Below are 144,179 nucleotides of genomic sequence, written 5' to 3'. Positions count from 1 at the left end.
TGTAGTTCTCTGTTTACAATTCCAATTCCTTTAATTTTTTCCCTAGATATTTGATTTTTTTACTTGCTATTGTAAGTGGATTTTTTTCATGATTTCCTCTTCAGATTGCTCATTACTAGTGTATAGGAATACTTCTGATTTTTGGATGTTGACATTGTATCTTGCTACTTTTCTGAATATGTTTGTTAGCTCTAGTAGCTTTGTGTAGATTTTTTGGGACTTTCCTTATTTCTTTATTTTTTATTTATAGAAGCTGTATTTATAATTGTCAAAAAGTGCAAGCAACCAAGATGTCCTCAGTGAGTGAATAGATAAACCGACTGTGGCACATCCATATAGTGGAATATCATTCAGCAAAAACAGAAATGACCTCTCGAGCCATGAAAAGACATGGAGGAAACTTAGACAAATATTGCTAAGTGAAGGAAACCAGTCTGGGAAGCCTACATGCTATAAAATTCCAACTGTATGACATTCTGGAAAAGACAAAACTATAGAAACAGGAAAAACATCAGTGGTTACCAGGGGTTCCAAGTATGGGAGAAAGGATCAATAGGCGGAGCCCAGGTCATATTTAGGGCAATGAAACTATTCTGTATGATACTGTAAGGGATATATGACATTTGCATTTGTCAAAACCCATACAACTGTACAACAAAAAGAGTGAACCCTAATGTAAACCGTGGACTTTAGGTAATAATAATGTATTAATACAGATTCATCAATTGTAACAATGTACCACACTAATACAAGATGTTAATAATAGAGGAAACCGTGTGCAGGGGATGGCGGGGGGAGAGGTTATATGAGAATTCTGTTCTCTTTCTACACGATTTTTCTGTAAACCTAAAACTGCTCTAAAAAATAGTCTATTAAAAAAAGTGAATGACCCTTAAATGTCCCAGTCCTTATATCGCTTTTTAAAACAGTACAAGATAGTTTTGGGAAGAGGGCATTTTGGAGTCTCATTGGCCACTTGAGGGACCAAGAAGACCTTTCTCCAGGGAGAGTTGTGGGGGCTGATGGTGTGGTGCTGAGCTATACTTGGAAAATCTCTAGTTTTTACAAGATTTCCATGGAAATCAAAGTGACACTGACCCAGATATCTGAGTTAAAAAGTAGACAAAGGAGAGAAGAGATGCAAGTGCAAGGGGTGGGAAGACCCTACTTCTATAAAGCCTATACAATTTGCTATTATTAATTTACAGTAACTACTATTTACTATTTACTATACTAGTTACTAGTACTCTGCTATAGAAATCCATAGTCCACCATGCTGCAGGGGTTCTGGAATTGCAGGCTGTATGTTATACGGTAGGATTCAAAGCCTTGGCTTGTCCCACTGGACCAGGTTCGCTCTGCAGATATATCCACAGCTGGACCAACAAAGTTGCTGAACGTGTTACCCTGTCCGTCTGGCTGAGGTCGTGTGGGTTAGAGATACTAATATAGACAGCTGAAGGAAGAGCTGGATATCTCATTCTCATCAGGAAAACTGTACAGTTCCATGATTTGGGATATGTCATATGCACCAGAGTACAAAGCAGGAACTGAGACCATGAGCATTTCCAAATGTGGATCCTGCATTTGGGTGTCAATTGTGGGATTCCCAGTGAAGTCAGAGTCCCACGCCCAGTTGGAAGGGCCTAATGGCTGAGGTGGAAGGAAGCTGTAGGAATGTGAAACCACAGGAAACAAGAATATGGATTGGTGCTTGCTCTGGGTGAGATGGGCACATTCTCCTTGGCTGGAAGGATCTGGCTTGGTTTCTCTAGTGATCGCTGTTGTTGCTGCTGCTTCCTCAATTTGAATCACCGGTTCCTGAACCAATCTTCACTCTTGACTCCTCTATGTTGAGTTTCAAAGCAAGTTCCTTCTGGATATTTTTATCTAGAAACATGGTCTAACTTAACAGAGACTCCAGTTCTTCATGCTGTTTGTGGGAGAATGAGGTACAGTCATGATGCTTCCTCCAAATTGATCCTGAGGTACCAAGGACATGCTTGAACCATGCATATTGATAAAATGGACAGGCTGGGGAGTCTCAAGAAGCATTCTGTTCATCAGGGGTATGGATCAGCTAGATTCCGTGATATTGAATTCATGCTGGAATCACTCTTGTTGACAAAGGGTCAGTCTGGGGATTCTGTGGGCCATTCTGTTTATCAGAGGTCCCAAAATTTGAGATGGAAAGCTGTGATCCACTTGTTTGTGTGGTATCATGTTCATGCTGGAATCACCCGTGTGGATAAACGAGTGGGGCTGGGGGCCCTTCGCCCATCTAGGAACCAGTGGGCTCATTGGTAGGTCTATCATGAATCCCTTTGAAGTGTCCATTTTCAATCCTGTTTGATGTGTCTCTCTTCGGAAACACAGTTTCTTCAGTGTGTCCTCATCAGGACTTTCTGTATGTAGATCACATCACCTGCAAATAGGATCATGTAAACTGCAAATAGTGAAAGTTTTATTTCTTAAATTTGGATGCCTTTTATTTCTTTTTCTTGCCTAACTGCTCTGGCAAGAACTTCCAGCACAGTGTTGAATAACAGGGGTGACAGTGGGCATCCTTGTCCTATTTCAGATCTTAGAGGGAAAGCTTTCAGTCTTTTGCCACTGAGTACAATGATAACTGTGGGTTTTTCAGATATGTTCTTTAACATGTTGAGGAAGTTTCCTTTTGTTTTATCAGGAAAGATGCTGAATTTTGTCAAATGCCTTTTATGCATCAGTCGAGATGATCATGTGTTTTTTCCCCTTTGTTTTGATAATGTGGTGTATTACATTAATTGATTTATACCAGGTGTGAAATTAAGTCTTTGACTTTAGCTCTTTCTTTTTTAATGTAAGAATTTAGAGCCGTAAACTTCATTCTTGCCACTGCCTTTGCTGCATCCTGTGTTTTGATATGTTGTGTTCTCATTTTCACTTGTCTTGAGATATTTACTGATTTTTGCAATTTCTTCTTTGGCCCACTGATTATTAAAGAGTGTGTTAACTTCCATATATTTGTGAAGTTTCTCTGCCGTTATTGATTTCCAGCTTCATTCCATTATGGTCAGAGAAAATACTTTATATAATTTTAACCTATTAAAATTTATTGAGACTTGTTTTGTGATCCGATATGTGGTCTATCCTGGAGAATGATCCATTCGCACTTATGAAGAATATATATCCTGCTATTTTGGGGTACAATGTTCTGTATACATCTCTTATGTTCAGTTCATTTATCATATTATTCAAGTTCTCTGTTTCCTTATTGATACTCTGCCTAGATATTCTTTCTATTGATGATAGTGGTGTATTGAAGTCTCCATCTGTTATTGTAGAGCTCTCTGTTTCTCCCTTCAGTTTTGCCAGAGTTTGCCTCATGTATTTTGGGTTGCCCTGGTTAGGTGCATAAATATTTATGATTATTATTTCTTCTTGGCAGATTTCTGCTTTTATTAATATGTAGTGTCCTTCTCTGTATCTTGTAACAGCTTTGCTTTAATGTCTGTTTTGTCCAATATTAGTATAGCTACCCCAGTTTTTTTAATTGCTATTTTCATGGAATGTCTTTTTCCAACTTTTCATTTTCAGCCTATTTGTGTCTTTCGGTCTAAGGTGAGTCTCTTGTAAACAACATATAGGTAGATCATACTTTAAAAAAATTCATTCTGCCAATCTGTGTCTTTTAATTGGGACATTAATCCATTAACATTCAGTATTGTTACTGTAAAGGTTTTACTTCAGTCATTTTATCCTTTGGTTTTTATATGTCATATCTTTTTTGTCTCTTTTTTTACCCTTTTAGATCCCCTTACTGATAATCTTCATTTCTTCACACTATCAAAGCCATTCACTCCTGTCTTATCCTTTCAATCTGCAGAACTCCCTTTAGTATTTCTTGTAGGGCAGATCTCTTGTTGATGAACTTTCTCAGTTTCTGTTTATCTATGAATATTTTAAACTCTTATTCAATTTTGAAGGGCAGTTTTGTCAGATAAAGAATTTTGGCTGTCAGTTTTTCTCTTTCAGCACCTTAAATATATTATACCCCTGTCGTCTCACCTCCATGGTTTCTGATGAGAAATCGACACTGAGTCTTACTGTGGATCCCTTGTATGTGATCAATTGCTTTTCTCTTGTTACTTTCAGAATTTTCTCTTTATCTTAGCATTCAACATTCTGATTAATATGTGTCCTGGGGTAAGTTTATTATGATTTATTCTTTTTGGAGTATGCTGCACTTCTTGGACATGTATATTTATGACTTTCATAAGAGTTGGGGAATTTTCGGTCATTATTTCTTCAAATATTCTTTCTGCCTCCTTTCCCTTCTCTTCTTCTTCTTCTTTTTTTTTTTTTTTTTCAGATTTTACTGTTTGGTGATCCTATCATGTGTGTGTGTGTGTGTGTGTGTGTGTGTGAGTATTTATTGAGATTGTTCACATATCATACAACTATCCAAAGATCCAAAGTGTACAATCAATTGCCCATGGTACCATCATACAGCTGTGCATCCATCAACACAGTTAATTTTTTTTCAATTTTTAGAACATTTTCATTACTCCAGAAAAGAAATAAAGACAGGAAAAAAAAAGAGGAAACTCAGATCTTCCCATACCCCTAACCAACACCCCTCCATTATTGATTCATAGTTTTGGTATAGTACATTTGTTACTGTTGATGAAAGAATGTTAAAATACTACTAACTGTGGTATATAGTTTGCAATAGGTATATATTTTTCCCTGTGTGCCTCTCTATTATTAACTTCTAGTTATAGTGTCATACATTTGTTCTAGTTTGTGAGAAAGATTTCTAATATTTGTATAGTTAATCACAGGCATTGTCCACCACAAGATTCACTGTTTTATACATTCCCATCTTTTGACCTCCGACTTTCCTTCTGGTGACCTACATGACTCTGAACTTACCCTTTCCACCACCTTCACACACCTTTCAGCACTGTTAGTTATTCTCACAATATGCTACCATCACCTCTGTCCAGTTCCAAACATTTAAGTTCACCCTAGTTGAACATTCTGCTCATAATAAGCAACTGCTCCCCATTCTTTAGCCTCATTCTATATCCTAGTAACTTACATTTCATGTCTATTACATTACATATTATAATTAGTTCATATCCGTGAGACTCTGCAATATTTGCCTTTATGTGTCTGTCTTATTTCACTCAGTATAGTGCCCTCAAGGTTTCTTCATCAACCCATTTCTTTTAAGATGGTTTTGTTTACACACCATACATTCCATCCTAAGTAAACAATTCTTGGTTCCCTGTATAGTCACATATTTATGTATTGAGCACTATTGCCACTATCTTTATAGGGACATCTCCATTTCTTCCACAAAGACAGAGGAAGAGTCAAAGAAGGCAGAGAGGCAAAAGAAAAAGAAAAGAGAAAGAGAGAAAACAAGCAAACAAACAAACAAACCAAAAACCAAATCTTGATACCTAGAAAGCAACAAAAGGAAAGATAGCATTAACCTAAAGTAGAATAGTCAGACAGCATCACCAATGCCTGGAGTCCCATACCCTTCCCCTATTCCCCACCCCCCATATGCATTTAGCTTTGGTATATTGCCTTTGTTATATTAAAGGAAGCATAATACAATATTTCTGTTAATTATAGTCTCTAGTTTGCATTGATTATATTTTCCCCCCAATCCCACCCTATTTTTAACACCTTGCAATTTTGACATTCATTTGTTCTACCTCATGTAAAAACATATTTGTACCTTTTATTACAATTGTTGAGCACCCTTGATTTCCCTGAGTTACACAGTCCCAGTCTTTATTGTTTGTCTTTTGTTCTGGTGTCCCACATGGTCCAAGCCTTCCTCTTTCAACCATACTCACAGCCATCTTTGTTAGTGTACTTACGTTGCTGTGCTACTGTCTCCGAAATTGTTTTCCAAACCTCTCACTCCTGTCTTTTTCTTTCTGTCTGCAGTGCTTCCTTTAGTGTTTCCTGTAGAGCAGGTATCTTGTTCAAAAACTCTGTTATTATCTGTTTGTCAGAGAATATTTTAATCTCTCCCTCATATTTGAGGGATAGTTTTGCTGGATATAGGATTCTTGGTTGGTGGTTTTTCTCTTTCAGTATCTTAAATATATCACCCCACTTCCTTCTTGCCTCCATGGTTTCTATTGAGAAATCTGCATATAGTCTTATCAAGCTTCCTTTGTATGTGATAGATCACTTTTCTCTTGTGGCTTTCAGGATTCTCTATCTTTGACGTTTGATAATCAGATTATTAAGTATCTTGGTGTAGGCCTATTCGGATCTATTCTGTTTGGGGTACACTGCACTTCTTGGATCTGTAATTTTATGTCTTTCATAAGAGATGGGAAATTTTCATTGATTATTTCCTTTATTATTACTTCTGCCCCTTTTCCCTTCTCTTCTTCTGGGACACCAATGACATGTACATTGTTGCTTTTTGTTTTGTCCTTAAGTTCCCAGAGACATTGCTCATATTTTTCCATTCTTTTCTGTATCTGTTCCTTTGTGTGTAGGCTTTTAGGTGCCTTGTTCACCAGTTCCTGAGTGTTTTCTTCTGCCTCTTGATATCTACTATTGTATGTTTCCATTGTGTCTTTCATCTCTTGTGTTGTGCCTTTCATTTCCATAGATTCTGCCATTTGGTTTTTTAACTTTCAATTTCTACCTCATGTACGCCCAGTGTTTTCATTATGCGGTTCAGCTCTTTCACCATATCTTCCCTAAATGTTTTGAGTTGACTTATTATTAGTTGTTTAAATTCCTGTATCTCAGTTGAAGTGTAAGTTTGTTCCTTTGACTGGGCCATAACTTCATTTTTCTTAGTGTAGGTTGTAGTTTTCTGTTGTCTAGGCATGGTTTCCTTGGTTACCCCAATCAGGTTTTCCCAGACCAGGATGGGCTCAGGTCCCGGAAGGAAGAAATATTCAGTATCCGGTTTCCCTGAGGGTGTGTCTTAGAAAATTGGTACACCCTGTGATGTCTCAGGTCCCTGTGCTTTTCTGCCCAGAAGGTGGCACCTGTCAGCCTGTAATTCCAGACTGGTGTAAGGAGGTGTGGCCCATGGCTGTTTTCCCCCAGGCTCTGGGATGTGTTTCTGAATGGAAGGCAGGTAGTAGAGCTGGGCCCCACCTCTTTCCTCTTAGAGAAGATAGACCCCCTAGGGGGAGGTCATTAGCATTTCAATGGTTTCTCTTTGCCTGTGCTATCTCCACCCTTGTCTGGGTCAGAGCACTGGCTGAAAATGGGTGAGGCTTTCTCCACTGAGCTGAAACAGGGACAGAAAGTCCCCTTCAGGGCTAGTCCCTGGTGACCCTCTGGCTCTCCAAGGTCAGTCATCACCGAAAGCCTTTGTCTGCTTGTTGGGGATTCATAGCTCATAGTGAGCAGTTCACACTTGCTAATTAAAACCCCAGTTGGAGCTCAGCTGAGCTATTCGCTTGCTAGGAGAGAGCTTCTCTCTAGCACCACGAGGCTTTGCAACTCGGGCTGTGGGGGTAGGGGTTTCCCAGCTTGGATCTGCAGTTTTTACTTACAGATTTTATGCTGTGATGTCGGGCATTCCTCCCAATTCAGGCTGGTGTATGATGAGTGGACAGTCACATTTGTCCCCCTGCAGTTATTCCAGATTATTCACTAGTTGTTCCTGGTTTTTTGTTAGTTGTTCCAGGGGGACTAACTAGCTTTCACTCCTCTCTATGCTGCCGTCTTAGATCCCTTTGCTTCTCCTTTTGGGATACCCATCATGTGTATGTTTGTGCACTTCATTCTGTCACTCAAATTCCTGAGACACTGCTTAATTTTTTCTATTCTTTCCTCTATCTGTTCTTCTGTTTGTAAGATTTTGCTTGTCATATCTTCTAGCTCAATGATGCTTTCTTGTACGTGTTCAAATCTGCTGTTGTATGTCTCTATTGTATTTTAAATCTCCATTATTGTGCCTTTCATCCTCATAGTTTCTGTTATTTTTCTATTAATGCTTTCAAATTCTTCTTTACATTCACACAATATCTTTCTAATATCCTTTATATCTTTAGCCATATTTTCCTTCATCTCCTTGAATTGATTTAGGAGATTTGTTTGAACTTCTTTCATAAGTTGTTCCATAGTCTGTTTCTCCTCTGAAGTTTTAATTTGTCCTCTTGACTGGACCATGTCTTCCTGTTTCTTAGTATGGCTTGTAATTTTTTGCTGATGTTTAAGCAACTAATTATCTTCATGAGTTTACTCTGAAGGTCAGTTTTCTCTCTTGCCTAGGGTTTTATTGTTGATTGGCTTTGTGTTAAGGCTCTTCTTTGATGTTTAATCCACCTTATTTTAGACCTTTAGGATAGCCTGTGTTCAACTGATCTGATTTTTTCAGCTCTTCTTCATCTGTTTCTTGTCCTGGGTGTGCAGTACCATTTTTGAGATTGTCATTTTTCTCCAATTGTTTCACCTCCAGGAAAATCTTCCTTGTCTCTGTTCCTTCTCTGGGAATCTTGTTCTGTTCTGTTTCTTTTTGTGCAAATTTTCTAACTCCTGTGATTTGTTTAAATTCTCTCCCTTGCTCAGTGCTCTGTTTTCAGTTCTGGGAACCTCCTGTCTTACAGGAGTTCAGTTACCACCCACCTTTTTTTTTTCTCCTTCAGGCTTTTCAGTATCTGATTTCTTCCCTATTAGGGTATCCCATCTTGGGGAGCCATATGAAGTCAATCTAGAAAGGTGGGTCACTCCAGATAAGTCTATTTTGTGTTTAGGTGGTCCAGTCAACAGAAACTGGATTGAGTGCACCACTTTCCAGCCATGGCTTCTCCCATTCCACCCCTTTCTGGGTGCTCTTATGCATGTGGCACTCCCAAGCAGCTTGTGTTCCATCCTCATCTCTGCAGACTTGATCTCCAGTGCCTGGATATGTGTGGGTTTCTAGCATGCTCATGTGAATGACTCTAAAGTCTGTGACTGTGGCAGGAGGGAGCGATTCCAGCCTCTGTCTCTAAGGGACCCTGAGCTGTGTGGGACTGAGTGAGGACAGGGAGTGGGGCCAGCATTCCAGGACAGCAATTTCCTACCTGGTATTTTTCTTTTTTTCATGTCATGTTTGTGGAATCCTTCTCCAGTCCCTACCATCCTCCTGAGCTTTAAACAAGTGGGATTTGTCCTTTTTTTGTCTGAAAGGTTTTTTCAGGGGATGTCTTATGTCACCATGTTGATGACATCATTTCATATAGATCACCCTTGAGCCTCCATTTACTTTCTGGCTTCATGGGCTGGTCAAATGCTGATCCTGAATTAACAGCCATTCCTTGACCAGCTTTTGGGTTGCAGAATCATCCATAGATTTTTTTCACTGCTCCCTGGTAATCCTGTTTCTCCTCCATTCTACCTCACCTCAGCAAACAGAAACTCCATTCCAAACACCTGGGCATATCCTTGATGTCCCAACCCACATCTCATCAATCAGTCCATCCTGTTGACTCTGCCTTCCACAGATGTCTACAGTATCTGCCACCTGAGTCCAAGTTGTCCTCTTTCCTGGCCTAAATCTATTTCCTCCTAGCTGGTTTCCTGTTTCCTGGAGTCTCAATCTAGTCTCCAGCAGTTTCAGGTGACTGCTGCCATTCCTTGGCTTGTGGCTGCATCTTTCCAGTCTCTCCCTCTGTCTTCACATGGCCTTGTCCTCTGTAATCGTGTTTTAAACATCACTCTGTGTCCTCTTTTATGGAACAATGGTGGCTGTTAGGATAAGCACTGCCTCTCAAGATCCTCAACTTCATCACATATTTTGCCAAGTTAGATAAGGTAACTAAGGTAAAATTCACAGGTTTAAGGGATTAGGAAGTGGGTGTACCTTTTAGGAGGTCATCTTGCCTGCCCACTACAACTTCCCTAAATAAAAATGGCACCCCATCACTCTCTAGCCCAGTTGCTCTGCTTAATTTTCTTTCATAACATCAGGAAATAAAGAAAATATGGGACATTCAGAAAGCTCCAGGATTTCCAAGCAGATAGATATAGACTTGGACTTTGTGAATTTTGTAAATTTAAATGTCCACTGGACCAAGAATTGGATCAAGATGGCCACTCTATCAGTCAGGGAAAAGAAGCTCTCTATGAATCCCAGGTGTGAGGGATTTAGTAGGGGAATTAGGGGCTCACACATTTTCTGGGAGAGCTAGGAAAGCAAAGGGCAGTGAAGGTGCTACTGAAGGTATCAGCCCAAAGCTCTGAAATGGCTTGTTCTCAAGAGCTTACAGGGAAGCTGCTGTGACTCTCAGCGGTCTCTGGGACACTCACATCAACTCTCCCCAACTGCACTAGTGAAGCAGGCCATTTTCTAGAGCTCATTCGGAGGCCAGCGCGAGTCTCATTTCTGTCCACACATCTGGCTTTGGGGCAAGAGAGGTTTCTCTTCGTCTACTTTACTAACTTCACATATGTACCTCTCAATGGACCAACTTGAATCCAGAATAGCACAGAGAGGGAAGTCAGGCAATTCCTGGTAATGGCTGGCTTCCCTGTGAAGCAAAGGAGAGTACAGAGGGCAGTGGCAGTGATCCCAAGATGAGCTCATGCAATCCAACAGAGCCAGGTAGTGGGCGTCCATTCACATGTTCTCAAAAGCACACATGTTACTGCAGCGCTCTGTGATTTTATTTCTCAATACTTTTGCTCATCTTTCAGAATTACTTCATTCAGTCATTCATTCAACACATAAATTGAATGCTTACTCTGGGCAAGGCACGACTTCCACTGAAATGCGTGTGGGGCTCCTATATATACTCTAGAGAATTCTTCCTTTTAGCTCCTTTCTCTTACTTTCTTTGTCTTCCCTCACATTCCTTCCTCTTCTTTCCCTTCCCTTTTCTCCAGATTCAGTGGAGAACATTTAAGGCTTGTTCCCTTTCTCATTCACCCAACTCATAAAAATGCCTTCCCTTATTTCTGTACCAGCCAAGGATTTTGGATGTGAACAAGGAGACTCTAGTCCTGGTTAAATTTAAGAAGAAAACTTCACACTTCGAATTCATGTACTCATTGTTGGTACCCTGGTGGAAGTCTTCTTCCCTTGTACTGGGATCTCTAAACAAGCAGAGCCTAGAGTTTCCAGGATAGGAAGCAAACGTTTTGCACATGGGTTGTTAGGTGTAATCCTGAGATGCTCCACCCCTGCTTCTTCTCTTTCTTCCCATTATTTATCTTCTGGCTATGGGAGATATAGCCGCATATTATTTGTGTCACTGGCCCAGCATGTACATTGCATCCTGTAAGATAGCACCTCACTCTTGCAAGATGTTGCCTCTCAGCTGGTGGTGTAACTGGGTATTCAATAGATTTCTTCATGGATCCAGCTACTTCTAAGTAATGGGTACGTGGTGAGGATGGCGAATCCCACAGGCATCCACTCATTGCCTTACTTCTCTTGCTAGAGTGATAGATATTCTTGGTCATAAGCAATGTTATGTCTGATACAGTGACAGTGAGGAAGGTAACCAGTAAGTCCATGCATGGTGGTGCTGGCATGAGTGAGGGTGACAGAAAAAGTAAGTCCAAATCAGAGCAAGTGTTTTTTCCAGTGAGGATGTTTCACTGGAATCATGGGAGGATCCAAAGCAGACAACTGACCCTGAGGTACTTGACGTATACCCCTGGGTTATGGTCTAGATTTGGGCTCTCACAAGTGGCTACTGCATTGGAAAATTGGGCACTCAGGAGGGCAGTGGCTGGGTCAGCTTTGGAGAAGAGGATACCCCTGTTGAGCTCATGAACAGGATCCATCCTGTCACCGGCTGGGTCAGCTTTGGAGAAGAGGATACCCCTGTTGAGCTCATGAACAGGATCCATCCTGTCACCATCATCCTTTTGTTTCAGAGCCCCTTGAGTGAGCACTGTGCTGGCTGGGGAGAGAGCTGATGAGCAGTCATGGAGCAGGACCATCTTGCTTGCCAGATGAGTAAGAGTCTCCTCTGTAGCAAAGACCTATTCATAAGCATTCATGGAGCATAAGTATCTCCCACTCAGTGGTTATGGAAAAGGATATTCTTTCCCAATTTCTTGATACCAGGCACCCAACTGTGCTTCTTCCAAGCCATGGCTCATGACTTGCTCTAGCTATTTCTCCCTTCAGGCAATAATGTGGACATTCAGGAGAACTGTTGAAGTTTTAACTACTAAAATATTTAGCTTTTCCACTGTCTTTCAGACCATCTCTGGTTTCTGCAGATGAATGATGGTAACATGTTTAACAATTTTCTCTTGGGGAATAAAAAGCCCTAATTTGCTGTATATGCCAATTTCTGTGGTATAAATACTACCACTGTGACCTATTTTAAGCTACCAACTTGATGTTACTGAATGTGGAATTAAGAAGAGTTGTATCGTAGCCCTCCAATATATAGTATTTCCACCATACAGACACAATAGGCAAAAATAACATAGAATATAGATAATATAGTAAAATATAGTAAAACAATTAGGAAAGGATGAGTTTTCAGTATTTTTTTTATCTTTGTGTTAAATAAAATTTATTTAATTGTAAGTTTGTATAATTTTCTTTTTAATAATGACTATGTTTAACAACCTGCTTGAAAACTTCCTGGAGATCTAGTGATTGGCTCTCATAAACTGGTCCAGGCTGGCTCCATCTCACTGCTGGCTGTAATGTCACAGCTTTTCATGGCTGGCCAAGGTTGGCAGATAGTGCAGCACTGCCTGTAAATCAGGCTCAAGTTTTTTTCTCCCCAGGTAATGGAGAACTCCTCATGAGGCCTTCAGAGTGGATTAAGGAAGGGGAAGCAGTGGAGTAAGGGTTTGGACCCCTGCTTATGTAGCTTACTTGTGTCTTCAGACCTGCTTATGCCCTAACATGCACATACTCTCTCCATCTGCGGAAGGAGTGCTGTTGGGTTGCCCTACTTAATGCCCAACTTGGAGAGAAATCTGGCTGGATCTTGCGTTACTGGAATGCTGAAAGTGACATTCAGAAATGCATTTAACACAGGAGGTGCTTGTTCTTCAGACTCCCTGTGGTAGTTAGAAGTTGTCTGTGAACACACAGAAGAGATCATGTTCAGAAAAGATCAGCTAATCCATTCCGGTTAGTGTAGACCTACTCTGTGTGGGACTTTTTGATTAGGTTATTTCAGTTAAGGAGTGCCCCAGGGTGGGTCTTAATCCTCTTACTGGAGTCTTTTATAAGAGGATAAAAGCCACAGAGAAACTGAGAGACAGAAGTTAAGAAAGAGAAACACAAGAAGCTGAGATGCTGAAGGCAATGAAACCTGGGAGAGAAGGACCAGCAGACCTCACCGTGTGCCTTCCCATGTGACCGAAGTGCCCCAAAGATACTTTCTTTGGAGAGAAGTTATTGTCCTGGTGATGCCTTGAGTTGGACGTTTTCACAGCCTAAGAAGGCTAAATTGTAAGTTAATAAATCCCCATTTCTGATATATTGCATTTCGTCAGCTTTAGCAAACCAAAATACTGCCTGCCTACCGTGCCCTTGTGAGTCCTGTAGGAGGTGATGTCCTTCCCAAGTGATGAGCTACAATGAACTGATGATTGTGGAGGCTTTTCTGTAGGGTATGTACTGACCTTAGGTAGCTGAACTGCAGCCTGTTATTTGTAAATACCTGTGTCACAGTAACTACTGATGATTAGACAAGAGGATTTCTTTAAAAATTGTAAACTAATGAATTTCACAGGAATCACACATGAGAGTATGCCATGGTATGTGTAGAGCAGAGTGTTTTGACAAAATGTCAGATGACATAATTTGGTAGAATTAACAATTCTACCACAGATGGAAAGCAGCACCAGATCATTCCCAACTGGCAAACAGTGAGATTTTTCAAAATATATCTTAAGGGGAAAAAATCCAGTTACGCAGCCTAAATGCAACTGTGAAAGCAAGAATGGGAGTTTCTGTGGCTGTAGTAACTGGAATGGCAAACTCTGAATGTGTCCTACTCATTCTATTACATCCATCCATCCACCCACCCATCCATCCATCCATCCATCCACAAACCCAACATCCATGCATTCTTCTATCCATCTATTCATTCATTTATTCAACAAATATGTATTAAGCACAACATAAGTATTAAGCATTATTATGGAAGTTGCTGGGGACAAAGGTGAGTAAGACACTCTGGCTGTTAAGGAGCTCGCTGTCTACTGGGGAAGACAGACAAGAAGAGTTCACATACAGCATAGTGCTAGCGTACAGAGCTCTGAAGACCTAGATTTCGAAGTGATACTGATGCCAAGGGGAGTTGGGGAAATATGTCTGAGCTCACTGGGTGGTTATGGATTCACATTCCAGGAAGAAAGAACAATGGTGTCCCAGAGTAGTGGGCATGGAGGTGTTTCCAGTCCAGGAAGCTGTAGAACTTTGAAAAAGAGGGGTAATGAGATGGACTATTGGTCTGGAGAGGGAACTGGCAACCAGAGATGCAGGTGTTTGTAGGCTCAGTTGAGAAGTTTGTACTTTAGGCTGCACAATAGTGATTGCCAGTTTGTACTCCAAGAACACAGGCCTCATGGGCAGGGCTTTGAGCCTTCACCCCTGCTGCAACAGAGCATCTATTCACACAAAATGGAAAACCAAGAAGAACATGAAAACTGTCTTACAGATATTTCTTCAGTTAAAGATTGGACTTTATCACTTATTAATTAACTCATCTTATTAAGACCTTTAGAGTTGCAGCAAATAGCAGGATGATCTCTGCATGGCCCCAAGTCCCTTTCATTCTTTATAGTTCTATGAGGTGCACACTGCAAACAGACATCAAATGGGTTCCACCTGGTAGGCAAGTATGTGAAGGAACAGAACTGAACTATTGTTGGGAGGTAGCTACAGGCAGAGCATGGAGGGTGGTGTGGAAGAGAGAAGAGAGAGGAAAGAGAGAGAGGAGAGAAGAGAGAAGAGAGAGAGGAGAGAGAAGACAGAGAAGAGATAATTCCAAACCAATGATCCAATGAAACCAGTGGAAAATGGCTGGAAAGTCAGACATCCTGACTTGCCCAGTGCCATGTGTGGTGCTTTCCCACCTATAGAAAAAGGCAACTTCTTTGGACACACAAAAAAGAAGAAATCAAGGCCTTATCAAATTTTTTTTTATTGTTCCAGTCAAAAAAGAGGAACACCTCAATATGTAAACAATTTCCCTAACACAGCGAGTTCTTAAAGATATATCTTTTTTTTTAATTCTAAAAAATTTTGGCATTGTAGTCATTTTTCTCAATACATATTTTTGTGCTTTCGCATTTAGCATGCTTTCGTCTCATTGTCCGTGCACAGACATACTTGGAATTGAGTATAGGGGATTACAAAAGGACCAAAAGGTGGGACAGGAGCCAAACCAATAATACTTTAGCCCTACCTGGCTTTCTTTTCTTTTCTTTTCTTTTTTTTTTTTTTTTTAAAGATTGGTGGAAAGGTTGGCAATATTGACTTTTGAAGCAAACCTTAGTTACTTTATCATGCTGAAAAGTTCTAAGCCTTGGTTGAATTTTTGAAAGATGCATTTCCTTATTTTCTTTGTTCATCTCTAAAAGATCATTGCTTTTGTTCAGAGAAAAGTTTAATTATTTTGTGTATTGTATTGTTTAGTATCTATAAATCTCTCCTCTGATAACCCTTGTTATGGTTTTTCTGGACTTGTAGTTTACTACTATGTGCTATTGAAGTTCTACCAATGATTCATTCTGTTTTTCACAGATTCACTGAATCGTTTCAAAGTGCTTGATGTTTTGTTAACATTTTGTTTTTGTTCAGTGAAAATTATTCTTTTTGTATTCAGTCCTAAAGCTTTAAGAGCATTTTAAAAACTATGATTTGTTTATTAACAAATATTTCCATGCTGCTACTTCCTCAGTCCTGGGATTCAAAGTCTTGTACAGTTTAGCACCAGTTGGCTTTTCCCAATGGGTATTTTATCACATCTTCCTATGAGCCTATTCTCCCCATTGAGGATGACTGTCATCATCCCTGGATCATGCCTTGTGTACATCCATCTTTGGGCCCTTTCCCGTGCTGGTCCTTTAAACTGAAATGCCCTCCCCCCTGGAGTGCTAGCTTCCACATCCCACCTGGTCCTCAAGGAACGTCAAGACAAATGTCCCTTCCTTCCTCCATGAAACCATTCCTAATTGCTTAGACACAGGCTGATCTGCTTTCTTTAAATTCCATAGCAGTTCTTGTACCTGCTCCTCTCTCTGTTTGATTATCTCATTCTTAAAACTAGACTGAGAAAGTTGATTAACCTCTTTGTGCCTCAGTTTCTCATTTGTAAAGTGGGAATCAAATGTCCTAACTGGGGTTTGTGTGGTTCAGTGCCTTCAGCACGATGCTCGTTTGGGGTAAGAGCTTCGTGACTGGTAACTGTGAGATGATGATAGGCTTGATCAGGACAGGGGGTGATGCCGATACTTCTTAGAGTCTTCCTAGGAACTTGCCTAGGATATCGCCCGCTGTGCAATAAGTGGTGCCACGTGTTCGTGGATGAACACCCAGTCAGTGAACGCGTATTTGGAATGATACAGTATGGGGTATCAGCCTGCCTTCAGAACATTTTGAGTGGAGTTTTGTCGTTGTCTAGTTTTAGTTGGTTGCTTGTCTGCCTGAGAATGAAAATACAAGTGAATTCCTGGTCCCAGTATTCGTGAACTTCATACACCTTTAAAATGAAATATTTTATGTCTCTGTAGAATGTGAGCATTGTAGCAAAGACTCAAGTTCTCAAAAAGTTTCTGGGGACAAAACTGAAGATCAAGTATGTGTGCACCTTGTCACTTTTTAGAAGATTCGTTTCTGTAGGAACAGATACTAGAAGACTGGTGGGTGTTCAGGTGACACAGTAGCTGGATGACCCCATTCTGAGGGCTTTGCTTGGTTTAAATTGGTCCTGACAGTTCTGTCTGGTAAGAATGAGAACTTCCAGATCAAGAGAAACAAGAATGCCTACAAACATTTGACCCCCAAACCAAATTCAGACTTACTGTCAATTTCATAAATTCAGGATTAAAAAGACTATTAAAACTTTGGCACTGCCGTGGACTTGTGAGCTAGAGAACTTTCCAGAGTAATCTTTCTATGTTAGGGGATGGCTCACAGAACAACCTGTGATTTTATTGGGCCATAGGAAAAAAATATTCAGGGCTTAGTATTGTGCTGTTTTATTGGGAAAGGCAAATACAATTAATAACCTTTCAATTATTAGCATCAGAGGGGAAAGAGAGCAATATAGCTAAAATAGAGCAGTTGAATTAAAATGTTATAATGGGTTCAGCTTCTTGCCTTCATAATTATGTTATGCTTGGTTTGGTATTAAAATATTCTGCCTGGGGCCTCCAGACACGAGCTTCTGGTTGGGTAGAGCTGGATTTGGTTTAAAAGCAAGATGCCTACAACCTGCTGGAGCCGATTGGGAGGGCCAGGAATGAGCTGGCAAGGTGCAGGCAAGCACTGTTTTCTATCAGCGATGTCAACCTTCACCTGGGCATTTCTCTACTGCAGAGGAGGCCACAGTGCTTGTGCACTAACACCTTGTTTATCTAGAATCTTCCTAACTCCCATCCCCTCTATCTGCTACTACTAGGGGTGGAAGAGGAGAGGGGGTAGGATGTGGTGGGTGAGGGGCTGCTGGAGACAAGAATATTGATTGTGGTGAAATTTCACAGCTGTCAGCAAGGGAATCATTGAAACTATTAAAACAGTCGAGGACTTGAAGCCAAACCACTGGGAACCATTTAGTGTAGGGATGATGTAGACTGCAAAAGATCTTAAAATGATAGAAGCAGAGACCATGTAAAATGCCTGTGAGAAGATGAAGACGCTGTTTCAGAGTAGTTAAGTGATTTTTCCAAGAGCACACAGCCCATCTGAGGGCAGAACCAGGATCAGAAAACTAGCCTCCAAAGTCTGAGTCCAGCACGCCTACAAGACACAGAAGAAAGGCCAGTTTCTGACCCACGGCCTGTAGAGTCAGGGACACGTATGGTACATTCTAGAAAGAATACCATACCAATGGGGGTGCGGGTGGTGGTGGAGTGACTGATTCTTCAAATTTTGGTGTTTTGGAAATTTACTCATGTGGACCGTTTTGTACTTGATTGGGAAGGATAAGTGTGTGTGTGTGTGTGTGTGTGTGTGTGTGTAAGAAGGTGCATGTAAAAGAGCACTTTCGAAAAGGAAAAAGAAATGGTTTGAAGACGGAAATGAAGGAAACATGCGATAACAAGACACGTCTCAGTCGCCTTTTGTAAGAGAATTAGAAAATAAATTGAAAGTAAAATCATCCAATGCAAATCTTTAGGTTGTGGAAAGTTTTCATTTATGCCCAAATGCCCCCATACGGAAAAGGCAAATGGACCGGATGCAATGCAGACTTTGGGGTCTGATTTGGTCTGATCCACGCAGTGTGGGAGTGACTCAGAGATTTGAATAGTTGTGTCCTTTCTTCACTTGTATTCTCATTCCCTTGAGCACCACCGTTTTCAAAATTCCTCTGCAGTGTGGTATCCAGCAGGATTGCCACGTGGTGGTCCCTGGTTAGCAGAGTTACTCCACCTGGGTCCATTGGGCCAGCCTAAATTTAATGCTGAATCCCACTTTACATTTCATGCCGATGTACGTGAGTATTCTCAGGCACAAAGGCAGACGGAGAAAGGCAAGTTCAAGGAGGAACAGTATCCTGGGGCCTTTGCATTCTGGGGCAAAAAGAACATCCTTGATGGAAAGTTGGGTTTTCTAAAAAAAACTGTAACTAAAATTTTTTTATTGCTTTTGTTTGTACTTGGGCTTATGATCGAACCACCATTTAACTATTTGTTTTGGACCAATCTTAATTTTTTTTAGGCACAATTTGTGTAAGGGTGAAAGAAATGGCAGCTCCTTGGACATCCACCTGGATAATGTGAATCTTATTTTGGAATTGTTGAAAAAGAAGGTGAACGTGATCTGGATATAGGCGCGGGTGGGTGGGATGAATAGTTTTGTTAGGGGGAATTTGGCTGCCTAAGTGCATCCCATTCTAGGAAGAAGAGAAGTGGGACGTCCTACACCTGGAGAGCTGAGTGAGTACCTGTTTGCTTGGGCAATGCTCTGCCACCTGGGTTGTCCCCAAGGTGGGCTGTAGGTGGAGCAGCCCCCAGCAGCCTCAGCCCCTGGGGTCTCTGCCAGGCCTCCGAGCAGCCTGCAGAAGAGTGGCCTGCACTGACCAGGCTGGCGGTTGGCAGCAGCCCTGCCGGCTTCATGTATTAGTTAGTGAAGCACCAGGAACACAAGCAGGCTGGGAAATTGCCTGCAATGTGTAATGTTCAGAGGACACCAGGCCCCAGGCCCCACCTGGGCACTAGGTTTCTTCCCCAGAGCACAGTGGGTGCAGACAGAGGGGGAGGAGAGACCGCTTTGCCAACACAGGCAGATATTTGGGTCATCATCTCAAATTCCAGTGCATGTGTGAGCAAGCACCATTGTCCCCGGGTGGCTCTAGTTTCAGACAAGGAACCACCAGGCTGAACAAAGAGTTTCGGGACGTTCTTTGGCAGGCTGCTTAGCCTCATCCCTGTTGCATGAGACAGGAATATCTCACTGGAAGAGTTGGCGTCCTCATCCAAGTGTCCTTTTGACAGACACCTTTGTATATGCTTATCTCTGATCACCGGGCTGATGTCATAGAAGGCCAACAATCACCCATAGGCTCTCGAGGTGGGAGCAGGAGCAAAATATTCTACTTTTTTGGTCTCAGGCTGCCCGACTCTGAACATATTACAGGCTCAACCAAAATTGGTGATGGATTAAGGATTGGTAGAACCAAGCCCCCAATAATAGGTTGCTAGATTGTGACTGCCACTCAAGAATGGAATTAACCTACAAAGGTGGGTGCCAGGGAAGGATAATTTTGTTGGTGAGCTGAGGGAGGAGATTCAGAAAGAGCAGCTGGGTAAAGTGCTTGGATGATAATCTGCCCTCACATGAAACCATGTAGGCAGCTGGGGAACCTGCTGGTGTTGAAATCCAGAGTAGTTGCTTGCAGAGACTAGACTCTTGGCATTGTTGTTCTCCTTTGGTGGCCCCATCAGAGGGAAGGGAGGAGATTTGGAGTGTCGTGACCAAGCGGCAGTTTTACTGGATATGGGTGGGTATGACCAGACCAAGCCCTCGGACTTAACTGGAAAAGTGGGAATAGGGTCAGACTATCCAGGGAGGCTCCTGGTTTTACCTGATGAGCCAACTGAGTCTGTGTCCACTGCATCACAAAACCAAAAAGTGAGAATTTCTAGGGAATAAAGAATTAGATATGGTTTTTTTTTTAAAGCACTGAGGTAGTCACCATAGGAAAATCAGAACATTTTTGGACTTGCTTACACTTACTCTAAAAATTTATGCTTCAGTGTTTTATTTTGACTTACATATGGGAGGAACACCCTGGTGCTTAATTCAAAAGGTCTAATTCTGTCCTTCCAGGGAGAGTCATCATCCCTGACCAGGTGGCCCTCTGTGAGGCCAGAGTTGCTGGCTAAAGTGGGCTCTAAGGGCATAGGGTCCCCAGTGGACACTTCTGGAGACTCGTTGTCTAGAAGGGCAGGAACTAACCTCGGAGGGAGAGGCTCTCCCAGACAGCCCACAGCCAGTGAGTGTGGCCAAGGCTTCGGGGCTGCCCAGGGCTGGGAGGGTGATGCTCATACCTGCTCCCAGGGACAGCAAGATAGAGAGATGATGCCCGAATGGCACCTGTTATGGCTGGATCTGGGGGGATCATTTTTTCCCCTTCTCTAAGAATATCAGGTGAAGATCCAGAGGCTCTGTTGATGTACAGCTGACCACAACCCAGCTCTCTGCACTTGAGATGATCCAGTTCTGCTAGCTGTGTTTAGCAGTGATAGACCCAACAACGAAATATTCCATAGGGCTACTGAACTGGGGTTTTAGTAGCCAAAGAGGTCTGATCTTAGGCTCTGGGGATATGTTGCTCCTCTGGATGGATGTTTTCTGCTTTCTATCAGAATTTTAAATAGATGATGAATTACATGTTTATTTCACTAGTGCCTGTAGGTAGTAGATATTTACATTGCCTGAGAAAAACAGCCCTTCATGTTTTTATAAAGATTGGCTAGTTGATATCACAGTATTTAGGTTCAGGGTTAATTCAGTGGGCTCTGAACTTTAATCTTGAGATGGTCAATTACACTTTGTCAATAGGAACATTTCGTTCCCTGAAATCAAGATTTGTTGACTCTGGTCACAATTCTCTGACCAACTACAAAGCACATTAAGATGCGTGTCTAGGGGTATGTCTAAAAATAACTTTATAAATGTCATTTTCAGAGGTGATAGATCTCCATCACTTAACCATGTTGACCACTCCAATTAACTATTCTCATGTGTCTTAAAGTATTTTGCCTTCCTTTCCCCAGAATTCTCCTATTCAAATTAGGTGGAGGCATGAAGCTCTCTTTTACCAAGGCAACAAGGCCAAGTTAAAGTTTGACTCCTTTAACATTTATGTAAGTTTTATGGTGCTGAGCTTTGAGCTTTTTCTCCCACATGGTTATGGTCTTCCATGCAGTTGAAAGGCTGCAAGCTTTTTTCATCATCTGCATTATAGACACCATTCCCTACTGAGTGTTAGACACAGGACAAACTCTATCTCAATTTCCATCATTTATCTGCTGGCAATACAACATCACAATGATTTGTTACAAAACATTTTCCTCCCACCTAATTTTCAGGAAAGCATTCATAAGAGATCCTGATAGGTCTTTCAGTAGAACTAAAAAGTTAAATAATCTAGCTTGGCTTTTCTACATTGGACATTAGAAATACTTTCTTAGAACACAAGTGAGTTCAGCTGAGTGATACTAGAGAATGTCATTTAATAATGACTTATCTAAAAACTCATTGTCTGGACTTCTAAAGTCCCATATTTCTATACTTCCCAAACTTTATCTTGTGCTTCAGGTTCAGAAAGCAGCTAATGATCCAACAATCCCCTTTATGACACCTTTGTTCCTCCTGGAGCTCTTTTCAAAGAACCTGTTGGGTTTCCAAATTAGTCCTTTTCTCCTGTGTTAAACTTTTAGCAGAATGGCTAGAAAAAGCCAGAACTAGTACAATTAAACATGAGCAGAAGTAATTCAAGGTTCATTTTCATCACATTGATCAAGTGTGGGCTTGAGAAAGCTAGCAAGAAAGCCTAACATAGACTTCTCTGCTATTTAGTCTCCTCCAAGACTGTCCATAGAGATTGGCCATGTGGGTGATGGGAGGTTGGCTGGATGGGTGGGAACTGCTGCAAACCCATCTCCACTCCACTAAGCAGAGATCCAGGGACCCAACTATTTACATATTCAAATGCTTATGGGTGCCAGTGAAACCATATCACAGTGGCTGGGCTGGGAATTCCCATTTCTTTATGTTCATGAATGAATAGTTTTACCTTATCACTTTCTGAGTTGGCCACTGAATCCTGTCTGGCTGATTTTCCTGTTTACCAATCTGGGGGGAATGGCTGTGAAAGGAGGGAGTCTTTCTTTGACAGCCATAATATATGATGATGCCCTCAAAGTCTCATGTAGCAGCTGTCTCTCTTACCAAGAAAAGTGCTATTTTCTTGTTGGATGGACCTATGAATAACTACAATAGATACTGGAAAAGAATGTCATTCTTCTCAGATGACCAAGAATCTAGTACAGGGGTCAGCAAACTTCTGTAAAGGGTCAGCTAATAAATATTGCCGACTTTACCAGCCATATGGTTCCTTGCAGTTACTCAGCTCTTCCAGTGTGGTTGTAAAACAGCCAAAGGCAATGCATGGATGGATGGGTGTGGCTGTGGTCCAGGAAAACTTTATTTATGGACATGGGAATTTGAATTTTATATAATTTTCACCTGTCACAAAATAGTCCTCTTTTGATTTTTCCAACCATTTTAAAATGTAAAAATCATTCTTAGTTCACAAGTAGGTGCAAAGCAGACAATGGGCCAGATATGGTTAACACATTTGGTTCACCAACCCTCTGTGTAGTTGAAAGAGCCCATGGCTTAGAGCTTGGTGATCTGGACCTGAGACCAGGATCTATGATTTACTGGCCTTGTAACCTTGCGGAAGTTACTCAATCTGTCCGACACCAGTTTTTTCCATCTACAAAATGTAAAATATAATACTCAAACTCCCATGACTTAGAATTAAATGAGATAATTTGTGCAAGTGCATCGACTGCCCAGAGCACCACACAATTGTGGGGTATCACATTGTTTGGTTATTATTGTACAAACTGTGCTTAGTCAAAATCTCTTAGCAGTCTCCTTATAGAGTTTTGACTTCTGGATGACACCCTTCATCAAAAGCACTCCAAGACACTGTGGGCATAAATATTAAGAAGGAGTATGTTATACTCAATATCAAATTAAAGGATAACATTTTCTTAAATATATGTTGGCCATAAAGTCTAGAAACAAGATACTATCATTTTATTGTATTGTAATGTGATATCAATGAATCATCTATTGCATGTATTTTGCCAAATGGTTTTTGACTTTATAGCCAACCATTGAAAAGAAAACATCATAGAAGATGTTTATGATATATATAAAACATTTAATTTTCAACTACCTTCCTGACTCTTCTGAATCATACAATGTATCACTCAAGTCAAGGAAACAAAGACTGAAAATTAGTCAGACTATTGGCAAGCTGCCTTGGAAATGACTATATTTTAATTGTACTCTCTTGAATCACTGAGCTAATCAAATTATATTTATATTTTTCTGGTGAGTTCAGGAAACTTTCTAACTGTTTTTCTCTCTTTCTCAGTTCATCAGCTTCCACCTTTCTGAACAGTTTCTGAACATCCTAAAGATGCTGGCTTAAATCTAAATAAAAAAGCAAGATAAGGGGGGCTAAAAGAAACCTGAAATATAAGAAAATGTTGGGAGGAAAGTTATGAGAATGTTGCTCTGGGGACTTAAGAATTTAGGCTTTTAAATGAAGTCACAGTAATTTGTAAATTACAGTATAATGAAACGTACATATTTCAGAGCCCTATTTGGTTAAACCTTCGAGAGAAATTGGTTGGCATTTTTAGACGGTAGCTGGATTTTTGTTAGTGAACATAAGAAAGTGAGTTAAATCAATAGATTTGGAACTGGGAAACTTGGGAAATAGCAAAAGGGAAGGACAGATGGAGGGAAGGGGCTGGAGAAAGGGAGGGCTCTGCCTTGTGGTTGTAGAGTGGCTCTATATTGGACAACCAGTCTGCAATGTCATGTTTAGAAGGAATAGAAATGCAATGACCTGACATTACAGTGACTGAAAATGTGTTAGTGCAAAAGAGTATAGTTTGGCCAGGGGAAAGAGGAAACCACAAATAAGTTATTAGTTACATAAAGTTGATTTGTAAATGCATAGGTGCTCTTGCATTTGGGAGGTGTGTTGGCGTAGGTGGAAGTGGGAATCCGGACTCAGCATGCTTCCAGCTGCAACTGCCCTTTCCTCCAGGACCATTTTGCTCTGTTAGATTGGGGTCAACTGTGGCAAACTGCAACCCTTTAGTTCAAAGTTTTTGTCTGCCTCAGGAACCCCTCCATGCTTTTATGGAAAAGTGACTCGAATGCACCAAACAAATGGACCAAAGTATCAAGTTGAGAGCAATTCTCGTTAGTTATGGGTATTGTAGCATTAAAATAGGCTTATGTATTTTCATAGTATTTGGTTTGCTAAGAGAAAAAGCAGTGAATGAGGACTGGATATTATGCAATAAATGGGAAGAAATTGTGGGGTCACCTTTGATAAACTGTCTTAATGAAAAACATCCATTTGATACTTGCTGCTTAGAAAATTCAGTCTTAATTTCTTTCAGTTCTAAATTTTCAATTTTGACACAAAATACACTGTTAAACTGTGTTATCAATAGTTGTAGAAAAATAGACATGTTTGATAGGGACAGTCTAGTAAAAGTTTCTTCCAGAGCAGAATTCCTCATTTAAAGATTGAGAGGCTCACATTACAAAAATGAGATTTGGTTCATGTTCTGTCTCTAACTACATTGACACCAAAGACAGTGAGAATTAGGGAGGAACCTCGAATTGGATGCCCTGTCACGTAGAACTGACCCCTGCTAGTAACCAAAATTTTGTCAAGGTTCTCCATTCAGTTGTGCTAAAAGAGAGGCAAGAGATGGTCAGACTCGAAGCTGCTCATCCAACAAGACAACAGGGTGTGTGTTGTCTTTTAAACTTTAGTAACAAATTTAAAAAAGACCCAATTAGTCTTCAAGAGCTAAACCACCAGACTTTTCATAGCCCCCACGTGATCTTGCTTTCTGCTACTCACATCCTGCCCTACAACGGGCTGGTGCCTCCAAGCCAAGAGTGCCCTTCATAAGGCTATGGTGGAGGTAAGGCCATTGTACCTCCCCACAGCCTTGCAGGAAGTGTGTTGGGCTCCCCTCCCCTCCTTTTTTATAGTGTGTGGAATGGAAACATGACTCAACAGCTATTCAGTGCAGAAAATGAAATGCTGGCAAAAGGAAAGGGCTATGGACAATGGTCTTGTTTTCCATGAAGTCAATGCCAGGAAGCAGTTGTAGGGATGCAAGGTCTCCAAGGCGGAAGAGAGACCCTGATGTCAAATTTAGGAGCCACTTTCCTTTTCTGTGGGACATCGTTTTTGGTAGACCAGGTCCCCAGACAACAGCAAGGCCTGTGCAACCCAGTCAGGGAAGGCGAGGGAAGCAGAGAGGGACAGCTCGTTTGAACTCTTTGACCTACATGGTGCAAAGCCTCAAACTGAGCACAGCTGTAGGAGCTGAAAATAAACTTGGATCCATTCACTGAATATTTATGATGGGCAACTGTGTTAAGGAACAAACAGTTTATAAATGTGAAATTGATGTAGAAGATCTGTCACAGTGAAAAATCTCTACCTGCCCCTGAAGTTTTGCCTAAGATTCTTTTTCTTTTCTTATATGTTTTTTCATCTTGAAACTTAGATTTTCAGTACAAAACACCCTTTCTCCCTTCCTCCCTCACTTCCTTGCTCTCTCCCCACTCCCTTCCCTTCCCTTCCCTCCGTCTCCTTTCTGACTGTTTTCTTCCTTCCCACATCTGTCTTTTCAGATTAAAATGATTTAAGGCTGAAGTTTTTTGTTTGTTTTCTTTTGATTGAGAGACACTTTGGATTTGATTTCTAACCTGTGGGACATGCTAGAGAGATTTCTTAAACAGTCACCAAATTTGTTGCTCTAATCTTTCAATATTGAACTATAATCATTAATCATAATAAAATAATAAAAAACCCCACTGCAAGAAGTGTTGATGGATAAGCCTCCAGGGACACGCAAGCTATCTTTCCCAGAGTGCCAGATGGAGTCAAATTGTTTAAGTTCAATAATTATAATATGCTGTCCACTAAATGCCTTCACTAATTTCAGGATGCTAGACCCAAACCATCTTCTGCTAACATACTAGTCTCATTTTAATACTCTGCGAGTACAGAGTGGGACAGCTGGAGGATCAATGATTTTGCTGAATAAGAATTTCCCAAACTAATATACTACAAAGGTGAGAGCTCGCATGAAAAGCAGAAACATCACTGATGATCAGCTGGAGAATTTCCTCTTCCTGATGTTCTCCCTGGGCTAGTTAGCGAGGCCCTTGTTAAAAAAAGACATCAGTTTTATAAACATTTCACAGTATATTAGTTTGTGGGTGGTGGGTTTTGCCAGCTACTGGACTTCCAACTTCCCCTAGACCTATGGCTTATTAGATTGAATAAGAGGATTATCGAGGGAACAGTGAGGTACCCTAAAGGGCTGCCAATTTGCAATATGGAATGCTAGTCTATGCACTGAAGGGTCATCAGTCAAGAGGATGAAAATAATCTGGAAAACACGGACATCGGAACAGAAATGCCTACTGTATGGTTGGGAATCTCTCTCTCTTTTTTAAAAATCTTATTTCTAAAGTTATATATCTAAACCTACATTAATTATACATCTATGTACATTATTTAGAAGTTCTGCTCTACAGTACTTTTGTACATGCTGAGTTTTATTACTAACTGTGAAAAGAAAATAATTACATAAGGCATATATATGTACAGTGTTTTGTCTTCAGCTTGCCTAGACCCTGAAACTGTATTGCCTGCCCTGTGGAAGAAATTTATAGGCATCTATAAAACTGAGGGTTATACTCTTCTGTCTCACTGCTTGAATAATTAGGCACCAGAGACCTTGCTTGTCTTATCCCAGGCAATATCTTTAACACACTCCTTTGAGTGATCTGGTATTGTGTTACACATGCAGGAAACAAGCTTAAATCTGTAGGAGTTGGAAGCATGGCATTCTGGGAGGAGACAAACAGGGCACATTGCGCCTTAATCAGATCCATGTCTACCTTGTTAATCTGAAAAATCGAGAGAGGGCAGGTAGATATTTTACACCTTGAAGATTTGTTTCCTGATAATGCCAAAATGAAATATAAATAAATAACATCATGAGAGAGACAGAAAAGAAAGACAATGAGAGACAAGGAGAGATTGTGTGAAGGGAGAGGAGAAGGGATTGCCCAATGAAGGGACTAAACTTTGGATTCATTCTCTAGGTTGGCCACGTCACCATTCCGTTCTGTTTGCTCTTCCAGATTCTTGTCCTCCTCTTCAGTCTCCAGTTCTGCATGTTGGTTGAGTTTGCTGGACACAGACCAACTCAGGGGCAGCTCTGCCCTGCTGGCCAGCTCGGCCAGCTCTTTGGCACTGAGGGATGGGGTACTGGTCTCGTAGGTCTCGTGGAAGCTGTTGTAGTCGACTTCGTAGAACCCGTCCTCCAGTGTCAGGACGGGTGTGAACCGGTAACCCCAGAGGATCTCACTGGTGATGTAGGAGCTTCGAGCTTGGCACGTCATCCCTGCGGAGAGGAGAATGGGGTTTAATATGTGAGAGCGTGGGCTCTAGCACGTGCTGTTGCCACGTGCTGTGACTCACATAAAGTGCAAACATAGGTGCAGGTGCCCAAGAGCATGGTGGACGGTGGGCATGGAGCTTCCAGGCCTCCCAGGGAAGACCCAGGGAGCAGCGGAGAGAGTCCTGGCTCATGTCAACCCACACTTTCACACAAGTCCATGTACACTCACAGGAAAGCACATTTGTACACACACGGGTGCACACATGTGTGTGTGGCTGTGCCTTGCCTACGTTTTGCTCCGGGAGAATCGTGACTCTCACCTCCCACCACTTTTAGAGGCCCTTATGGGACTTCAGTTCTCCAGCTATAGACTTAGAAGTTTGGCTTACAGAATGGCAGGTAGGATCCTTTTAAACCGGAATCCACACACCTGTGTTTCCCTCCATCCACCACGATATTGCAGGCTGTGTCTGCAGTGCCCAAAGGTTGTATGGGATACCTACTGAGTCCCCACTTTTATGAGGTCCAGTGGCAACTGTTGTTCAGGCTATGCAACATATACTACTGCCCCCCTTCTTCAAGATGAGAAGCCTTTTAAAAATTTGCACAAAAGTGTTGTATTTGCTACTGGCAGGCGTGGAGTCAGGAGAAGCTTTCTTTTAAAGAGACATGGCAAAATGAGGGCAACTCCATCATCCTCTTAGAAAAGAAAACAGGCAACAGGCTTGGTGTAAAATATGGGATATGCCATTTGTGCATTTTCTCTAATGTCAAAGGGTTATTTTATGAAACGTCTCAGGAAATGGAAGCACTCATTCATTCATTCATTCTTCCAGGGTTGACTTCTCCATCTGGCAAATAGACACAGTCTCTATGGTCCATGGTACTTTTAGGGACCCATACAAATGTCTTAATTCTTTTTAAAATCAGAAAAAAATGAACTTACAGGTGAAAGAAAATACTAATATATTCATCTTCATACCGACATAATTATAAAATATAATTAAAAACTTTCTTTTCATAAAGGAAAGCAAAAGTGTGTAGGGCCCACAGAAGTCATGGTGTGGCCCAGTGCTCATTCATTCAGGAGAGCAGCCCATCATCCCATCATTTGGCACATCATCCATCAAGGCAACCAATGAGATATTTTACTCAACTGCTTAGGGCTGAATGCAGTGGGGTGGGGGGAAGAGAATACATATAGGTGTTTACACAGAAGGGTTCAGACATACAGAATGTTCCCACAGGACTGCACTTGTGGCCAGAAGAAGCTACTGGGGTGCTGGGGATTTAAGTGATTGTCCCACCTGCAGTTGTCAGAGCCTGAGCCAAATCAGACCCCTCTCCAGCCCCAACCTCTTCCTCTTAATCTCAAAATGTGAATGCCACCTTCATCTCTGTTTCCCTGCCTGCCCCACAGAATCCCCACCGTATGTCTCCATAATAATCACCGCAGGACTTCTAGGTATTGAAAAGAAAAGATCAACGCTACTTTGCTTTCTCCCTCTGAAGTTTCTCTTAAGAGTTACTGACTTTTTAGTCTGTTTGGGAGTGGTAGGGGGTAGTCAAGTGATGAGAGGGATATATGGACTCAGAATGAGGCACAAACAGGAAGCTGAGGAGAAAAGGTAATAAAATAACTTTGGTTTTTCTAATAAAGGAAGTACATGTTTATTGTAAGTTGACTAGAAAATAGAGACAGGCCAAAAAATAAAATCCACCTAGACTTTCATTTCTGGCTATATAAATAATTAAATAAAACCAGAAATAAAGACATATAATAACTAAAATTAATATCTATATGGAGAGAAATGAAAACATATGTCCACACAAAAACTTGTACATGAATGTTTATAGAAGCATTCCACCAAAAGGTGGAAACAACCCAAATGTCCTTCAACTGAAGAACGGATAAACAATGGAATTTATATGGAATATGTACAATATATACAATGGAATTTATTTGGCCATTAAAAGGACTGAAGTACTGATACATGCTGCAACGTGAATGATCCTTGAAAACATGCTGAGTGAAAGAAGCTAGTCACAAAAGGCCATATGTTTTAAGATTCCATTCATATGCAATGTCCAGAATAGGGAAATTTAAGGAGATAGAAAGTAGATTAGTGGTTGTTTAGGGCAGTGATTGGGTTAGGGAATATAAGGGGAGTATGTGTGTGATAGCTAAATGGCACAATATTTCTTTTTGAGATGATAAAAGAGTTCTAAAATTGACTGGGGTAATAGTTACACAACATTGTGAATATACTAATAAACATTGAATTGCACACTTTGCATGGATGAATTGTGCAATCTAAATAAAGCAGTTTTGAAGAAAACTAGAGATTTAACAGCAGATTGCAATCAGCTGAAGAGAGAATTAGACATCTGGGAGATCTGGGGAACTTACACAGGACAGAAGAGGACATCATCAGGGATGGTGGAATAACAACCTTTAAAAATCCTTTTTTCCATAAAAGCAATGAGTACAGTGACAAAAGTTGACAAAATCAACATTTTACGAGCCCCAGAAATTAACTAAAGGTGCATTTACTAAAGAAAACGGCTTAACCTCAGTAAGAGTGGTGAACTTTGTGATGTTTTAACCCTCCACCCCCCAAGCCCAGCTTCAAGGTATCCTTGCAAATCAACAGCCTGTAATCCTGCTGAAAACCAGCAGCCTAGCAGCCCCTAAAGGTCAGAGCTCTTCAAAGCCCCATTCTCAGAAATGTCATTTTTTGACCTGTCTGGGGATCCCCTGAAGACCTCATTTACAAGGCTAGTCTTTATTTGACCTGGCTCAGAGCTTGTGTAACACAAATAGCCTTTTCCCTGGAAGTGTTTGTTGAAAATAATTAATGAAAATTGTTTAACATCACAGCTGCCTGGGTGGTGATAACAGTTGCGGAAAACAACAAGCAACAACAGCAAAAACTAGAAGAAAAACTAGGCAATGAAATGTCCACATGTGGCTTTGCAAAGCTCTGACATATTCCTGAGGTTCTAGAAGGCCTAGATGTGTAGGCTATGTGCATGTCTGGGCTCAAGTGCAAGTTCAGGAAAAACCTGAGAAGGCCCTAATCTTTCACCGCTGGCTGACCCTGAGTTTCTGCACAAGTAGGAAGTGAAAACTAAGGCAAAGTTGTAAACTGTCTGGCTGAGTGTTGAAAGCATACCTCAACATGCACACAGAGCTCCTCAGCAAGGATGGGAGACTTATTCATTCCAAACATTTAAGAAAATCTTTGTCCGGTCATTCACTGATCACTCAGATAACCAAGCAGACTTCAGTGGCCACATATAACAGAAAATTCAGCCCTTACAGAATTATCTCAGGAGAGTTACTAAGTAAACAACAACTACTACAAAGACTACAACAAACAAAACCCTTGGAAGGGGGGAGAATTTGATTTTCAGGGTTTCCACATTATCTTATTTAAAATTCCAGTTTTCAATAATAAAAAAAAAAAACAAAAAATAAAACTACAAGACATGCAAAGAAACAAGAAAGTATAGCCCATATGCAGGGTAAAAAAACAGTCAGTAGAAACTGTCCTTGAGGAAGCCTAGATATTGGACTTACTAGACAAAGACTTTAAATCAGCTATTTAAATATGTTCAAAGAACTAAAGTAAATCATGTCTAAAGAACTAGCAGAAATTATGAGGATAATGTTTCACACAATATAAAATACCAATAAAGAGATAGGAATTATATATAAAAATATATAAATTCTGAAGTTGAAAAATATAATAAATTTAACAAAAATTTGCTAGAAAGACTAAACAGTCAATTGAGTTAGCAGAAGAAGGAATCAGCAAACTTGGAGATAGGTCAATTGAGATTTTCCAGTCTGAGCAACAGAAAGAAAAAAAGAATGAAGAAAACTGAACAGAGCCCCAGAGACCTGTGAGATACTGTGACGGTTAGATTCATGTGTCAACTTGGCCATGTGATGATACCCAGCTGTCTGGTCAAGCAAGCACTGGCCTAACTGTTGCTATGAGGACATTTGTGGCTGGTTAATAAATGAACAGGCTGGTTTATTAAATCATCAGTCAATCGGCTGCAGCTGTGACTGATGACATCAAGGAAGGGTGTGTCTTCCACAATGAGAGAATGCATTCAGCTGGATTTAATCCAATCAGTTGACTTTTTAAGCGAGACAAATAGAGGACCTTCACTTTTTCCTCGGCAGACCAGCGAAGTGTTTCCTGAGGAGTTCCTCGAAGTTGCCAGTTCATTTCCTGAGGAGTTCATTGGAGTTGCCAGTTTGCTGCCTGCCTTGTGGAATCTGGACTCATGCATACCCACAGTTGTGTGAGACACTTTTATAAATCTTGTATTTATAGATATCTCTAATTGATTCTGTTTCCCTAGAGAACCCTAACTAATACAGATACCTCAAGCATACCAACATATGCATAGTGGGAGTTCCAGAAGGATAGTAGAGAAAGGGGCAGATAGAATCTTTGAAGAAATAATGTCCAAAAACTTCCTAAATTTAACAAAAAACATTAATTTACACATCTAAGAAACTTAAAGAACTCCAATTAAGATTAACTTAAAGAAATTCACACATAGACATAATCAAACTGTCAGAAGACAAAGATAGAATCTTGAAAGCAGCAAAAGATAAGCAATTCATGATGTATAAAGGATCCTCCACAATATTAACAGCTACTTTCTCATCAGAAACGATGGAAGCCAGAAGGCAGTGGGGTGGAGTATTCAAAGTACTGAAAGAGGAATGACTGTCAATCAGAAGTTCTATTATATCTAGCAAAACTGTTCTTCACAAGTGAAGGATAAATTAAGATATTCAGGATAAACAAAAACTGAGAGAATTCATCATTAGCATGTCTTCTCTTCAAGAAATACTAAAGGGGGTCCTTCAGGCTGAAATGGAAGGACCCTAGACAGTAACTTAAATACACAGGAAGAAATAAAGAGCATTGTTAAAGGTAACTACATAACTAAATAGAAAAGGCAGTATAAATGTATTTTTTGTTTGTAACTTTTTTCTCCCATCTTATTTAAAAGACAGCTGAATAAAGTAATAATTATAATATGTGTTGATAGGCATACAATGTATAAAGACATAATTTGTATGACAATAACAGCACAAAGGAGGGGAAGGTAATGGTGCTATATAGGAACAAAGTTTTTGCACCCTATTGGAATGAAATTGGTATTAATCGGAATTAGACTGTTATAGATTGAAATGTTAATTGTAATCCCCAGGGCAACCACTAAAGAAATAACTTAAAAATATAGTAAAAGACAAGACAGGGGATTTAAAATGGTACACTAGAAAGTATCTATTTAGCACATTAGAAGGCAGCAATGGAGAAACAGAGGAACAAAAATGATATAAGGCATATAGAAAACAAAAATCAAAATGACAGATCTAAATTAGTGATTATACTAAATATAAATGGATTAAACACTCCAATCAAAAGGCCGAGATTGGCAGAATAGATAAAAATATCTGCTCCAACTATTTGCTGTCTATAAGAGACATGATTTAAATTCAAAGTCACAAAGATCTTGGAAGTCAGAGTATGGGAAAAGATACACCATACATGTGGTAACAGATATAGAGTGAGAGCGAGTGAGTGAGAAAGAGCATGTTGGAGTGGCTATACTAATATCAGACAAAGTAGATTTTAAGACAAAATTGTTACTAGAGACAAATAAGTTCATTTTATAATAATAAGAGGGTCAATACATCAAGAAAATACAGGAATTAGAAAAATACATGCACACAATGACAGAACCCTGAAAAGCATGAAGCAAAAACTGACAGAATTGAAGGGAGAAATATAAAATTCAGCAATAATAATGGAGATTTCAGTAGTTCACTTTAAAAAATGGATAGAAGAGCTATACAAAGATAAACAAAGAGATATAAAACTTTAACAACATTATGAACTAAAAAGACCTAACAGACATCCGTTGAACATGCCATCCAACCTTAGCAGAATACATATACTCCTCAGGTGGCATAGAACATTCTCCAGGATCTGCCATTTGTTAGGCTATAAAACAAGACCCAATAAATGTCAAAAGATTAAAATCATACAAAGTATGTTTTCTAACCACACTGAAATGAAAGGATAAATCAGTTACAGAAGGAAATTTGGGAAATTCACAAATATGGGGAAATTAAGTACATAAATAAAAAGGTCAAAGAAGAAGTTACAAGGGAAATTAGAAAATTCTTTGAGATGAGTGATAATGAAAATACAACATAATAAAAGTTATGGGATGCAGCTATAGCAGTGCTTAGAGGGAAATTTATAGCTATAAGTGCTTGTATTAAAAATGAAGAATGATCTCAATAACCTAATCTTCCTTCTTAAGACATTAGAGAGAGGAGTAAACTTAACCCAAAGAAAGCAAAGGAAGGAAATAGTAGAGATTAAAGTGGAAATAAATTAGAGAATAGAAAATAATAAATCCAATGAAGCTGAAAGTTGGTTCTTGAAAAAGATCAACAAATTTAACAAACCCTTCACTAGAATGACCGAAATAAAAGAGAGAAGATTCAAATTACTAAGCTCAGGAATAAAAGAGGGGCCATTACTAATGACCTTACAGAGATAAAAAAGATTATAGAGGAATACGATGAACAATTGTAAGTCTAAAAATATTAGATTACCTAGATGAAATGGACACATTCCTATAAACACAAAAACTACTGAAACTGCCTCCAGAAAAATAGAATATCTGAATAAACCTATAACAAATAAGATGATTGAATTAATAATGAAAAACTACCCACAAAGAAAAACCCAAGTTGAAATGACTTCACTGGTGAATTCTATCAAACCTTTGAAGAATAATTAACATGAGCCCTTTAAAAACTCTTCCAAAAAAATAGAAGAGGTGGAAATACTTCCCAACTCATTCTGATACCAAACCAGACAAAGACATAACAAGAAAGCTACAGACCAACATCTCTTATGAATACAGATGTAAAATTCCTTAACCAAACAATAGAAAATGGAATCCAGCAACATATTAAAAGCATTATACACCGTGACCAAGTGGGATCTATCCCAGGAATGCAAATTTGGTCCATCATATGAAACTCAGGCAAAAGAAAACCCTATGTTGCTCTTTTTTTCTGGTGCCTCAGAGGTGGTGGGCTGCATCAGCATGAAGCTGAACAGCTCCTTCCCAGCCACAGGCTGCCAGAAGCTCACTGAAGTGGATGATGAACGCAAACTTTGTACATTTTTTGAGAAGCATATAGCCACAGAAGTTGCTGCTGACACTCTGGGTGAAGAGTGGAAGGGTTATGTTGTCTGAATCAGTGGTGGAAACAACAAGCAAGGTTTCCCCATGAAACAGGGTGTCTTATGTCAGCCTCTTACTGAATAAGGGGCATTCCTGTTATAGACCAAGGAGAACTGGAGAAAGAAAGTGCAACTCTGTTTGGGGTTGCATTGTGGATGCCAATCTGAGTGTTCTCAACCTGGTTATTGTAAAAAAAGGAGAGAAGGATATTCTGGACTGACTGATATTACTGTGTCTCGTTGCCTGGGGCCCAAAAGAGCTAGCAGAATCCACAAACTTTTAAGTCTCTCTAAAGAAGATGATATTTGCCAGTATGTTGTGAGAAAGCCCCTGAACAAAGAAGGTAAGAAACCGAGGACCAAAGTGCCCAAGATTCAGTGTTTTGTTATTCCATGTGTTCTGCAGCTTAAACGTCAGCGTATTGCACTGAAGAAACAGCATACTAAGAAAAATAAGGAAGAAGCCATAGAATATGCTAAACTTTTGGCCAAGAGAATGAAGGAGGCCAAAGAAAATCGCCAAGAACAGATTACCAAGAGACGGAGGCTGTCCTCATCGAGAGCTTCTACCTCTAAGTCTGAGTCCAGTCAAAAATAAGATTTTCTAAGGATAACAAATAAATAAGATCAGACATTTAAAAAAAAACCCTATATTGATAGAAGAAAAGATGAAACCCACATGATGAGCTCAGTAGATACAGGAAAAACATTCTACAAAATCCAACACCCTTTCAGGATAAAACACTCAAAAAACAAAGAATATAAGGGTACTTCCTGAACCTGCTAAAAGACATTTATAAAAATACCACAACTAATATCATATTTGTTAAAGAATGAAAACATTCCGTTCAAAATCAGGCGCAAGACTAGGACATCCCCTTGCATCACTTGTATCCGACATTGTAATGCAATTAGGCAAGAAAAAGAAATAAATGGTATCCAGACTAGAAAGGAAGTAGTAAACCTATCTCTGTTTGCAGACACATGGTCTTGTGTACAGAAAGTCCTCAGGAATCCACAAAAAAATCTTACCAGAGCTAATAAACAAGTTCAGCAAGCATGCAGGATACAAGATCAATATACAAAAATCAATTTTATTTCTGTACACTCCCAGTGACCAATCTGAAAATGAAATTAAGAAAACAATTCCATTTATAATAGCATCAAAATGAATAAAAAGCTTAGGAATGCATTTAACAAAAGAAATGCAAGGTTAATACATGTAAAACTACAACACATCACTGAAAGAAATTAAAGAAGATCTAAATAAATGGGAAAACTTCTCATGTTCATTGATGGGAAGGTTTAACATTGTTCAGATAGCAATATAACTCAAAGTGATCTATAGATTCAACACAATCCCTATCAAAATCCCAGCTGCCTTTTGTTTTCAGGAATGGAAAAGCTGATCCCAGAATTTATATGAAAATAACAAGGACCCAGAATAGCTACAACAATCTGAAAAAAGAACAGCGTAGGAGGACTCACACTTCCTGAATTAGAAATTTACTGTAAAGCAAGAGTAATCAAGACAGTGTGGTACTGTCATATAGATCAATTGAATAGACTTGAGAATCTGGAAATAAAGTCATGTGTCAGTGGTATACTGATTTTCAACAAGAGTGCCAAGAAAATTCAATGGGGGTGGGGAACGATAGTCTTTTCCGCAAATGGTGCTGGGATGACTGCATATCCACATGTGAAATAATCAAAGACTATCATGTAAGACCTAAATGTAAGATCTAAAGCTATAAAATTCTTTGAACAAAACTTAAGTCTGGGTTACATTGGATTAGGCGGTATTTTCTTAGATATGACACCAGAAGCACAAGCTGCTAAAGAAAAAGTTGGATAGATTGCATTTTATCAAAATTAAAAACTTTTGTCCTTCAAAGAACACATCAAGAAAGTTAAAGACACCCTACTGAATAGCAGAAAATATGTGTAATTTATCTGATAAGGAACTTGTTTCCAATACATAAATAATTCTTGCAACAAAAGACAAATAACCCAGTTAAAAATGTGCAAGGTATTTGAATAGACATTTCTCTAAAGAAGATATATTGATGATTAATAAGCATAAGAAAAAATGTTTAGCAATATTAGCCATTAAGGTAATGCAAATCAAAACCACAATGAGACACCATTTCACACCCACTGATATGGCTATAATAAAAACGAGGAATAATAAAGTATTGGTGAGGATGTGGAAAAATTGAATAAATATTGGTGAGGATGTGGAAAAATTGGAAATTTTACATATTGTTGATGGGGAAATAAAATGATGCAGCCACATTGGAAAACAGTTTGGTAATTCCTCAAAGAGTTAAATATAGAGTTCTCAAATGACCCAGCAATTCCACTCCTAGGTATCAACCCAAGAAAAATTAAAACATGTCCATGGAATCACTTGTACATGAATGTTCATATCAGTATTATTCAAAATAACCAAAAGGTAGAAACAACTCATAAATTGATGAATGGGTAAACAAAATGTGGTATATCCATACACCAGAACATTATTCAGCCATAAAAAGGAAGGAAGTATTATAAACATTGCAACACAGATAACCTTGAAAGCATTATCCTAAGTGAAAGAAACATGACACAGAAGACCACATATTGTATGATTTAATTTACATGAAATATCCAGAATAGGTAAATGTATAGAGACAGAAAATAGATTAGTGGTTGCTGGGGCATGGGGAAGAGGCGAATGGGAAATTATTGCTAATGGGTACAGAGTTTCTTTGTAGTGTGAAAAAAAATGTTCTGGAATTAGCAGTGATGGTTGCACAACTTTGTGAATATACTAAAAAACATTTAATTGTACACATTAAAAGGGAGAATTTTATGGTATGTAAATTATATCTCAAAATAAAATCTAAAAAAGAGAGAGAGGCAAAGAGTTGGAAAATACAAAAGAGTAGTTAAAAAGCATGGGAGAGAAAGAGAAGTTCTAACAATCAGGGTCCCCAAAAGGAAGGACATGAGTGAAATTTTATTTGGCTTCCAATATCCTACACTCTCCTCATTTTTCTCCTATCTCCTTGACCATTCCTCATCAACCTCCTTGAAAATATTTGAAGAATTGATGATAGAATACAGACCAATGGAATAAAATTGAGAGTTCAAAAATAAGTCTTCATGTTTATGGCCAACTGATTTTTGACAAGGGTGCCAAGTCCACTCAATTGGGAAAGAACAGTCTCTTCAACAAATGGTGCTGGGAAAACTGGATGTCCATATGCAAAAGAATGAAGGTGGACCCCTACCTCAAAACATATACAAAAGCAGCTCAAAATGGATCAAAGACTTAAATATAAGAACCAGAACTATAAAACTCCTAAAGAAAACACAGGGAAGTATCTTCGGGACCTTGTGTTAGGCAATGGTTTCTTAGACTTTATACACAAAGCACAAGCAACCACAACAAAAATAGATAAATGGGACCTCATCAAAATTAAAAACTTTTTGCATCAAAGGGCTTTATCAGGAAAATAAAAAGATAACCTACAGAAAGGGAAAAAATATTTGGAAACCATGTATCTGATAAAGTTTTAAAATCCAAATATTCAGAATATATCAAGAAATCCTACAACTCAACAACAAAAAGACAACCCAATTTAAAAAATGGGCAAAACACTTGAATAAACATTTCTCCAAAGAAGATATACAGTATATATATATACTATATAAAATACAGAAAATTTCAAGTGTTGGAGAGGATGTGGAAAAACAGGAACACTCATTCATTGTTGGTGGGAATATAAAATGGTGCAGCTGCTGTGGAAGACAGTTTGGCAGTTCCTCAGAAAATTAAGTATTGAACTACCATATGACCTGGCAATCCCACTTCTAGGTATATATCCCAAAGAATTTAAATTAAGGATTCGAACAGATATGTGCACACTGATGTTCATAGCAGCGTTATTCACAATTGCCAAAAGATAGAAGCAACCCAAATATCCATGAACTAATGAATGGATAAATAGAAATGTGGGAGATACACATGGAATATTATTCATCCATCAAAAGAAATCAATTTCTGATATGTGAGACAACATATGTGAACCTTGAAGACATAATATTGAGTGAAAGAAGCCAGACACAAAAGGACAAATATTTTATCTCACTGATATGAAATAATTAGAATAAGCAAATTCATAAAGTTGGAAACTAGAATGGAGGTCACCAAGGCCCGGGATGGGATAGGGAACAGGAGTTAATTCTTCAGTTGTGCAGAGTTTCTATTTGGGTTGATGGAAAAGTTTTGGTAACGGGTGGTTGTGATGATAGCACAACATTGCAAATGTAATTAACAGCACTGAAATATGTATTTCAATGTGGTTAAAAAGGAAATTTTAGGTTGTATCTACATTATTAGAATAAAAACAAAACAAAACAAAAACTCACATAGGACTGGACAACACAAACAGTGAACCCTAGTGTAAACCACAGACTATAATTAGTACAAGTATAAAAAACAGTTCTTTCATCTCTTGTAACAAATATACCACACTAAGGCAAGGTGTTAATAATAGGGTGGTATATGGGAACTCTGTAGTTTATGTATGATTTTTCTATAAAATTATAACTTCTCTAATTAAAAAAAAAGAACTAATAAATGGCATCGTTCCTCACATTTTGAGAGGCCTGATGAATTCCAAGCTGCAAAGTAAAAAGAAGTCCATACCTAAATATACCTGAACACAGCATAATGAAATTGAAGAAAACAAAAGTCAGACTTAAAATCAGACTGACACAAAAGTCAGCCATATAAAGTAATGCCAGTAAGACTCATGTTTCCTCAGTCAGAAGAGAATAGAATACTAGCTTCAAAGTAATGTTAGAAAATAACCGTCTATCTAGAATGGAATATATAGTAAAAATATTCAAGAATGAATGTGAAATAAAAACATTTTCAGAGAAAGAAGCACAAAGAATTTGCCACTAACAGATTGCTACTTGAGAAAATTATGTAGGATGTGCTTTGAGCAGAAGGGAAATGATTGTTGATGGCAGATCTGAGCTGTAAGAAGGAATGATGGGCAAAGAAAATGGTAAATTTGGAGGAAAATCTATGTCAATATTTCCTGAATAAAACAATGATCATAATGTCCTGTTATATTAAAAAATAAGAATTACAATATATGACAAAATGAGTATGTACATGAGCAGTGGGGTGACCAGGGTTGAATTCTTCTGAGGTTCTTGGACAGTTTGAGAGGAGGGGAAAACATTACTTGTAGATTTTGATATTTTAAATAGGCATCTTAATATTTCTAAGAAGAGGAATAAACATTTAATTTCCATAGTAGTGGAGCAGAAAAATGGAAAAAAAAAAAAAAAAACTACTCGACCAATCTAAAAGAAAAGAAAGGAAAAGAAAATGAAACTTAGAAAACTTGTAACAAATTAAAAAAAAATTAAGTAACCCATTCCTTGCATTCTATCCTCTCTGTTGTAAATGCTTTCTGTTTAAACCTTAATTAGTAAAACCTTCTGGCATCATCTGACAGAACTAGTCGCTCTAAGCCCTTTGAACCTTTCTTGGCTTCCAGCATACCACTTTTCTACTTTTCCTTCTACCTCTCTGATCACTCCTTACCTGATGGAATGGTCCAGGGGCCCAGTTCTCATCTCTCTTTGACCTACATGCACTGCTTTGGTGATCTGCTCCAGTTTCATGGCTTGCAAGGCTTCAAACACCATCTTGATGTGGTGCCTCCAGTCTGACATCTCCCCTGAATTCTGAATTCATATACTTAGTTGCCTACCCACGGTTTCTCCTTGGAAGTCTAATCAGCATCTTAAACTTAACTCCTGATAGTCTCCTCATCAAATGTGTTCCTTATGAATTCATTTCCTTGCCAGGTCAACTCCATTCTTCTAGTTGCCCAGGCTCCAAAGCCCAGAGTCATCCTGTTCCAGTTTGCTAATGCTGCTGGAATGCAAAACACCAGAAATGTATTGGCTTTTATAATAGGAGGTTTATTTGGTTACACAGTTACAGTGTTAAGGCCATAAAGTATCCAAGGTAAGGCATCAACAATTGGGTACCTTCACTGGAGGATGGCCAATGGTGTCTGGAAAACCTCTGTTAGCTGGGAAGGCATGTGGCTGGTGTCTGTTCCAGAGCTCTGGTTTCAAAATGGCTTTCTCCCAGGATGTTCCTCTCTCAGCTCCTGTGCATTCTTCAAAGTGTCCCTCTTGGCTGTAGCAAGCTTGCTCCTTCTGTCTGAGCTAATATAGGCTCCAGTGAACTAATCAAGGCCATGCTGAATGGGCAGGGCCACACCTTCACGGAGATTATCTAATCAGAATTGTCACCTACAGTTGGGTGGATCACATCTCCATGGAAACACTCAAAGAATTACAATCTAATCAACCAATAAGTCTGCCCACACAAGATCGCATCAAAGATAATGGCGTTTTGGGGGACATAATACATTTAAACCAGCACACAACCCTGACTTTGTTTTTCCTCTGTATCCATCCATGCACCTTGGCAGTCTACTTTGAAATATAACTGGAATCCTGCCATTCCTCACCACCTGCACTGCTGTTGTCCTGGCCTTAGTCTTCACCATCTGCTGCCTGAATTCTTGCAAGAGTCTCCTGATAGTGCCCAAAGGGGTCTTGCTTGGCTCATGGCAGCAGCTCCTGCCTTAGTGCTTACCCAATATTCCACATTGCAGAACATAGTAGGATTGCACGTCTTGCCCCTGTGGTCTGGTGGGGCCCTTGACCATTTCCGGATGGTGAGTTGTGCACAGACATGATGCACGTCCTTCTGGATCTGAGTGTTGTCTTGTCACCGTGAGGCCTATCAGAGTACACTTTCCCCTCTGCTCTGTCACTGTTCAAATAGTCACTGTCCTGTTGGCTGAGTCACTGAGAGAGGACGATGGCACAGCAACAGGGGTCCCAGCCCACCCTTGACGGAAACCGTGCTGTGTGAAGCAGTGGGATGTTGCTACCACAGCACAATCTAGCCTCTGCTGCCTGATACATCTCCCTTCTGTCTGTTCTTACTACAGTCAGAGTATTCTGTTAAAGCTAGCGTCCTGTTAAATATAAGCTGAACTCTGTCAATTTTTGCTTCAGTGGCTTCCCATCTCACTCAGAGTAGAAGGCAGAGTTTTTACATTGACTCATAATGTCCTACATGACCTGACCCCCAGTGACCTCTGCCCGCCTCCCCTCACTCATTCTCTACCAATCATACCAGGCTCCTGGCTCCTTCCAGTACACAGGCCTGCTCCCTCCCCAGGGCCTTTGCCCTGGTTGTCTTCTCTGGAATGCTTTCCCCCTAATATCCACATGGCTCCCAGTCATTCATTATTGACTTCTTCTCAAATGTCATCTCCTTAGTGGCGTATTTATTGGCTGCTGAACCCCCACACTTCTGTTTGCCTTCTCTTCAACACCCAGAATACTGTATATTACTTATTTATCAAATACAGTTTTTGTCTCCTCCATTAACAGTAAGCTCCTTGCCAGCAGGGATTTTTGTCTTTTTTCTTCTCCATCGTGTCCTGGCACTTAGAGCAGTGCTTGGTACGTGATAGGAACTAAAAAAAAAAATTTCTTGGATGAATGAAAATTCAAAAGCATGCAAATCTAAATAATATTTTGTCAAACAACTCAAGCAGGTATGGCAAAAGTATATAGAAAAACAAGGAAATCATAAAAACAAAATACAGGATTACAATTTCTTCCAGGGAGAAGGGGTGTTGTAAGAATTGGGGTGGGCACACATGGAACTTTGAAAGTAGTTTATATTCTATTTCTTATCCTGGATGGTGGGAACATGGTTGCTTGTTGTATCATTATATTTTATATCTCAAACCTTTTATACTTTTCATGTCTATTCAGTCTTAATAAAATCAATTTAAAAGTAATTATAATTCCACTACCTGGAGATGTCTACTGCTACTTTGTCATGTAGATCTTTCTCTATACGAGTCAAAAATATTTGAGTAATTCAGTGATTCTGTTCTGCAACCTGATTTTCTATAATACCTTGAACCACCTTCTTTGTCAACAAATGCTTTTCTCCAATATAATTTTATGATTTTTCCATTTTAATGGCAATTGTACTATGCCATTATATGGGTGTACCATAGTTTACTCAATAAGACAAAGTGATTCAAAAGTTCATGGTGGGGCTTTTTGTTGAGGGAAGTGCCATTGACTTGGCATCTTAGTTTGCTGGAGCTGCTATGACAAATACCACAAAACTGGTTGGCCAAAACAACAGGAATTTATTGTGTCATGATTTTGGAGGCTAGAAGTCCAACTCAAGGTCTTGGTGGGCCATGCTTTCCCCCAGAGTCTGCAGCCTTCTGGTGGTTCCTTGCTGGCAATCCTTGAGTTCCTTGGCTTGCATCCCAGTCGCCAGCACCTGGAGCTCTGCCTCATTTTCTGGTTACTGTTGGTTTCTGGTTCTACGACTTCTTGGCTTCCAATTTCCTTTGCTTATCAGGACTCCAGTCCTGTGGATGAAGGTCCACCCTGATTCAATTGGCCTCATCTAAATATGATCTTTGAAGATCCTATTCGCAAACACATTCACACCCTAACTAATAATATCATCTTCAGAGGTGCCACCTACTAATGGGCTCACACCCACAGGAATACGGATTAAGACGTGAACATGTCTTTTGTGGGGACATGATTCAATTCCCTCATTTTGTGGAGTTTGTTCTAAGCATACTGAGTTCCATCGGTACAGTAAAATACTTTGTCTGTAAACACCATTTGAACAGGAGTATTTAATTTATGCAATAAGATGAGTAAGCAAAATTTAAATAAATGTTCATGGCTGCTTATCCAATGTTTACTCTTTTTTTGTATTCTGGTTCATTTTTAAAGAGATGAAAGAATATTAATATGCTTTTCCTCCTATCAGTAAATTATTATGAAAGTGTGTAGGATAAGTTGATATTTCATTTTCTTCAGAAAGATTCGTGTCTTATATATTGACCTTGGTCCAAGTCCATTTCTTAAAAATGTATTTTTTACTGTAGCAATAAAATAAAACCACCAACTGGGTTAGTATTTGTAAGAAAGGCAGTGTTGTTGAGATTGTATCGGTGTGTTTGTATGTGGTGTGTATTTTTCCTATCAGAAAGATCATTATAAAGTCATTCTGAAGGTTTTTTTTTAATGAATAAAGTACTCTCTAGAAAAAGGGATGCTTCCTTTTGATGAGGAGCAAAAGGTGACACATCTGATCTCTAAATTCTGTAACAACTTATTCTCTGGGCATGCTGGCTGTCTTGCCATTTGCATTTATATTTTTTGTGGCTGTGTGCATGTTATTCCTTCTGTCTTGAATGCCCTTCTTTCCCCGAGTAAAATCCTGCTTATCTTTCAAGAGCTAATTTATGATCTCCTTTCTAAAGCACTATGAGACTGACCAGTCTCTTCTCTAAAACTTTAGTTTCACCATAGCGCTGAGTGACCACAAGGGTTTTGCAGTTGGTTGTATGTGTCGATTTCTCTTGTTGAATTGTGAGTGCCCTGAGGGTTCATTCGTCTTATTCACTTCCATCTCCCTAGCATTTAACACAGTGCTTCCACATCGGAGGTTCCCAACAAAACTTCTTGTTACGTGAAAAGAGCAGACTTAAGAAGCTATAAATAAGCAATTTAATATTGTTCACTGGAAACATGTAATTGTATTATTAAATACAAAGATGGCTACGAGTCCTTAGAAAAGAAAGGAGGAGATTTCTGCTTCCAGCATTATGTCAAACTACATAGGAAGGTTCCTCTGCTAAAATATGACTAGATCCTGCAAAAGTACAAAATCCTTAATTTTTATGCAAAATGTAAGGTACAGGACTTTTGGTTCTGTGGAAGATGGAGCAAGTCCAATCCAGTGTTTCTTTCCCACTGGCTATGACCAAAAACTCTAGACAAAATGAAAAAAGGAACCATCTGAAGACTCTGAAAAATTAGTAATAGCAGGAAGATTGGGGGGAAGCCAGAACTTGAAGAGTGACTTGGACTTGTTTGGGGGTAAATTTCCCATTTTCCCCTTCTTCCTTTATCTTCTGGGTTTAACCTGAGGGCGACCCCCGTGCAGAGCTGTGGAGCAAGTGCTGACGACAAAATCTGTGAGAGAAACCCTGCCTTTCTGTCCGGAAGACCAACAACAGGTGTCTCTCTGAGCCAGAGAATGGCAGTGGGGAATCACCGCTAATTTTTTTTCCACCACGCCCTGCCCTGTTGTGAGCTGCTGTCAGAGGCCGTGTGGGAACAGGCACCTGGAGAGAAAATCCACCTTTCTGGCCAGAGGACTGGGAAAAGGGGACCAAAAAGCGTGATTATTTTTTCTCTTTCTTCACTCATTGCTTCATTCTGGAAGCATGAAACAATTGCATGAAACCATGCAGCAGTCTGGGTGGCTAAAATGCTGAGAGGAGCCCTGTCTTTATAGACAAAAGACGAAAAAGGACTTTGGAAAGTAGAAAGGTTAGGGGAAATCCCACATAGGAGAGAGTTGGAGTAGCAGGTTCCCTAATTCTATACATGAATTGTTACACATCTTCACTCCTGAGCTCTGCATGCTGGGATGGACATAAAAAAAAATAGCAAAGGCTTTCCGAACTTAACTGACCCTAGAATCGCCATCCACAGATGCTGGTTCACAACTTGCAGTTTGAACCCAACTGGGTTCATTGGCTGCTAAAAGAAACAAACAAACTGACAAAATCAACATTCTTCAGATGATTTTGACGAGACCCAGAGTCTCACAATATAATATTCAAAATGTCTGGGATACAATCCAAAATTACCAGGAAAATGTGATCACTTCTCAAGAGGAAAGATAATCAACAGATGCCAATACCTAGATGACCCAGTTATTGAGATTGTCAAAGATTTTAAAGCAGCTGTTATAACCATGCACCATGAAGTAAAGATCAACATTCTTGAATGAAAAGATAGATGTTCTCAGTAGAGAAATAAAACTATTTAAAAAGTATGGGAAATCTCTAGGTCAAAATTATTACCAAAAAAAAAAAAATCTGCTCAACTGAAACTGGAGCAAAGAGCAGAGAATAGTGAATAGTAGAAGAAGAACGTGAATACTGATGTTTCCTTGGGGGCAAATGCCAGTTGCAAAGGTTTGACCTGGAGACCAAACTTCAGGCCTCCTTCCAGCTGGGATAACTGAACCTAAGACATCCGCACTAAGTTGGGGCCCTGGGGTTGGTTGAAACCTCAGCCCTCAGCAAAAACAAACACTAATGTCTCTGGAAAAAAAAATCCCCAACTTAGGCACCCAGGAATTTCAGAGTTTAAGTTCAGCAAAATAAGAACTCACAATAAAAAAGTTATGAAAGAAATAAATCACTTTGAGTGAGTGTCAGAAGAAACAACAAACAATAGATTCAGACCATCTTTAGACATTAGAATTACTCACATACAGAATGTAAAATTAGTAAAAATGTATAAAGAAATAAAAGATGAGCCAAAAATATAAGCAAGGAATAAGACATTATCAAACATGGTGAGGCAGATTTGAAAATAAACCAAATAGAACTTTTTAGAAAAGAAAAATATAATTATTAGAATTAAAATTTCAGCAGATCCCAGTGTAACCAAGAGAAAAACACCAGATAAATTCCAATAGAGGGGCATTCTGCAAAATACTTGACAGTCCTTCTCAAAATTGTCAAGGTCATCAAAAACAAGAAATGTCTGAGCAGGTGTCACAGCTAAGAGGAGCCTAAGAAGATACAACAACTAGATGGAATGTGGTGTCCCAGATGGGGGACAGAAAAAGACATGAGGTAAAAAAAAACTAAGGAAATCTTAATAAAGTGTGGACTTTAGTTAATGATCATGTATCAGTATTGGTTAATTAATTGTAACAAATGGTACCACACTAATATAGGACACTATATTATAGGGGAGACTGGGTGAGGGGTGTATGAAAACTCTCTGTACTATTTTCTCAATTTTCTGAACTATTTAAAAGAGGTCTAAAAATAAATTCTATTTTAGAAATGTATCAGATGAGTTTAATAATAAAATAGCATTGGTAAAATGGAGGACTTATCTGAAATAATATCCAGAATACATCATAGAGAAGCTTAGAGATGGAAAATATGGCATATTAATTTACTTGAAAAATAGAATTAAATAGAATTTTAAAAGCCTAATATATGCCTAATCACAAAGAGAGAGAAAGTAGGTTGTGGGGAGAAAGAAGTGTGGATGTGGGAAGTTAGAAAGAGAGATCAGAGAAGAGAAAGAATATAGAGAGAATGGAGGAGAGGCAATATTTGAAGAAATTATAAGTATTTTTGGGAAATGACAAAAACATGAATTCACAGATACAAGAGGTATAATATATACCAAGCAGGATAAATAAAAACAAATCCACACCTAATGATGAAACCTAGAACATCAAAGACAAAGAGAAGAACGTAAAAGCATCGATAAAGTAAAGATCTAGTCTTTCAAGGAAATAATAGTTAGATTGCCAGCTACAGTGGAAGTTACAAACAGTAAAATAATACTTCAAAGTCCAGAGAGAAAATAACTCTAGAATTGTGTACCCAGGCAAAACTATCTTTCAAGAAGAATACTGAAGACATTTACAGATAAATTAAAAAAGAATTTTCTACCAACAGATCTTCACTAAAGGAAAATGTGTTTCAGGAAGAAGGAAAATTATTCCAGAATGAAGTTGGACATGCAAGAGGAAACAATGAGCAAAATAATTGGAAACGTAGGAAAATCTAAATAAACATTAATAGTAATAATAATAATTATGTCTCTTTGGGGGATAAAAATTACAGAAATAAAATTCTGGGCAAAAAGAACATGTATGTTTGGAAGGGACTGATTTGAATTAGTTAAAATATACTAAGTCCTTGAATTGTTCAGAAGGGAGTTAGGGTATTATTTAAATTTCGCCTTTACAATGAGAATATATGGTTAAGTTTTAAGGGTAACCACCAAAAGAGTAGAAATAGAATATATTTCGTCCTCAAGAGAAAAGAGAGTTAGAACAAACAAACCATAAAGTCCTCAGAACTAAAAACAAGACAGGAAAGGAGAATAAAGAAGTCTTAAAATCGGGACAAACAGAAATTGCAGAGAGAAAGAGACTGCAGGAGGTGATAGAAATATATCAGTTATCACTTGAATATAAGGGGACTACATCTTCTGTTAACAGGTAGACATTTTCAGTTGGGAAAAAAATTTCAGTTTTATGTTGCTTACCAGGGAAATACCTAGAGCATTAGGATATACACAGGTTGAAAGTAACATGGAGAAAGAAAAAAAAAAGATAAACTAGGAAAATACCAACCAAAAGGCAGTTGGAGTAATTATATTAATACTGTATAAAATAGATGTTAATATCAATATTATTAGGGATGAAAAGGTTACCACATAATGATAACATATAAATTCCCCAGGAAGATAAAATAATTTTTATTAAAAAGGTATACAGCAAAAATTCATAGAACATTGGAAGAAACGAAATTCACCATTATAATAGGAGATACAACACACTTCTCATAATCATTCAAGTAGACAGAAAATTATCAAAGAGGAAAATTTGAACAATATTATTTAAAAGCTTGATTTATCTAATGAATATATTTAGAACACTGCAGCCAACAATGCCAAAAATGCACTTTTCTTAAAAACACATGGACCGTTGTCATAATTGACCACGTACCAGGCATAAAGCAGAGCACAACAAAATTTAAAGAACTGGTATCATACAGACCAGGTTTTCTGAGCACAAAAGAATTAAGAAAACAGTAACAGAAGATTCATCTTAAAATGCCCACGTGTTCTGAAATGCAAAATATGTGTCTAAACAGAGTTAAAGAAGAAACCATTATGAAAATTCAATACTTAGAACTGAATGATATTGAAATTCTAAATGTATAAAATTTTGGGATATACTGTTAGTAAGAAATATTTATGGGCCTAAGTGCTTATATTAGAAAAGAAGAAAGTCTAAAAATTAATGTGGAGAATATCCACAATATTTTAGGAAAAGAATAACAGGTTTAAATCATGGAAAAGGAGCAATATCAGGATATAAATTAATAAAATAGAAAACAAATAATAATGAGAGGATCAATAAGGCCAAAAATTGGTTCTTTGAAAAGACTAATAAAATAAACTTCTGATGAGACTAGGCAAGAAAAAAACACAGAAGGCAAAAACAAAAACAAATATGTCTGCAAAGGGAGACATAACTGTAGAAACAGCAGAAATTAAAATGTAAAAGGATATTATTAATAGCTTTGAAAACTTAGATGAAATGGACAGTTTCCTAAAAATCATAAAACTTACAGATACTTATTTGAGAAGAAATGAAAAACCTGAGAAATCCTACAACCAATTATGAAATTGAACCAGTGGTTAAAATCTTCCCATAAAGAAAATACAAAGCTCAGACCGTTTTAAAGATGAGTTCAATCAAATATTCTAGGAAGAGAGCATGATAAGTGTATACAAACTCTCCCAAGAAATAGAAGGATCACTTCCCATTTCATTCTAGAAGGCAGTTAATCTCGATAATAAATGATGCATACAGTACAAAAAAGTAAAAGAAAAAAAAAACCGAAAATGTAAGATGACTGGCCAATCTCATTCACATACATAGGTGCAAAAATCCCAGGGAAAATATTATCAAACCAAACCCAACAGTTTATTAAAAAAAAGATAATATCATGGCCAAATTGGGTTTATTTTAGGAATGCAAGTGTGGTCTAATATTAGAAAGCCTAATATCTAATTTATATATTAACAGATTGAAAGAGGAAAACCATATAATAATTTCAATAAATGCAGAGAATCTGATAAAATATATCAGCCATTCATGATAAACTTTTAAAATTAACTTAGAGAAGACCAATGGTATATATGAAAAACCTAAGCAAATATCATTCTTAATGATGATGATGAAAACTTAGAATCATTTCATTTAAAATCAGGAGCAATATATAAATGCTTGCCATCACCGTTTGGATCCAGCATTATACTAAAGGTCCTCAGCAGTTCAAATAAGATAAAAAAAGAAATAAAGTTACTTGAATCAGGAGGAGACAAAACCTTCATTAATTGCAGATGATGATTGTATACATAGAAAATCTATAAGAAGAGTCAAACAATTAGAATTACTAAGAGTATTTAGCAAGTGATCTGGGTTATAAAATCTATCTCTATCCCTATCTATCTATCTATCTATCTATCTATCTATCTATCTATCTATCTCTATCATCTATCTAATCTCTCTATATAAAACTTAATTACATTTCTATATACCAGCAACTAAAAGAAAACATAATAACAACAACAAATAATACCCCAACATTTCCTCCATCAACAAAAGTATCTGGGAATAAATCTAATAATAGAAGTATAAAACCTGTATGAAGAAATTATAAAATTTATTGAGAGACATTAAAGATGCTTTAAATAAATGGAGAGCTCTACCATGATCATGGATAGTGTGATTAAACATCTTAGAGATGTCAGTTTTTCCCAGATTGCTCTGTAGATTCAATGCAATTGCAATAAAATAATTCCATTTTTTAAAATGGAATTTGACAAACTAATTCAATAAATTCTAAGGAAGTTCAAAAGCATAATAAGAAGAATAAATCCTAAGGACTTACCCTATTAGATGTCAGAACATATTTAGCTCTGTAAATATGTCAGAGACAAATAATTCTTATCAAAGAAAGCTGCCTAGTTCCCAAAGAAGGTGTAATCTTAATGGCCACCAAAAGATGTGACCAAAGAAGTCAGTGGGAAAGGAAGAACTTCTTAGAGGGTGGAGCCAGGGAGGGCAGGTACCCTAAAGAACACAGAATGAGGGTCTGCCCAGGGACATCCCTCGTCCCCAGGTAGGGGACTCTGATGTCTCTCTAGAGTAGCTGTAGCTAGCCTGCCTAGTGCATTAAGACAGTGTGATACTTGTTCAGGGCTAGACAAATTTTCCAATGTATAGACTAGAGATGAGAAACAGATTGCCTTACATAAATGGAGACTTGATTTATATAGAGGTATACCACAGTTCACTGGGGGAAAGAAGGAATTAACCAAATGGTTATATATGGGAAAAATTAAATTGGACTCTCTATTCACTGCAAATAGAGAAATCAATTGCAGGTTGATTAAAGTCTTGACTTCGTATGAAGGATAAATCTTTAAAAGCAAACACAGAAGTATGTCTATATGAATCCAGGTTAAAAAAGGATATCTATTGTTTTATTATTTTTTTAATTTAATAAATTTTATTTTGAAATAAATTCAATCTTACAGGAACAGTTGCAAAAACAGTACAAACCCCATACATAGAACTCCATCATATCCCGACCCCCCTCCCCGATACCCCGATCCATCACCTTTAAGATCCTGTCGCACCACCATCTCTTTCTTTCCCTCCCTCCCTCCCTCCCTCCCTATCTATCATCCATCACCTATTGCTCTGTCCTCTGAACATATGAGAGCAAGCTGCACATAAAAAGGATATCTTAAAGGAGACAGAAAACCATGAAGCACAAAAGAAATGATACATCTGACCAGAAGTTATGAAGTGGAGATGACATTTGTGATCCACGTAACTGACAAAGGATTAGCATCCAGAATATCAGGAACACCTACCACTAATAAGAAAAAGACCATCTCATATAATGACAAAAGTTGTAAACAAGCATTTTACTGAAGAGGAAACAAGAATGATGAGTAAACATGTGAAAGGGTAATCAATTTCATTAGTCATTGGAGAAATACAAATTAAGACCACAAGAGAGATCGTTCAGTTCAAACTTACTAGATAGGCAAAAATGAAAAAGAAAGAAATTTGCAACTTCCAAATTTGTCAAGGAAGTGAAGCAAGAGAAAATTTTATGCACTGCTAGTGCATGTATAAATTGTTTCAACCACTTTGGAAAACAATTTAGCATTGTTTTATAAAGTTGAGCAATGGTTTATGTTAACAACATAGCAATTCTACTCCTAAATAACCCCTTGTGGTGGTTTGGAGCTATGTACCCCAGTAAAACATGTTCTTAAACTTAATCCATTCCCATGGGGGTGAACCCCTGTAAATAGAACCTTTGGTTGAGGTTAATTAAGTTAAGGATTGGCCCAGCTGAATGAGGATGGGTCTTAATCCTATTACTGGAGTCCTTTTTAAGAATAATGAAATTCAGACACACACACACACACACACACACACACAGAGAGAGAGAGAGAGAGAGAGAGAGAGAGAGAGAAAGCCACAGACGGAGCAGCCAGAAACTGAACATCAACAGAGCCCAGAAGAGAAAGGAGAAGCTGGGAGAAGCCACCATGTGCATTATCACGTGATAGAAAAACCAAGGACCCAGAATCTCCGGCAGCCAACTCCAGAACTGCACAGTCTTCTGGGAGAAAGCATCGCCTTGATGACGCCTTGATTTTGGACTTCTCCAAGCCTCAAAACTGTGAGCCTATGAATTCCCGTTGTTTAAGCCGACCCACTGCATGGTATTTGCTTCAGCAACAAGGAAACGAAAACAAACCCCTAAATAAACTCCTGCACATGTGCAATAGAAAGCATGTACAATTATGGTCATAGCAGTATTACTTGTAATAACAAACTGAAAACAATCCGATTGTCCTTTGAAAGAGAATACGGTATATTCACACAAAGGAATTTTAAGTAGTTGTGAAAAAAAAGTGAGCCACAACAGGGATGAATCTTAGAAACATAAAACTGAGTGAAAAAGCAAGTTGCACAGAATATATAAAGTATGATGTCGTTTTATAAAGCTAAAAATAAGCATAAATAAACAATGTATTATTTCAGGAGACATACAAAATTATTTTTTTAAGAAAGCAAGGGAATGATAAAAACAAGTAGCTATGTTGGGGTGGGAAAAGAATGCGAAGTAGATGTAACGGGGTTCTAGTTCTTAAGTTCGGTGGTCCAATCATAGGTGTTATGTTATGCTTTATAAGACAATAAGTGACAAATTATTTTGCAATTTTCAAGGATTATATTTTAAAAAAAATCAAAAAGTTACATTTTTGCTAGAATAATTTGTGTAAAGGCCCTTCTTGTTCTGAGTTTTCAGAACCGCTAACCATTCATTTATTCAGGTAATAGTTATTAAATGTTGGCAGTATGCCAGGTACTGGGCTCCTGCCGTCATCAGTCCCTCTTGTCGCTCTTACAGCAGCTCTGAATCCAGGTATTCTGACTGGCCCTTCCAGAAGTGAGGCTGCTGACCTAGCTCCTTTAATGGCCCAGGGCTCATGGCTACCCTGGGGTCCTCTGAGTGTATGGTGAGGCAGAGATGAAAAGGGGGCTTATTGATACTTATGGGGCCTCCCCTACATCTGTGGTCTCCTTGGCCCATGCTCCATCTGATGGAACTAAACAGGAACACACGATTGATTGCATTTCCCACTTTTCAACTCATTGTTTATGTATTTTAGTTCCTCCATAGTAAGTTAGAAGTTGGGCCCAAGTAGAGTAGGAAACTGCTTCCAGCAGTCTTGCCTGCTCTCTCTGCAAATAACCATGGAAAATTCCACAACTGTGAGTCAGCTGAGAGGTGGGCAAAACTAAATTGGGATGGGGCAATGTGCTATGAATGATAGCCCCCGTTTGTCTTCTTCTTCTTCATTATCATCATCGTCTTTGTTGTCATCATCATCTTCTTCATGTAAAATTCCTGATTACTTACTCTGAGTTATGGGATTTTCTAAGCCCTTTATATTCTTTATTTCATTTAACCCGTGTAAGCAGCCCACGAGTAAATGCTATTGTTATAGTCCTGTTTTATAGATGAGTGTACTCAAGTTGCACCACTGGGACATCTGGCCTCACAATCTCAAAAGAAATGACAGACATTAAGTGGTGAAGATGTTGCAAGATAACTCTGAGGCCACTGTGTTGGCAGGTCCAGGCACATCTTTGATTTTATGCTTGAGGAAGGTGCTTGATTTACATAGAGTTGTCTGGCTTAAGGTTTTTCTCCAAAGGTAGGTGGGTGTGCGAGTGTGTGTGTGTTTATCTTTCAAAAATTCTTTCATTTCAAAATTTCTCCAATAAGAGCTTCTCTGTTTGGATGCCTGTTGTGGTGGTTTGAAGGTGTATATGACCCAGGAAAACATGTTCTTAAATCTAAAGAGGAGCTTTCGATGAGGTAATGTCGGTTAAGGGGTGGCTCGCTTCCATCAGGATGGGTCTTTATCCTATTACTGGAGTCCTTTACAAGCAGAATGAAATGCAGACAGAGAGGAAGTCACCAGAAGCAAGAGGCTGAAGGTCATTGGAACCCAGAAGAGAAGGAGAGACCAGAAGAGGCGCCCATGTGTATTGCCATGTGACAAGCTAGGGACCAAGGATTGCTGGCAGCCAGCCCCAGAGTGCCAGTCTTCTGGGAGAAAGCATCGCCTTGATGATGCCTTGATTTGTACTTTCTCTTAGCCTCAAAACCATGAGCAAATAAATTTCTGTTGTTTAAGCCAACCCACTGCATGGTATTTGCTTAAGCAGTCGAGGAAACGAAAACACCGGGTTAGTTTTCTAAGAGTTTAACTTGTAGGGAAATGAATAGAAACAGCCCATCATCTGGGAGACTGTTTCATTCCTTGAGTAAGTCTATTTAAAGAAGTGAGGAGGGGAAGAAAGAACATGTTATGGAGACAGTCCAGGCTTCACTCCACAGGATCAGAAATCAGGGGACACAGTGGGCATCACTTGCCCAGTGGGGAGGTGACTGCACAAGGCCCACCGCAGTTAGGAGCCAGGAAACAAACCTACCCACAGTTAAGGATCTGTAATTGGCTCTGAGCAAACAAAGGGTCAGGCTTTCCAAGCTGGGGATTTAGTAGGTAAAGCTATTTTTAGATTCACAGTGACAAACTATGATGGGAGTCGTTTGCAAGCAGAATACCAACACAATGGAAAGCATCCTCAAGAGACAGCCCTCCTGGATAAGGCCAGAGGTGTTCACCCAGTAGCCAGACAATACATCGCAAGTGCCCAGAGAACATGGTTCCAATAAAATAAATGGACACAAACCACCCTCACCACTTTTGAATACTATAAAATTAATCTATATTGTCAATCTTCAGTAATGAAGAGAAACTGATTATATACACTCTGCCATTTTATTTCAATTACCAGGTTACATGCTGTGATGTTTTCCTTTTCCTTTACTCCTTGTGCCCATTCCCAATAAGAACTTCACTGAATTAGCATGGTAATAAAGAATTCTGCACTCTTATTTCTAAGTCTTAGCAAAAGGTTGCTCTTTGTGTGGGAGAAAAGTGTTGGTGATTTAATAACTCCAGTGTCAAAAAGATGTTGGATAGTGTAATTTCTACCATAATGTAATAATGATTTTAATTCAGTAGGTTCAGCCAGCTGCTGATCATTTAAGTAATGAGTCTTGCCTTATGCTCAGGTTAAAAAAGCCCTTCAGTAAGCAGTTGTGTTTCTTCTGTTTCCCAAATACTGGAGGTTAGTGGGATTCACCTCCAAATATGCAAAACCAAACTGAATTGTGAATTTTTGAATATCAAAAAAAAAAGATATTTTACATGTGTGCTCCTAATTCTCCTGTCATCAAAGGAATTGATAAATTCATGAATTGGGTATTGAATTAAGTAATAAAAGTTAACATTTGTTGAGTGCTTACTATGAGCCAGGCACTGAATGCTTTATGTGCAGCAACTGTCTAATCCTTACATCAAACCTCTTAGGTGGGTGCTGTTAAATCTCTGTTTTACTGTTGACCAAACTAAGACACAGAGAGGTTAAGTAACCTCCCTGGTCATGCATTAAGAGTGGAATCAGGATTCTAACTTAGGGAGTCGGGCCCAGAGCCCATGCTCTCAATCCCCATGTGTTAATTATGATCTTTATCATCCCTATAGTGCCTGGCACCTAAGGGACAATGGCATATTGACAAAATTAAATAGAGTTCAGATGTGTCATAATGGGCAAAGGGATGCTTCCACTGGATTTTGTGATTTTGCTGCCAACCAACACCTGCCCAATACTGGTATACCACTTGTCTTACCTAAGTTGTCTGTCCCTCCCACCTACCATTTTTATCTATCAACTCCCCTTCCAATCTTCTCCACTTACTTTGTTTTCCACACAAATGCTGCTTATTCTCTACCAAAGCTGGGCACTGTCTACCACACTTCGAGACCCCAAACAACCTGCATTTCTAAGAAATCATGAGATATTCTCTACTCAAATCCCCAAATCCCCCCAATTCTCCCAATCTATGTTTGTATTTCCCTTGTCTGGTGGCGAGAATCCCAGTTTCCAACAATCAATATATTTATCATTGGCTTCATCCTATAAAACACCCAAAACAGTTTTGGAATCACCAGATCAATGTTACTGAGGAATTGTTTATGTGAGACTCAGACGCCAAAGTCAAGGATCACATACTTTTTCAGTTGAAACAGGAGATCCCATGTGATCCCACCCAAACTGGAAAGCCCTCAGTTATGTATCGGTAGTTAATGGACCAATCAAAGACTACCAAATGTACTTGAAAGCCAATCAGAAGGTTCCTCAGCTTCCCCAAATTCTACCCTAATAGAATACTCACCAATCAAAGACTCTTAAGACTTCCTTGTTGTACTCATAAAAGCTACTCTCCCTTTGAGCTCCCTTGAGCGTCTATGGGAAGGAAAGTGATGGTAGTGGATCCTTGTATGACCTGCATAAACAGCCTTTCATTAATTGTACAGGTGGTCTTTGTCCTTTTGACACCATGAACCACAAACTACGATGTAAAATTCAAAATTTCTTTGCAGTTCTTTCTAACCTTAGAATACTCCCACAAAGGTTGTACAGTCGAACTACTGAATTTGAAGGTTACTTGAATTCACTGTTTTTTCTACTTGGATATGTTAGCTATTTTATATCTAGGCAGGTAGGTCCATTTGGTTTGAATTGATTTGACTTTAGATTTGTTTTTTCATCCTTTTTAACTTGTATGTCTTTTAAAACATTTTAATGGTTCAAAAATTAAATCAGCATAAGAAGATACGTTCAGAAAAGTTTTATATTCCCTATTCCTTCTGCCTCATTTGCATCCACTTCCTATAGGTAGCTGTCTTTGTTTGCCAGAGCTACTGGAATAAAGGACCATAGACAAGGTGATTTAAAACAACAGGCATTTATTGTCTCACTGTTTTGGAGGCTGGGAGTACAAAATCAAGGTGCCGTCAGAGCTAGGCTTCCTCTTTCTTTTTTTTAAATACAATTTTATTGAGATATATTCACATAGTCTACAATCATCCACAATGTACAGTCCATTATTCACAGTTTCATCATATGGTTTTGCATTCATCACCAGAATCAATTTTTGAACATTTTCCTTATTCCAAAAGAAATAAAGTTAAAAGTAAAAAAGAACAACTAAAACATTCCATCCCCCCCATCCCACCCTATTTTTCATTTAGTTTTTGTCCCGATTTTTCTACTCATCTGTGCATACACTGGATAAAGGGAGCGTGAGCTGCAAGGTTTTCACAATCACTGTCACACCACATAAGCTGTGTAGTTATGCAATCGTCTTCAAGAATCAGGCTACTGGGCTGCAGTTTGACAGCTTCAGGTATTCCTTCTCACTATTCCAGTACACTAAAAACTAAAGAGAGATATCTATATGGCATAAGAATGCCCTCCAGAGTGACCTCTCAACTCCATTTGAAATCTCTCAGCCACTGAAACTTTATTTTGTTTCATTTCTCTTCCCCCTCTTGGTCAAGAAGACTTTCTCAATCCCATGATGCCAGGTCCAGGCTCATCCCTGGGAGTCATGTCCTGCGTTTCCAGGGAGATTTCCACCCCTGGGAGTCAGGTCCCATGTAGAGGGGAGGGCAGTGAGTTCACCTGCTGTGTGGGCTTAGAGAGCAGCCTTCCTCCTGAAGGTGAGAATGCTTCTGCCTTTCCCCTGCCTCTGGTGGGTGCTGGCCATCATTGGTACTCCTGGTTCACGGTGGCATAACTCAACCTCGGCCTCCGTCACGTGACCATCTCTCTCTGTCTCTGTCTCTTTCTGAGTCCAGATTCCCTCTCCTTTTAAGGACACCAGTCATGCTGGATGAGGGCTCACCCGACTCCAGTTTGTCCTCAACTAACACCTTTGAAGATCCTATTTACAGGACTTGGGGTAAGGACTTGAAGAAGTCTTCATGGGGGTGAAGGGGCAGGTACAATTCAATCCATAACAATACCCATTTCCATTAGTCTCTGCTTTATTCTTCCTGTGCTTCCTTTTGCAAAAATAAGCAAACATACATACACACACGTTCTAATTTCTCATTCTTTTCCCACAGAGGGAAAACGCTTTAGAACAAGAAACTGAATAATGGTTTCCTTCTGCTGAAGTACTTGAAATCACTTAGTTTGAGTCTTTTCTTTTACAGGAACAGACTCCATGGTCGATGAAGTAGGGCCGAATAGTGGGAGTTGGAGGCAGACAGGGTTTGCATCCCAGCTCAGGGAGTGGCAGAGTGATCTGGGGAAAATTACTTGACTTCTCTGACTTCCTCATCTGTCCTAACGGAGGAAATAATGACCAGACTAGAGATGCTGTGGCAGTTACATTAAATTTCACACTGGAAGGACTTACGACAGTTTTTTGTGAGGACACCACCAGCGAATATTGGTTTGTTTCCTTCTTTTCCTAGTCAAGTGTAAAAGGAACAGTTGACCTTTCTTGTAGAATTAGCAGCATTGATCAATAGCAATGGTCCCTTACATCAAATGTTCTGTTATTTGTTGATTCTTTTAAATGGAATAAAAACCCTACAGGGAAAGATCTGGAGACACCACATCTCAACTTCCTATTGATGCAAGGGTATACTCGGGACTGACTTATTCCTTGAACAATTCACAATACTGTTGGATGCTTGATATCTGAAAAGAGTCATTCTCCCCTTCAGTGCCCCTCATTATTCTTCATTTTTCAGGCAGTGTTTCTTAACATTTTTAGTCAAGGACCCCCTTCCTTGGGAATTTGATGAAAATCAAGGATCTTCTCTTAAAATACCCATACATACAAAAGTTTGCCAACAGTCAGGTGTTCCTGGATTCACTAAATCCCATGAGATTCCAGGATCAAACCAAAATAAAGAAGCAAAAACAAAAGAATGAAACAATTCTGGTTTAGGGAAGAGTGTGTGCATGCATTTGAGGGAGAGAAGGTGTACTGGTTTGAATCTGTTATGTACCCCATAAAAGACTATGTTCTTTTAATCCACTCTTGTGGGGGCAGACCTATTGTGGGTGGGATCTTTTTTTTTAAATACAATTTTATTGAGATATATTCACACACCCTCTAGTCATTCACAGCATACAATCAGTTATTCACAGCAGCATCATACAGTTGTGCACTCATCATCAGGATCAATTTTTGAACCTTTTCCTTACACCAAAATAAAAATAAAAGCAAAAAAGAACACCTAAAACTCCCCATCCCCTCCATCCCACCCTATTCTTCATCTAATTTTTCTCCCCATTTTCCTACCCTTCTGTCCACATACTGGATAAAGTGAGTGCGAGCCACAAGGTATTCACAATCACACAGTCTGGGTGGGATCTTTTGATTAGGTTGTTTCCATGGAAATGTGACCCACCCAATTGTTGGTAAGACCTTTTGATTAGATTATTTCCATGGAGATGTGACCCTGCCCATTCAAGGCGGGCCTTAATCAGTTTACTGGAGTCCTTAAGAGAGCTCAGAAAGAGAGAGAGGGAGCTCAGAGCCAACACAGACCCAGATGCTTGGAGATACAGACAGAAACATGTTTGGAGATGCTAAGCTAAGAGACGAAGGCCAGAGGTTGCCTGGAGAAGCTAAGTGAGAACCCACAGATGCTTAAAAAGAAAGCCACTGAAATCAGAAGCTGAAAGCAACGCAACCTTGGAGCAAAGGATCAGCAGACACTGGCCACATGCTTTCCCAGCTGACAGAGGTGTTATGAATGCCACCGGCCTTTCCTCAGAGAAGGAATCTTACTCCTGATGCCTTAATTGGGACATTTTCATGGACTTAGAACTCTAAATTTGTGAGCTAATAAACCCCCATTGTAAAAGCCAGTCCATTTCTGGTATATTACATTTTGGCAGCTTTAGCAAACTGGAACAGAAGGGTTAAGGAAAAATAGGGATGAATAGGAGGGAGAATTTATTTAGACTCTGACTGGAATATAGGCCATTCATGTGATTTTGCGGAGTCTGGGGCTCACCACATCAGAATCATTCTCACTGAACTGCAGTTGTCAATGTTTGCATCCTTCTCAAGTCTGGGGATGGGGCTTCTTGGGCAGGAGCTCTGTCTTGGTCACCAGTTTCTCTCCATCACCTAGGACAGTGTTTGGCAGCTAATATATGCCAAATAACTGTTTGTTAATGGCTAAACAAGTAAAAGGAACCAGGTGATAAGAATCCATTCATTCATCATGCATTTATTATGGCCTTATTATTTGTAGACTCTACGATGGGCTCTGGGGGTAGAATGATGATGTGGTCCCTGGCTTCATGGGAGTTACAATCTACTGAGGATGAAATAAGTATCCAAATAAATGTAAAATTCAACTGTGGTAAAAGCAATGAAGAAAAGGTGGATTCTTCTATAAGGCCATTGAAAATGGATTACATACAGTCTGGTGGGGGAATTGGGGAAAACATTCCTGAGGATGGACATTTGAGCTAAGACTTGATAGATGATCAAGAGGGTGGGTGGAGTAAGGGTAAATGCACTGAAAACAGAGGGAATGCAGAGGGAAGACATGTAAGAAGGTTCCTGGGGCATTTGGGAAACTGAAATAGACTAGTGTGTGTGGGGTATGAGTAGGGAGAGCTTGGTACCAAATTAAAATATTGCTCTGACTTGCGGAGGGAAAAATGAATTGGAGGAGGGCAAAAGGAGATGTGTGCAGATAGTTTGAGGACTAAAAGAAGCAGTGGGGGTGGGGGGACTGAAATATACTCAAGAGGTATTTAGAAGGCAAAATGGATGGAACTCAATTCATGGGGGTAAGTTAGAGGGACAAGACAAGAATGATGACTAGGTGTCTCTCTTGGGCGACAGGATAGGTGGTAGTGCTATTGGGAAGAGTATGAGTTTGGTTTAGGACACGTTAAGTTTATGATGCCTATTTCCGTTTGCTAATGCTGTCATTTTGCAAAACACCAGAAATGGATGGGCTTTTATAAAGGGGGTTTATTTAGTTACAGAGTTACAGTCTTAAGGCCATAAAATGTCCGAGCTAAGGCATCAACAATAGGGTACCTTCAATGGAGAAAGCCATTGGCATCTGGAAAAACCTCTGTTACCTGGGAAGGCATGTGGCTGGTGTCTGCTTGCTCCAGGGTTGCATTTCAAAATGGCGTTCTCCAAATGTCAGCGTCAGCTTTCAATGGCCATCTTCAAAATGTGTTTCTCAGCTGCAGCTTCTCTAAGGCCCTTCTGCTTCTGAGACTTTATAGGGCTCCAGTAATTAAGTCAAGACCCAAGCGGAATGCATGGGGCCACACTTCTATGGAAACAATCCCATCAACAGTTCACACCCCAATCAAAGGTGTCATTAGTCACGTCTCCATGGAAACACTCGATCAAAAGTTTCCAACATAATCAACACTAATATGTCTGCCCTCACAAGATTACTTCAAAGAATATGGCTTTTTCTGGGGGACATAATATATACAAACTGGTACAGTGCCTTTGAGACATGAAATAATATTTCATAGGCCACTGGATAACCAAGTCTCAAGCCCACAGGTGGGATATACACTGAGCTGTCAGTGACATACAGATGGTAATGAAGTGATGGTAATTAAGCCCCCGGGGTTGATGAGATAGCCTACAGGAGGATATACAATGAGAAGAGAAGGCTGTGGGTGAGAAGACTAAACTTGAGAAAATTCACCATTTGATGGGTAGGTAGAGGAGGATGAGCCTACATAACCTGGTGAGAATGTGGCTAGAAGGAAAGATGGAAAGCCAGGAGGGTGAACAATGGCAGATGCCAATGGAGGAGAATGTTTCAAGGATGAGGGTCAAGAATTGAAAGAGATAAAATTGCCAAATACTGAAAGATATCCATTGGATTTCAGACACGGCAGTCATAATTGACATAGTGAGAGCTGAGGAGGTCAGGGGGGTGGTGAGCCATAGATAAGTGGTTGAGAACAAGGTCAAGGTGAGGAAATAGGAAATGGCTATGAAGGAGATGGGTGAACCTGGGAGAGCAAGGTAGAGGCACCCATCTTCTATCCTCATAGAGGGAAGGAAAAGCCTATGGATACTGATGTACATAGATTTGTGAGATGGTTTGTTGGCAAGGCCACGCTTTCTCCAAAGTCTGTAGTGTTCTGGTGATGGCTTTCTTGCAATTCTCTAGCACATGGTTATCTGTTTCCTTGTGTCTCCTTCTCTGGTTTCTACTTCCATGCCCAATTTTCTTTGCTTACAAGGACTTCAGTTATATCAGTTAAGACCCACCCTCATTCAGCTTGTCTTTACCTTAAATAATAACATATTCAAAGATCCTATTTACAAATGAGTTTACATCTACAGGACTGAGGCTTAGGATTTGAATATGTTGTTTGTAGGGGATGTGATTCAATCCCCAACATGGGGCAAAGAATTGGTTGAATTCCCTTCTGGAAGTTCCCATTTTCTTTGTGCAGTAAGAGGTAAGATCACCACTGATAGTGAGGGAGTGGGGGGGAAGATTTGAAAGTTTCTGTGCAGAGTAGGAGAGTGAGTCAACCAGAAAAACAAAGTAGAATTTAGACAGGTTGATAATCATGAATTTACAGTGACTGTCTGTTGATTTTATACCCCCATCCATTTCCTTTTCCCCGATCCTAACAGTACCTGAGCTTCATTGGGTGGTCCTATCCGCCCCCCCTCCCTCCGCAAGAGCCCATAAACTTGGAGTCTCAGTTGGCTTAAGCCTTTTGACACGTTCCATTTCCTTGGCCACAGTCATTGTTTATAGAGAGCACATGAGACGTAAGTGGTCCACCCAGAGCAAATTTAAATCACTGAGTAAAGTGACTGTCAGAAGTGAGCTGTCCTCTGCAATTGTGAGCCAGAGCACACAACTGGTGGCTACCTTGGGACTGTGAGAGCAGAGAGCCAGAGAAGGCTGACCAGGAAGGAGGAGGGCACTGCTGATGCCCCATCTGTCCACGGACTTTTCATTTATGAGATAACAAACTCCATGAATGTTCGAGCTTGGTTGTCCCAGCATTCTAAATCAATCTCTTTGGTCCAGGTGTTCATTTGCCCTGATGTGTCGTTTCTCCAGCAGCATGTGACTGCTGGGATTAAGGCAAGGGTCCATTGACTACTGGACCAAAGCCAAATGGAGATTAATATATTCATTTATTTAATAAGAATTTATTGAGTTCCTTCAAGTGCCTGGCTCTGTCCTCAGAGATGGGGATTTAGTGCTGAGTCCTGTTCCTCAGGAAGCTGCCCCAGTGGAGGGATTTAACAGTCCAACAACTCAGTGCCCATCAATACTAAATTCTCATTAAATCTGAATGAACGTATGAATGGATGAACTTCCCACTGTTCCTAAGAAAATTCAGGGGTGACTGGTCCATATTCTCCTGAATGGCATACTTTAAAAAAAAAAATCTTCAATTCCCTTTCGAAGGTATTCTTGGTGTTCATTTCAATACTTTTTTGTATATAAAAATATTGATTTTGAGGGGGATCGGAAGGAGATAGTGAGAATCTCCCCCAGGGTGTAGATCAATGTAGAGATGATATCAAACACCCCAAGGATAAGCCTGTCCATTCATCATTGTCCAAAGTATGAAGAAAATCTTCAGGTTTTCACTGCCCTCCCTTTGGTCAAGGAAACATTGCCTTAGAGATTATTCCTGGAGTCTGGATTTTCCTGGAGGGACAACTGACCATGCGGAGAAAATAGTTTGTGATGTTAACAGATGTCCTGGTGACCCAGGGTTATTCTGGCTGAATAAGGCTCTCATTACTTCACTGGATGGGTGGAGAGAGCCCGGAGCAAAGGGCCATTATAAACTGACACACTATAAATTACATCCATAGTTACAGCAGCAGTCTGGAAAGCAAGGCCTTCATTGACAAGAGCCAAGCTTGGTTGAGAGAAAATAAAAAGGATTTGGGAATTCCAGAAGCCACAGCTAGGAGAACCAGAGTGTTCCTACACCACTGAGAAAGTGGTTATATGAGTCCAGGGAGACGGGAGGGAGTGTTGCAGGGGGTGGGAGCAGGGTTTGGATACTGCCCAGGTTTCCGAGAAGGGGCCTGGGACCCCCTGCCCTGGGCCTCGCTCAGGTGTGGGCAGGGGGCCGAGATGGAAGAACCCGAGAGTCTGGGGGTGGGGTGGGAGATTGGAGGACGCAGGTACCTGAGGCCCATTTCCAGGGGAGCTCCGGAAGAGAGCAAGCATCTTAGGGAACCCCCACTTACCCGCCAGACACCGGAGCAGCCTGGCCCCGAGTTCCTACAGGGGGAGACGTTGAGGCGGTCGCCTGAGGCTGTCCTCACAGCTGGGCGCTGCAGAGTGGGTGCGCGCGTGTGTGCCTGTGTGTGTGCAAGAGCGAGCGTGTCTGTGTGCGCAGATGTGCGAGTGTGCCCACGCGTGAGTGTGTCTGTGCAAGGGCGCGTGCACCCTGCGCGTGCAGACGCCGGGGGTCCCGTATCCCTCCACCGGCAGCCAGCGATGGGGGTGGACGCGCTGGCCGGGCTGGAGGCGGGGAGCGCGGGGCGTCTTCCACCCCAGCCGCCTCAGTGGGCTCGGTGGGCTCTCGGGGCAGTGCGGGGGTGCCTGACCGCGCCCCACACACCTTGGGAAGAGCAGCAGGGAGACAGCAAGTACTTGGACCAGGAACCTCGCTCTTTGATCCCAAAATGATGTGCAGCCCACACAATTCAGATCACCCTAGGGCGGGAAGGGAATAACTTGAACTGACTGAGTTTAGATCCTGAATTCACCACATTTAAAACGTCTGGTGACCAACACACCTTTCATCGGCAAATTTAAGTTTTGTGTTTTTTTTTTCCTTCTAGGACCCAGAAAGGAAGTTTAAGAGTGGAGTTTTCCAGCTGGCCAGAAATAAAGGCAGTTCCATCCCTACTGATGGGAAAGCTGTCTCTCTAAATTATTAACGCTCCTCAAACACGTTTGAAAAATCTGTCTTACAACTTTTAAAACTCCTCCTTCCCAAATACAACAAAAGACTACATTTATAACTAAAATGCCTTCATCTTGAAGGAAAAAAGCAGTGCCCTCTAGTGACGTAGGAAGCTTGGGAAAGCTGGTGTGATTCTATTTCTCTTTGCATAGTTAAGCATAAACATTTTATTTCAACTGTCTTTAAGATTCTAGTAAAAAAATATAAACCAACCTCCAAGTTTTGAGTTTGATAATTTGAAGTGTAAAGAGATATCTGGGGCAGTTTTAGCAAAAGGCTTAGGATCTTTTTGGTACGGTCAAGGACATAAAAATGCGTGCTCTGTCCTAGCATGTAATTTCAGTGGTGTTAAAAGTAGTAATATGCTTTAAATGCACGGATGACATTGTTTCTGTAGCAATCAAGAGTTAAAAATAATGGAGGCAAATTCTAGACAGTGATCTCATCCTAATTTATCTGGTGTTTCATAAAACCAGGGACTCAGGTGGGGACAGTAGGGTGGACAAACAACAGATTGGCAAAGGCATCTTGTGCAAAATCAGTTCAGTAGTTTTGGAGCTCCTAACTTGGGGCAAGCTTGTTGCAGTGACTCTGCATCTGACCCTACTCAACCCTTCCTAGGAAATTTCTTTTTCTTGGCTTTCACGATCCACCCTTTGGGATTGTGAGGTTCCAGTTCTCTCTTACACTTTATCCTTGGATGGTCTCATTTACTCCCGTGATTCCATGTGCTGCTGACTTTCAAATCTCCATTTCCAGCCCAAACCTCACTCCTGATCTCAAGACTGGCCCACTGGGCGTCTTCCCTCGGGCATCTGGTTGAATGCCTCTACCCAAACACACATCACTTTTATCTCCAAACTTGTTCCTGGCCCCCAGTTCTCTGTTTCAGTCAATGGTCCCATTGCCTGGACAGAATTCTCTCTCTCACCTCAACCTCCAATCCCGTAACACACGTGGCTAATTCTCCTTGTGAATAGTGCTTGCAACCCTCCGCTTTTCTCTACCTTCATTGCCATCATGCTCATTTCCAGCCTGGGCTGGAGGCTTTCCTCTCTCCTCTCCTCTCTCTTCCCTGTCACTAGAGAGACCTTTGGACGTAGCACATCAGGTTATATCTGCCTGGCAGATAGCCACTCAGGGACTTCCTGTTGCCCCTAGAGTAAAATCCAGAATTCTCACAGCAGTCCCTCGGGGCCTCTGTTTACACTGTCTGGGATGCTCAACGCCCCTCTCCCACTCCCTTTCTCCTTTCACCTGGCTGACTTTTAGATCTTCCTCAGGGGCTATGTCACCTCTTCCAGAGGCCCTTTCCTGATCCCTGCAATGAGTTAGGGTCTCCCTGTCATATACATCTATCACGTCCTGCCTTCCCCCTTCCTGAATCATACCCGTAATTCTTTGTGCAATGCCTGCATTCCTTGAGAGGCTGTACACCCCGAACCAGGAGACACTGTGTCTGTCTTGTTCACTGCTGTGTTTCTAGAACAATCCCCTGGGTGGAATAAGTAACTGCTCAGTGAAGATCGGGGGAAGTAAAGCAATGAATGGAGATTACAGTATAACCGACATTGATAAACTTCATAACCATGCAAATCCAGTTGGAGAGATATTGCCTTAACCCACAGAAAAATAATGGGTAATAGGAGGCTGATAAAGGCTAAAACGAGCAGCCCAGTGAGAATTTCTGAGTGTAAAGACTGTGGAGTTCACTCTGGGTTGGGGTCAGCTGGAAAGGCTTCTGGGAGAAGGGGGGCTTTAGCTGGGCAGGTGAGGGATAGGTGGGGGGGCCTGGAAGTCCTTTCAGGTTAGCAGAATCAACCGTGTGTCTTGGAGTCTCCATCTATCGTTTGTACCCAAGCTCTGAACCAAGGTGATATCATTTAGAATCGGACGTTTAAAGAAAACCTAAATTCAGCTTCTTGTGGAAGCTGTGGCTTTTACCACAAATTTGCATCCTGGCTATTTCATTTGATTTGTCAAAGCATACAAAGCCACTGATGCCTATCAAAACAACTCTTAGTTCCCAAAACTTAGACTTGTCTTTGCCTTAAAAGATGGATGTGCTTGATCATTTTTAGTAACTGGATGATTTTTGGAAGGGAGCAGAACGCGTTAACTTCTCTCCCCGACTTGCCTTCAGGTCTGTGTGTCTGTCTGATATTTCAGAAATGTAGAGAAACTGGGGAGTCTTAACTGAAAATTAAGTATAGCTTAGGCCAGAGCCATCATAGTTCACTTTTATTGGCTTTTCAAAATTGTTTATGTTTTCAGTAATTTTACACCTCAGGAGCCACATTTGATCAATTTGCAGTCATAAAATTTCTGCATTCTCTGTGGATCAGTTTGCACTCAGCCTTGTTAATATCCTGTCAAAAGGAAATGCTTTCAGCATGGTTTGGGTTTGAATTCTTCTTTAAGTTAATGGCATACTTGCAAAACAATAGCCAAACTCCCTGTCCTCTCTCCTCTCCTCAAAATAATTCTCAGAAAGAGTCTGAGAAAAGTGCCCTTTCCACATGGAGAGGAGAACGGATGGGCAAGGGAAGAAGGAGCAAGTGGCAAAACCATGGGTTGCAAGAAAACCGGTGTTCTCGTTTTTGAGAAACAGACTTCAAAGGATTTTTAACCAAAAGCAACCAATTTTTAAAAGCAAATAAGACCTTTGTAGACTGACTCCCAGTTTATCTATTACACAGCTATCGAGGAAGACCTATTTATAAAAGCAACAAAATTTTGTGAGCTTCTAATAAATGTGATCTTATATTGAAATATTGGGCAAATTTTGGAGAAACACTGTTTGTATCCTGCATACTTTGGTGACTGTGAATTTGTTGAACCATGTTCAATATGCAAGCTTTTATCCTGAGAGATCTGAAGGCATCCCAGCTAGACTGCCCTAGGGTCAGGGGAAACCAGCCATACCCCAAGGCACCTCTGTCCCTCTGGTGCAGTCCCAAGACTAGAGAACATTATGTGTAGAAGGTGCATAGGAGACTTGTAGAGCTTACTTGCAAGTCTGATCCTTTTATACTGTCAGAAATGTCTCAAGATGTCTAGGAGACTAGCAATAGTGTACAACCTTTCTTCTGATAAGTTTGAAGTTTCTTTTTCTTCAACTAACAATAGAATTTAACAAAAATGGGGTAAAATCTATTGACAACTCTATTGAGAAATCAGCATCCTTTCATCAAAGGCTTGATTTGGAACCGTTTCTGATTTGTTGAAAGTTTGGTTTAGTTTGCAGAGTGTGAATTAGTGTATCTTAGTAAAACCATGCATAATGCTGTTAGAAATGAGAGTCTCCTTTCTTAAAAATTCAGTTTTGAGATACAGGTTTAAAGCTCACAAATCAACTAGTCTCTACCTTCCTTAATCCAAACCATGTATGGTGAAAAATGTAAACCAGGAGAGTTGATGTTTCAAATATGGGTTTTTAATGTTTACTTAATGAGAATTGAACATTTCCAAGGAACAAATAAAAACTTGGTGTGGCAAAAGAAGTCACCATGATTTATCCTTTGGCTTGTGAATTACCACTGAGCTACCACGTGTCCAAGTTCTATTCTGACTGTTAGAGTCTAGTGATAATAGGAATATCCCATCAGTTTATATTCACACCTCTAGCTTGTTGTTATCCTGGAGTGATATGATATTCCTGTAGCTCGATCATTTATCTGTCTCTGCCTTTTAAAGACAAGAAGGAACTGAATAACAACACCATGTTCCTCCTTGGGCTAATCTCTATCATCTCTTCTCACTGTTCGTCCTGGGACTTGGGGCCGGAATGTTCCAGCTCTGGCACCCCCTGTGCCAGGAGATGCTCAGCAGAGTTCCTGAAAGAGCAAGAACAGCAGGTGCCTGGTTTCTGGGTCACGGCATATTTTCAACAGGAGCTCTCTGCAGTAGCAGAAGAGATTGTGTGCCTGGATCCAACTGAATGGGATCCAGTGTGAGGAAGACAGGTCAACTATTAGAGGAAATAATATGTGAATATTTAGCATAGTGCATTGCACTTGATATGCTCCTAGTCAATGAGACCATTTATTAAGCGCAGAATATAATTGTTATCATTATCAAATGCCAAAGGTGTTGGTCAGAATCTGACTTTTAAGCACATTCCTTGGGAATCTTGTGCATTTTTTTGATTTTTCTAAGAGTTTCCTATTAGTTCTAGACCAGGCACAGGGAAAATGTGTGTGCAGGGTGGAAGGTGGTACTTTGCAGCTGTTTCAGAAACATTTTAGTTCTGGGTTAACATCCTGGCAGAGCTTGTTGGAAATCGAGGGCAGGCCCAGTGGCTTGGTTTATGTGGACATAGCATGAGGAAATAGCGAGATGCTGCTAGCTCTGATTGTATCTTGAACCTCAAATTGGGGCCCTCTGAGCCAGCACGATATGCAGGGTGTCAGGTGTACTCCCTGAGACTGCACTGGGACTGCCAGGAGGCCCTTCCGGCCGGGGACAGGCAGGAGTGAGCTGGGCTGTTGCTAGGACAGACAGCCCTGGGACATCAGGTCCAAGAGGGTCTTGTAGGGGCAGCATCCCTGAGCATGTCCTCTGCCTTTCTCACTTCCTCTTGTAAAAGTTAAAACCCCCCAAAAGGACTTAGGTACCAGGGCTCAGGGCCAGGCAGGGCCCACAGGAGAAGGGGCTGTGGCCAGTGAGGGTGGCAGCTGGAGCCACACTCTCCTGGGAAGGGGGTTGTTTTCTGCAGAGCTTTGGCCAGGAGGTGGGCAGCATGTGATGTCAGCAGCAGGACTTCATCTCTCAACCCTCTGGCTGCTGCCCTCTGCTTGCCGAGCTCCTCAGGGAGAGTGGGAGAGGCTGCTGGGCACCGAGGCTCCACCTTTCCTTTGGGAGATGCGAGGGGAACCCATTGTGGACATCGATACTTGAGTTGCTGACTCTCGTTGGTGACTTGGTCCGGGGTCTCGGTGAGATGTCATCTTTCTAATGTTTAGTTGGAAGGATGAAAAGCAGAAGCGTTTACTTCCCTTTCTGGATAACTTAACATCATTCGTTCAGCATTTTCTCCTAACCAGACTCAATAGGTGCATATTTAAAATGACTTCTCTTGGAATAGTGCCTCTGGATTCTTATTGTGCTGCTTCCCAGCCCAAAGATGTCACACGACCTTTCTCAGCCTGAAAAAATGAGGAAAATCCATCTCCTTTCCTATTTCCTGTTACTTCTCAGTCACATCACAGTGAATTAATTGCTTTGGGTCCTTAAAGTTTTTTTTGTTTGTTTTTGAAGAACAGGAAATATTTAAGTCTGTCACCTGCAGAAGGAAGCTTATAAATCACTATGTATCTCCTTTCCTTCTCCCTCATTTATATTTCATTTTGCAGGCTAACCTTGACCTCTCCTGGATAAGAACTCAAAAGTTTTGATCTCAAGAATTTTAGTATTTAGATTCCTGGGAGGGGGATATGATGCCTTTTTTCCTTCGTTATCTACCTCCAATTTCCAGTAATTTTTCAATATTGTTCTATAGGCCAAGTAGTCATTATAATTATATACTTCTCAAGGGAATTTATTAATGAACATAAGGTGAGAGATTAATGGAGAAATAAAGGGGAATATTTTGTACATTGGAAAAGCCATCCACAACAATCCCATGACTAAATCAATTAGAAATGGATTTCTGGCATAGGAAAATCATGCTTGGGTGGGGACGGGAATAGATCTTTGCCAGAAGCCATGGCATCCACAGATGTGGACCACTAAAGCCCTTATTACCTTTGGAAGGCTGTGTATTGCTAATGTTTCTGAAGGTGCTTGTTTTAGTTTCCCAGGTGCTAAAGCAAATATCTTGCAAGGAGTTGGCTTAAGCAATGGGAATTTATTGTTTCATGTTTTTTTTTTTTGTTTTTTTTTTGTCTAGGAGAAGTACAAAATCAAAGGGTCAGCAAGATGATGCTATCTCCCGTAAAGTGGTGGCGTTCTGGGGCTGGCTGCCGGTGATCTTTGGTTCTTGACTTTTCTATCACATGCAGTGCCCATGGTTGCATCTTCTTTCTCTTCCAGTTCCATTAACTTCCAGCTTCTGGCTGCTCCCCATGGCTTCTCTCTCTGTCTGACTTTCACTCTGCTTATAAAGCAGAATTAGGACCCATCCTGATTGAGTTTGGTCACAGCTTAACTGAAGTAACATCTTGAAGAGATGTTATTTGCAATTGGTCTACATCCACCAGAATATGGAACAGGAATGTGTCCAGAACTGGGGCACACAGTTCAGTACACCACATGTGTCCACATGATCCAGCCTGGTTTCTGATTTAGCCATCTTTACAATACATGCTCACTTTGAGACTGAAGCACAAAACTGGAAAAAGTCGAATTTCTTTACTTGTTTCTATGTTCCTAAATAAGTAGTGGCAATCTGGCTTGAACTTCATTCAATGAGCATTTTCTGTTAGTGTTAGAGATACATCCCCTACCAAGAGCTCAAGAAAGAAGAATTCATTAGCAGTGCAGCTTTGCTTTCCTTTGCCTCCCACCCCTCTGTGTGGCTTTGTTTGTGTCTCTCTGGTTGTACTTATGGTGGAGAGGGGTTTAGGGAATACTGCTTAGCTCATTGGAGACCCTATATTCCACTTTACAACTCATGATGATTCATAACTATTCCTCTACTGACTCAGAAGGGCTGGGAAAATACCAACAATGAGTGTAGATGTATGTGTGGAAAATCATAAATTATATAATATGATTCATTAATCAGAAAATGTATAGCGGAAAGCCAGCTTTGAAAAATGCTATAAATAGTTGCAAAAAAAGATGTTAGCTGGAAATGTACAGTACAGGGTAGTGGGTGGAGAGAATGCAAGGAGGATGATTATCTCTAGTGATTAATCATCAGTCAAAATGGGGATCCAGAGTGCGGAAGGCTGAGCTGGGGCCCCAGGGATCCTGGATGGGGGCTGTGGGGCCCCGTCTGGGGAAGAGGCTCTGATAACTCCGCTTTTCCTTCATGTTCACAGTTGCATCCTTTGAGTAGAGAAACGCTTGAAGCAAACCAACTCAAAAGTGAGCTGTCTGCCGGACCACTTCCATGTGGGAATTCTGTGTCAAGCACCCTTCTCTCTGCTTCCCCCCCCCGGGAACCCAGGATGCTATTCAGACCTGTCTCATCAATTGAGGGAGCTGCATTCTAGCCTAAATCGGACAGTGGGATGGGGGAGGGAGAGACCACAGATTCAAGCCTGAAGCCCTGAACCTCCACCTTTGCTCAGGTTTGCCCCCCAAAATGAAGAACTATTTGCCAAGAAAGAAAGTTAAACGAAACTTAGAGTTTAAAAATTCAGACCCATCATACCTTTTTCTCATTTCCTGTTTGTGCCACAGTTATTTGCATATCTATCTTATTTCCTTCTTCCCTATTCAAGTAATATTCCCTATTCCCCCTTTATACCCAGTGTCTTGCAAATAGCAAATGCTCAATAAATTAATGGATGGACGAAAGGACAGAAGAATGAAAGAATAAGATGAGAGAAAAGAGAGAAACTGGCTGTCTAGGTCTAGAGTGGAGGTGAGATTGTTGCTTGGTGGGATTCGGGCAGATGGTGTGGGATGGGGGTCAATAGGAGATGCAAATGGGGGCCTCAAAGAATATCTGTCCCAAGCCTGGGTCCCCAAAGCAGTGCACAGGTGGGCTCCTTCCCTCCAGGCTGTGTGGAGCGCCCCCTACCTGCAGGGAGGACCAGTTCCTCCCCTGCATCTCGCTGGGCTCCCCTCTCTTTTGCAAAAGGCTTTCTCAACTATTTGTGGGACAGTTTAGTCTATGGACATTCTCCATGGTTTGAGATGTTTAAGTTGGACACTTCCCCCTCACTTGCTCTTTTCCAGCTCTGATTTTTAATGAAGAGGGAGTTTAGCCTTTGGGTTGCATTGCTTTTCACTTGACCATTAAAATTATTTTTCATCAGCTGGATATTTAGAGGAAAGTCTTCACTTTTTTTTAAAGTTAAAGATAAAATTTACTCTGAACTGTGGCAGGCATTCCTCCCTCATAGGGTTGGGATTCGTGTTTTAGCTGGCGGTCCTTCAAATGTAATTTTAAGAATTTATGAACAATCTGACTTGGGAGCCCCTATACCTCACTGATTTAGTGATCTTATAAGAAGTTGGGATTTTACAAAAGTAACAGTGTTCCTCTAATAAGCAGAAGTGGAAGGAACACTTGCTTGGTCAAGGAGAAAGCCCTATGGCATGCTTGGTTTCCACTGACCCTCTCTCTATGTCCTTGGGGGCTGGTTTAGCTCCTGGATCCTTGTAAGGATAGAATAAGCCACAAACACTGTATAAAGTACAAAACTGTTGGCAAGGTATGTGACACTGTGTGAAAGGCAGACATGCCCTTTCTACTTGATTGCCATTTGGACTTGGCAAACAAAGGATGTCTTCTCCTGTGGAAATAATCAAGGGGCTCCCATTCCAGCTTTATTAAAAACCTGTCAGGTGTGTCTGCAATCTAGAGAAGTAGGGCACAGGGAACGATGTGTCTCTGCTCCTGCCTGGGCCTTATTTCAGCCTGGTCCCTCTTGGAATGTCTGGCCCCAGTTCCCTCCACCCCTTCTCTGAGCTCTGTCCAACAAGGTGATCCTGGGGTAAGTTGAAGGTGGTATAGTCATGTTGAAGAATGGATTTTGGCAGTAAGTGACCCCTGGGCTGTGTTCTAGTTCTGCCTCTCATTCACAGTGTGACTTGGGGCCAGTTACTTCATCTCTCTAAACCTCAGCTTCTGCATCTGTAAAAGAGGAATAATAATGCCTCTTTTGACATACTATAAAATGTGCAGTGCCTTTTACTTGATCTGTGACAGACTAAGTAAACAGCAGCAGCTGGAGGGCTGCACCCTCCACACTTTGGGAAAGCCCTTTCTCCTCCTTTGCCTTCAGAAATTTTGCCCATTGCCTTTATGAGGCCTCTCCAAGCTTTGTAGGCAACTTTCTTCTCAGGAGTCCTGATTCATTTATTGTCTGTACGCTCATTAGGCATTTTTCACATTCTGCCTTTTGCCTTTCACTTGACCATTATTTTGGGCTTGCTTCGTTGTTATAAAAAAAAATTGTGTAAGTCTTACCCCACCCTCATCCGCTAACCAGATCTCCTCGATAGGATTTTGAATCTTTTGCATGTTATAAGCCCAATATATACTTTATATAATAACTAAATAACATCTCAAAGGTGGGATACTTAATCAATTCCACTGGCACTACATGAATCCTTGTGTTATTTTGAAGTGTGTCTTAAATTAGGAGTTATAAAGAGAATGCCACAATCCATTCAATAATTCATCAGGATTGGGGCCGACTGTATGAGTCAGGAACTGTGTTATTACACAGCATAAAAATGAATAAAAACTTGAAACTTATGAGTGAGTTGGGAGTGGCAAATATTGGTTACTATATATAAATTGTAATGCGTTTTATGAAAGATAGGTGTCAGGGGTATGGGAACACATAAGGGTGGGGGACTTGGTATAACTTGGTGAGTGGGAAAGGCTTTCTTGATGTTAGAGTGATGTTTGAACTGAGTGTTACCCATGGGAAGGGATGTGGGGAGGGAAGGGTGTTATTGGGCAGAGGAACAAATGCTCTGTGGTGGGAGGGTGTTGGGGCAGTAATGATGTGATGAGATGAGTCTAGAGAGGTGAGCAGAGGCACACATGTAGCCTTGTAGGTTGTGTCAGTAATTCAGCCTTCCCTCCCAAAGCAATAGGAAGTCATTGGAGAGTTTTGAGGAGGAGACAGGATCTGATCTATGTTTTGAAAAGAACTCTTGAGCTGCAGCATGGACAGTGGACTGGAGTAGAGCAAAAGTGGGTGTAGGGAGAGCAGTTAGAGGCCTTTCTAATGGTCTGGGCAAGAGATGACAGCGGACAGATTGGAGAGCATGGAGAGGGAGCAAGTAGATGGTTCAAGAGGTAATTAGGAGGCGAAAAGAACTGAAGTTGATGCGGGATTGGAAATGGGGGTGAGGGAAGATGCAGGTAGTCTGGATATTGCTTAAGTTTCTGGATTGAGCAACTGGATGGAAAGTGGCACCAGTGACAAAGGGACTCCCAGGAGAGGACTAGGTTTGGGGGATGCTTGTGAGTTAGTTTGGACACGTTGAGTTGCAATATCTTTCAGACCCAAGTTCTAAGAGGAGCTGTCACATAGGCTGTTAGAAAAAACATTCTGGACCTTCAAGGATGGATCTGGGTTAGATGTAAATTTGGTGGTCATTGGTTTTGGTAACTGAAACTGCAGGCAGAAATGGGATATGGCGATGAATAGATAGATAGAATGGAAAAAGAGGGCCTGCACTGACCCTTGAGAAACTCCAACCTTTCATGGCTGGGTCAGAGAGGATGAGCCTGAGCAAGGGCCTCAGGAGTGGCCAGAGGCAGAAGGAAACCAGGAAGGTCAGATGTCACAGGAGCCCAGGGAAGAGAGTAGTTCTAGAAGGGAAGTCAATGTGAAAACTGTTGCAAGGACAAATGAAATCAAGACTGGAACCAGTTTATTGGATTTAAAGGCTAGAGGCCATTGATGAGATGGGTGAGAGATGTTTCAGGATCAGAAATCAAATGGAAGAGTTGAGGCATGAATGGGCAAAGAGAAGAGGGAGGAAGTAAATATTGATAACTCTTTTGAAGAATTTGCTTGTAGAGGGAAGAGGAGAGAAAGAGAGCAATGATCGGAGGGGAAATGTGGCAGCCAGGGAAGGGTTTTGTTTTGCTCTGCTTTGTTTTAATAAGAGAGCTTTGAGCACAATTGCACACTGATAATAAGGATTAATTGGCAAGGGAGAGATGGAATGTTCTGGAGAGGGGATTATTTCTACTGTTTTAGGGTGACTGGTTGTTCTGGTTTTCCCAAGTCTGAGGGGTTTCCTAGGACCCAGGACTTTCAGTGCTAGAACTGGTTCAATCTCAGGAAAACTAGGACAGTTGGTCACTTTAGTTTACAGGGAAGGTGAGAGTGGATGGGATTCAAAGCCCAGGGACTGACTCCTGCAGGAGGAGAGACAGCTTCTCTGTTGCAATGGGAGGGAAGAAAGGAAAGGATGGATGCAGATGTGGAAGGTTTGTAGGCTTGTTTGGGGGAGTTGAGGGAGTTCCTGCCTGGTGTTTTCAATTTCCTTTGTGAAGAAGGAGATGAAGACATCTGTTGAGAGAGGATGAGTGGAGAAAATTTGAAATTCTCCTTGCAGAGAGTGGGAGAGCAATTTGATCAGAGAAATACAGTGGAATTGCTAGGCAGTGCTGAAGGTCCATGGGAGATTGTGTTCCATGAATTGGTGTGTGTGTGGGTTGATCCAGCAGAGATCAGCTACTCAACTGCAGATCCGAGAAGGTCAATGGTTGGCTTCTTACAGGGCTGACATTTTCCCATGTGGTGCAACAAAAAACCCAAACAAGAGCAAAGGGAGTTTAAAGTACTAGCAAGAATTTATTGAATTGCTGGAACTTAATCTGGATAAGGAAAGAAATGAAGAAAGGAAAATGATGATGGATTTGGATTTGGAGTAAAATCAATGGATTGGGGCTTCTAATAAGGTAAGCCAACAAGATAGAGGCTGTGGTTGAAGCTGGATGTGTGAACTAGTCTCACCAGGGCCAGGGGGAGGGGGTGTGAGAGTGGGGAAGGGGGTTGGCCAGGATGGACCAGCAGACTGGGACCTGTAGACATGTAACATCTTAAATGGGATATTATGACAAAGGCTAGGAGGCACTAAAATATTTGAGAGGGAAGTTGGTGAATGGTTCATGGTGGAGGCAAACTTTCTAAATGTGCATAAAAAATAAAGCAAATGCATTTAAATGCTTCAGGTAAATTACCATTGTCAACTGGCTTTTGATTCCAGGATGGATCATATCATAAGACTTCAGAATATATCAAACATATTCTCCCCCTTCTCAGTCTCTCTCACGTCCTATCTCTAATCCTAGTTTGGTATTTTAAGCAAAAGTATTCATTTAATTACCTTGTCTTTCTTATTCTCCTATGCAATATTTTTTGTTTTTATCAGGCTGCACTATGTAAGAATATATGACCCGTCTTAGCCACCAAACCGCTTTTCACAGAAAGTTAGACACATATTCTTGGTTTGTCTAGCTTCTAGAAAAAATGGGATAAATTGACTCCACATCAAAGAAGACCACATCCAAGATATGAGGTTACTCCATCAGCAGACGCCACGGCTATGGAGCAGCCTGGAAGCAGTGTCGAGACCCCAAAAGGATCTGGAGCCAGGCTGGAAAGACTGACAGGTAGAAATTCTGGCAACGGTGACCTTGGGTCACCTTTTTAATCTCTTGCAACCTAATCTCCCACCTCGTGGGATTTGTGTAAGCATTAGACATCAGGATGTGAAGATTGAGCACGGTGCCTGGCTCATTAGCTCATCCATCCTTTTGTTTTTCATTTATTCCTTCCTGGGATCAGAGAGCACACACATTTTCAGCACTCCAATGTTCTAGGCAAGGGGCTGTGCAAGGTGCTGGGAAGATGAAATATTAACGAGTCAGGCACCCCCTCTCGCTGCATTCAACAGCCATTAACTCTTTGTTAATTCTCTCACTGGTTTTGTACTTCCCAATTTAATTTCCTCTGTCATATCAACAGATGGAAAAAGTGTTTTTGCGTCTCCTAGTCTCCTCCCAACGTGCTTTCCTTTGATGACAATCTCAGAACCTCTGTCCATAGCCCTGGAAGCAGCAGACATAGGAGGAGAGGGCTGTCCTGGGTCTGAGCCCTGTCTGTGTGGCCTTGGACAGGTCACACAGCCCCTCTGGCCTTTGCTCAGGGCCTGCCCATTCCACTCCCTCTCATTTAATTTGTCTCCTTTGATCTTCTCAACTGGTCTGGGAGGCAGCAGGCTGGGTAGTTCTTGCCACTCCTGTTTCACTGATGGGCAAACTATGCAATTAAGTGACTTGCCTGAGGGACAGAGCAAATTAATGGAGGAACCAGGATGTAGTGGGCATTAGTGGTTTGCTTCCCAGGTGTCTATGTCCTGATCTTCTCCACACATTCCCTGGCTTTGTTTGGAGATGCAGTGCTCTCTCCCTCTGGCTCAGGGTGAGGAGCACATGACCAGGTCTAAGCCAATCAGCACTGGGCATCCCAAGGCCTGATGGGTAGGCTTGTGACCTGTCAATCACTGTGATTCTCAGAACTTATGGGAGATACGGGAAAGGTCTTTAGCCCTTCCCCATTAGACTTGAGCCTGAGAGGACACGTGGGAGAGCTTGGATGAGACAGAGGCAACACAGAAGACATGGAGCTGAGAGATCAAAGAAGAGAAGGTCCTGGTGACATCATTTGAGCTCTTGGGTAGCCAGATCTAAGCTAGCCCTCCCTTGGTCCTTTAACAAACTACCTTTGGTTTTAAACTAGATATTGTGTATGCATGTGAGCTAGGACATGACTCTCCGAGCTCTTAGACCAATGCCTACCACCCAGATACCGGGTTACTTTCACACGCAGACCAAAGGTGCTATTATTTATAAAGAAGATGAATGAAATCACTGGCTTTTCTTTACAAGAATTTCAACAGATTTTGTTGCAAGGATCATATGTGAGTCTCTATACAGGTTGCGTTTGTGTGTGTGTGTGTGTGTGAAGGTGGGACATACGTGGGAATAGATTGGACAAGAGGGATGATGTGAAAATTCTTTCCAGTGTCAAAAGTCTTATTCAACAATATAATAATAATCATCATCAAAGTGGTCTCTGATTATTGTTTGTCTGAGATTTGGCCTCTGAAAATTTTAATGATTCATTCTGGGGCCTTCTCTTGATTCTTAGTAGTGGCGGAGGTGTTCCGTGGAAATGTTCTCTCCATATGGAGATTGGTTCACATGTGTAGGGAGCCATTTCCTCCTCAAAGATCATGGGCTAGAGCCCACTGCCAGGCAGAAGAGAAACAAGGGCGAGCTGGGAAGGGGCCAGCCTGGCACAGAGGAAGCACTGGGGGGGAGGAGTTCTAGAGGGACAACCTCCTTGTGTCCCAGCCTGTGCTTCTGTCACTGCCTTCTTTTCACTCCTGTTTCCATAGATGGCTGGTGCCGCTAGCCAGACTCCGAAGTGGGTTTCACTCATACATGCACACGTACGCGCACACACACACACACACACACACACACCAGCCCCAGGAGGATTGCCCAGGAGACTGCATATGAGAGCTGACTGTCATCACTAATTGTCTCTTAGCATCCCCACAGGGCACAGGGGGCCCTCCCTGGACCCTTAGGGACTTAGGGATTTTGCTGTATGATCGCCATCATCCTGGCACTGCTGGTGGGCATGGGGCGGGCATGGCACACACACACGTTGCATCAGTGGCAGCAGGGCCGGGGCACAGTGTGATGTGTCTGTGCCTCTCCCCTAGAAGGCACACCTTGTCCAGGGACTGGACCACCTGCCCGAGTGCTACAAGGAGGGCACGTACTCCTGGACACTACTTCTGTATCTGATTGCTCGGGGTTCTTTGTGCTGTCTTCAGGATCTATGAGATTTTGAATAACTCCTTGCTGGAGGACACATGTCTGGATTGTGCCTACCAGCTCTGAACCCTTGGGAACACTGGGCCTGCCTGGATGGCCCCATGGGCTCTGTTCTCCCTGCTGGCTGCTTTGGGGACATGGCTGCAGCCCAGGCTGCCTGGAAGTAGTTGTAGTACAGAGAGGGAGCTCCTGGCTTGGTGGCCCACCACCACCCAGGGCTGAAATCTGACTGCTGACCCTGGAACCTCTGGGGTGCACTGCTCAGCAATCCTCCTGTCCTGTCCCCATCTCCGCCTGGCTCAGCCACGCCACAGGGTGTGATCCTGTGGGTGATCCAGCCTGCCTGAGCCAAATGGAGGGATGGAGAGCAGTCTCTGGGCTTGCCTTCTGCCAGGGTGCTGCTCCTGGTCAGGTGTGGGTGGTAAGAGCTGGAGGGCTCAAGGGGTGCCTCAGGGGCCCTGTGGCATAGCCCCCTGGGTCTCTCTTCTCTGGGGAGGGGCAGGTGGCTTTGGCTCATAGTTTGTTTTCACTGCTGGAAGATGGGAAGCAGAGGATTTGCTTTCTTCTCCTTCAGCCCAAGAAGTCAGCTTCCAGCCCTGGGACTGGGCTTCCTTCCAGCCTCCAGAGAAGTCGCAGGGATGTCCAGGGCGGGTGCTGCCCTGGCTGTGCTCTGAAGGTGGTGGGGGCTGAGGCGCTGGATGCGGTGGTCCTGGTCCTCTGCTTTAGGGTTCCCTTCTGGTCTTCTTCCACAGGGTGGGGTCCAAGGGTCCAAGGATGCCAGTTCATCTAGAATCACTCCCCACCCCCCACCAATTCCCAGTGTCCAGGACCCAGGATGCCCTCTCCTAACAGCCCTGGTCTTGCTCCAAGACTGGGCAGGCTAGACTCATGGGTTGCAGGTGCGACTCAGGCATGCCAGCTGGGGAGAGAAGAAGCACAGCCTGGGGCTCTCTTGGGCTCTTGCTCTGGCCCCGTAAACCTTAGGGGTGGGCCTGGATGAGGCCCAAACAATGGGGGAGCTTCCCTGATCCCGGGCATCGCTGGGTCTGAGGTGGTTGGGGTCTGCCCCATCATGCCCAGGAAATAGCCCTGCCTTCCTATTGGTGGGGGCAAACCCAGGGGGCTCCCCTAGCTTTCTGGACTTTGTGAAAATCACAGTCCTCCATTTTTGCGTTATGGTTCCTGGTGAAAGGTAACTAAATGAGGTTGTTGTGAAAAGACAGTTACCTGAAGTGTGTAATTTCTCACAATTGACCCATCTGGGCTACCACCTGATGTAGCTAGATGGCACCTGCAACGTGAGGTGCATTTTCTGAGGAAATGACATCTTTCAGAACCATATTGTATGATAGTGTCCTTAGGTCTTTATGGACAAGCTGGCAAAATGGTGAGCAGAGATTTGCATCCAGATCCATTTGCCCCCAAGTTCACCCTGCTGTGCCATGCAGGGCTGGGTCTAAGTTTTGAGACTCACTTTTGTGACTTAGGTGTCTTCTCTTCAAACGAGGCATCTATTTCTGTCAATATTTACAGCTTACTTCCTTGCACGCAGAACTGAATTTCTTCGGACACGGTGAGAGCCGGCGACATAGCCATTTGCAGAAGGGCCCAGTTAGCTGATTTCATGGTGGCCACGGCATGCCTGAGACATTCATTCTGGAGATCAAGTGGAAAATAAAGGCAAGAGCAGAGCATCCCGAACATATGGCAGGAATGCATGACAAATTAAAAGGAGAGGTGGAAGCATGTGGTGCCCGAGGACAAGCGTGACGTTGCACTTTAGTTTGGATGAGAAAACTGAGAGCTACTTGGACATGCTTTTGCACGTGTGTGTCTCTGTGAAGATTTTGCCATGGTGCAGCCATTTTAAATTGGTCCTAAAATATCTGCAGTGCAGAGCATTTGAGAAGAGATTTTCATTTGCTAAAATGTTGCTGTAAGAAAGCAGAAGTGATGTTTGTGTGCAACTTTCTGAGGGATTTTAAAAGCCCTGCAGACGTGGGTGCTGGTGTTAGAGAGATTTTCTTTTTCTTTTTTTTTTTTTTCTTTCTTTTTTTGGCTTGTCTGCTGAATAGATGAAAAGAGAAAATATATCCAACCACCATGCTCATTTCTAGATCCCTCCTGGGAACAAGTCCCAGAGGCAGGACTGATGGGAAGGGAAGTGATGCTGTTCCTCAAAGAATTCTCTGCGGCTCCGAATGCTGACTCGGCAGAGATGGAAGGGGTATCGGAGGCCATTCTTCTCTCCTCCTTTTACAGATGGGGAGACCGAGGCAGCAGGCCACTTGTCCCAGGCTGCTCAGCTGGCTGGTGGCAAAACCTGGGACTCACCCAGATTCTCCAATTCCCAGGTTTGTCCTCTTTCCACTCTGTCTCACAAAACACATTAAGTATCTGTCTTGAAACGTTGGCTCCCACACTTTGAAACATAAAACTCCTTGTTCTCTCTCCCCAAATGATTAATTTGTTTTCAGTATTTATATTAGCGGGAAGTCACGTTGAGAATACTCCCAACTCATTTTTCAAGTGAGACATATTTTGATAACGTTTCCCAGCATCACATGCTTCCCTGCTTTGTAAGGGTTTAAACAGGGGGAACTCGTTTAATCTAAGTGGAATGATGATGTCAGAAGCCCTGTTGGAGATCAGCTGAAGGGTTACAGGCAGTCCCTGCCCACCCACCCCACCCCAAGTACTCTTGGATGGTATCTCAGGGTTCCCTGAAACAATGTGTAACTGTGAGGTGCATTCCAGATCATGAACTCAGCACAAATAAGTCACAGAAATGAACCCAAAAGGTGAGGTCCTAGTGAAGGTGGGTCTCCTCGAGGAGGGAGACTGGCTCTTGGATGCTCTCACTGGCCAGATCTCCCTAAGCAGGGAGGGGTGACAGGGCCCACCCCTCACCTGAGGGGCAGAGTCTTTGTCACCCCAAGTGCTGGAGACGGTCTAACCACTCCTTGAGGTGTAGCTGAGAAGAAGATGAGAGAAGGGAAGCTCAAGAAAGAGAGATAGATCAATGAGGGAAAGAGCAAAGAAAGGACTGGAAAATGGAGCCCAACAGGAGGGACATGGCCACCTGATCTAACCACCCCCTCGGAGCCCACCTGTGGGGCTGTCCGGGGTGGGCCTGGAGATACAGCCTCAGTTTCCTCATCTTTTGTGGGTCTCAAATGAGAAAATCTCCTATTGTCTTCTCCGAGGGCCTGAACACACCATCGTACTCTATATCAGGAGCTGTGATGGATATGCTAACTCTCACTAAAGTTTGTTATTTCAGGACTCAGTTTGTACAATTTGGCTTCTCCTTGCCTTCCCTGATGGGCAGTGATTCCAAACCCTTTATAAAACTACCAAAGCATTTTATTTCTGGCAATATGGCTGTCCAGGGAACTTGAAGAATTGTCCCTCTCTAAAATGCTTAAAATTCTGGATACGTTCTAAAACTGTAGATGCCAGGACTTGACTGGGTGGGGAAGAAAGGGTGATCTTCAGGGGCTGAGAGAGGAAATGCAACCCAAACCCCGGGGAGCTACAGGAATGTGAAGTGAGGTCACTGTTAGTAATTGATCAATCAGATGTGAAATCTGTAAGACTATATCCATAAGAAGCACACAATTAACAAGTGCAGCCTCATGGACACATGCCAAACACTGCCCCCCACAGCTGGAGAGCACATTCTTTTTAAGCACATGCAGAATATTTATGAAATTGATGATGTCCAAAGTCATCAAGCACGTCTTGATAACATCCAAAGAAACTAGCATTCAGTTCTCATTCTCTAACCGTAATGTAATTAGAAGTCAATATCAAAGAAGACTAATAAAATGCCAGATGTTTGGAAATAAAATAAAACAGTTTCCAAATAATTTATCCTTTAGTAATACAAGATCATGGAAATTGGGTAACTCTTAGAATTGAACTGTAATGAAAAAAATTACATGCCAAAACTTGTGGCACAAAACTAAAGAGAGTCTTGGGGAGAAAATTAACCCTAAATTATTACATTAGAAAAGAAGGCAGAAACTAATGAGTGAAACATCCACTTTAAGAAATTAAGGGAAGAAGCAACAGAACTAACCCAAAGAGAAGGGAGTAAGGAGATAATAAAGATGCGAGCAGGCACAGTGAAGCAGAAACCAACACTGTAATGGAAAGGATTAAAGATGATTCTTTGGAGACTAATGAAATTGACCAACCTCTGACAAGATTAACAGTGTCAAAAAGACAGATAGTTTAAATAAACAATATTAGGAATTAAAAAGTAATACATATCCCTTAATGTATAACCTGATTGGTCTCTGGAACACTGGGTATCTGTGTTACACCTGAAACTCAGAGCTAGAGCTCGGCAGATGTGAATATCAGTATTAACGCATACAGCAACTGTTAAAAAAAAAAATAAAGGCTGAAATAGAGGCCAGACTTCAATTAGAGATATGACTAAAGCAGATCTGGTTAAGCTTAGAGCTAATCAGGCCAAAGGGTAAAGGTTGAAACTGACTGTGTTCAAACTTCAACTTCCATGTGAGACCAAGTGAAGAGATGTTTATTTGGTGTAGGATCTATATTTTCTAGACAATATGACTTCTACAGTCAGTTTGTTCAAACACTACAATTACATGGAACTTTGAATAGGACATGAGCTATGGTAGGTCTGTATAGATTAGAATGAAATAGCACATCCTAAAGTAATTTGGGTGGAGAATAAAAATATATATTTGCCCCCCCCCCCGCCCCGAAGAGCTGGGGGAGGATGCAGAGATGTTGGGCTTCCTCACTTGGATTGTTGCTGAAGTTCTCACAAACATTGGGGACTGACGGCTTGATGTGCTGAGCCCTCTGTCTTGGGGCTGGCCCTTATGAAGCTTGTTGCTGTAAGAAGAGGCTAAACCTACTTATAATTGTGCCTAAGAGGCCCCCTGAGTGCCTCTTTGTTGCTCAGATGTGGCCCTCTCTCTCTAACTAATCCACCTTGGTGGGTGATCTCACTGCCCTCCCCCCTACGTGGGACCTGGCTCCCAGGGGTGTAAATCTCCCTGGCAATGCAGGATCTGACTTCCAGGGATGAATCTGGACCCAGCATCATGGGATTGAGAACACCTTCTTGACCAAAAGGGGGATGCGAAATGAAACGAAATAAAACTTCAGTGGCTGAGAGATTTCAAATGGAGTCGAGAGTTCACTCTGGTGGACATTCTTACACACTACATAGATAACACTTTTTAGGTTTTAATATATTGGACTAGCTAGAGGTAAACACCTGAAACTACCAAACTCCAACCTGATAGCCTAGACTCTTAAAGACAATTGTATAACAATGTAGCTTACAAGGGGTGACAGTGTGATGGTGAAAACCCTGTGGATCGCACTCCCTTTATCCAGTGTATGAATGGATGAGTAGAAAAATGGGGACAAAACCTAAATGAAAAATAGGGTGGGATGTGGGGGGGGGGTTATATGGGTGTTCTTTTTTTATTTTTATTTTTTATTCTGATTCTGATCCTTTCTGGCGTAAGGAAAATGTTCAAAAATAGATTGGGTTGATGAATGCACAATTATAAGATGGTGCTGTGAACAGCTGATTGTACACCATGGATGATTGTATGGTATGTGAATATATCTCAATAAAACCGAATTTAAAAAAAAGTAATACATAAAGATGCAGTTGAGATACAAAAAGATAACAAGAAGTATTATGACTTTATACCAGCAAACTTCCAAATTTTGATGAAATTGACAAATTCCTGGAAATATATCTTATAAAAACTGACTCAATGAGAAATAGAAAAACCTGAATAGTCCTATAACTTAAAGAAATGAAATCAGTAATTAAAAGATCTTGTAGGCAGGAAATAATAAGTCCAGATGGTTTTACTGTGAGTTCTTCCAAACATTTAAGGAATAAATAATTCCAGTCTTACAAATATTAGGAAAAGAGGCAACACTCCTTGTGGTGGTTTGAAGCTGTTATGTACCCCAGAAAAGGGCATGTTCTTTTATCCCATTCCTGTGGGTGTGGACCTATTGTGGGTGGACCTTTTGATTGGGTTATTTCAGTTGAGCCTGCCCCAGGTGGGTCTTAATCCCCTTACTGGAGCCCTTTATAAGAGATGAAATTCACAGAAGCCCATAGAGAAAATTCCAGGAGAAGCCAAGAGAGAACCCACAGAAGCTCAGAGAGGAAGCCACTGGAACCAGGAGCTGAAAGCAATGAAACCTGGGAGAGGACCAGCAGATGCCACCATGTGCCTTCCCATGTGACAGAGGAGCCCTGGATGCTGGCAGCCTGTCTTCAGAGTCCAGGTATCGTCCTGTTGATGCCTTAATTGGGACATTTTCATGGTCTTAGAACTCTAAATTTGTAAGCTAATAAATCTCCATTGTAAACGCCAAGCCATTTCTGATACATTGCCTTAGAAAACTGAAACATTCCTGTTAAGCCTTAGTTTAGCCATCTTTTGAATGGGATGACAATGGCACAAACCTCCCGGGATCCATTAAATGAGATAACGAATGGAAGTCATGTGGGAGGGTACCTGACATAATATGCACGAAACAAACAGTAGATGTTTTTATTATTATGGCTCATGTAACCATAAAACCAAGCATTGATGCAAAGAGGTTGTTCCCAAGACAGCTTTGCTGACAGGACAATCCTTTGTGGGGAAGCCTGTAATCATTGCAAGAGTCATTTCTCCAGGGATGAGGCAGCCACATGCAGTTCAGTTTTATGATAAACTTTCAGCACTTGGGAGGATGTGGGCAAATCTCACAGGCATCAGAGGCAGCCTTGAATTGTAGAGGAAAGCAGCAAGATCAGGTGGGAAGGTAATTTTGAACCACTCCACCTAATTTCAGGAGATGGGGGGAGATTACCTCCTTGGTGGGGCTCATGATAGGAGTATGAACCCTTCCTGCCTCTCTCAAAGGGGTTCAAGGTAGGGGAGAGGAGGGGAGGGGATGGGATGGGGGTGCTTAGAACAAACTGTTGTTGGCCCGGCCAATCCGTGTCCTTATCAGAATTGATCTTGTTTTGGAGGGAACTTTAGAGATTTCTCCTTTGACTAGGCCAATTCTCGTTTCCTCTCAGTCTAGACCTGGCTGCGTATCCCAGCTGGAGGGTGAGGAGGCAGGTCTCCTGGGAAACAAACGAGCCCGGACTAGCTCTCCCTGCCTCCTGAGTTCATGCCAGAACCTGCCTGGAAGTGGGGATCTTTCTGGAGCGATGGGCTTCATCATGGCCATTTGCTTAGTGAAGATGTGTCGTGATGTGCCCCTGGTGGGAAAACAAGCCACAGGGTACTTCTGTGGCCAGGCAGGCAAATGGCCATAGCATTCAAGAACCCCAAGTTTCCAGAGGCCGTGAGTGCCCCTCTGCATCCAATTGCTGCCAGCATCCAGCCTGCCCCCACTCCTGGTCCACGTTCATGGCTCTGGGCTGGAGGCTGATCTGGGTGTTGCAGAAGTGAGCTGGACGAAGGGAGCAGAAATGGTGCAGGACCTGAGAAGTTAATCAGCCCTGGGTCACCTTGACTCAAGGGACCCTCCAGAAAGCTGTCCTGGTTGGACCATCTCTGAGCTTGGTTTGCCGAGTCTGATTCCACCTAAGATGAACCTGAGTCTGCTTAAGAATGATATGAGTCTATAAACTGGGAACAGAACTCACTAGCTATCTTTCCCTGGAATGCTGTGGACCAAGATGGTTGGGATCCAGGCCAGACCTCACCCGCATAGATCCCTGGGTTGACCTTGATCACAAGGGAACCTGGGCCACTGCTGGGAGAGCTGCACAACGTTGCACAGAGTCCACGAGGGCAGGGACTGAGTCTATTTTGCTCACTGGCCAGCACAAGTGCCTGTCACACGGTACCTGTTCCAGACCTATCTGCTGAATGAATGAATGATTGAATAAATGAATGAATGCTCTTCCAAGTTAAATTTCCATCTGAAGATGAACTCTTGGAACCCACCTTAAAAGGCTCAGTGTAGTAGACTTTGCCCTTTGATGTGTGAACTTGTCACTTCACTGAGCCCTTTGTTCATTAGAAATGGGGTCTAGTTGAAATCAGAGGAAATCTGACTAACACATCCTCCTTTGGGACGCACAGGGAGGGAAAATGCATCAAAATCCACAGAAACAAGACTAAAATAGGATTTGGGTGGATCCAAGTGTCTGCCTGTTGGGAGAAACTATTCATCTCTCCAACAAGATCCGTGGACAATTTTGTACTTCAAAATCACTGCCTTCTAGTAATTTAAAGTCCATCCAAGAGAAAAATGTCCCAACAGACTGTTGGAGGCTGTTGAAGGCAGTGGGTGAGCTACTGCTAGAGTTTTGGTGGTGTAGTGGTTCAGAGGAGGCAAATGTCAGAGACGTGGTTAGGGAAGTCTTCCTGAAAGGTATGGGATTTGAATTGAGTCTAAAGAATAGACTGGGTGTGGGTGGAAGGAAGAGAAAGAAATTAGCAACTGTGGATGTGCTACAATGTGCAGGGACACAGTCCCTGGTTGCTTTTCACTTTATCTCATTTATCTCACAGCCCCGCTGAGAACCTGAGAGGGAGATATTATTACTCCTCATCTTATGGGTAAGAAGATTGTAGCTTGCACAGGTTAAGTGTTGTCCCCAAACTACATGACCAGGATGTGGAGAGATTCTAGCCTAGGATTAATCTGTCTGGATATTACAATAAGGACACGTGCAGCAGACCCTGGAGTGTCTTCCTGAAATCATAGCTGGAATAACGCGGTTAAGATGAAGACTGGGGTCCTCAGGGCAAACAGCCCCGGCCAGCACAGGATTCACAGGTACACAGTGCCTGGCAGTAAAGTTCATCACGTGGCTGGGGGTGGGGGCTCTCAGGTGTCCGTGGTACCTGGAGGAGGTGTGACTTGAAGATAGCCTGAACTTTCCTCTAAAGGAACTAGGAAGAGTATCTCCGGATCTTACGAAGCTGCATAGCAAAGCCCCATGGGGTGGACTGTGTCCCCTCCAGCACTGCCCGTGGTTTGGGGGAGACTGACCCCTTTCTAGCTTTCTGGTGAACCCCAATTGGCATGCGTCAATCAACAACCCATCTGCCTGGCCCCAGTTCAGGAACTGGCATCTGACCTACTTTAATGGGATGCAGAGGGATATTTGCTTTATCTGGGAAAGAAGGTTTTTCTCCTTTCGGTGGAAGCTTCTGGAAGAGACTGTGACTCTTCTTTGTGAGAAATTTGAGAGTAGCCACCTGAGGAGGATGGCAACTCGGGGCGAAAGGTGGAGTGGGTCTCAGAGAAATGGAGCGGGAGCCAGGGCTGTCCAGGTCTCTGGAACCCACCATCTCTGAAGCCCAACTCCAACCCCCAACCCAGTGGTCTGAAGTAGCTAACCAACAAGCAAAAGCAGTGGTCAGTGATTGGATGCATTTCCCTGGATCTTGGGGAACTAGGTCTTTTCATCCCACCCTGGAACCAACAAGCTGTACTAGGGGCTCAAGTTGGGGACCTCCCTGCTGCCTGCCATGAGGTTGGGGGATGGGTGATGGCAGCTGCTTCATGGAGAGTGGAATTCATCAAAATTCACTGCAATTTACCAGCCTCTTCCTCCTGCTCTTCCCTGGATACTGCACAGTGTCTACTAGATGCTGGAGTTTCAAAATAGTTGATTCAGAGAGTTCCTGCCGGCTTAATGTTGTTCTGGTGGAGGGACTGATTCCTGGAGCTTCCTGTCTACCATCTTCCCACAATCCCCTCCCGTACAATGAGTTTAGAGATCAGCTCCAGGCCAAAGCATAGGGGGCCTCCCTAGCCCTTTCTGTGCATGCATCTTGTCTTGGGCATGCATGTGTGGCCCTAGGAATTCCCCTGTTTTCCCAGATATGAGTGTCCCCTCTTCCCTAGGAAATGGTTTCCTCATGGTTCAGAGCACTGCGTGTATGTCCTGTAGCCAGAAATCCCTCACCCCAGGCAGCCACTACTTCTACTTCTTGTAGAAGTGCTCGGTGAACTGCCTTCTACGCTGCTGGGCAAGCTCTGGGACGGCAAGTTCCTCAGGCCTCCTCCAGACAGACTGGGCCAGACATGCATGTTCCCAATATGTGTACAAGGGTTGCTCTGCTCCTTCCAGCACTGGGAGCAGGGATCCGCTCTGGGAGCATGGGCTGGCTCTGCACTGTGCTGGGGAGCAGTGGGGAGGGGCCAGCCAGGGTGCCAGATCCTAATATATATATAATTTTTTTGAGATTCTGCTTTTAAGTAGCCTTTTTCTTGATTTGGCAGTTGCCCCGTTACTGCAGTCCTTTATTTTCTGGAGCTCTGAGAATGATGTTTCTGCCAGTTCTTGATGCTTGTTCACAGCATCTGTTGGGGGACAGAGCCCTAAAGCATCTCTCTTGGCCATCTTGATTGGGGCAGGCATACCTGTCTATTTTTAATAGGCTCTCCTTACCGTACCTAGACCTGCTAGTCACTAAATATTGCAAAAAAAATGCAACTTTGTTAGGATTTCTCAGCTCTCTTAGATAGTCCTGTCTTTGCTCAGTTTTTATCTTTAGAAAATTCCCTGTCATGTTTGGGATAAGGGGCTGCTCCAGGCAATACCCAACACAGGTGGCTTTTTAATTTTTATTTAACAGTAGAAAGAACTGCTGTCCTTCCCTTGGGGCTTTAGCTATCGGCTTTCCTGGTGTGGTTTCCTTCTAGTGATTACAGCACATTCTACCCCCTTGAATTCTACCTCTAGCCAGGGGCCCCAGAGACAGTGAAGAGGGGCTAGTCCAGAGTGGGGGGCAAGGGGAGGACCTGCTAGAACCAGCAGTATGGGCCAGGTGTGGGCCCTGGAACACATTGACTTCTCTACCTGCAACCCAATATCACTCCTCCGCCCCCTTACTGGCCACTGTGCACACAGAGGGTGACCAACTCATCGTCGCAGTTTGCCTGTGATTCTCCCAGATTTGGTGATGAAAGCCCCCCTCAATCCCAGGCAAATGTTGGTTGCCCTCCCGGACACACCCAGAGTGATCCTTTAAAAATGTATGCAACGCCACACCCTGCGTGGCTCCTCACTTGAAAAAGCCATGGTCCTTACAAGGGGCCACAAGTTCCCACTAGTCTGGCGCCTGGGCCTGCCCTCTGCTCTCCACTCCACCCGTCCCTCCTCCCCCACTGGGCTCCAGCCACGAGGGTGCCTCAAACCTGCCTTTCACTGCAGGGTCTTTGCACTCTTGTCCTTTCTGCTTGGAATGCTCTCCCCCCAATATCTGTCTGGCTCACTCCCTCCCTTACCCAGATTTCCACTTGGTTACCTAGGCACAGAGAATTTCCCTGACTCCCTTCCTCATATGCCATGCCCTCCAGAGAGAAAGCCCTGCTTCCTTTTCCTTTGTGCGTGTCCCACCCCTGACATGTTTACTTCTTGTTTAGTGCCTACCTCCTCCCACACTTTATTTGGATGGAAGTGCCTGGTTTCCAAGTGCATGTTTACTCACCTCTGTGTCCCTCCTGCCTAGAATAGTGCATGGCGCCTAATAAGTACTAGACGAATGACGGTGCTGGATGAGTGAAGGAAGGAAGGAATGCAGTCTGGACAACTCAGGATGGATATGGAAAGACAAGGCTCTCTTCCTAGACATGGCTCCCCTCCCCAGCCTCCCAGGTGGGCTCAGGTACCCTGTTTAGAGCTCCCAAGTACCCAGGGCTTAACGCAATGGGCACCCTCCACATCCCTTCTATGTGTCCCCCTTGGACTGAGCCCTTAAGGTGGGAACTGTGCTTCCTTATTGTTCTGGTTTGCTAATGCCTGTTATGCAAAATCCCAGGAATGGATTGGCTTTTATAAAGGGGGTTTATTTGGTTACAAAGTTACAGTCTTAAGGCCATAAAGTGTCCAACAGCAGGGTACCTTCACTGATGGATGGCCATTGGCATCCAGAAAACCTCTGTTGGCTGGGAAGGCATGTGGCTGGCATCTGCTTGCTCCCAGGTTGTGTTTCAAGATGGCGTTCTCCACCGTGTTGCTCTTGGGGCGTTTTGTCCTCTCTTAGCTGCAGCTGCTCTTCAAAATGTCACTCTCAGTTACTCTCCAGAATGTCACTCTTAACTGCTCTGAGTTCCCTCTGTCTGCAAGCTCATTTATATGGCTCCAATGATTTAATTCATACCCACCCTCAGTGGGCAGGGAAACCCCTCCATGGAAATTATCCAATCAAAGTTTCCCCAGTTGATTGAGTCACATCTCCTTGGAAACACTCAATCAGAGATTCTAACCTAAACAACACTAATATGTCTGCCCCATAAAATTGCATCAAAGATAACGGTGTTTTGGGGGATATAATACATCCAAACTGGCAAACTTTTCTTTGTTATTCCCAGTGTCTGGGACACTGAATGGTGCTCAGGAAGTGTTTGACGGAATGGTCAGTGCAAAATGAAAAGTAATTTCCTTTTGTTGTCCAGAGCTTCAGAGATGATGGCTATACCTCAGAGGTGTAAACGCCACGGAGATTAAACCTCCGACGGGGAGCGATCAAGTCAGGGGCCTGTGGTTTGGGAAACTGCCTCTGTCCCGGGCGCCTGCGGGGCTCGGCGGGGCTGTGCGGCCTCGGCACCACGAGGTGGCGCTCGCGGCCGCGCGAGTCTCCGCAGGACGGTCGGAGCCGCCCCAGGCTGCCGCCGTCACCGCTACCGGCCAAGGGGAAGGAGAGAGCGTCCGAGAGTCATCGCGAACGCGGCGTGGGAGAGGCGTCACCGCCCGGTGCCTCCGGCTGCGCCGGGCTGCTCCTTGTCGGCTCCTGCATCCCGGATTCGGGGCGGGGGTGCGGGTGGGGGGTCCCGAGGTGACTTTCGGCAGCAGGGGTGCGCGGACAGCCCTGCCCCTGGGTGCGCTCGCCCCGCCCCCAGCCTAAGCGGAAGTTTTGAGCCCGGAGGAGGGGATGTGTGACATAAGGGTGGAGATTTGTCCCCAGCAACATCAAAGCAGCAAACAGCCTCGTACCTCACGTCCTTTCCTTGTACTCTGGCGAGAGGATTTGGGGGTGCTCCCAAACAGTCCAACCTGGTGCTATCCTGAGTGCTAAGTTCCTATTGCTAACGTCGTCTTTAGGACAAACAAGGCTCCTGCCTTCCCTGTGTATGTAGGGGGCGGTGCACGGGCACTGACGCTGGGATGCACGCCTCAGATTTTCCAAGGAAACTTGACACCTGCGCCCGTCAACCTGTGCCCTGCGGACCAGCGGCTTCAACATCACCTGGGAGAGTGTAGGAAATGCAAAAATCTCAGGTCCCACCCTGGGAGCTGCTGCATCAGAATGTGCAGTTTAACGTGATCTCCAGGTGATTTGTCTGTACCTGAAAGCTTGAGAAGGAAAACCAGGAAGGGTGTCCCGGACAGCCCCCGGGAGGGACAACTGAGGTGTCCTTCCTCTGGGAGGTGCTTCTGCCACGGGTGTGACCTGTGACCTCAAGGAGCATGGCGTGGAAGGCAAGGCAGGCTCCCAGCTTAGGAGGATCTAAGCCTGCCGTTTGCTCACCATGCTATCCCATCACCAGCCGGTGCTAGACACCTGATAAATATGTATTGAATGAAGTATGAAAGCAGACAGACAACACCACCGCCACGTGGAAGGGCTGCTGAAGTGACCACAGAGGGCTTGGTTCTGCTTGCATGGATGGTGGCCAGCTGCCATCTGCCTGAGTGCAGCACCTGTGCTCAAAAATAAACTTCACCTGCCTCATTTCTATGCCCAGGGCAGACCTGTCTGGATGGGGGCAAATGAATGAGCAGGGCAAGGGACAGCAAAGGGGTCTTCCTTCCAGCCAGATCCTGGTTCTCATCAGAGGCAACTTTGCCCACCTAGGAACATCAGGCTTTGTTTGGAGACATTTTTGATTGTTACTTCTGGGCTTCCAGTAGGTAAAGACCCCGGATGCCACAAAACACCCTGTAACATGTGAGGCCTTCCCCCAAACACATGCACACCAAATAATAATACAGCCCCAAATGTCAATGGTCCCAGGCTGAGGAACGGTGAGAGAATGCTTGTGTCACAGTAGATTGTGGTACAGCTCTCGTAGCTCTGGGACCCCTTCAAATCTCCACCAGCTCCCAGTTGGGGTCTGGGACCATATTAGGAGTGACTGCTGCTCTGGTCCCAGTGGACTGTCTGGACGGGACTCTGGTCAGGCTGATGCTGCACTCGGGAGCTCTAACTGACAGGTGGCAGAAACTGATCCTTGGTTCAAGTTCCTCTCCCCAGATCTAGGGTGCCAGCAGTGCCCACTGCCTTGCTGGCCTTGACTGCAGGGCTGGAGCTTCCTGGGGTTAAGGCAAGCTCCCAGCCGCTGCAGTGTGGCAGCCGGGGGGTGGGTGAGGGAGAGTAACCTCTTTAGAGCTGGGTGAGTAAACACAGCCCAGAGCTGATGACTTTTCCATGGCAACAGCTTAGTGCTGGGCGTGCAGCTCCCACCCACCCTGATCCTTCTGCACAGTGGGGGGCAGGGTATGTGTGCAGCCCCCTGTGTCCCACCCAGAGAAGCTCAGTCAACCGAAAGGATTTATTTTCAATCCTTTTGGGGAAAAACAATAAAAACAATACAAAATAGCCTTACTTTGCTTAAGAGAACCAGATCCTTGGGTTTGCAAAATGTTAGTGCTTTTATTTTTCCTTTCTATTCTCCTTTTCTTTCCTGTCTTCTCTCTCCCTTACATATATTACTTGGGTTTAAAGTTTATGCTTTTCCTTTCATATGGTTTTATCCTGATTAGGCTAGTTTCCATAACATTTTTAAAAGTAATTTTCTCCAGAATATGTGGTTAATATTATTCTTTTACTTGACTGTTGTAATCTCCATGAGACCAGAAACTCTCTCCAATCACCCATCCATCCATCCATCCATCCACTCATCCATCCATCCAACCAGTGATCCATCCACCCATCCATCCACCCACCCATCCATCTGTTCATCAGTAAGCTAACATTTAGAGGGCCTGTTCTCTGCCCAGCCCTCCAGAAGGTCTTAAACTCTCACAGAGGTAGCCATCTAGTAGAAGGTTAGAAATTCACAACACAAAGAATTAAATGCAAATCAAAGGGTATATACAAAGTCCTATGGGACCAGAGAGAATTAGCCGGCTAACTTGGGGTAGTCAAGGAATATCTCGAAGATGAGTAGGTTTATGAGGAGAGCCTTGAAGAACACAGGCAAGACACCAGGACCAGAACTTATCCAGACGTCACAGCTGGTGAGTGGTTCATTGGGACTGAGGTATGGGCTGCTGAAGTGAAGTGGGAGCAAGAGACGATGCTGAACACTTAATTTAGGTTGATATTGTGAAGGTCTTCAATGACACAACAAGGAATTTGCATTTAATCCTATAGGTAATGGGAAGCCATTGAAGATTTGTGCAGGTGAATGATGTGGTCACCACTGTGCTTTAGAAGGATACCTCAGGGAGCAGGGATAGTAGGCTGGGAACTGAACCTTCTGGGCAGCAAAAAAACAGAGGTGGAGATGTCTTCCCAAGTATCTTAAAACTCTTCTGGAAGATTGAATACCTATATTCTGGTGTCTTGGGTGTTTTGCACAATTTCCAGCAATATCCAGAAAGCCTCCACGATGTGTGGTGGTGCTTGGCCCTCCAGCTCTCAGGTAAGGAGCCTGGTAAAGAAGTACTAACTGCATTAACTATAGAGTTTTGCACATGTGGTTGAGAGACCTATGTTACTCAGTAAACTCAGGCACCACCCACCATAATGGTGGCCTCTGGAGCTAGACTGAGAGGTTCAAATCCCAGCCATACCACATCACTTACAAGTTGTGGTGCTTTAAAAATACATCCACAAATGCTTTGATATGTTATACCCCCTGTGCTTGTTTGAATCTGTTATGTACCCCAGAAAAGACTATGTTCTTTTATGGCCATCTTGTGGGGGCCAGACCTATTGTGGGTGGGATCTTTTGATTTGGTTGTTTCCATGGAGATGCGACCCCGCTCATTCAAGATGGGTTTTAACTTCCTTGCTGGGGTCCTCTATGAGAGGATAAAAGGCAGAGACATTTTGGAGAGAGCAGAGAGAGGCTTAGACAGAAGCCCAGAGACATTTTGGAGAAAACCACTGAAACCAGAAGCTAAATCTGGGAAAGAAGGATCAGCAGTGCCAGCCATGTGCCTTCCCATATGACAGAGGGACCCTGAATTCCATTGGCTTTTCCTCAGAGAAGGTATCTTTCAATGCCTTCATTTGGACATTTTCATGGCCTTAGAACTGTAAATTTGTGAACTAATGAATCCCCATTGTAAAAGCCAATCCACTGCTGATATATTGCATTCAGTCAGCTTTAGCAAACCAAAACACCCCCCTTCAAGAGATGGAGCCTAATTTGTCTCCCTTGAGTGTGGGCTGGATTTAGTAATTCATTTCTATCAAATAGATAAAATTGGAACTGATGGCATGCCACCTAGGCACTAAGCCATTAAAGGTTCTCTCTCTCTCTCTCTCTCATCACTTGCTTTGGGAGAAATGAGCTGCCATGCCCTACTGAGGCCTCGAGACGATGGCCGGGTGATGGTGCCATCTTGGAAGCAGATCTTGCAGAACCAGTCAAGCCTCCATCCTGACACAACCGCATGAGACCCTGAGCCAGAAACACTCACCTAAGCAGCTCCTGAATTCCTGACCTGCAGAAAATGTGAGACAATAAATACTTGTTGTATTCAGCTACTAAGTTTTGGGGTGAGTTGTACAGCAATAGATTACTAATACACAGGCTTTGTGCCCTTGGACAAGTTAATTAACACTCTTCCTCCTGTGTTTCCTTATCCACATAATTAGGGTGATAATAATGCAAATACCAACATCATACAGCAGTAGCGAGGGCTTAGTGAGTTCATACGTGTGAACTGCTTAGAACAGTGCCTGGCATGCAGTAAATGCTCATAAAGTGTTAATTACAACTATTTTTATTGATAAGAGCATGATCTCAAGCAAAGGTAGAAGAAATGGGGAAGAAAAAGAACTCTTGCCAAATGAATGGAAGGAAGATACACGTCAACATGCATCTTAACCATTTGGCAAGCTCTGCCGAGGCAAACTTTGCATTAGGTTCAGTATAATTGACCAAGAGGTTCAAGGGAACTGACCTTGGCCAAGGACCTTCTGTGCCCTGAGGATTGTGTTAAAAGCTGAAATAATACTGTTTATCTCACTCAATTCTCATGGCCGCCCTTGGCAGTGATTCAGCATACCACCCACACTCAACTGTCCACATGTGGTTGGAAGAACCGTATACATTGACCCGGAAAAGCTTTACTAGATCCCTCATAACTCGTTTGTGAAGCAAGCAGAGCATCAGTGGGCATCGGTGCCCAGAAAGTCCCGAGTCAGCAGAAGGGCTGGTTGCCATTGTGACCATTTTTATTAAAATTCTTATCCGATGGGAGCTGGGCATTTGTTTAAATAAAAATTGCATAGCAGGAATCATACTTTTTTTTTTTTTTTTTTTTCCTTTTCTCTGATACATTTATTCTCTCTCAACCAGTTTCCCCAACTGGCCAGGAGAGTCTTTAAACAATGGCTCATTTTCGGTGTGAAGTGTGAAATATGTGGCTAAGCTTTATGTGTGAGACGGTTCCAGAGCTCTCCCACGGGGACCCTCTTCCTATTAGCCAGGGCACAAGTGGGCAACTGGCTGGGTTTGAATTTCTATGGGCACCTGCAGAAGAGGCAAAACCAGTATGAAGGGCAACTCGGTGCTGGCTTCCAAGAGACTTAGCTGCCGTCAAGGAGCTGCTTCTCAGGCTCGTGATTCCCAAGACAATCGATCATGCCTCCTCCCCGCCCCCAAACTAAAAATTTGGAGCTGGTGCCAGTATCTGAGCCTGAGCTCACAGAACGGCTGACCAGGTGACTGGGTGGAGGGGGACTGCCACCCCATCCCTGGGTGTCCATCTTGCACAGATCACTGCAGCCACCATCCCCAAGACTTCTTGGAGCTTCTTGGACCCATGGAGCTTCTTGGACCCATGGCCCCAGGATCCCACGGCTCAACTTGAGAGCCCATTCTCCAGAGGGCAGATGCTCATTACTGCCCATCGATCTCGTGTTTCCGTGGAGGTTTCTGTCAAGGGCACTGGGCAAGAGGAAGTTGTTAGTTGTGATTGCTACAACTCTTAGAGCTGACCCCAAGATTTCTAATTAACCTCAAGGAATCTGTCTATTAGACCTCGAGGGTCAAAGGCTTAGTCTTCCATGGCCTTGGTTGGAAATAAGGATGCTAAGGTACAAAATTTCTCTTGTTTCTAACTCACCAGGTTGACTCTTTTTGAGGGTTGTGCCTTACCAGGAAAGCTGGCTTGGACTCTTTTCTTTTTCTTTTCCCCTTTCTTTCTTTCTTTCTTTCTTTCTTTCTTTCTTTCTTTCTTTCTTTCTTTCTTTCTTCCTTCCTTCCTTCCTTCCTTCCTTCCTTCCTTCCTTCCTTCCCTTTTCTTTCTTTCTTTCTCTCTTTCTCTTTCTCCCTTTCTCTCTTTCTTTTCCTTCCTTCCTACCTTCCTTCCTTCCCTTCTTTTTTTTTTATAGTGCTACACTCCTTTTGTTAATTGTATGCATATATATTTTACTTGTGATTCTTCCCCTCTGACAGCATTTTTCTAATGTTTAATTTGAATGGTTGTATTTATTTCCACTATGTTGTCACTATTAGTTGTATACTACTACATTTCTTTTCTTTTCTTTTTTTTTTTTTTTTTTTGGTTTTCATAAAGGGGGTGCATCCAGAAAATCTTTGTTAGCTCAGAAGGCATGTGGCTGGCATCTGCTTGCTCCCAGGTTACATTTCAAAATGGCATTCTCCAAAATGTTGCTCTTGGAGCGTTTTGTTCTTTCTTAGCTGCAGCTCCTCTTCAAAATGTCACTCTCAGTTGCTCTGAATTCCTTCTGTTTGTCAGCTCGTTTATAAACTTATCCTCTAAATACATTTTCTTTATGTGCACATTGCACTTGGTAAAGCATCTAGAGTTTGTGATGCTTTACATGATGGGCTTGGAGGAGTATGTATGGAGCAAAGCCATGAGATAGTAGGCATTGGACATTTGATGCTGACAGCTGGAAACTCTGAAATTAGGGGAGGAAATTTCCAAGGTGTAGGCAGGGATAGTGCTGTCTAATGGAGGATGATCTAGAAATAGCCAGATGGTAATTTGATAACTCTACTGGCTTCACCGACTGGTCCTGCTCTTTGTTTTCTGTGGATAGTTCTTAGGTTGGTTTTGGTCTGAGAGGAGAGTGACAGGTGCTACAGGTGACTTGAACACTGGATCCCATATTGTCCTGAGCTGAATATGAACCTGTAATTTGATCAAGAGCTTATGACAGGTGTGTATGCTCACCCTTTTTGGTTGTGGTTGGCTTCCCTCTGCTCTGACTTGAAAGGATTGCTTCCTTAGGAATTGCTGCAGAGTTGGATTCTTCATATATTTTTTTTCACTCCCAAAGGAAAACAAATGAGTGAAATTTTCTTATCTTGCTGATCACTGAAATTTCTCTCTGTGAGTGCATATGTGGCCAGTTCATTATGCTGGTGAACTCAGCTGGGAAGGAAGGAAGGAAGGAAGGGAGAGATAGAGGGACGGAGGGCAGGAGGGGAAGGGAGGGAGGGAAAAGAAGGAAGGAAGGGAGGAAAGAAGGAGGGAAGGAAGAAGGGAGGAAGAAAGGAAGGAAGGAGAAAAGGGAGAAAAAGAGACAAGAAAGAGGGAAGAGAGTGTGGCCCAAGCAAGTTTCTGGAAGGCCAAGGCTCTGGGTAGCACTTGAGACAACCAAGACCTCCCACCCAAGGAACCCCTGTGGAATCCGAGGTCAGGCTACGGGACGCTGTTCTTAGTTTGACTGTTGAACATAACGAGCATCTGCTGCTCTATTTCTTCATTAAAGGGAAAGAGTTTTGGTTTGCCCATAGGTTAGGGCACTGTCCTTGGCCTGTTGCTTCTTCCTTGTTTAAATGGTCTCTGAGGAGACGGCAGAAGATGAGGGGTTGCTCGCCTGGGGCTGCTGTAACAAGTTCCCACAAACTGGGGGCTTCAAACAACAGGAATGAATTCTCTCACTGCTCTGGAGGCCAGCAGGGACGTGCTCGCTCTGAAGGCTCTAAGGGGGATCTTCCTGGCCTCTGCCAGCTTCTGGGGGTGGCTGCCATTCCTTGGCTTGTGGCTGCACCTCTCCAATCCCTGCTTCAGCCTTTGCTGCACTTCTCCCCTGGGCGTCTTCCCTGCTTCCGTGCCTTAGAAGGATCTTAGTAGTTGGATTTAGGGCCCACCTGAATCATCCAGGGCTGTCTCACCTTCAGATCCATAGCTTCATTACATCTGCAAAGACCCTTTTTCCAAATAAGGTCACATTCTCAGGCTCTGGGGGTCAGGGGGCCACCGTTCAACACTCTGCAGACGGGTGGTGCCTGAGCAGTGACCAGGGGGTCCTTGGTCCACCCAGGAACTGCTGCAGAGTGTTCCTCGGGGTGGACCCAATGCCAGGTCCTGCTGTCCGTCCCCAGGTTCACCTGTCCCTGCAGCTGGCTGGGAGGTGCTGCGAGCCCCACGTTTCGGTGCACTCTGGAGTGACTGGAAAGGAAGGGCAACGCTGCTTCAGGGAGCTCCGGCTCGGCCGCACGATCATTTGGGAGGGGCGCTCCAGCCACATCAGAGCCTGGACATTCACAACTGCCTTTGTTTTTCCCAAGTAAATCAGCTTACCATCTACCCACTGCTTCCCAGTCTTTGGCATCCCGCAAGGGAAGCATTCCTGGAAAAATGCATCCTCCAAATCATGTTACCAATTTGACTTACATTATAATTTCTTCAGCTATGAATTCCCAAAGGGAGGAAATTGGCTATGAGACATCACCAAAAATTCACACATGAGCACAAAGCAAGCCTGAAAGAAAAATCATATTTGCAGAAAAATAAGGAGCCAGTGTTGCCACTGTGGCTTTCCCAGGGGAAGAAACAGATGTGGCTCCAGCATAAGGTGACGGCAAAGAAACCCCCTTTCTGGAGGGATTTTCCAGGTTTTTGCTTTTTAAAAGTAGTCTTTAAAGAGAGCAGCTTTGAATAATTCCCTCCTCAGGGCTCCTTGAAGCTGTCATCTTCCTCCTCCTTTAGCTGACTGCTTCTTTATCATTACCCTTGCACATTGCAGCATGTGATACTTTGCAAGCGGACTTCGGACTTTGATGCACTGTCTCTTTAAGGGTCAGCCGGGCTGTTTGCCTTGCTCAGCAGGTTTGTTGGCTAAGGAAAGGAAAGATCAAAGCCTGGCAGGAGGATAGAAAGGGGAGAGGATAGAAAGGGGAGAGGATAGAAAGGGGAGAGGACAAAAGCCATCTCCAAGAAGTGAGATGAATGTCTGAGTTCTGGTGTGCTGAGTGAGAGTGGCTCTATCCTTGAAGGACCCTCTGGGGCTGGGGAGGGGGGACCCCAGGCCACACAGCCTGTCCGTGTTCTGGCTCCTGGAGCAGGGCTCTTTCTAGATGCACAATAGGGGAAGGGACAAGTTTGGTAGCCAGAGGGAGAGATAGTGACTTTTGCAGCCTGGTGAGCAGGCTGTTTGCAGCGTTGTGATGGCAGGGGACAGGATGAAGGTCAAATATGGGGTACATTTCACTGATGACCTTAAGTGCAGAGCCCACCAATGCACCTTCATCAACAGCAAACGGACTGGTCTCTAGCAAGAAATACGAAATAATAAAACTTTCCCTATAATCGTGAAATGTTGTGCTGGTGTAGGCAGCTCTGGGGGAGCTTGAGTTTATATTTGAAACAGTCACCATAGTCCAAAGGTTATATTTAATGACTGTTTTATTTATTGACTGTTTTTTTCCCTTGCTGAAGAGGGTCAGGCAAAATCAGGGAGTGCAAAGCCGATGAACATTCACATCAGTGGATAAAGCTGGATTATTCAGTAAACAGTGTTAGGACAACTGGCTGGTCATTCAGAAAAAACGTGCAAGCTGGCTCCCCAGCTGATTCTGGAGAGATCAAAGATTTCAGTATAAAAATTAAACTGTTAAAAGAACTACAGGAAAACATGGGAGAATTGATTTATGTTGATGATAGAAGAGTAGGGAAGGCCTTTCTAAGTTCAACATAAAACTGAGATACCAAAAAGGATCGTTAGTTTTACGACATAAAATAAAAAAATTCTTCAAGGCAAAAGATAAAAAAAAATGCCATTAACAAAGTAAACCATGGGACAAAGGACAAATTGAAAAATATTTGCAAAATATATAATTGATAAGGGTCTGCGGGATACTGATTACGTGCTTCAACTTGGCGGGCCTGGGCCAGGGGACCGGATCCGCCCCTGGGGAGGGTGGTGGGCCCGGGCGGTAGCGCCCTCCACAGCCCCCCGGGCCTGAGAAAGTGGAGCCGGATGCAGGCCCCATTTCCTCACCCCAAAGTACAACTGTCAGGAGAAGCTTGCCGGAGAAAACCGCCCCCTTTACCTTGCCCGCCCACTCCCCGTTACCAGAGCAACTCCCGCCCTTTTCAAACGACCTCCGCGCCCTCTCAGAACCAATCCAAGCCTTTAACCCCTACAGCTACCCCGCCCTCTAAACCGCCCTATATAAACATGTACTCTCCCCTAATAAACGCTCTCGGCTTCATCACCCTCAAAGAAAAGCGTCCCGCCTGTTTCCTCTCGCCGCCCTCCACACCTTGCACGCCACCGCTGGGGACCTGGCCAAGTCCCCCGCCTCGCCCTCGCCTCCGGGAAAGAGCCCCCGCCGCCGGTACCCTCCGAGCAACGCCGAGAGCCGAGGGTTCAGCAACCGGCCGCCCCCCGACGCAATAGACGCGACCGCAAGGGTCTAATTTCCTCTCTATATAATAAGGCTTTACAAATCAATAAGAAAAAACAAACAATCCAATGGAAAAATAGGCACAAGACAGAAAAATAAACATCAATAAATATTTTAAATGATGCTCAATTATAAGTAAGGACATGCAAATGATGCCTACTTTTTACTTAGACTGGCAAAGATCAGGAGTTTTTCATATCCAGTGTTGATGAAAGTATACACACGCAGGCATGCTGTCCTCTGGAGGTAGGATTGAAAATTGACAAAACCCTAAGTAAGGCAATTTGCAATATCTTTAAAGGCAAAGTATGCACATTTTCTTTTATCCCATCAGTCTCACTTCTAAGAATCTACCCTCTGGGAACCAAGGAGTTTATTTGTAATAGAAAAAAGTAGGAAGCTGTATAAATATTCATCAGTAATAGTTATATAAATGATCATACATCCATAAAGTAGAATATTATTTAGCAGATTAAAAGATATGTTAATAAAGATTTAAAGTAGGTAATACTAAAATTTAAAAAGCAATTAACCGACTGTTGTGCAAAAAAGTGTGCTCCAGTTTGTATAAATACAAATATGTATTAATGCTTATGTACATAAGTTTGAGTAAGTGTAGAGCATTTCTGGAAAGGCATATGAGTAGCTGCGAACAGTGGTTCCTTCTAGGTAGAAGGACTGAAGAATATGAGGTGGGAAGTTGTCCTAGTTTGTCAGGGCTGCTATGACAAACACTGCACGATGATTTGGCTTAATAGTTTTATTGGTGCATGGTTTTAGAGGCCGTAGGTCCCAAAACAAGACACTGGCAAGACCATGCTTTCTACGAGAGCCTGTGGCCACAGATCTTGGGGTTCCTTGGTGTCCTCCTGTGGCTTTCTGACTTCTGGCTTCTACCAGTTTCTGGATTCTCCTGGTTTCTTCTGGCTGACTGTGTTAGAATTTCCTCTCTTTATAAGACCTCCAGAAATACAGATTAAGGGCCTCCCTGATTCAATCTGGCCTCACGCTAACTAATAAGATTATCTCTGAAAAGTCCTATTGACAAACGGGTTCACACCCACAGGAATGTGGGTTAAGATTTGAACGGGTCTTTTCTGGGGGGTGTGATTCATTCCCCCGCTGTGGGAGGCTCATTTTTCATTTTATATTCTTTTAAATACTTGAAATTTTTGCTGTGTGCAACTATTACTTTTAATGTGATAAAATCAAAATTAAAATAAAAAATGATGAAAAAAATTAATCTTTTTCTGGCTGTAAAGAGGTTTGGCTCTAGGTTACTCTTTCGTGCTTTCCCTTAACACACTGGTGAGGATAGTGACAGGGAAAATTAAATTGCTTTAGATTGAAGCAAATAAAGGGAAATTCATTACCTAAGTCAAATTGGTTATATAGGTATAAGAATAAGGTGGGTATCATTTGGGAAGGAAAGAAAAAAATGATTTCTAAGGTGTGCATTGGATCTGCTGCTTCTAATTTGCAACCTCTCCCCATTCACTTTTCTGTATTAAGTGCTTATCAGGATAGAACTGTAGATGTGGAACTATGGATTTGATCACAGACTTCAAACTCATATGCATTCAGGTGCCGGGAACCAGAAATGATTGGGAGGGAGAGGAGAGGCGTGATTAAAAAAAAAAAAATTCTAGGCAGTGGTGGGGGAGGCCTGTGATAAAAGTAAGAGTGCATGCTCTTCCTAATGGTGTGCAAATTCAAACTTCTAGGAAATAGTCTACCAAATAAAGCTTGTTTTTTGAGGATGCTGCAACCCAGAAAGGTTATATGGCTGTGTAAACTGCCAGGACTGGCTAGTACCAATGGTGATGGCTTTCCCGCCCGCAGCCCCGAGCTGTGCCTGGCCCTCCCAGATCCCCAGCTCCCAGAAGCCCCCTGGCCTTTAGGAGCCGGGAAACATGGCGGCCGTGGAGTGGCCACTGCACACTCATCTCCAGGAACCTGCTCCCGAGGCTTCCAGAAAGGGCCGAGGGCACTGTTCTCTCCCACTTCACACAAATGCCTCGGGGCCTTGGGGGTGGCTCAGAGGCTGGCTTGGGTTAGAGAGGAGCCTCCTAACGTGGGATGGCCTGGGCTGGGAAAATGGGCTACAGAAGGTGAGAAAGGCTGACCGTTGGGCTCCAGTCAATCCCTCCATAAGATGCGATTATATGCCAAAGGATGTATTTTCCAGATGACCGAAGAGTGCCCCTTGTATTTGCAATACAAACAAACAAACACATCGCGGTTGAGCCAAGGATTCTTTCCAAATCGTGGTAAACACTTCCTTGACTTTGCAATCAGACAACACTGAGTACAATTTAACTTTTCCCTTAATGTCTCTGGGCATCTGTCTGAAAGCTCAAATATTGTTCTGTCCTTCAGTGAAGCCCTAAGGAGATTGTAAGATGAGTAGGAATGTTGACTTCTCTAAAAAATGGTTCCAGACAGCTACATTTCTGGACTTTTTTCTTTGACTTTAGAGCTCTGGGCTTTTTTTCATTCACGGACAGACTCACTTCTCGTTGTTTTCAATGTGCTAACGTTGACCATACCCATCTCTTACCTTCATTTGCTTCGTCCAGTCTATTTTGTTGTGGGAGTCTAGTCAGCTATTAAGATTTCTTATTAGGAAAAAGAAAAAGAAAAAAAAAAAAAAGGCTCTGCTTATCTTCATATCAATCTTAGATACTGTGCTAAAATCCCTGATGTTTAATCCATGGGCATTGTGGTATCTTTGTGGTTGCTTGGAAGCATTTCTCCCCTCACTTTTGGGTTCATGATTGTATTCTAGAATCTGGATGGATAAAACTGCCAAATAAACAAGTGTGGGTGATTGCAAAGTTTCTTCTCTTTATAGCATATTCAGTGATTCTGGAGGACTTCATTTTTTTACTCACTGGGTCCTACCTTCCAAGATGAAAGGATCCCTCTTGCCCCAACTGTTTCAGATATAAAACACTTGAACAAGAAATAGAGACTTACCTACTCTTTAGCTTACCTGATTTTCTCTAAGGGATTGGCAGACAGGTATTATTTTTTCTTCCAAAAATAATTTTAGAGCCAAAGTGTTCTAACGTATCTGAATTGCATGTGATGGGATTCCCAGCTCAGCTTGTTGGGGCTTAATTGAAGTAAGAAGAATTACCAGCTAATAACTAGGGCAAGGACTTTTTTCTAACTTCCCATTTGTAGATTTTTTTTGCTTTGCAGGTGAGTAGAACCTCTGAGTACTAGAGATATGCCAGGATTTTTAAAAGCTAGTGTTTTTTATTGTCTGCTATATTTTAGATTTTGTGCTAGGTTCTTTTATATCATCTTGTTTAATCAGCCTCAGAACTAAGTGAGGCAGGTACTACCCTCTCACATTGGATGAAGGTCCAGGAGTCCAGGGAAATCAGATGATTTGATCAAGGACATAGCTAATAAGCAGCAGAGTCAAGATATGAACTTGAGTTTTCTGATGAGAAGCCCAGGGCTTTTCTGAGTAAGCTTCACCCTCATTTATCACCCTGTGAGTGCTGGGCCACTACCCTTGTTGGCAAGGCTTGCTTCTGACACTGGATTCTAAATGGCCAAAAGGGGTGGGGCTGTGCAATGCAGGTGTCAGATAAGATACTAGAGATTATTTATTAATGAGACCTGTCTGCAAAGATTCTTGGCTGGGAAATCAGACTTTGTTGCTTAGTACTTTCTCTTAGTACCAATATTTAGAAAAAGTTATTTAATAGACACAGTAAAATTATGGGTGGAAATATTGGTTCAAATACCAGATCCAAAGAGAGCATGATGGAGGGCAAATGGATAAGTGGAGGTCTTTGCTTATACATTGTGCCAATATAATTCAATGGTAGTGAAGTTACAATTAAATACACAATAATTAATCTATATTAATATACAGATATGTTCTTGAAGATACAATTAAAATGCAGGAGGATGTGAGATGTTCCTTTGCAGGAAAGATTTTAGGACTTACAGTTTTTAAAAAGTGAATCCCTTTCCAGTGGACAGAGCCATAATAATGAAAAAAAATGGTGCTTTTCTGCCTTCCTCCATCCTCAGTGAGATGGAATCTTGATGAATTTTCTACTCTGGGATCACTTCAAAATCACGAATGTTAAAAGGTCTGTTAAGTTATAAAGAAGAAGAGTGACTCGAGACTCTTGGCAAGTAAAATATGTTTTCCTTTTTTTCTCACTTCCCCCTTTTAATGGGTTGCACCTTGTTTTCATCTTTCCTTTTAAGAGACTCAGTATTCTTCTATGTTTCTTTGTCGTCAAAGTCTTCCAATAAGGAAGCATTTACATCTCAGTTTGAATTTTTCAGGGTATTACTTATCCGTCTATCTATCCAACCATTCTTAGTACACAGTAGGCACTCAGTAGACTTTTCTCTCCTCCCTCCCTCCCTCCTTCCTCCTTCCCTTCTTCATCCTTTCCTTCCTTCCTCCCTCCCAAGTCACTGCTGGACTACCTGGCCACACCTGGGACAGACAGTTCACTGGCTCTTGTAGGCTCCAAGGGGCATATATCATCCCCCCAAAGCTTCCCACGAGAGCTTTGTTCTCTGAGTGTGAGCTGAGGGACATTTCTACACCTGTCCCTCCTGGGGGTAAAATCACACTCTCTAATCCCAAGTTTTGGGCTCTTTACCTTCAGCATGGGAGGAGATTTGGGCCACCGCCTTGGGTTCTGACCCCCTCTTTGCAGGGGCTGCATGGAGCTCTGGCAGCTCTTGCTGGAAGGGGGAAGAGCTGACACTGATTGGGCTGCAGAGACTGAGGTGTACAGAGCTTCCTTTGGATGTCCTGTTCCAGGCCGGACTCACCATCTGACTTCCGGCTGGAACGGCCCCCAGGAGCAGCTCCAGTCCCTGGCTTCACTGGTTATGGTCTTTGCGGTAGTTTCACTCAGTTTTTGGCACTAGTTGAAACCCAGTCATGCCAACGGGGTGTTGTAGGACATGGCTGAAGGCTCCTTGGCAAGGGTGGAATCTGTGTAGGTACTTGCACACCTGTGCTTACTGGGAAAGCACAACCATTAGGACTCATGGACCCCACAGGGCCAGTTAAATTAAAATAGTGGTGGCAGGTGAGTGTATTCCCTTCAGTGCACTTTTGCTGTCACCCATTACTGTGGATCAAATACCCTTATTGAAGATATTTCCCTGTTTAATTAAAAAGATTTCTCTAAGCTTAGCTGATTGCCCATTTATTTCAAGCAACTTTGGATATAGTTGAATTGTAAGACACTTGCATGATCTCTTAAACCATGGGGTTTGCTGCAGTGGAATTTGATATGTGTGTCCATTTCCAATCAGTAACAAGCAATGAGTGGCACCCACATTACTGTTTTACTTTGGTATTTTGACTTCCTCTCCCTCCACTTTTGAGAAATAATTGCATGCATTTTTCCCCCTTCAGAATTATTTCCAAGGAGCATAATAGGGGAGTGAATTGTGTGTAAAGCTTGTTGGTTGAAAGTAAACAGAAGAGAAGGCACAATCTCTTCAGCTACACTAAACACGATTCCCACAATCATCTGCTGCAAAAGAAAGTCTCTGTCCCTGACCCCCATTTTAGCAGAGAAATCTTTGGAAAGTGATGGGAATTTGTGAGGCACTATGAGCTGTGTCTTGATTGGATGCCTGCCAGCCGGGCACGCTCTGTTCTCTGCCTCCTACAAGACTTCTGGGCCCAGCACTGGGCCCTTCCCTCTCGCTGAAGGACAGGGTTTAGACCCAGGCTTCAGAGAGAATGTGGAAGGTGGCAGCACACTTAAAACTCGCCTCAAAGAGACAGAATAATGACAGTCTGACATTCTGTAAGAAACAAAACATTCCCACTGTGGTCCACAATTACCCAGTGACATGCTACAGAACCATCTATTTAGTCCAAATGTCTAAAGTCATCACTTTCCTTGAATAAATGGCTATTTAGTTAAAGTTAGAATAAATAACCATGTTGAAACTAATCATATAAGCAACCTAAAAAACAGTTTCATTTATTACTAGTTTCACCCATTTAGGTAGCATTTTGTTTTGAGTTAAAAGGTTTAATAGGTGGAAAGAAACATCCCTATGATACTTTCTCTTCCAATAGCAGGAAATTAATAGTATGAATCCAATTCAGAAATCTATCAGACAAACTATTGGAATGCCGTCATTTTCTTTCTGGAATGGATGGCACCACATGCTATACTATAGGTATTTTGTTGCTTCTTGAAGACAGAATCAGTGTTTTAGGCACTATCCAAACAATGTCTAGTATAAGGACATCTGAGAAGGGGTATAAATACTGGCATCTCTTGATCAACATCACCAATTGGGGATAGTGTCTTGTCTTAGCTTCCTCCTTTGACAAGGAGGGGGCCCTGGGGTCTACCTGAGCTGAAAAGTGAAAGTGTAGGCAGGTAGCTACGATGGAGGGGTATGCAAGAAAGCAGTGTGGGGAAACTACGGTTCAAATTAGCCAAATCCAGTGGGAAAGAGGCCAGTCTGAGGGGAGGCCAGGCAAAGTGGGCTGAGCAGATCTGAGCAAGCCAGAAGGTCAGGGGTGACAGCACACAGTGGGTGGAGGCCTTTTTTGGGGCTCTTGGGCCTCTCCAGGGGGTGGGCAGTCTTCTGCTTAGGACCCAGAGCCCCTCAGGCCACACTATTAACAAAATAGTTAATAATTCAATATAAATTGATATGTGATTCTGGAATTGGAGTAGGAATATTGTTGGATGAGCTAGAACAGAATTTTCCAGGCAAATAGTGGTATGGGCTGAGCCAGCCACCAGGAAAACAGTCTGCCCCCTGCCAAAGAGACATGGAAGGCAAGCAATAGAGAAGGTCCTGGAAGGAGAAAGGTCCAAGAAGGATGGAAGTGACTAGCCTGGACTCCAGCCTCAGATTGCTGCGACCCGCTCCCCCCACCTCCCCCAGGCCCTCCCTGAAGACACTTTTGGTCATTGAGAAGAAGACGACTGGACCCTCAGAATGCCCTGTAACTTGTTCATGTTGGTTTTCTCACCAGCATGGTGCCCCATCACCTTTTCTCAGACCCATGAACTTTCCCACCCTGGATGGCTCTTTTAGCAACAACAAATTCATGTGGTTAAATAAAGAGCAGGGGGGTGGACAGCTCTGGGGAAGAGATGATAGGGCATTTAGTATTTTTCAATACTGCCAGATTTCTGTAACATATGAGCCAAATGTTAGTGGATTTTGCTTTGCATAATTTTAGATAAATTATTACAATTAATCTTAATTAAGTCACAGGCTTGGTCCTTTGTTGAATTTTAGCCTGCAAAATGGCAGGTTCTCCATTCTAAGAGTCTTGTGGGGAGTTTATGTGGAGACTACAAATTCTTAGTGATGATGAAGATACTGTATCTGTTTCTTTTTACTCTGACTTGTTCCAGAAAGGATATAAGTAGTTTATAAAGCATATAACACCACCTAGGATGGGTCATAAAAAGCACCAGGAATGAGGTATTATGGAAATGCTTTGTGATAACTAACTTCAGCCTTGCTATAGAGACCACAGATCTGTTCTAAGCATTGTTGCAACCACAAAAATACTAGGTCAGACACACAACTTACAGTGGCCATAAGATAAAAGTGAATCAGTCGCTAAGCAAAGTCCAGCTGTTCTTAGTGTTAAGACATGAAGAAATTTCTCCTGTAGAGTTTGCAATAATGTGTTGGGATGGGGTGTGGAGGCTGCTAAGTGTATTCAATGGCGCCTTCTGGTAGACACAGGGCCAGTCGCACAGGGCTGGTTTTACATCACGCATTTCGAGAAAAGCCTGCAGCAATGGACTTCTAACCACAGGTCATTCCCTGCTCCTCTGCCAGGTGAAAAAGCTGGTTGTAGACCCCCTGAAAGAATATGGGGCTGTGTGTCTTCACGCAAGCCTCTTCAAATAGTTTCACGTCAGACCAGCTATCTGATAAATGTTGGAGGGGATATGCTTGGGATCTTCCCTGAGAAGTTTCTGGAGCTGGTTTAGTTCAGCTACGTACACTTAGCAGCCAGTTGGAGTTGGGGAAGAACCAACCTTCTCTTCCAGCCTGGATGGAAGGCATCCCACACACATTTAGAGGGGAGATGCAGGACTCCCCACATCCTCCATCAAAAAATAATCAAGGCCCTAAATGTCTGCTCTGCCCTGATCTTGGTTTCTATAGATCATTTTTTACTATAAGGAACTAGGACTCCTTGGAGAAATGTCTGATTCCAGGGCTGGGACTGGAAAAGTACAAGGTGCGCTTGAAATATCTTTTTGTGCTTAAAAGTTAGGAAATGATGAAATAATTACAGGGATATATCCTAAAGGACATAGGAGGAAGATTGAAAGGGATCCAGCTGGCCCAACTGGGAATAATTTGTGCATCAAAAGTAAATAATGATAGAAGCAGACGATAATCCATTAAACAAAATAAGACTCCACGAGTCCATACCTATATGAATAAATAAATAGGTAGATGAATAAAGGAGGTGGAAAAGCTCTTCCTCATGGGAGAAAGGCAACACATAATGGAGGGAATAACGGAGTTAGAAAACTACCTTTTGGGAACCATCATCATAATAACTGATTTGAGCAAGACTCATCAAGGGATGCTAAAAGTAGTGGAGGAAGTTTGATGAGGAACTGGATATTTACATGGTTTTAGAGTATTTACCCAACAGATGCTTTTTCCAAAATGAAAAATGGTAACTTTACAATGGAGAAACCAGGCAGTACCCTAACTGAGCAATTGGAGTTGACATCACCAATACTGGAACAAATCAACATCGTGCGCCTTGTAAAATGATGCACTTTCTCAGAATACTACTTCAGTTGTATTCTTGCCAAAAATGCTTAACCTGAATCTAATCACAAGGAAACATTAGAAACACCCAAGTTGAGGGACATTTTATAAAATAACTGGCCTGTCCTATTAAAAAAATTAATGTCACGAAAGATAAAAAAAGACAGAGGTGTTCTACCCCATTATAGGAGATTAAGAGACATGACAACTGAATGCAAAGTGCAACCTGGGATTTTCTTTGACTGTAAGAGAAATTATGAAAACTGGCAAAATCTGAATAAAGTCTGCAGATTAGAGAATGGCATACAATCACTGTTAATTTTCCAATTTTGGTATAATTGTACTATGGTCTTGTAAGACTTGGTTTTTATGAAAGTCATGCTGAAGAATTTAAGCATAGAGGGGCATTGAGTCTGCATCTTACTTTCAAATGATTTAAAAAAACTCAAATATACACGTGTACACATGCACACACATATATATCTGTAGCTATAACCAGAGAGAATAAGTAAGCAAATGTGATACAATGTAGCAGATTGTTTCTGGTGCCCCTGAGTCCTGATGTAGCATTGCTAACAGGATCAATTAGAGGATCAGAGATGGGTTTTCTGTGTTGAGCTTCTGTAGCTGAGCCCGTTGCCGATTCTGGTCTTGACACTTGTCAACTTGTCAAAGAACCCTTGGCATGGTCTGGATGCATAGGGACAGGCCAGGAAGTTCCCCTAAGCTGTCACCAACAGGCACTGCCACCTTCATATGCTCAGCAGTTGGCTAAGGGAGGTAGGGAGAGAGAAGGTGAACAAGATCAGGGTCCAACAGCTTATAGCTGCAAATTACAGGCTGGGAAGTAGGATGCTGCGCAGGACCTGATGAAGGGATATGCCTGCTGGGCGAAGCGGAGCTGAGTAGACAAGAGTGCACAGGGCGGGCTGAATCAGGGGGCGCCTCATGGAGGAGGTGGTGCTGGTTCCGACCATACTGGGTGTGGGGAATTCAGAGTAGGGGGAAAAGAAATCACAGAAAAGCAGTGTGGGAAAATCAGAGAACAAAAGACAACCAGGAGAGAACCTGGTTCCCCAGACATGTTTATCAATGAAAATCTATTCTGGGTAAAATGTTTTTATTAAGGAAAGTTATGCTCAATTGTTATTCATGAGCCTTTTGCAGTAATTCAGATCCAAAATCCTGCGATTAGATAGAAATATAGCTGAAGCACATGTTTGGGTCTTTGTGAGGTCTTTTCACTTACCATATTTGGTTGGATCAGTGAGTAGGAAGGTTAAATGATATCAGTAGGGCCAAAACCCCACTGTAGATTGTGTTGACAACAGGCTGTTCTGTATAAATGGAGGCCTTTCTGATGAGCTTGTTAAGTACACCTGTCTGCATTGCCAATGGTCCATAATTGCCTGATTAGAGAGCAGGGTTGTGTTGTGTGGATGTGTAATTCATAGCAAAGGTTGTGTGTCTTTGTTGATTGCTAAGTGTTGTGTTTTACACTCAGCCTCCTGGAAAAACTCCCTGAGGGAAGTTTGAATGAAGACTTTTTTCGGGGTGGAATGGAGCTTAGGCCCCTCAACCTCCAAATGAATTGATGTCGAGAATAAATGTAGTAGTGACAAGATTTGAGAAACTTTAAGTAGTGGGAGTATTGTTCACCCAAAGGAAAGCAGAGCAAGGAAAAAAAGGAAACGGGAGAGTATCCTATCTATTGCAAGCGCTTGTTAGACAAAAATGTTCATGGTCTTTTATTTTTTTTCCTGTGAAAGCATGTTAATAATAGCATTGTTTACTGATGAGTCTGCTTTTGAACAGAAGTTCAATTTTAGCTCTCTCCCAAAGGTCAAAAAACCTCTGCTCTCTGTTATATTCTCATTCAGAGGGAATGCAAATGCAAAGTAAGATGCAAATTATTTTGTCTCTTCTTAGACTGTGGATGCTTCTCTTTGGAGAGAAACCCTGATTGTTGTCATTGGTAATGATATTGCAGAGCACATTTAAAGTGCGGTTCTGATGGGAAGTATGACAGACAGACATGAATTCGTAGTCCTTGTTTAGGTCTGCCTCCTCATTTAAAATTTTCCTGTTATATGCATTATCCCATTTCACATTGTATTATAATTTGTTTCTGTCAGTCTCATCTTCTAGAACAGGGCAGAGTTAAAAATAGCTTTAGCATTTTTAAATGGTTGAAAAAATTGGAAGATTAACCATATTTTATAATGTGAAAATTATGTGTCCATACTTAAAGTTTTATTAGAATGTAGACACATTCCTTTGTTTATTTATTGCTTATGACTGCTTTGGGTAACTGCAGCAGAGCTGAGTAGTTGCAACTTTTCGTCAAGCCTGAAATATTTACTATCTGGTCCTTTTTAGAACATCACCCCCATCACCTTTTAATGGCAACCCCCTGCTCTAAGACGTGAGTTCCATAAGGTCTTTTTTATCTTTGGGCAATGCCAGGCGCACGGCAGGCTTTGAAAGACCCTTGCCTGCAGGGTCCTGACACCCCTTGTTTGTTGAGTCTTTACTGAGCATCCTTTAAGCAGACGTCTTAAGGAGGCTTCTCCCACTCTCTGGTTCCTTCCTGCAGTGGGTAAGTAAGGGTTGTTCAGTGACACACCCTTTCCTTATTTATGGATTAGAAACAGATGTAAAACGGTCACCCTTTCCCATTCTCTGCTTTACTGAGAGGCTAGCTTATTCCTTTGGCAGAAGAGAAGGGATTTATGAAGGAAACCAGAGGACATCAAAGAGAAATCCCTGTGCATGTAATTAGACAGATGAGAGCCATGTGAGATGATCACCCTGGGAATCCCGTCCCTCGGCCCTGGTGAGCCCCCATCAGACAAGACTGGTAAAGAAGGGCACAGAGATGTTTCTACTTGGCGGAGCCTCTTGAGTCTTTCCGAGATTGAATGCTGGTACAAGTTTTCCTTTTGCATCTCTGCCTTTAACTATCCGTGCTTATATGGACTAGAGTTCATAAGATGCATGCTAAGTACTGGGCTTGGAAATAATATAGAATAAACAAACTTTCAGTAAAACGTGTCTTTAATTTTTCAATTAAATGGTGTAAGAGCTTCCATCGAGAAGACAGATGTTGCCCTCGGCTCCGGGGACAATCTAGATAACATGACACTGATAAAAAGGAAGAGCTTCAGAGGCGCTGAGGCACCATTAGAAAAGCCAGCCCTTCTTTTTAAAAAATTGTTTATTCATCATCGCCTTTATTAGCACGCAATCCTTGTGCCAGTGGTCGGGAATAGAAAATGAGGGCATAATCTTTGCTCTCTAAAATGTAGTCTGTTGGGGACACAAAGCCATGTTGTCAGTCTCCTCTGATGCAGGAGAGGTTTATACAAATGCAGGTGGCATCTGGAGGGAGGGGCTCCAGAGTCTGCCAGGCAGTCAGGAAGGCTTTGCAGAGGGGCAGTGTTAGCAGAGGGATTTGACGGATGAGTAGGAGTTTTCTGAGAGGCAAACAGAGGAGGATGCTATAAGCAGAGATAATATCATAGCACATGTGGAAACCAGAGGGGAAATGAACATGGTGTGTTCAGGAATTTCAGTAGCATAAGTATTAGTGGGGACAGGGATCTGGATAAGTGGCAGAGATGTGACAGTGTGGAGCAAAGAAGACTGGGCTTTACTCGTCAGCTACTGAAAATGTTTGACCTGGGGAGTGAGAGGATGGGACTTGTACATTAGAACATTTGTTCTGACAATTGTGAGGAGGGGATTGGAGACATGAGAGTTGAAACTCAGGGAAATCAGAGCAGAGGCGTTGTAATAGTCCAGGTGGGAGGGGGGTGGTGGCCTGAACCTGGGCTGTGGCCGTGATGCTGGAGAAGAGAGGCTGTTTCGATACTAGAGGTGGATCTGAGATGGAATGGACAAGGCTTGGCAGGGGCCACTGCATATGGATGTGTAAGTTGCACATGCATAACTTACTGCATCTAAGGAAGTATAGATCTGTATAATTATTGCAAGAATTTCCCAGCCAAAAGCACAGTAGAGTGTCTTGGGGGAGATGCGTTTCCCTAATTTGCACACAGGAGGCCTAGGGGCTCGCAGCTGCCCAGAGCTTAGCGAACGAGTGGGAGTGGGAAGGCTGCAGGGTGCAGGCGAGGAAAGAGCATAAGGTGAAAACCAGGTTTCTGATCTGGGCAACTGGGAGACTTGTGGTACCATTCATCACAGTGTGGAATACAGGAGCATGAGCAGGAGCAGATCTGAATTTAGGACAAGTTATATTTATAGGAGCCGTCCGAATGGAGAGGTCTGGGACACAGTTAGTTGTCTGGGTCTCTAGCTTGGGAGAGAGGTGTGGGGTGGGATCTACGCGGACCCTGCACACTGACGGGAGGTGAAGCCAAGAGGCAGGGGGAGGGCTTGCTGTGGGAGGATGTGCAGAGGGAAGCAATGTGGGCCTGGGACAGAGCCCTGGGAGCTAAAAACATTTTAAATGGAAGGTGGAGGAAGGGAATCTAAAAGGAGAACAAGATGAGGTGCCTCCCTGCAGGGGTTTCCACATTTTTTTTTGCAAGTATGACAATTTTAAATAACTCCAGGCTTTCTTTCTGTAGCTCTTGAGGGACCAAGCTGGTTTGTGACCAATAGGGTATTTCATTCACTCTTTCCTCTACACATTTACCCTGTAGGTGATTATTCAGTGCCTACTATATTCTAGGAACTGTGCTAGTTTCTGGGAATATAGCAACAAGCAAGACAAGGGGCTCACATGGGGCTTATATTCTAACTGTTGATAAATAAGTCACTGGTGATAAGCATGATGCAGCATGATGTAATGCACAGTGACCAGAAGCTGGTTTCTGTTGGGGGTGTCTTAGTGTCCTCAGGCTGTCAAAACAAAGTACCACAAACTGGGTGGCTTGAAATGACAGAAATATATTGCCTCATAGTTCCGGAGGCTTGAAGACTAAAGTCAAGGTGTCAGCTGGACTATCCTCCACCTGAAACTTGTAGGGGAGAATCCTTCCTTGCTTCTTCCAGCTCTTAAGGTTTACAGGCAATACTTGGTTTCTTGGCTTGTAGATGCATCACTCTGTATCCTCCATCTTCACATGGCTCTCTCCTCTGCGTCCATCTCTCTATTTATGTCCAATTCTCCCCTTCTTAAAGGACACCTGTCATATTGAATCAAGGGCCCACCCTAATCCAGTTAGGCCTCGTCTTGACTAATAACATCTTCAAAGACCTTATTTCCAAATAGGGCTACATTCATAGAACAAGGAGTTAAGGCCTCAACATATCTTTTTTTGGGGACACAATTCAACCCATAACAGGTAGCCAGAGAAGAAGTCCTCCTAGAATAAAATCTCCACATAAGGAACAGAAAAGCCATGTGGTTGGAGCATGGTGATGGGAAAGTGGGTGGAGATGAAGCCAGAGAGGCCGGCAGGGCCAGCTGGAAGGGCCCTATGGACCACAGTAAGGAATCTGGATTTTCCAAGTGCCATTGCAAGGTTTTACACATGGGACATGACTTGCTGTGATTTACAGGTTATTAAGAGCACTCTGGCTGCTATGTGCAAAAGAAACTTTTGTAGGGTGGTCAAAGTGAACAAGGAGACCAGTTTGGATGCTACTGCCTCCACATTATGATGGCTTAGACTGGGATGGTAGCTATAGAGATGGACATATTTTGGAAGTAAAACCCATAAGATTCCTGGGTGGTAAGAGGATGAGATGAATCAGGGATGATGTCCCAGGTTTTGACTTGAGTCAGTGTGTGGTTGATGACATTTCTGAATATAGGAAAGACTGGAGAGGGGAATGGATTCTAGGGGAGGGCAGAAAATCTCTAGTTTCTCTTTTGGTTACATTAGTTGTACAAGCTTGTTGGGCATCTACATAAGGATGCCAAGTATGTAGTTGGATCTATGAGTTCAGAACTCAGGGGAGAGGTTGAATTGGAGATAGAAATTTGGTATCACATGCAAAAGGATGGTATAAAGTCAAGAGCTTGGCTGTAATCAGAGAGGGAAAACAGAGACTAGGTCTTCAGATGGAAAAGACTGTGAAGCACTTTGATATTTTGAGGTCAGGGAGAGGAAAATTTGCTTACAGAGGAGACTGGAAAGGAGCTCTCGTTGAGATAGGAGGAGAAACAAGAAGTAGTGGAGTCAATGATGTCAGGGAAGAAACTGTTCTAGAAGAAGGCAGTGCCAACTACCTTAATGATGCTGAGGGTTCAAGTGAGAACGTGGCCTTGGGAATGGGCAGGATGGACACTGTTGGAGAGTTTCAGTCGTGTGGTAGGAATAGAAGGTTATTGGGGTTAGAAAATAATATATTGGTAATGGAGGCTATAGACAATTCTTTCTGGAAGTAATATGGGTAAAAGACCAGAGAAATGGGACAATACAAGAAAAGGACATGGGATCAAGAGAAGAATTTTGTTTTTGTTTGTTGTTCTTTAACAGGTAGCTATTAAGGAATGTTTTTACATTGGTGTAAGTAAACTATTAGGAAAAGGTTGGTGATGGTGGAGAGAAAGAAGACTATTGGTCCTTGATTGGAACAGGCTTCATGTAACTGGGAGGAAGGCAGAGTGTGGGGTTAAAGGCCCACGTGGGTTGGTTGATATGTCAGTGTGAAGATGGGGTCTTCTGGTCTGGTTGCTACTATTTTCTCAACTGAGTGTGAGGACAGGGGAGGTGGTACTCACAGGGACTGAAGAGAGAGAAGAAAGTGGAAATCATTGTTTTAGTGAGCGTGAAAATGAACAGACTAAGCATTTGAATTTAAATGCATATTCCTTAGGTCCACCTGTGGATTTTGTTTCATCATCATAAGAAGAGATCCTAGAGTGTACCCATGAGGCACACAGCCTTTTTGTCCCCTTCCACCGGACCACAATCTTCCCAGGTTTCAGATTCTCAGTGTTGCCAAGATGCCCACTTGCAGCTGGTGAGCATGGGCCAGACCACAAGGGAAGAAATGCCACTGTGTCATTCGACCTTTCAATGTAACCATAGAGGACGCCTTGTTTGCTGGCACAGGAACTCAGACTGCCCACAGTGAACCTTGTCAGGAATGAGCATTTCTCGCCACGGGTGATTACTAATTCATCCACCAATTACAGAATGGCTACTGTGTCAGACCGCCCCAGCAGCAGTGACTGTGAAATTTCCTTGAAAACAGTCGCTGTCCTCCTTGCTCATGGCCTGGTTTGTTGGTGACTGGTTAAGCTGCCTTTCTCTGCACTGGTAGTCATGACTTGACCCCTTTCTTCCCCTTGCCTTGGGGCCATGGCCAGCCACAGGCCAAGCTGAATGTGCTGAGGTCCCTTGGGTGCAACACAAAGAAGTCATACTGGAAAGGCACAGGAAGGTGTTTGGAAATCTTTCCTGCCCCACGGCAAACCTTGTTGATTATTAGGAGCTTCTACAAGAATTATGGACCAGCATCACTTCCATTCCATGTAGGTTGTGCATCCATTGTGACTTTCTTTGGGGAGGCAAGCAGTTTGGATAATGGACTGTCTTAAGCAAATAAAAGCCTATTACTTTGCTACTTCTTTAGCTTTCTGAGTTTTATCAACCATACTTAATTTTGGGCCAGTATGAATGTAACATTAGTCTTCCTATTTTACATGTGATCTGTATGACCTCGTCTCCTCGGAGCTCCCTGCGGGACACTGTTATCGAGTTCTGACTTGGCGGGCCTGGGCCAGGGGAACTGATCAGCCCCTAGGAAAGGTAGTTGGGCACGGGTGGTTGCGCCCTCCACGGCCCCCCGGGCCTGAGAAAGTGGAGCCGAATGCAGGCCCCATTTCCTCACCCCAAAGTAAAAACCATTGGGGAGGGCTTGCCGGAGAAAACCGCCCCCTTTACCTTGCCCACCCACTCCCCGTTACCGGAGCAACTCCCGCCCCTTTTCAATCAACCTCCGCGCCCTCTCAGAACCAATCCAAGCCTTTAACCCTTACAGCTACCCCGCCCTCTAAATGCCCGATATAAGCTTGTACTCTCCCCTAATAAACTCTCTTGGTTTTCGTCACCCAAAAAGAAACGTGTCCCGCCTGTTCCTTTCTCGCCGCCCTCCATACTTGCACGCCTCCGCCGGGGACCTGGCCAAGTCCCCCGCCTCGCCCTCGCCTCCGGGAAAGAGCCCCCGCCGCCGGTACCCTCGGAGCAATCCTGGGAGCCTAGGATTTAGCAACCGGCCACCACCCTCCCCCAGACGAATCAACTGCGACCGCACTCCCCATTCTGTATTCTTTTCTAAACCATTGCCCATCAGCCCCTTCCCTATCCATTAGCCCACTAGCACCCAGGAATTTCCTTTAATATTCACCCTATATAAAATATGCATGGGGAAACGTAAAAGGAAATGAATTTACTTAGAAAAATGTTTAATTTAAATCTTCCAGGGATTGTCTCAGTGATTAGAGAATTATCATCATCATCAACCCCCCCCCCCCTAAAAAAGAGTCTTGGATTTTTTACAGTGAAATGAAAATTGCAATGGTGTTTAATAGGCTGGCCAAATTTTTTTTTTTTTTTTTGTTATAGTGCTTTTTGGCAGGGAGTTCTTAGTCAAAAGGGATTCGTTCCTTTTAATTGTAAACTTTACTCTTCTCTCTCCTAAGAATTTACAAGCTGGCTGCTTGGTGTGCTTTGGTCTTTCCTTGGCATGGCACCAGGCCATTTTAGATGGGGTTGGCCCAGAGCGTCCACTGGCACAGTCACCTGATAACATTGAATTGGGTTGGTTCTGAGAGTGCCAGCCAGTAGGCTCCCCTCTTGAGAGACTCAATGCCAACTGTTATGCAAGAGCAGATCACCCCTGCTTGCCTTCTGTGGTTAAGTGAGGTAAAGCTGGTGAGGAAGCCAAGGCAGTAATCAAGAGATGATATATCATTGGGCCACAATTATCAGTGTACTAATGGAGTTTAATCAATAATCACTACTTTGAGATCCTGGAGCATGCCTCTGTGTATTATTTCTCCTCTGCAGAGGCACTGGGGAAGACATACTGGGGAGGTGGGTAGCCCCGAGTTGAACCCAGCTTTACCACTTAACCAGCTGGGGACTTGGGCAAGTTGCTCTCCTCCCAACCCCCACATTAGAATCAGCTTCCTTATTTGTGAATGAGGATGATACCTACCTTGCAGAATTGTTTTGAGGATTGAAAATAATCTTCATAAAGCATCTAATAAAGTCATCAGCACCCAGTAAGCACCAAATGATTGATAGCTCTGAGAATGAAGATGGGAATAATACGAGCCAATGAAATAACTCTATCTCTATCTAAAGTTTATCAAGAGCTCACCATGCACCAGGTATTACACGCATTATCCAATGGACTCTCCTTGTAGGTACAAGTCTCCCTGCCATTTTCCAGAACAGAAAAAGAGGTTTGGTGAGGTTAAGTAACATGATATGGCCAGACCCACAGACAGTCGGGAGTGGAGACAGAATTTGAATTCAGTCCATCTGACTTCCAAGTCTTCACCAAAGAAGAGAGAATTTCAGGGAGGGAGTACAAGTGCTGAAAAGTAATTAGCTACGAATTCATTTCCTGGCAAGTATACAATGGCCAACTTGTCAAAATGTTCGCATGGCATTTTGTGTCAGCCAAGATAGGCTGAATTTTACTGTGGTAACAAACAACCCAAATTTCAGTGACTTCACCCAACATAAGATTATTTATCAATCATGCTACATGTCCCAGGGGGCTTGGCAGGGTCCAGGATGATGGGGGCTTCAGTGTGACATGTGCTTCCATAAGGGCCATAGAAGTGGGAAGGGAACATCACATATTGGCTTGTCAAGTTTCTACCAGAAGTGACTCTCATCAGTTACACTTACATTAATGGGACTAAAATGTCACATGCATGCCCAGTGGGAATGGGATATTATTTTCCTAGCATGTATCTAGAAAGATGGAAGTTGGACATCTTTGGGGAACAAGACTAATGACTACCAGACATTTTAAGCCCTAATTCAAAAAAAGTTTTCAACTCAATCTACTGTTTTTCAAAATCACTAGGGTATCTGTGGTTGATTGTATTATTGCTCTCAATTGTTTATTCCCAGTCCCTCTGAAATGATTGTATTTCTCCATTCCATGAATATCAGGCATTGTCATATGACTTGGTATGTTGAATAAATTGTGAACAGAAGTGAGATATTTTGCCATTTCTCTTCTTTTCCTCTCTGCCATGAGAATGGCATGTCTTAGAGCATGCAGCTCCTTCAGTCTGCATCCTGGAGTGAAGAGGATGTGAACAGGCTGCAGCACACATGTAATGTGAATGAGAAAGAAAACTTTGCTGTTTGAAGTCCCTGAAATTTGGGGGTGCAGTTATTGAAACATAACTTAGCCAAAGCAGACTGATACAGCATCTTTATCTTTCTTTCTTCGTAAATAGAGAACAATGGAGTTGGCTGTATAGAAATTCACAAGTGCTGTCATGTTTGTTGAAGCAAAGCAATACTTCAAAGCTGAAGTATCTATAAGTGAATATCTATAAGTAAGTATTATTTAGTTGAGTTGAGTTAACAGCCCAAAAGGACATTCTCCAAATTGGAATATCAGCTGATTCCTCAGGATTCTTATGAAAAGTCTAGGAGGGGGATTGGGAATATAGAAATATTGTTGTCAAATGAAAACCATTGGTATTGTCCTCATTGAGCTGTTGCCTCAGAAGATCTGCAAATAATCTGCATTCATGTCCACTTTGGGCAGACATCATTGTGATGAACTGTTACCATTTATAGAATGCTCTGTCCTTTCTGAATCAAGTGATGCTCATTCCTTTAGATGCCATCAGTTTGTAATTCATGGCAGGTGACTGAGGCAGAGGTGAGGCCAGCATTTATCCCCACGTTGCGAGCATGCGTCTGGTGCCGTGGCACTCAGGTTGACATCTGCAGTTTTGACTCTTCAGAGAACGTGCCGAGAGGGAGTCAGTTGTCACTCTGTCGAGGCAGCAGCTGCAAGTTCCCTGGAATAACTGAGCCACTTTTGGGACTCAACCCTCCCAGATGCCTGGCTTCTCATCCCCACAAAGCTTTGCTCTCTATTGCTTTTCCCCAGTGAAGTCTAGAGGGGAAAGAGATGATCAGCTTTAATGGAATTTGGGAAGTTGAAAGATTACCTGCGAAGGAGGTGACATTATTGCCCCCATTTTAGAGCTAAAGAGACTGAGACATGGAGAGGTTGAGGAAGCCAGGGAGTGGAGCAGCAGTGGTTTGAACCAGGATGGTCTGACACCATAAATGCACAAGACAAACACAGAGAAGCTGAGTTATAGCTGAGGGAGGTTACTTTTACCTGGGAATCAGAGCGGCATCTGAGAATTAGAGGCTTACTTAATAGTATAATAAACAACATTTGTAAGTGAGCTGGTGTGGAATAATGGGGCAAGGGTATGCTTAAGAAGAAAAGAAGTTTCTCTGGCAGGTTAGCTATTTAGCATGCGTGTGTGTGTGTGTGTGTGTGTGTGTGTGTGTGTGTGTGTGTGTATAAATAATTTACATGCTTTTTCCCAAAGAGCCTCTTCCGGTCATTAGAAATTGTCTGGTAGAACTGCTTTGCTGGCAACATGCGGCCAGCACTCATATTCCTGAACGCCCTAGGAAATAATAAAGCTCTATTTATTTAAGGCTATGCTAATTAGAGGCTTCACACTCATTTCCTAATTTGAATGATGCTGTTTCTTTCCAACATGAATAAGGACTTTAGAGTTTGGGTCGGAGGTACCTTTTAGATTCTGTTTAATTTCTCTCATGGTTTGAATTCTAAACTGTATTGTTGACCATAACTGACCTCTGGTGAGCACTGTTTTAGTATTCTTTTAGTAGCTCCTCATGGCATATTTGGAGAAGGAAGACCAATGGATTTTCTGGCACTGTTGTTTTAATAGTGAAAAATTTCGTGATTATTCATCAATTGGGTCTTTTCAACCGCAATCATAAATAGAGACTTTGTTGTAGTGCCTTTAAATAATAAGGCTATAAATGCCTTCTGAATTATGGGAAAATGCTTAATAGAGTTATAGAGCTGAGTTTCTTACAGCCTTCTTCTTGGAAAGGGTGGTGAGAAAGTTTAAAAATCTTTGTGTGCTCTACAGCACCCAATCTCAGATTCTTAGGACAGTTGGTGAACCAGAACACAGTGTTCCCAAGCTGCTGAAGATTATAAAGAGTTTACCATATTTGGGGAGCAGTTGTCATCAGTTTTTACCCAGCCAAAGACACTGTTGGGATATATTACATTGCAGCGGACATTTTGGAAGGAAGCCCTGAATAAATGACTTGAACTTAATCCTCAAAGAAGAAAGGATAGTTGGATTTCTTGTTGTTGATGAATACTAGGTTTCTACCTAGGAAAAAGTATTCATGTGTTTTTGAATATTGTTAATAGCGATTTACCTGGAGGATACTTCTGTGATTTTCACCCAAGTTCTTAACCTTTTTGATCTCATCAGTTAACTCTTTTCTTCAGGCTAGATAGTTGGAGTCATAACTCTTAAGGGAAAAATGGTAAATCCAGAGACATGGCTTGCCAATGGCGGGATTAGCAGTAACTTATCTAAAGGAGGAAATGAGATTTGAAAAAATGAATGGCTATGAAATATCATTACTAGGAACAACTTAAGAGTACTATAATGTTTAACCCTCAATTATCTTATCTGAGAAATGTCATCTTTTCAAATTCTGTAATCTCATATTCTTCCTTATTATAGTAAAGTGACATTTTGATTACAGCAAAGAAAAATGGTACATGGAAATGAGATCCGACAGAGCATTTTATTCTCCCAGGGGTATTTTTGCAGACAATATTCACTTGATTTTGACTTCAAAACTGTTTTGCTATTCATCTCATTTTAGTATATGGTTGCTTAAAATTTATGTAAATGCATAAGGAATTTTCAAGTGAATTATAACATTTGGAGACTGTTTTAATTTCCTAGGGCTGATGTCACAGAGTATCACAAATGGGATGGCTTGAAACAACAGAAATTTATTATCTCACAGTTCCGGAGCCCGGAAGCCCCAGATCTATCGGGGAGACACCTTCCTTGCCTCTTCCGAGCTCTGTGGTTTGTCGGCTTCAATCTCTGCTCAGCCAGCACACGACATGTCCCCCGGGTTTGGCTGTGGCTCATCTCTCCCTCTTACAAAGACGCCAGTAGTATCCTCCTGAGAGCCCACCCCGCTCCAGGATGACCTCATTTTAACTTGTCTAATTCCATCTGTAACGACCCTATTTCAAGTAAGCTCACAGCCTAAGATCCTGGGGATGAGGACTTCAACATATCTTTTTTGGAGGACGAAATTCAACACATAACAGAAACCAAAAGAGAGGCTGTAAAGAAAAAGAGGAACCAATGGTGGGAGAAAAGAGAAGAGCGTGTCAGCACATTAAATGCCAGTCATCTTTTTGGGTGCATTTCTCCACAGGATCCTCATGAAAAATTGTGTTGGGCAGTACCATTGTGTGTGTGTGTGTGGGGGGGGGGGGCGTCTCGGGGTCCTGCCCAGCTTGTGGCTTTTTGACCCGAGTTTTTAACTCGGGTCAAAAACATCCTATGGGGTCTCCGTTTCCTTCTCTGTAAATTAGGAGTTGGGGGAGAATTCCTTCTAACCCAAGAATCCTGTGATGTGATCTATGCAACTGAACTCTCTTCCTGTGGCTGCCGATAACCTAGCAATGGAACCGAGCTTTCCCATGGAGAAACGCACAGACACAGACTTCTGGTTATCAACTGACATCTAGTAGCTCTTCACCAAGTTGGCTTCCTCCCTTCCTCACTTTGCCCAGTTTTCCATGCAATATTTCAATCTTTTAGAAGTTCTCACTCTTTTTTGAGAAAAACGTTAACAGGAAAGGGGGAAAAACACAAAAATATCAGCCAATCACAATGTGTTAACTTTATTTGGATCCTAATGCTAACAAGCAGTTTAAAAAAGTGATGTTTATGAGACAATTGAAAATGGATCTTAAGGCATGATTGTTAATTATTTGCATTGTCATAATGGTATTAATAGTTATGTTTTCAGGAGCAACTTTATCTTTTAGACTCACATATAGAAATGTTTACAGCTGAAATGATATGATGCTGCAGATTCACTTGCAAACAATCTGCGGGCAGTTAGTGAGTGGGGGATATGGATGAAACAAGTTTGGCCTTGAGTTGATTATTGAAACTGAATGATGAGTCTATGGTGGTTAATTATACTCTTCTCTCTACTTTTGTATAAGTTTCATACTTTGCATAATACAAAGTATAACATAAAAAAGCTAAATGGGAATTCATTCTAACAAGGCACATTTGCCGAAGTCTTGGACAGGGCTGCCCCTCACAGTTGCATAATCGATGGGGATAAATATGGAAGTTCGTCAATCAGAAAAGCAATAGTGAGGAGCTGGCTGGCAGCGGGCCCAGCTCCATGGAGCTGTCAAGCAGCCTGTAGCCCAAGTCGCCCTCTATAAATAATGGTCTATATGAATGCTTTACTATTTTAATGCACATTTGCCACAGCTGCTGAGCATGTTTGTTTACGTAGCTGCGAACCCTTCTGTAAACACCACTATCCCAAAATTGCCCATGTGGCAGGAGCATCAGCAGCCGGCCTTTTAAAATATGCTTGTAGGATGAGACATGGCCAGCTCCCAGATGTCTAGGTGCTGGTGTCAGACTTTTCTGGGGTTTGATTCATTTTCAAAAATAGAATCACATGACTGGAAGGTTCTTGGGAGGTCAGCACGTATGTCCCTCTGTCTCTGGGCTGGATGAGGTTGAAGCCTGTCCTGAAGGACGAGAGTCTGTCCTTTATCATGGCCAGATAACTCATCAGCAGGACCCACGGGATGACAAGGATGGGCCAGGCTTCCCCTCCTGCCCTCAAGGAGCTCACATCCATTTTCTAAAAACAAACCTGACTCTGAACAGTGTGACAAAGCAGGCCTGCCCTGATACAGCTGGCACTGGAATGGGACGCATCGATGGAGCAGCGAGCGTGCAGACAAGCCCCCAGCAGACCAAGGACAGGACGGGGTCCTGTGTGGAGGTGGCAGATGGAGCTCATCATGGAAGAGACCCCTAACTGAGGTCACTGAACATGATAGACTAAGGCCAAATGAGGCATTTTTCAAAGAAGTAGTGAGAAGAGCATAAGTTGTTTCGTGTCAGCTTGCTGGTTCCATGGCTCCTGATTTCCCATACAACCCTACAATGAATGATTGGATTCTTGTGCATTTGTTTTCCTCCAGCATGCATTTGGCCTACATTTATTTTTTTCTTGTTGTTTTGATATATTGAAGCATTTTTCCCCCCTAAGGGCCTGTCTAATACCCATAAATCCCAATTGTGCTTTCCATTCAAAAAGACAAGTACCCTGCTGACGCGGGAGAGAGATCAGACTGGCTGGAGGTACTCAACTGTAGAAAGCAAATCAGGAAAAGATCAAAACACACACCCACCTTCCACCAACAGCGTTCCCCACCCCTCCCAGGACTTTCTAGGACACTCCCCCTGCTTTCCAGAAATTAGAAAACTACTTTTTAAAGATAATTTTTTAGTGGTTGCCTTTTCCCAGAACCCAGGGGTGAAAGCTTTAATCCATTTTTTGGCCACTACCCAGTTTTCTCTAAGAAAGCAGTAGAAAGGCAGCCGGATGCTCAGAGGCAAGTTGCACTTTTAATTACCAAGAAAATGATTCCTCGCTCTGGAAAGGCTCACTCATTACAAGCTGTCAGCAGGAAGACAAGGTCTGCCCCAGGGAGGATTCCCGCTCAGGGACATCACAAAGATAATTTGCTCATTCTGTATTCATTTATCTTTTTTTTTTTTTTTTTTTTTTTTTGAGATCCTGCTTTGGTTTGAGCTCAGATTAACATCCGTAACCAGAGGGTGCCTCTCCAGTGGCTTCTGCTTTGTGAGCTCAGAGGCGCAGCTCTTACAGGATTTGCCCATTGACCTCCCTCTTGCCCTACTGGGAGAGTTAATAGAATCCAAGGTAAAACCTGTGTGGCCAGTGGTCCGTCAGGCTGCTGGCGCCTGGACCCGCCTACCACTAGGGGGAGTCCTTGTGCTCAGCCAAGGTAGAGAAGCTTCCGGTCTGGGCCAAAGCTACAGAGCTCTCAGTTTGCTGTTTCCTCCTCACATTCCCTCCTCTCCGTCCCCCCAGCAATCCCTCCTCTCCCTCCCCTACAACTATTGCTGCAGAAGTGCTCCTAAAAGTCAGGCTCAAGTACAGATTGCTTCATTAAACTTTGCAGCATGTATTTAGTAGATCCCAACATTATTTAGTCATTAAAGCCATTTTCAGATTAGGTGCATGTTCTTTTTGTTCTATGGAAAGGAGAATACATACCTCTGCAGGCTTTAACTCACATGTTCATTGCTTGCTACATCTTTAAACCTTATTGCAAATGTTCACACCGCCATAGAGAAATTTGTTAGAGGCTGTGGCCTTGCCTGGGGGTTCAGGGAGTCAGGGACAGGGGACTGATGCTTTGATTTGAAAGGGAGACTTGGGATTAGGTTACTCATCACTTGTGGAAGAGGAATTTGGGGCCAGCCTTCTGGTCGTGAATTTTCAGCTGATATAAACCAACCCAGGGCCTCTAGTCCAAGACTTAAAAGCACAAAGGGCAGATTGCATCACTGAAGAGGATCCCCAGGCTAATATCCGTAACTCAGAAGAACAGTGAGGGAATTAATGAATTAGGGCTCCAGTCTATATTTTTCCCGTGAGGCATTATTGCTAGTTTAAGTCAGAGTTTACGGGTCTATTTTGTGGGATATTACAGATCAATATGGACAGAAGCTGCTTTACTGTGAGAATGTGTGAGACGTGTCAGGTTCAGATACGAGTGAACACCAACGACAAATGACTTCAATAAAAAGAGACCGTTTTCTCTACTGAGAACAGATCTTCCCTAAAACACAGCAATGATTAGACATTATAGCAGAAGGGCCAATAAGATTGTGATGAATGGCTCTTCCGCTTTTTTCTTTCCTACTGGAGCTGTTTACTGGGTCCTCATATTGTATCTCCTGGGATGTTAGCAGGTAGAGTGTGGAAAAAACACCAGGAGCTCATTTGATATAAGTTAAATGTAGCACACGGTATTCTATGAATCTTGCAAAGGGCTTCCGAAGAAGGGATAAAATTTCACTTTTATTAAAGCCGTTTGTCAGGCTTCCTTTGAAAGGCTTAACCTGTTCCTTCTGGCTTGGTGGTAAATAACCTCAAGTATTTCAGTTAGCAGTGTTGTAGAGGAATTGTAAAAGTGCTTTCGAGACAGGTCAAATTTTATTTGAAGTAAATATTTGGAAATTTATAATCTACCAAGTGGTGTATTTTTATTGTTTGTTAATTTGCTTTCCAAAGAGCTTTTTATAAGTTAAATGGTTAGACTTCTTGATAGATGTACTTGAGGTTATAGCACACATAGGCGTACTATTTCATGAAGCAAGGGGATGGTGCCAACAGTGAGAGACGTTTAATTTTCTACATTTGTAGTAAGTGGGAACATCATGTCCAGTTTAAAATGAGCATCGATCTCACAGATATCTCTGGAGGAAACAAGCCTTACCTGTCGCTTCCACCATTCCTTCCAGGATGACCACAATTTCCAGTTCCTCTTTGGGCAGCTGGGCTTTGGAGATCTCCCAGAATGGACTCTGCTGGTTAATTTCATGACTGATGATCAGCGGTGACACCAGAAACAGACGGTCATCGCCTGTGTAATACCCTACGTTGATGTCCGTCTGGTTCAGGGGAATGAACTCCCCCTCTGAGGTCTGTTTGGATTTGATCAGCTTGGCTCTGATGGAGGCCTCCACGATGTGGGAATTCCTCAGGTCCCCCACCCGGAACATCAGGCACAGTTTCCCATCCCGCATGGAGATGACCGCGTGGGTGGAGAAAACCAGGGTCTCCGCCCTCTTCTTGGGTTGAGATATTTTCACAAACATGCATCCCACCATGAATGCGTTGACAATGGACCCCAACACAGACTGGATTAAGAGGAGAATAATTCCCTCTGGGCACTTGTCCGTGATGACCCGGTAGCCATAACCGATGGTGGTTTCCGTCTCTATTGAGAATAAAAAAGCAGAGACGAACCCGTTGAGGTTGGTGACACAGGGAGTCCACGAGGGGTCCTCTATGTGGTCCATGTCTCCTCGGATATAAGCGATTAGCCACCAGATCATTCCAAAAAAGAGCCACGTCACTGTGTAAACCATGACAAAAATCAACAGGTTGAACCTCCACTTCAGGTCCACCAGGGTGGTGAAGATGTCGGTCAGGTAGCGATAGGTCTCCCTCACATTGCCGTGATGGACGTTGCACTTTCCGTCCTTCCTCACGTACCTCTGGATTTTCCTTTTGGCCCGGTCTCTGCTGATGTGTCTTGGCAGGTCGTCCCTAGCTTGCTTAGGCAACTTTGGCTGGTGGATGGCCACGGGGCTCTCCACGTCCTGATCCATGGAGTCTCCTTCCAGGACATTAGCTAATGGTTTGGAGAAAAGAAAAGAAAAACCAAATGAAACGCTAGCTCTTTGAGGATAATGGAAACACACACTTTGTATATGGCAGTGAAACAAAATACCATTTGTGTAGCTACTGACTGAGCAGAGGAAGCCTTTTTTATTGGATGCCATCCTGACAGGTCTCTAGGTGATTTGGACTGCCATGCTTTGCAGTCTAGCTTGCATAAGTACTTCACCACCCCTTCCATTGGGACAGAGCTTATTGCTGTGAAATTGTCTCCCTGCTGGCAAGTTCCATGGTGTCAGCTCTTACAGCAGGATGTCTCCCCCATCTATCCTAGGTGCCTTGGAATGTGAGAGGCAGTGCGCTTTGGAGCAAAGAATACTTTTTTTTGGATTCAGATAATCTTGGCTCTACCACTTAGCAACTGGGGGCTCTTGGACATGCTATCCAAATTCGTGGAGCCTCATTTCCTCATTTTCAAAATGGTGGTCCCGAAATCTAACTCATAGTGTTGCCGAAAGGTTAAGTGGGATCTCATAATGTGACAGTGCCTGGCAAGAAACAGGCATCCAATATATATTCCCTTCTTACTCTCTCTTATTTAAAGTAAGAGTTTGAGTGGGCACTTTCAATTGCTGGCTTTAAATTTCAGGCTGTCTGTTCTTTCTGTTTTTTTTTTTTTTTTTTTTTTTGTTGTTGTTGGTAACTAAGCAGGCACTGTACTTTAATGGTTGATTCAATGCCAAGGTTAAAAAAAATGTGTGGGGAAATGTTCTCTCTCTCCCTTTTTGTGTGTTTATACATTTGATTTGGTTTCTGCCTCAACATTTAAGATCTGCAGTTTTGGCTTATGGTTACTTTCTTTCTGATGGCCTTTGTGATTAATACATTGTACAATCATCAGTTAATGGTGCATTGAGAATGTTCTTCTAGCATCAGAGTGCAATGGGAAATTTGGAACTGAATCTTCTATTAAACACACATAAACACTGCATGAAATTTCTTGTTCAGCCAATAATTTCAAAGCTTCCTAGAAGTTTTACAAGCAGTTTCTTCCCCTGGGCTTTTATTCTCTGTCTTTTGACTCTGCCATGAATTGCCTTGGCAACTGCATTTTTCCCCCCTTGGTTAAAGGAGAAAAGCAGTTTGATGAGAAAGCATCATTTATCCGAATGAGACAATAGCTGGATATGGTACTTGAGTGGTACCAACTTAACTTATGGATGTTAAGGATGTTTGCTCACGGTTGGTTAGTTTCTTTAAAAATCTGTCCCATAGATCTGTGTTTCTTTATGTATTTCAGCACAAGAAAGAAAAAGCATTTGGTTTGCAGAGCTCCTGCTATTTTATTTGACTGCTTTCACTTTTAGATCATGCCCTGAATGGCCCATAAAGTGTCAATGAGCTTCTTCACTTTTTTTCCCCTTCTTAGAACAGACACGGGGACAGGAGTCAGAGAAGAGGCAGCTGAGGTTGGGTGGGGCCCGAAGTGGGGTGTGGCATCTGGATGGAGGCCAGAGGCCCGCTGCCAGCCCCCTCTCCATGGTGGGCACGGTCAGTTCTGAAAGGTCACCTCTGGCTTCTCACTGCTAATTTTGCCCGACTATGCGTAGGATCTCAAATGCGTGTGCATGATCAAGGATTGGAAAGAAATGCATGCAAATATTAGCAGGTAATTCTGGGTGCTGGGCTTATGGTGCTTTTAATTTTCCTCTTAACTGAATGACTTAGAGTCTCTAGATATGATTTCACATGGGACGATCTCCGGTCCCAAACTCTGCAAGACAGGGGAGGACTTGTCACCGCAGGGACGCGGGAGGACCTGGCGTGCAGTCGTGCCTTGACCACTGGTGAGCTGTCCGGCTGTGCAAAGGCCACCTGAGCCCTTGCTCTAGTCCCTAAGTGGAAGGAGAGGGATTGTTAGATAAGCCGACCCTTCCAAGGCTGGTGATGTGTCTTACTTTAAAAACATCATGGAGGAAATCTGTATCCCCTACATTTGAACCTGCTTCCCCCCTTTTCTGGCTCAACTGTAAACTTCAAGCACCAGGCATTTGTCCTGAACTGGTGGCACCTTTTGGGAAGGGTAGTGGGCAGGGGTGACTGTGCTGGGCACACAGTGAGGCTGTCAGCTGACCCCAAAAGGGCTCCGAGGCTTCACCAAAGAGGTTCCTTTTTTTCCCTTTCTTTTTAAAAAGTATATTTCTATCAGTTTTAAGAATATTCTTCTACTCCAAACCCATAAAAAAAATGATGGTGTTGCCTTCAATCAAGAGATGTTTGTGTCATTAACAGGACTGAAGAAATTTTTCAATGTAACTTGTCAGGTATGATTGACAGTTAGGAGACTTAATCTCTGCTAAGTGGCCCTTTCCCCCCCGCTTGTGTCACAAAGCACTGGTGATCCACGTCAGGGCTGCATCTGTGCCTCTGACCATCCTACACAAATGCAGGCCCCCCGTGTGACAAGGAGCACTTGCTGGGCACACTCACACCTTCCCATTTTACTAACCGTCCAGCAGGCAGCATGTCTGGAATCACCTTGTGGTGCCTGAACCCTGTGTATCTTGCAACTGCTACATTATAGCTGGCAGGTCTACTTTAATTTAATTGACTAAAGATACAAATGCTTTGTTAGATGGCATATATTAAATTACTAAATGGAAAAATAATTTAATATTATTAAATTATTTTTAATAATTTATAATAATAATATGAATATAATAGCTTTTGGCTCAACCACATTTTCCGGCTCCTCGGCACCTAGGGGTGATGGCTTGATTAATTTGGCCCATCTGGGAGTGCTGTGGGCCCTTCTGGGCCTGGGCTGCTCATAGGGGATGTGCTGTGTCCACCTCCCCCACTGGTGGACCATGGGGTCATGGGATGGGTGACCCTGGTCCCTGAGCCTGTAGTGGAGAGCTGCCATTTGAGTAGGAACAAGAAAAAAAATTGTGTTCGAGCCATCAGGTATTTTTGTGTCTGTTATTAAACTGAGAATTCTCTAATGATTTGGGCAGAAAAATTGATGCTTCTAAGCAGTTGGGAGAGGTATCAGGGGAACCGGTTAAGGGAAAGAGCTGGGAGAGAGAAACGAAGGTGGAAGGTGGCCAGCTAGAGTTTGGTGTCTCTAATGAATTAGCATGTGGCTAATCAGCTAATTGGATGTGTTTGGTGTTGGGGGAAAATGTAAATGCCTACACCATTGAAGTGCCTTTTAAGAACAAAACGAAAGCAAACAAAGAAAGCCAACCTCCCCGTGCCTCAGGGGGGCACACCTGCAGCCAGGTAAGGGATGCAAGGAAGGTATACTAGGGAGAGACGGGAAAGCAAGGCTGAGCTTCCAGCTTAACAGGGCAGGTAGGAGATGCAGGCACGGCTAAGGGAGAAACCAAAAAAAAAAAAAAAAAAAAAAAAAAGAAAAAAGCCAATTAAATGTGAGAGTACTTGGGAAATAGAAGAGACTGAAATAGGAGGCAGGAAGTGCCAAATCCAGTGATGTAGCAGCTTGGGGGTTGGGGTGGGGTGCAGGAAGGGTCTGTGGCCCTGGCAAAAGAGGAGGAGGGCCTGTCTATGGCCAGAGCGTCACAGGGAAAGTTGGACAAGGGTGCATGTGCCTTCCCAGCTCTGATAATGCCCAGTCAGCGCCAATGCAAATGATTGCAAGGGAAATACAGAAGGGGATGCTAATAATGCCTTTTAACATTTCTTTCTTAGAATCCCCGGTGTGAATTGAAGGGGTTGATTTGCACTGTGTTTCCAAGTAGCATTTTGAGTGACTCTGGAGGGAAAGCGGCAGCTGCAGTTGTGAGAGCAGACATTTCTCCTCAAGTCTGCCCAGACTACAAACATAAACACCTTCTCTCTCGCCACCCTCGCCCCTCAAGCCCACTCAGGAGCAGGCTGGGGCCTGGCCTTCCTGGCCGCCATGCTTTTATGGCCCCCTGGGTCATGGGGATGGGTTGATAAGATCATGTGCACACAGTGAAGTGCTGTGCAAATGTGCCAGAGCAGGGAAGCGTGACACCTGAGGATTTGGATGGTTTACTCCAGAGTTGCTTTCCTAGGTTTTGGCTTAATAGGAAAGGTGGGCTTGCTTGAAACAGCCTGCTTGTTCTCTTTTATTTTTCAGAAAGGTGATCAGTTTACACAGAACCTAAGATGAAAAATAACCGAGTTTTGAAATATAACCGGAATGAAATAATGGCAAACTATGGAGCCACAGGCTGGGGGGCACCCCGGTCCCTGAATTATTGGAATTCTGCTTTGCACTTTAAGAGCAGCTGTCATCACAGGGAAGGCTGGAGGGGGGGTGGCACTCTGGCCTGTTGTAGATGCTTTCCTTCTTGATGGAAGATTTTTACATTTTAAATTATATATGAATTTTATGGGTGAAACATCCAGTACTTTGAGAATTTTTAATGGCATGGGGAAAACCCAACTGTGAAAAAACTGACTATGCGTAGGTCTCAAATGAGTGTGCATGATCAAAGATTGGAAAGAAACGCATGCATATGTTAACAGGTAATTCTGAGTGCTGGGCTTAAGGCTGCTTTTCATTTTCCTCTTAAACTTTCTGATTCTAATTTTCTAGAATGAGTTTATATACTTCTATAACAAAAAAGGGAATTTTCAAACAAAATGTTTAGACATTCTTCTGTCTTCTGATGTAAGGAATTTGTCATACAAATTGCTAAATAATTAACGTGGAAATAAATGAGGTCCACCCAAATGACAACAAGCAAAGGTTATTCATTCAGAGCTCGCTCCAGCAAGGGAGTTGGCCACCATGAGTTGGGTTTGGCAGAGACTCAAAGAAGGCAGAGTGGGAAAGCCTCATAGTGGAAGGAGGGACGATTTCAGGTATACCTGATTGGAGGCTGCTGGCTTGGGGAGGCTGGGGGTGGGCTAACTTGAAGTAGGGCATCCTATGTGGTTGGTTGGGGAAGCATTTTTGGCTTTTTCTCCAATTGGTCCTCAATTGAAGGTAGGCGCAAAAATTAGGGAAGCTGTCAGTTACTGATCAAGTCCTGGCTATTCTGAGTCAATTGTTATGGGATTGTGGTTTGACTTCTCAGACTGGTTTCTGTAGAGGGTGGTTAGAGAACTAGACTGGTTGTTGCAGAGAGTGGGTCAGAAATCTATTTTTTTAAATATGGTTTGGCTGTTGTCTGTTTGTGTCTTCAGTCTTTCATTAAAAAGGGCTTGATCTGAAGGTATTCCATCCCACATGTCTGATAATTTAGAAACTGAGACAGTTGCTCAACTTGAATTGGGGAAAATTAAAACTAAACTTAATGGAGGCCTTGTAGGGGAATATTAACGGAAGGAGCAGCGGGAACACAGAGGGCTCGTGTGTGTGAAGCCACCTGAGGGGCAGAGACCCAGAGGACAGTGTGGGTCAGCTGTCCCCCTGTGCCTGGTCTACCTGCCCCCATAGGAAGAGGAGGTCAGGGAGGCCTGGGGACGCCAGGGGCTGGTACAGTGAGCTGCAAGGAAAAGGAACAGATGCAATCTCTCTGTCATGTTCAATTCTATTTCAACTGTTCAGGCAGTGTCCTTCATGACACAGAGGCATGGAATTTTCCATATTGAAAATGACTACTTGAATAGTTTTCATGTTGATGAGCGTCCCTAGATGGTTTAGCCAATCTGGCTCCCTTTTCTTTTACTTTACTTTTCTGCACACATCCTCCTTCCTAATCAAAAGAATGTGGTGACTTTGCTCAAGTACTCTTCAGTAGAGGGGGCAATTTAATTTAAAATGCAGGGCATCTTGCCATGTGAGGTCTATCTATGACTGAGCTCTGGGAGAACCTCATTGTGAAGAAGTTTAACAAGTTAAAATGCAACATGAAAACAGAGGTAAGGGAAAGGGACACTGGGAAGGTATCGGTAAGAACACATCTAAATCCATCTTGGGTGGAGAGTAGGATGGGTTTGCTCCAGGAAGTATGTGCTTCTTGATGGATGAAGGCTGGGATGGTGGGAGGCATTTGAAAAGCAGGAACAGTGTGTATAAAAGTCATGTAGGTATGAAATAGTTTTGCTTGGAAATTGTGCTGGTTTGGATATATTATGTCCCCCAAAATGCCATGTTCTTTAATGCAATCTTGTGGGGGCAGATATATTAGTGTTGATCAGGTTGGAATCTTTGGATTAGGTTGTTTCCATGGAGATGGGACCCACCCAACTGTGGGTAATACCTCTGATTAGATTATTTCCATGGAGGTGTGGCCCCACGCCTTCAGCATGGGTCTTAATTAAATCACTGGAGCCACAGAAGAGCTCAGACAGTAGGTGCTACTGGTGCAGCTGAGAGAGACATTTTGGAGACAACTGTTGAAAGCAGACTTTTGTTGATGCTTTGGACATACTAGCCCAGAGTTTGCCCTGAGAAGGTAATGCCATTTTAAAATGCAACCTGGGAGCAAGCAGACACCAGCCACGTGCCTTCCCAGCTAACAGAGGTTTTCCAGACACCATCGGCCTTCCTTTGTTGAAGGTGTACTTGTGTTGATGCCTTAATTTGGAGATTTTCATGACCTTCAAACTGTGACTTTGTAACAAAATAAACCTCCTTTAAAAACGCCAATCTGTTTCTGATATTTTGCATAATAGCAGCATTAGCAAACCAGAGCAGGAATGGTAGAGATTCTCTGCCCCTGGATTATGGTAAGTGTACTGGTTTGTGTATATTGTGTCCCCCAGAAAAAGCCATGTTCTTTGATGCAATCTTGTGGGGGCAGACATATTAGTGAGGATTAAGTTGGAATGTTTGGGTTAGGCTGTTTCTGTGGAAATGCACCCCATCCAATTGTGGGTGATAACTCTGATTGGATAATTTCCATGGAGGTGTGGCCCCACCCATTCAGCATGGGCCTTGATTAGTTCACTGGAGCACTAGATAAGCTCAGACAGAAGGAGCGAGCTTGCTACAGCCAAGAGGGATGCTTTGAAGAATGCACAGGAGCTGAGGGAGGAACTGCAGTTTACAGAGAAATTTTGGAGATGGCCTTTGAAAGCAGACTTTTGCTCTGGAGAACCTAAGAGAGGACAAATGCCCCAAGATCAACTGAGAGTGACATTTTGGAGAGAATCTGAAGCCTAGAGAGGAATGTCCTGGGCAAAAGTCATTTTGAAACCAGAACTTCAGAGCAGATGCGAGCCACTTGCCTTCTCAGCTAGCGGAGGTTTTCCGGACACCATTGGCCATCCTCCAGTGAAGGTACCTGATTGTTGATGCATTACCTTGGACACTTTATGACCTTAAAACTGTAACTTTGTAACCAAATAAACCCCCTTTATAAAAGCCAATCCATTTCTGTTGTTTTGCATTCTGGCAGCATTAGCAAACCAGAACAGTAAGAATGGGGGAAATGTTGAGAGATGAGGACAGAGAGGTAGAAGAGAGCCTCTGTACCAGGGAAGTGATATGACTGAAGATTTTATATGCTTTACAAAGATTCCTCTGGAGGATCCTGGTGTGGGGTACAGATTAGGTGCAGAGGCTGGCAAACTTTTCCTGTATATGGCTAGATAATCAACATTTTAGGCTTTGTGGTCAACATTAAGTCTTCATGGTATAGTCTTCTTTGTTTTTAAATTGTTTTTTACAACCTTTAAAAATGTAAAAACTATTCTCTGCTCTTGGCTCATGGGCAATACAAAAAGAGGCTGCTGGCTGGATTCGGCTCACTGGGCTAATTTGCTTGGATTTGCTATTGCTGGTGAGTGGGGGAAACAGCTAGGAGCTGAATTGAGAGAGCAGCAGTGAGGGTGGGGAGGTGGCAATATATTTGGGAGTGAATAAGAGGGGGTTAACTAACAGAACTGGGAAACTCACCAATGCGGGGGAAGAAGGCAGGAGAGCAATGGGGAGGGCGGTGGTAGGACAGCTGGGACAGGGAAGATTGGATTTTGGAGGGCAGCAGAGGATGCTGACTTGGAGTGGTCAGTTTCAAGTGTCTGCAGACAACCAGGAGAGCTGTCCAGTGGGAAATCAGGAGTGTGGGGCTGAAGCTGACGGGAGATTGGGACTGGGCTTTAGATTTGAAAATTAATCGGTGTGTATGAATGGAAGTTGCAATTGTGGGTATGGTGAAAGTTTCCAGGGAGACTGTACAGAATGAAAAGGTAACGGAGACGACAGGACCCTGGAAAACAATTTGCATTCAGAATTCATAAGCAGGGGAGGGACTGAGAAAGTGATGGGAAAGGAGTAAGGAGTCCTGCTAAGCAGCCACGTGGACACAGGGGGGCGATACTCAGCACGTGCGGTCGGGCAAATGGTTGTCCACTTGGAAGAAATACGATGTATCTCTTCCTTGCTTCTTATATCAGAATAAATTCCAAACAGTTCCAGGATTTACAGTAAAAAGTAAAACTACAGAAGGTCTAGAAGAAGATGTGAGTATTCTTATAATTCTAAGAGTTGAAAAGGACTTTTTAAACATGATACGAATCCAGAAACTTTAAGAAGATTCATAACTTTGACAAGTTAAAGATTCAGCATGTCTGTGGAAAAAAAAGAGACAACCTTGGAAAAATACTTGCAACGCATAACATATGTAGCTTGATTTAGGAAAGAGGTAAATATCCTTAATAGAAAAAAGGTGACAGGAAAGGAATAAAGAATTCATGAGAGAAGAGGCTCACACGGCTAATAAATGTATAGAAGACTGTTCAACAGTACAAAGTCAAAGCAAATAATACACGATAACACTTTTTGCCCTAAAATTGGCAAAACTGAAAAAAAATGATATGCAATATGTGCAGTGTGTGTGTTGGGAGAGCAAGTGGAATTGTGAAGTCTTATAAGACATGGAAAACGGCACAGTATTCCTGGAGGGCAGAATGATAGTAGGTATCACAATTTACAAATGAGTATTTGCCCTGGACTGGAAGACATTTATTTTAAGGAGATAATTTCACGTATGTTCATAAATTTATGCACAGGGATGTATTGTACCCTCTTTAATAATAGTGAAACTTAGCAGCAACTTAAATGTTTATTAACAGAGTACTAGTTAAATAAATTATCACAGATAAAGTCAACAGAACATTATGTGGTCATTAAAAATGGTTTTCTCAGTATTTTGAGGTCTTCACATCTTTGTGCCAAGATGACTTTCTCAATGAAAACACACATTTACTGCCCTTTAAAATTTGTAACCACTGCCCCCAGCTCCCACAATTGCTCTCGCTGAGCTACTGTTTTCTTTTAACCATAGGATTGTCACCTTCCAACATGATGGATGTTATTTACAATGTTCATTTTTTGTTGCCTGTCAGCCCATGTTGGAAGGTAAGTTTTCCTGAGGGCAACTGTTATTCACCGAAGGATTTCAGGCCTCCCAAAAAATGTATGACATATGGTACAGGCCCTCAGTGACTCTGTATTGAGCGAATGAGTCTGTGTTTATTGATCTTGCACGCCATCCATGATATAGTATTAAGTGAAAAAGCAGAATGGGAAATATATAGTGTATTTTATATATACTGCCTTCTTGTATAAATGTGTGTTTGTAAATATGTGTGTGTGTGTGTGCATATAAAAGAATGTTATCCAAAATGTTAATTTTGATTAATCTCTGAGTTGTAAGTTTGTGGGTGTTTTTGCTTTCTATTTCAATTTTTCTATATTTAAATTTTCCCTTAATATTCTTCTATCATTTAAAATTCAGCAGAAAATGTACAGCTATTTCTGTTTTGAATAAGCAAGAGAAGTCTGCTGATTGCTACTGAGAGGTGTCCCCTGGACTTGGCAACTGGGAGTCTGTGGTCACCTTGGTGAGGGGTGTCAATTGAGAGATGGCGTCTAAAGCCAGAGCTCAGTGGGTTGAGGGGTCTCAGTCTATGGGGGAGGGAGGGAAGGCAAGTGTAGACTGTATTCAAAGATGAAGTGAGATGGAAGGACAGAGGCTTACGTGTGTGTGTGTGTGTGTGTGTGTGTGTGTGTGTGATATGGGTGTGTGTAAGTGAAGTCAGGGAAATGCTAAGAAGTTGGGGGGGTGGGGGTGGGTGGGGTTGACCATATAAGGAAGGGGGAAAATTGGAGGAGTGAGATGTTTGATGGAGTGGATGTCAATACAGAATGCTATCAAGACCGCAGGTGAGAAAGATCAAGAAAAATTAAAGAAAGAAGGACAAGACATCCTCTCAGAGAGGTAGCTATGATGTGGGGAGGAAGGGAGAAAAATGGGAAAGGAATGGTGCAGACATTTTTCAGGGTTTATGTTGTGAAGGAGCTCCAATTTGGCTCATTTTTGAGTGTGGATTTCAAGAAAACCATCTTTTAGCAGACTCATTGAACTGAACCTGCATCTAGCAATGCAAATAACCAAACTCAGCATAATCAGAGACTAGGAAAAGCTCTGTGCATCCTTTCTGGTCATGAAAAGCATATATAAGATTCAAATGAGGGGAGATTAGCTTAGAAAATTCATCCTTGTGTTACTTCAAGAAAAGGTTTAAAACAGCTATGGATTGCAGGCAGTGAGGTTGCAGACTAAAGAAAGATTGGGACTTTTCCATTATATTCATTCCAGCCCTTTTTGATTTATAACCAGATACTACTTACTGATGCTTTTGGATGTATTTATAAAATTTTGAACTATAAAGGAGTAATACAGAAGAGCATATGGAAGGAAATGCTCCCATTTTATGACCCAGACTCATTTGAAAGATGATTCAGGGCTGTAGTTAGAAGTGGTGCCTGACACTCAAAATCAATTGTTTCCATTTGGCTCCTTGTCCTAATGCTTATCTTCTTGCATAAGTCCTTATCTAAAGTTTTTCCATTGCCAGGGACTGGTGATAATGCTTGTCATTTATGTCTGATGTATGATGTGAAGGTGAATTTTTTTTTTTTTATTCTGTAGCTATGAGCTATTGTGACTGTGGGAGATTATTATAATCAGAAATCCAGAGAGCCTGGAAAGTTTAAAGTCATAGTGGTAAAATAGTTTCCACATTCAGCTGGGAACTTGTAATATCTAATAAAGGGCAAGGAGTCCTCTTGAAGTTTTAGTTGGGGCCCCACAGAGTGCATTAAATTTAGAAAGTGTAGGTACCCACTGTAAGGTCACAAGACTGCTGTTGGCTTTTCTCTGGCAATGGCTTTGAAAAATGTGCAATTTGATTGCTTAGAGGAGATAAATGACAGGTTACTTGGGGTGGATTAAGGAGACTGACATGCAACACCCTGATTTCTCTTTCAAAGGGCTTTCAAGAATCAGATTTTTGACAGAACCGTTAGCAACCTTGCAGGACTACTGTGTACAGTTGTGTAGGTTGTCCACTATACAAGGTGCGCTGGTTTGAATGTATTATGTCCCCCAAAATGCCGTTATTTTTGACGTAATCTTGTGTGGGCAGACATATCAGTGTTGATTAGACTGTAATTCTTTGAGTGTTTCCCTGGAGATGCACCCCACCCAACTGTGGGTGATGACCCTGATTGGATAATTTCCATGGAGGTGTTACCCCACCCATTCAGGATGGATCTAAATTAAATCACTTGGGCCATATAAATTAGCTGACAAACAGAAGGAACTCAGTGCAGCGAGAGTGACATTTTGAAGAGGAGCTACAGCCAAGAGGGACACTTTAAAGAATGCACAGAAGCTGAGAGAGTAGCTGCAGATGAGAGACAGTTTGAAGACGGCCGTTGAAAGCAGATGCTTGCTCCGGAGAAGCTAAGAGAGGACAAACACTCAAGAGCAACTAAGAGTGACATTTTTGAGGAACTGCAGAGTAGAGAGGAACGTCCTGGGAGAAAGCCATTTTGAAACCAGAACTTTTAAGCAGATGCCAGCCACATGCCTTCCCAGCTGACAAAGGTTTTCCAGACACCACTGGCCATCCTCCAGTGAAGGTGCCAATTGCTGATGTGTTACCTTGGAAACTTTATGGCCTTAAGACTATAACTGTGTAACCAAATAAACCCCCTTTTATAAAAGCCAATCCATCTCTGGTGTTTTCCATTCGGCAGCATTAGCAACTAGAACACAAGGACACTCAGCTGGAAAAGGACTAGAAGTCTGAGACCTAGTCTGTGCTTTGCTTGCCAAGCCTGAGTCTGCTCAGAGGAAGGGGTGCCTTTTGTAATTTGCACAAAGCAGTCGTGAAACCATGAAGGTAATTTATTTCATTTTCCTACTTTTTTACTGTACATAAAGAAAGTGCAAGCCAAGGAATTCAAGTGTCCTTCCGGGGGCAGAGACAAAATGACCTCCGAGGTCTTGGACTTCTTGTCTGTGCTCTCCCGTCTTCCCTGCACTCTGAAGTGGTGGCTGCATCAGGCTTTCCCCTCCCTCAAGGACCTTGGACTTGGTGGGCTATTTCCATCTGAAAGCAAGAGCCCCTCTCCATTGCTCCTAATTACTCCAGGGAGATTCCTGGGGAATTGCAGCTCACCTGCCCACTAGCTGTGCACCTGGAGCCACAGGTTCTTCATTTGCAAAATGGGACAAAATGTCTACTTTGCTGAGTTGTTGGGAGAATTCATCAATATAACGCATGTGGGGCAGTGTAACCTGGTGACAAGACTTTGGCATGAAGCAGTGATTGTAAAATGAGGTTAACAGGACCTACCTTGCAGGGCTACTAAGGGAATGAAACAAATCAGGCAAGTAGAATTCCTGATACAGGGGCACATGGAACAATTGGCAACAGTTTTTATTGTGTCTGAGTCAAAGAAGGAACTCCATTTGTAACTAGAATAAGCGCTATTTTTACAAGCTCAACATTGTCCTGGAAACTGTGGGAAATTCAGATGCAGTTTGAGACACAGCCTCCCCTTCCCTGTCATGGTTAGGTTCATGTGTCAAACTGGCCAGGTGATGGTGCTCAGTTGTTTGCTCAAGCAAACACTGGCCTAACTGTTACTGTGAGGGTATTTCCTGGATTTAAATCATCAGGAAGTTGATTGCATTTATGGCTGTTAACATTTTTGATCAACTAAGGAGTGTGGTGTCAGCAATGAGAGAAGTTTCATCCAATAAGTTGAAGGCTTTAAAAAGAGAAGTGATGACATCAGCAGTGAGAAGAGAGAATTCCCATCTCTCCTTCAGCCAGCTAGCTTCTCCTAGGGAATCTGTTAAAAATCTTCATTGGAGTTTCCAGCTTGCAGCCTGCCCTGTCGAATTTGGACTCATGCATCTTCACATTTGTATGAGACAATTTTATAAAATCTCGTAATATTTACAAATATCTCCTGTAGGTTCTGTTTCCCTAGAGAACCCCGACTAATACACACCTGAAAGCTAACAGCCTATTTGGTAACACAAAACCTATCCCGTATCAATGTACAAGTTGCATTTACACTGTGGACAAGAGACCAAGAATGTTCTAGTATAGTAGAGATGGAGGTCAGCAACTGGCAAAGGCATCATGAAGGAGGCGGGAAATGATTTGGGCCCTTTCGTGTGAAAGGAAGAAAGCCAATCTTCATTGACTATCCACTGTGTGCCAAGTACCAGGCCAGGCACAACGGCCCACAGGAGGTGATGGATCTCCTACAGACGAGGCAGTGGTGGCCCGCAGGGTTCAGCTGGCACGTCTAACAGAACACGGGGCTGGTACTCTCTGTCAGGCAGGCCGAATTCTGAAGCTCATAGTCTTTCCTCTCTGCCATTGCAGGTTGACGAGAGGAGGTGTATGTGGGTGCCTGCAGGTGTGTGTGTGTGTGTGTGTGTGTGTGTGTGCAATGTGAGGAAAGAAAGACTCCTCACTAGTGAGAGAGCGGAGTGAATTATCCTGTTAGAGTGGAAGAAGTGGGGATAAGTGAAGTGATGGGTTTGAGGGGGGTTGTGTTTGGGGTAACTTGGGAGTGGGGATGATAGGGATGGAAAGAAGGAACATATTTAACAAAAAGCATTCATAGGAATTAATATCAGGTTAAATTCTGCGTGAGTGGGAGCATCCTGGTGTCTTTTAGAAAATCGTAAGTTGGGAAGGGGAACTCGCGATTCTTTTAGGAGGGGCAGGAGGGGCGGTGAGGATGCATTGAATGCCTGCTAAGTGCAGGCACTGAGCTTTGGGCCTTCACATGTTATTTTGGTTTCTCCCCACCCTTAATACCTCTGTGTGGGAGGTATCATTACAGATTTGAGAACCGTTGAATG

At 42.5% G+C, this 144,179-nt stretch overlaps 1 protein-coding gene and 1 pseudogene across 1 annotated transcript; both read right to left on the bottom strand.

Annotated features, from left to right (window-relative positions):
• Positions 1-1,251: 1,251 nt before the first annotated feature.
• On the bottom strand, positions 1,252-11,826 carry LOC119542570 (annotated as a pseudogene).
• A 15,625-nt stretch (positions 11,827-27,451) lies between these two features.
• KCNJ6 (potassium inwardly rectifying channel subfamily J member 6) lies at positions 27,452-130,058 on the bottom strand. The gene is made up of 2 exons (XM_037847233.1): positions 129,146-130,058; positions 27,452-27,891 (listed from the first exon to the last, which is right to left on the bottom strand). The coding sequence occupies exons 1-2, from the start codon at positions 130,041-130,043 to the stop codon at positions 27,566-27,568; spliced, it is 1,224 nt and encodes a 407-aa protein (XP_037703161.1). The 5' UTR covers positions 130,044-130,058; the 3' UTR covers positions 27,452-27,565.
• Positions 130,059-144,179: the final 14,121 nt, after the last annotated feature.

Source organism: Choloepus didactylus, chromosome 1 (genome assembly GCF_015220235.1).
Source record: "Choloepus didactylus isolate mChoDid1 chromosome 1, mChoDid1.pri, whole genome shotgun sequence".
Taxonomy (NCBI): Eukaryota; Metazoa; Chordata; class Mammalia; order Pilosa; family Megalonychidae; genus Choloepus; species Choloepus didactylus.
The sequence above is the reverse complement of the archived record's forward strand: the minus strand, read 5'-3'. Positions and strand labels throughout refer to the sequence as shown.

Coding starts and splice junctions, on each gene's coding strand:
- KCNJ6 (XM_037847233.1), bottom strand. CDS start 130,043: ATGGATCAGGACGTGGAGAGCCCCGTGGCCATCCACCAGCCAAAGTTG. Junction 27,892..129,145: donor AGGAATGGTGGAAGCGACAG/GTAAGGCTTGTT, acceptor TCCTCTCCGCAG/GGATGACGTGCCAAGCTCGA.